This window comes from Accipiter gentilis, chromosome 7 (assembly GCF_929443795.1).
Source record: "Accipiter gentilis chromosome 7, bAccGen1.1, whole genome shotgun sequence".
Classification (NCBI taxonomy): domain Eukaryota; kingdom Metazoa; phylum Chordata; class Aves; order Accipitriformes; family Accipitridae; genus Astur; species Astur gentilis.
The window spans coordinates 3,491,320-3,631,287 of NC_064886.1; the positions used below are offsets into that span (position 1 = coordinate 3,491,320).

General features: G+C 53.5%; 1 protein-coding gene across 1 annotated transcript; it reads left to right on the plus strand.

The window, feature by feature from the left end:
• Window positions 1-20,805: 20,805 nt before the first annotated feature.
• Window positions 20,806-91,196, plus strand: RBM19 (RNA binding motif protein 19). Its single transcript, XM_049804615.1, has 25 exons — window positions 20,806-20,956; window positions 21,779-21,961; window positions 22,540-22,671; window positions 22,905-22,943; window positions 23,426-23,642; window positions 24,729-24,997; window positions 25,520-25,594; window positions 25,859-25,937; window positions 26,690-26,761; window positions 27,483-27,683; window positions 28,538-28,668; window positions 29,067-29,188; window positions 29,973-30,069; window positions 30,527-30,637; window positions 31,132-31,332; window positions 31,846-31,963; window positions 34,522-34,670; window positions 35,962-36,022; window positions 37,772-37,851; window positions 38,293-38,348; window positions 39,820-39,936; window positions 66,653-66,758; window positions 73,496-73,616; window positions 80,992-81,105; window positions 90,804-91,196. Exons 1-24 carry the CDS (start codon window positions 20,921-20,923, stop codon window positions 81,081-81,083), a joined length of 2,865 nt encoding a protein of 954 aa, XP_049660572.1. The 5' UTR covers window positions 20,806-20,920; the 3' UTR covers window positions 81,084-81,105; window positions 90,804-91,196.
• Window positions 91,197-139,968: the final 48,772 nt, after the last annotated feature.

Below are 139,968 nucleotides of genomic sequence, written 5' to 3' on the forward strand. Positions count from 1 at the left end.
AGGAGGCTGTTGATCAAACGTTTCTGGAAGACCAGACTTGTGTGCCCTTTGCTGAGTGACTTGCAGAAATAGCTCAGGCTGCCGTCCCTCCCGGCGGCCGGCGATCGCGCCGTTGCCTTATCTTTCCCCCAAACATCAGAGAAGCGATCTTGCTCCTGAGGCCAGGACCTGACAGCCTCGTACATTAGCACTTTTTTAAAGCGATGTCCACTTTTGAAATAGTACCTGTCCCGAGAGTGGTCACTTCGTTTGACAAATGCCAGTGATGACAGCTGGACGCCACTTTACAAACTCCAGCCTTCTGCTCGCCCTCGCTCCGGCCCTGCCTGTAGCTTGCCCGCCCCAAGGGAGGAGAGCCGTGTTCCCCTTTGCCTTGTCGAAATATTTGTACCTAGTGCCCTCTCTGAGCCCGCAGCCGTGGTCTGAGGTCTGTTTGGACCTTGGATGCACGCTGGTCCTGCTGGGACGTGTGCCCGGACCCCACCAGCAGCACGATGCGTGGACCATCACCAAACAGGGCAGCTGAAGGCAGCGAGCAGGTAGATGGGGATTTTCCCCAAAGGACGATGGGGTTTTGTCACCCTCTAATGTCTGCCCAGCGCAAGGGGAGAAGCACGGCAGAGAAAACGGTCGTCTCCTCGCTATGCAGGAAAGTTTTGGCTGAAAGCTTCTGGCTGAAGCTCCTGGACTCTTTGACTGTACCGGTGCTTGGCTCAAAAGCTGTCCCTAGGTGTGGTTTTTGCCCTGGAGAGACCTCGCTCTGGTGCTTGAAGGGACTTGTCTGCCTTGATGGGGTTGATTTAGGCACTGTGCTGAAGAGCTAAGACAGCCTGGGCAAGAGGAGATGGGGCTGAGGCTCCTGGTGACCATGTGGCTGAGGAGAAGAGGTAGAAGGGAATTAACTCTCTTCTTCACTAAGCCTGAGCAAGAGCCCTTGGGCTGTTGCTGGAGCATTACTGGGCTGTACAAGTCACCCCCAAAACCTGCATTGAAACGATAACATTGAAGTGACAAGTGAAAGCTGGGAAACACTAGAATTTGGGTTGCTCGATTAATTTTCTGCCTTTTATTTACCTAGGAGGCTAAATGCACCTGTTTCCTTGCACTGGGGTGCCCTGCTGAGGGTTTCCCTGACAGATGCCCGATGATGCTTGAGCGAAGTTTGTGTTGCACTTAACTGCGTATGGGCCGCTCGTAGCACCTATGCGAGGGGATGTGGGGAGCAGCCGAGATAGGGTGACAGCCCGTTCGGATGTCCACCCACTGCTGAAACGGCAGTGGGCTGGAAAACTTGAATCACAGCCCTGTAATTCAATGGGAATAATCTGTAGGTAGGAGGAGAGGGAGCACCCGGGAAAACTGGGCACCAGCTGTGCTCATTGGGGGTCTTTGCTGTTTTCTGTGGTTCAGCGAAGCTTTCCAGTGTTTCACCAAAGTTTCCCATATCGCTCAGCAGGATTTCCTAGAGAGCAGCGTGTGCATGTGGGCGGCACAGTGAGTACATATTGAATGTTGCGCTCTGGGAAATACCAGCTTTGCTGCCCATGCTCAATGTGCTTCAGTCTAATGTGTCTTGCATGCATCAATGTGTTTAGATCGAAGTGCCTAGGGGTGGGCATTTGAGACCTCAGGGCAGCCAGAAGTCCCTGAGCCTGGTAAAATTTTCAGGTAGAGAAAATGTATTTGGGAAACTTGGGCATAGCTGAACTCTTCTCCTGCTGACGTATAGAGGAAAATGCTCCAAGTGGTCTTTAGGTATTTCCTTGGCCACTGTCTCTGCTCTATGGGTTAGTGTGCGTTGGTTTTCTTCTCTTCCTTAACTCTGCGGTTCTTCATCATTTGGTCCCACCTCTCTGTGTGCTTCTACAATCCCTCTCCTGCATGCCAACTCCTCTGCCAGCCTTCTCTTCCTACCCTTAACATAAATCCTGTTGGGCAGGGAAGGCCTGGGTGGATTGGCTTCGTGGAGAGCTGGTATCTTGCAGAAGGATGGTTGTCTCTGCTCTTAAGTGGCAAGGGAAGTGCTCCAGGCTCGTTCGTGTCCCTCATAAATGGGGAACCTCGGCAACTTGCTCCCAACTCATCAGCTTTTTGGCAGTTGTGGGGTGGGGGGTGGAAATCAGATGATTTTTTTTTTTTTTCCTCCCTTGACTGGGTCTTAGATGTTTTCCCCAACCACCAGCTTGTCTTCTCCTGGCCATTCCTCTGAGCCATCTCTCGGTGCCCACCTCTTGAAGGGGGCGTCCCTCCCATGCAGCTGCCATCTGTCCCCACATATGTCTCCCTCCACCCCCACAAACTCCACCGAGACCCAAGTTATGATGTGAAACTTGGACACGCACGGACAACTGGCACAGCCCAAGCTGAGCCTGCAATTTCCTGGCTCATAAAAACATGAGCTTCCTTCAGGCCCTGGTCTCCGCCAGGTCATACTGATCTGAGTCCCACACCTCCTCCCTGAGGCCCCCCCCAACCCCCAAAATATTTCGTGACACCAGCTACGAGCTAGATATTTTTTTTATTGCTCCATATGTTGGAGACACATGGAAAAATGCATAGGAGAAATCCCCTTAGCGAGGGAGTGAAAAGCCACCGAGTTTACAGGGTGTTGCAAATAATCTGAGGCAAAACAAATGTTTAAGGCTGACTTGACTGCCAATTTTGAGTACATTGTTTTAAATCCGGAAAAACAGGCCAAGGGGCAGTTGTTAATGGGCCAGTAATTTTCTTCCTTTCTGGACACCCCAGAGCAACAAATATCAAATATTCCTTGGGAAAGAAATCAAGTGTGGGGGCCTTTTTATTTAACATATCAAAAGACATCATTGACTCGCCCTCATGGAGCGCTGCTCCTTCCAGCCAGGGCCTTTTACAAGCAATAACCTGTTTGCGAAGCAGAGCAGTGAAGCCACACAGCCAAGCTTGCGGCTTATTGTTGGTGCTGACTTTTATAAGACACTGTGGGAGCTTACAACAGACGTGCTTTTTGTAAACCAGTCCATTAAACGCCGCAACCTGAGCTAAACAGTGGGGGGGGATGGAGCCTCCGGGGACTTTGCCGAGCCGACCCCTCTGCTTCTGTAATAAACTCGGCAGCATCCTACTTACGGCTCAAGCAGCAAAAAGCCTGTACAGAGAGGCTAATGCATGGCTGCAGAGAAGGTCAAGTGTGACAAGACCCAGGCTGGGATTTTTCCGGAGGGTTTGGTGGTTGTTGCTACGGGATCAGTTGGCCAAAATGCTGCCGGTCCATGTGGTTTTATTGCTGGTGGTGCTTCGAGCCCTGGGTTTGGGATTTTGGATCCTTGTCGAGCAGGTTTCTCTTGCCAAGGGTTGGCGTGATCTTGTGGGTATTACATTGGTCTGCAGGCCAGGAGAAGCGGCTGGGTGCTGGGCAGCAGTCTCCAAACTGCCAGGGGACCGTGGACCGTTTGTTGTAGCTTTGGGTTTCTCGTCTCTCGCTGGGCACGGTGTGGCTGTGGTGGCTCGGGGCACTCCAGGTTGCTCTGCATTAGTTTCTCCAGCTGCTGTACAGGGACAGAAGCATGTCCTGGAAACTGCCTCAAACAGAGCCAGAGTGAATTTTGATGATAAATGATTTCTCTCTTGGGCTGCAAGAGGAAGGACGTGTTGCCTTTCATTATTAAGCGCAGGACTTGCACTCCTCTGGGCTGTTTGCATGCAGCGAGAGTGTGGTGGCACAGGCAGCAATGGGCAGGATCTCTGCTGGCACAGGGGGGGGTTACTGGATGCTCACTTGAACAGCACGGCGAGAGTGGGAGCTAGCACAATGATGCCGTATGGTTTGGATGAAAAATTCAGTTCTGAGAATGCAGTCTGAAATACCCAAGCCAAAAGTCTTCACGGTCTTGTTTGGACCAAGGAGACTGAGAAACCCCAAAACTTGCTGCTGTCAGTGTGTCTTGTAGCAGTCAGTGACTCCTGAGCAGAAGAGGAAGGAGGAGGAGACGGGGAGGGCATTTCACCACCCAAAAGCCCTTGATGCAGTGATGGTCCTGAGTGCAGCCCTGCCAGGAATTGTGTGGGTCCTGTTCCCTGGCTCAAACTCCTCCAAAATCCCATTGCTTTTGGGTATTCCTGTTGGTCCTGGTCCAGTCTCCACCTGGGCTCCCAGTTCTGCCCAGGTGGGCTTTGATTGCAAGGCAAAACCTGTGACTCTTTGGAAAAGCAGCAGCTGCTCTGGGAAAACTGCAAGTCTGAGGGGCACCGGGGAAAGGTGTGTTCTGGAGGGGTTCAGGGAGAAGGAGGGGGAACCCCTTTTTTTTTGGGGGGGGGGGGGTGTCACAGAAAAAGGATGTGCTCATTGTCTGGGCAAGGACCACAGCTGGCAGCATGAGATTTCTCTGCGGCCAGTCTCTGCAGACCCTGGTGGCACATGCTTGGGGACATCAGCTGATGGATGTCCCAAGCCAGAGAGGGCAGCCAGTCCTTCTTTGAAATTCTCAAATCTTTCCAAGCTCTCGGTATCCATGGCTTGTGGCATGGTGTTCTCCAACTGGATTACAGATTGAAAGGGAACGGTTTCTCTTTCCTGTTTAAAATCTGCCACCTGATCAGCACCTTGAGGGTCTTTTTCTTGCACTATGAGAAAGGATGAGCAGGTGCCGTGTCTGCTCTCCCTGCCCCGAGTCCGGCTGCCCATGCCACAGCAAGATGTGGATGAACAGCAAGAGCAGCTCTGGGTGAAAAAAAGACACTCAAAAGCTGGAGACCCAAGCAGGGGTCAGGTTCCACATTTAAATGCTGAGCTGTGAAACCAGGCTCGTTGGGCTGTGAGATGGGAAATAACTATCCGGCATCACTGCCCCATCTGCTTTCCCCTGCCCGACTCTTTTTGCTATGGACAAAGGGAAGAAGAAGGGATTAAAGCTTGGCTTTTCACAGCAGCCAGGAGAAGCTGCTGATGGGCAAAACCCCCGTGAGCGCAGCCCTCGGCTGCCCTGGCTGCCTGTAAAGGGCACAGGCGCTTGCTGCCTTATTCTCTTTCTGAATCTGCCGGTGTTTTCTCAAGAAAAAACCATCCAGAGCACTTAAGCACTTCCAGCCCTTCCCCTCTCAGGCAGCGGGGTGGAAATCCTGGAGTACCCAGTCTGCTGTGTGCAGGGCTCGGGGATCACCCGGCTGTGGCAAAGCTCACGGTGGACTTCAACTGGGGAGGGGGAAAAAAAGAAACAAACCTGTAATTTTGACATCAAATTTGGCCTGGCTGAACCCCACTGGTGTCCTTTGGCTGCACTTGATCCTCAGCTGCTATCACTTGCTGTGGTTTGAGCAGAGCTGAGCAGCTTTGTGCTGGCCCAGGCAGTGAGGAAAGACCTGTGTCTGCTCGTCCTTCCCCGAGTGTTTTTAGTATTTCACTTGGAGCTTGAGGCTTTTACCTGTTGGCAGGTCTTCTGCTCCCTACCAGGGCTGGGGGATGAAAAGGGGTCACTGGAAAAAGCTCGAGGCTTGCTGCAGGTCTGTGTGCCAACACTGAGGTTGGCACCGGTTGCAGTTTTCACCAATATTTTTAGCTGGAAAAAATACAGAGCAGACATTCTGGGAATGTTGTGGGAGTACCAGGCTGTCTGGCATATTGCTTTAGAAAACTGAATTTTCCCTCAAGTCAAATCTGCTCACCTCTTTGTATTTGCAGAATAGCCCTGTCGTTTGTCGGGTTTGGAGGTCCTTTTAATTCTTTTATCTTTGGTTTTGAGGTTCTTGTTCAAATTGAATGAATTACTTTGGAGCAAAATATCTTGGTGAGTCCACGCTTTAAAGAAATTTGCAATTTACTTGCAAAACCAGGGTGTTCTGTTCTGAATAAGGATAATCCTACTCAAAACTCCTCTACTAATTCAGCTGAAAGTTTTCTTGCACAGATACTGTTATTGCACTCCTGAGCCAGAAAGCTTATGAGTAGGAGTTTGAAAACAATTTATTCTACTCATTTTTGATCTGAAAAGTCTGGGTTGCGGGTCTCTGGGTGGGTGAATAATGCAAAGAGAACTGATTCCGGTCTACGAAGGAGTTCAGAACTGGGACTGCGAGGGCTGGTCCTGTCGTGCTGAGCACCTGCAGCATCCCGTGGTCCAGCGCCGGTCACTGGGGGGGATGCTGCGGCCAGGGGGTTTCCATGGAAACGGGAAGATGCTGAGTCCGAGACGCGGTTTGGTCCTCGCTGATGTTGCAGGGGATGAGGCGGTGAGGCCGGAGCACCCCAAAGGAGGGATCGGGGGGAACCCCTGGGGGCAGGGTGCCCCCTCCCCACCCCACTCAGGAAGGCAGCCCTGCGGGGGGCTTGCGGGGGGCTTCGGGCGAAGGGTGCGGGTGACATCTTGTGGCCGCAACAGCAGAGGCTGCTCGGTCATTGCGGCTCAGAACCCGGAGCCAGGGATGGGGAGAGCTCCTCCGGGTCCTCGGGCTCCAGCCTGGCCCTGAGGTTTTGCTGCTGGTTCCTTCTTGAAGCACCCCCAGCCCCCCACCCACACCCCCACCCCTCGGGCTCGGCCAGGGTGTGAGGATGAAGCTGATGGGGAGGCAGTCCCGGTAGCCCGCAGGAGGCTAAAATCCATTTATTTTTTTTTCCTCCCCTTTTGCCAATCAGCATCCGTGCCAGGGAGTGAAAATTTCAGCCATCCTAATAAGCACAGATGCAGCCAGGCTTTCCCGGGTTCATGCCGCAGTGGGGACACGGGTTGCTCGGTTTAGTCCATCCCGATCCTCTGCAGCAAGACCTTGTCCTACCCGGTGGACTAAAAGCCAGCAGAGGGTCTGTTGTAATCCAATGTGACCCCACTGCTGCGAGATGCCATGGAACCCAGTGGATTCAAAAAGGGCTGGAAATCTTCAGAAAGAAAAGGCGTCTCTCTCAGGGGATGTTAAGCACCATGGTTTGGAGATAATTTGGGACATCCCTAGACCACTGGCCACCAGCAGTCGAGGCAGGAGTAACTCTGTGCATGTTTCCTGGCCTGCATGCCCCATGCTGGCTGGTGTGAGGAGAAGGATGCTGTGCCAGCCGGGTGTCTAGACTGGCCCCTTGTTGCTGGTTTTTAGGGACTTTGTGTCTTTTGGGAATCTGTTTCAGTCCCAGATGTTGAGCTATAACATTGGGGCAGAGGTCTGAAAATTCATCACACCCCAGACGGCAGCCAGTGGCTGTCGTTATGCGCTGGCATGTGGAGGAGGGATTAACGCCCTACTTTCTTGGGAGACGGAGAGGGTTTAAAAGTGTCTGGGTCTTTAGGACTTTGCTCTCCCTGCTTATTCTGTGGAGGAAAAGGTTAATCCCTGGGCAGGGACAATGCTACTGCTGAGCAGCTTGGGGATTTTTTGACTCCTCTTGAGCGTGGTTTGTCCCCTGGCTTCCAGCATCCTCCTGCCACTGTCCCAGTCCCCACCAGTGACAGGGACCTGACTCCTCTGAGCTGCTGCGGGAGCAGCCTCCACCTCTGCAGCCAGCAATGGCTGGTGTGTCCCTGGCATAAAGGAATAAAGGATCCTGGGGATTTTGGTACGGGTAGGTCACTGGACGTCTGCTCTTTGGCCCTGACATCCTTTCCCTGACTGTTAGCAGCATGAAGCAGGGTCTACCTCCCACTCTGCGCGTGTGGTTTTGGTGGTACAAGATCCTGGTTTGAGTGCCCGTGGCTTTTTGGAGTAGGACTTTCTTGGTTCACACAGCTCCAAGTGGAAGCAGGACTTGGGGTGCAGCTGGGATTTTGTATATGATGGAGAGGCTGTGTGTACTTCAAAACTGCAATTAATCAAGTGGATTTTGTAGTGCTGTAGGGAAGGAGACGTGGGCTGAGCCCCTATTTTGGGGGTCGTGGCTCTCCTCTCCCCCCCGTGGACCCATGTGGGGGCAGGTACTTCCCACAGAGACTTTTGAGAGCACCTCTTTGGGCGGCTGAATTGACAGAGGGTTAATGAGTCGAGAAGGCCTCCCGCTTCCTCGGTGGATGGAAAGGTTTAACTCTACCCTGCCTCAGCCACCATTTTTCTGGTCGGGTGGGCAGCAGGCTTAAAATGCCACTTTGGCTGGCAGAAAGATGGGGGCCAAGGGGAAGGGTGAAGAAAAAAAGCTTTTACTTCCAAAAATAACTCTGGAACAAAATGAAGAGGTCAGAGGGCAAGCAAGGAAACGGAGAAGTACTCTTCCCCAGGGGCCAACACTGAAGTTTTCATCCTCTGAGTACCTGAGGAAGGAAAGCTCGATTATATTAAAGATCGTCCCCCGCTGCCAGGGCTAAAACAAGCTGTGGTATGGTGAGTGCAGACACGTGCGAGAGCAGCCGGGTGACCGTGGCACGGAGCATCTTTCTGCCTTTCCTCCCCACCGGCTGTTTGTAGTCAAGCCTCCCCCAGCCCATCCTCTAGCTAAATTTTTCTCCTTTGTGCAGTCAGAGCCAGGACGCAATGGGCACGGCACGGCCGGCCAGGGCAGCGATGGCATCGCGGTTTTGGCCGTGTCTCTGCTGGTGGGAGCTCTCATCGCCTGGGTCTCCGGCTTTTGTGGGGTGATCCTGCAGCTGCTTCCCAAACCCAGGAACTCCCATCACTGTGGCATGGGGCAGGAGGGGGGACCGAAGGGCTCCAGTGGTCCCTTATCCGTGTGTATGCTGGTCTGTGCCCAGGCAAAGGGCTGTCTGCCTTGGAGATGAAGATGGGACAGGGTGGGATTGCCCAGAGGGTGGAAATGTTTGTGGTGTTTCACCAGGCTCTGCCCGCACCGGAGGGGAGATCAGCAGAAAGGATTGGGATCTGCTGTGCCTGAACCCAAGCAGAGGCATGAGGGCACCTGATGTTCCCTTAGCTGGGGACCAGTTTCCAGCTCCCCTTTACAGAGCAGGATTTGATTTGGACAGAGTGAGGTGCTGGGGCTGTGTCTCTGGTGGCCGTGGGGAAATTCTGGCTGGAAGCATTACAGGTGGTGGAAGGAGGAACTGGATGCTCTGCTGGATTTATTTTTTTTTTCCTTCCTCCCCACTTGATCTAAACACCAGTGTCCCACCCTTATACTGAGCTCAGGGCTTCTTGAAGAAGCCGTTATCTCCAGCTTGGCGCTGAGCCGGTCAGAGGGAGCGGCTGTGCCAGTAATCCCAGAGCCATGAGACCCAGAAGCTGGCCCAGACCTTGAGCACCGGGACGCAGGAAAATCCTGTACAAAGTGAAAAAAAAATAAAAATCATAATAACAATCCAAAGGGTGTTTCCTGGCTGAAAGCAGGCCATCCTGTAGCCTCACTGCCCAGGGCAAAGCGAGCACAGGGTTTGTCCTTGCTCGCCACCCTGGCACCCATCCCTGCCCCGAGTGAAGGACTTGCCTGTGGAACCCAGCACCTGATGCTGCAAAAGCCACCTCCTGTGTACAGGGCCCTCGCCCAAACAAGGGATTTTCAAAAGAAGAAGATGCAGAAGCTATTTCCCAGACCGAGTGTTGGGTGGGCATTTTATCGCCGGTGGTGGCCAGTGTGCCAGGAAATACTGTTATTTCTTCCCTTCCCGAAGCTGGGAGATGATAAACACTGGGGTCTGCCTCCATTCAGCTGTGATCCATCAAGGCGGGGGGGGCACTCGCACCAGAGAGCGGGTGAAGGGAGGTCAGTGATTATGTAAACAGGCACTTTAGAGTTCACCCCAAGCTGGTATTACTGTAATTCATTAGAGGTGTCAGCCCTCTTTGTAGTTCCTAGCTCGGAGAGCCCCTTGCCTGGCAACTTCTAACATCCAGCCTTGCCAGCAGAAAAATAAACTGCACGAGATGGCTTAGCATGAGAGAAAGTTGCAGTTGCAGCATCACCCTGCAAAAAAAAAAAAAAAAAAAAAAAGTGAGGTGTAGCAACTCTGTGTGTTTTCAGGCCAGGGTCTGTTGCACTAACAAAGGCTTCTCCTCCACTGGGGCACCTGGTGTTGAAGAAGTCCCGTTTGCTCCTGCCAAGCTGATGCTAACTGAGATGCAACGTGGTGCCCAACCACGCTGGTCGAGCAGAGCCCACCCACTGCTGAAATCACACAATTTGCTTAGGGGGCAGAAAAAGCGTGAGGGCACTGAATACACTGCACTTTTTCCCGCAGCCAGGATGCGGATTAGTTTTGGGGGACCCTTAACCCCCTCTGGGCAGGAGGTTGGGGACCCGTGGGCTGATACACCTGTGCGGAGCATCCTTTCCAGCTCGGATCAAACCCCCACCGAATAGATATCTCCATTCTGCCGAGGGTGGTGTGAGGTTCAGGGAGCCTGTGCTCTCCTCCTAGCTGCCGTGCTCAGTGCAAATCCCCAGTTTCAGCATCTGGGGATGGAGCAGGGCTTTGCAGAGAACCTGCCAAGCCCATGGGCCAGAGGAGGAGGGCTGCAGGGCTCTCCCCCGTTGGAACAGCTTGTTCCCATCCCCTCACCGGCTTGTTCTGCTGCAAGACTTCACCCTACTTAAAAGGACGCTAAAATTCCCCCTCCCAGCAGCAGGGAAGCCCAGCAGGGTATATAAACTGCTGGAGGTGTCCGGTGAGCAGTTTATGGGGCTGTAACCCCAGGGGAGGATGAAGCACTGTGGAGGGCAGCTCCGACGGGCACTCTGGCACGGTGGTGGTGATGCTGAAGACCAAGCTGCAGGGAAAGGAGGGAGAGAAGTGGTGTTTTGCTCTGCCCAGAGGGTATTAACATCTCCCAGGCAGGATGAAACTGCTCCTTCCAACCAAAATATCCCTGCGGGTGTGCTTGGTAAAGCAGAGGAAGGGACTCTGCCCATGAAAGCATTGGATGACCGCTCCTGTGACAGCTTCTGCACGTTGCCGTGCCCAGGAGATGCGGCGTGCTCTCCTAAGAAGACCTATGGCCTCAGCTGCGTGTTGGCAGGAGATGAGCTGAAGATTGCGAGTCCTCTGCAGGCAGGGCTCTGCCTTGCTGTGCTCTCCAGCTTGGTGGGGCTGCTCGGGGTGACCCCATGTGGGACCGCAGCATCCTCATGAAGTTGAAGGTCACGTCTCAGCGCTGGGGACGCTGTCCCCGATGATGTGATGGCAACAGGCAAATAAATGCAGAGGATTCAAATCTGCTTCCAGATCTGGTGAACCCCTCGAAGGAACTGGACTAGTTCATCGTCAGCCTGTAGATAACGTGAAAGCTGAGTTTTCTGGCGTGTAAGGAATGGTTGAGATGCCCATGGCATGAGCAGTTGGGGCACAGTACAAAAGGCATGCATGGGAGTGAAATCCCTGGCAAAAAGTGTGAGATTTTGCATCTCTGCAAAGAGATGCTTCAGACCAACAGGTCTGGAGCTGGTGTGGGGAGACAAGCTAATGGTTTTAACTGTGTAAGACCCCCTAAATGTTTTTATGTTCAGTGTGAAAATCCTCTCATAGGATTCCTGTGTTTATGTCTTATTTAATGCTTCAGATTTGCATGTTTTCAGGCCAGGCTGTGTTGCACTGACCAAGGTTCCTCCTCCACTGGGGCACCTGCTGTCAAAGTCCTATTTGCTCTCACCAAACCCATGCTAAGTGAAATACAACGTGGTGCCTGACCACGCTGGTCTGGCCAAAGATGACAGAGCCCACCCACTGCTGAAATCACAGAATTTGCTTAGAAAAAAGCATGAGGGTGCTGAATGCACTTTGGGTTTTTTGAGGACGCTTGATTCTGCCACAAGCCTACTGAGAAGCCACCGGTTTGATGTGTCTTGCCCGGGCTGGTAGAGCGAGGCTGACTCCCTAGGGAAGGGACGTGTGCTTTGGATGGGGTGGGAGGAAGAAACAACCCTGGGATGCAGTGGACCTGATATCACTCATGGTCTTTGCATCAGGCTCTGATGCTCTTCTTGGGGAGGAGGGTGAGCGGCAGGGCTGGGGCAGCCTGCGGCACAGCGCCTTGTATGGCCTTTAACGCTACAAACAAATGACTATTAATCCTGGTAACAATTTCCAGTTCTCCCTTATCGGTCTCCTCAATGCCACAACCTAATCTAATCCCATCTCTCCACTTGCTGAACTCATTACTGTGGTATCAGAGTGCTGCGTTCCCAAATAAATCCAACTTCTCCTGCCCTGTTGTGGGGTGGGTGGGTGTGTGTGTGTGTGTGTGTGCTGGGGGGGGGGAAACACGTCCACGATAGACCCGTTTCTGATGCCTTCACGCTGGAACAAGAAAACAAGTGTCGGCTCCCAGCTCTGTAGTTGCTAATAAACCATCTGGCATTGCTTATTTTAATTGCATTGTGCTCCGATGGAGGGCCGGCGAGGAGAGAGGGTGCCCTACATTCTTGCATGCGGCATTTGGTCGGGAATAATTGTGCTGTGCGAGCGGCAGGATCCCAGCGCTGGGGCCTTTGATTCCTGGCCAAGGGAGGCAGGTGCTTTCAATATTCACCCTGCTAAGCCTCTCTGATAGGGAAAAGTGTTTGCAAGATGCATATGGTGGAGGAGAGGCCGAGGAGGGAGTTCAGCCTGGGTCGGTAGCAAGTCCTTGGTCTGGGTTGCCCCACAACCATCCCTTGTCATGTCTTGTCCTTCCCGTGCTGCCTGTCCACGTGTTTGCTGTGTGCGGCTCTCCTGAGGTGTCAACGGTGGCCTGCCACCCTGTCCTGCCTTGGAGGAGCTTGAGTGGTGCCTGATGCTTTCTCCTCCCTTCCCGAAGCCGCCCTGCCCCTTGCTGTTGCCTTTCTGGTCTTGTAAATCCTCCCTCCATCCATGCCTAGGTGCTGGCTCTGGTTTGCCTGTTCGGGATGGGATGGGGTAGCTGCATCCCAGTGCCAAGGGCTGTTTCTGCAGCTTGGGAAGCCTCTGGCCACCTCCATAAGCCCCACAAAAGTGAGTGTCTCGGCATGGTCCTTGGGTTGCTCCTAGTGTTGGAGTGAAAATGGGCTAGGCATGGCAAGGAGAGGCTGCTGCTGCATCCCTGGCCGTGTCAGCAGGCTTTCCCCTCCTCGTGCCTCAGTTTCCCTTTCTGCTCTTTGGTTTTCATGCTCAGCCTCCAAGTGCTGAGATGCAGGACTCTGTGCAGGTATGGCTCCTGAAGCCTCCATCTGTGGAGGCTGCCGGTCTTTGCTTTGTTACCAGGTGGGAAAAACCCCTTTGTGGTGGCATATTTTGGCAGGTAAATCCTTTGGGCTGGGACATGTATGACGTGACTATGTCCGTGGGGACGTGACTATATCCGTGGGGACGTGGCCATGCTGATCAGGCCATTCCTCCTGCCTTACTCCCCCCTGCTGGGATCTCATTTTTCTTGCAAATCTTTCCCAGGAGTCTTCAGCTTCACTCGCTCCCTGGGGAGACCCAGCACCCCCCAGCCCCACGTCGTGCTGGCACCAGCAGGGAGAATAAAGCGGGCCTGGCGCAGGGTGCTGCACGGGGCACGGCGCTGCCTTGCCCCATCAGTGCAGAACTGGGGCTGGGCTCCTCTTTCCCTGGTTGCTGCCCGTCCTGGTCTGGAATGGGACATCTTAGCCATCCCCGCTTGACATGGCAGCCCTTCCACGTGCCTTTGGCTCACTCTGGAGACAGTCGGCAGCATCACTGCACAGAGCATCACCACACTGGAGTAAGCTGGGAGCCTAACTTTTGAGCTGCCGGCCACTTCCCGCAGCTCTTTGCCTCCCAAATCTCTCCCCACCCCTTCCTCTATGCCAAACCTATCAGCTCTTAAGCCCAAAGCCCTCCATCCACACAAAAAAGGCTCATCCCTGCCCGGTCCCCCAGCCTGGTGCGCCAGCAGGCATTTTCATGTCTTTATTTTCCCAGGGTTTGCTGATAAATCCTGTCTCCATAAACCCGGCCTTGATTGACTCATTATCAGGCAACGCGCGGCGAGGAAGCGACCTGTGACCCTGCCTGGGGAGATGGGGTGACCCCGCGGGAGTAACCCTTATCGGCCCTTTTTAAAAGCTTCCCTTTTTAACATGACAGAGGAGTCTCGGCCAAGCCAAGCAATACCTAAATAGTGATGGGGAGGAGGAAGGTGTGTACGGGGGGTGAGGAAAAGGGGGTGCAGGAAGCATCGGGCATGTGAGGTGGGATTATTTCTACTGGCAGAGCATGAGGGTGTTTGCTCGACCCGGTTCCCATCGGAAGAGCCAAGCATCGCGGTAGAGCGGGGCTGGCTGCGGCTCGTGGGGGGGCTAAGCTCGCCCTCACCCAACGCCTCGCCTGAGTCCACCTGCTCCGCATGGATGGACTTCCCAGCTTCCCACCAAGGTTATCGGGAGAAAACCCGCTGGGAGATAAGAGCATCCATGGGGGAAGGTGACATCGGATGGGCTTGGCGTTGGGGAGAAGCCTGCAAATCAGGCTGTCCCGCGTGGCTGGAATGGAGGGGATGCTGTGAGCCACGTCCTTGCTGTCCCCAAACCCTGCGTGATTATCAGGAGGGGGCTAATTTGTCTTCCCTTTTCCTCCCAGCTCTTTTTATAGCAAGCGACCTTTCAACCCTCGCCTCATCTTTACTGAGGCGATAAAAGTGTTAGGGCATCACGGACCTGTTTTTTTCCTTTGGTATCCCCTCCCGGGGCAGGTGTGGGTGCCGTGGGATTTGGCATGTGCCGGGTTGGCAGAGCTGCTGGCAGGGGCAGGCAGGACAACAGCGAGCTGGCACGGTCATTTAGCGTGTGGGAACAGGGATGGAGCCCCGGAGGGATGGAAATCCCGTTGCTTGCTTTGTTGCGGAGAGGATAACGCCCTGCTCAGGCCAGAGCCCTGTGGGGCAGACGGGAGCAACTCTTCTGCCCCTCACCCTGCGTCAGGGCACGGATCGTTCCCTTCGATGGGCCAAAGGCTGACTTCCCTGTGTGGGTCGCTGATCCGACCCCCCAGCTTCCCGGCAGGGATTAGCGGGGATGGGTTTTTGCCAAGTCCCGGCTGTCACTGTGTTCCCACCTTTGATCAGGAGTCGGCATTCCTGAAGTGCTCCATCTCCCACATGTTGCTCTGATCAAAGGCAGCTGTTGCCTGGACCCTCCCCTGAGTCCATTTACACACACACCCCCAAAAATACAGAAATACAAAGGAAACTGAAGGCGGCGGAAGGGGTGATGGATGGAGGAGAGACCGGGCAAGGGGCAGCAGCAGGAAAAATCCCTCTCCCATGTTTCCTCACGGAGAGTCCCATCTACAGCCAGCAGGAAGGCTGGTGGGAGTCTGTTGTGGGTGTAAAGAGAGATGCTGAAGGCTGGCTGGGGGCACCCCGGGAAGGAGTTGGACCTTATCTGTCAACTGCTGGAAACGGTGTCTTGGGTGGGTGACAATTGCCTGGACCAGATCCAGCTGCGGCAGAGCACAGCCGATATCTCCCCTGGCTTTAGGTGGGGTAAGGAGGGAGACTGGGTGAACCTTTCTTTTAAGGCCACTCAGATCTCGGCAATTTGTGTGTGCTTAATGCCAAGGTCAACACAGCCACCTCTGGAGGGCCGTGGATGGTTCTGCCAGGGAGAGATGTTGCTGGAGAAGTGTGGGCTAGTGCTGATGTTCCTCACCAGCCCGTGGGCAGAGTGACGGAGTGAAGGGTTTGACCTCGTGGACCATCTCCTCTGGCTCTGCCGGCCACCAGCATCAGCTGCTTCAAAGGGAGAGGAAGGAGGTCTGAGACCTGCTTTGGTGGTGGCTCCTCTCCAGGGCAAGCGTGGTCCCCTTAATTGTGTTTTGGCAGATGATTTGTTGTTCATGCACATGATTTACCTGTGCTCCCCAGCTCCTGTAACTCAAAGGACTATCTGGGCTTCCAAGTCCTTTCTGAATCCTTCTCTGTGGCAAGCCTAGCTGGTGGCAGCAGCTCATTTGCGTTCAGAGATGTGATGGGGAAAATCTCTCCTGCCCTTCCTCATCCTCACACCCATCTGCTTGTTACTCAGCATTATAGTTTAGCTTTAAGCCTTTGAAAAGACACAATCTCTACCCCGAAACTGCAGACACAAAGAAGGCAGAGAGCAGGACCGCAGGACGTGCTTGCGGACTGTTTCCTTAGCTGAGGCGGCAGGTTCAGGTGAGGGTTTATCTGGTTGAAAAGCTAAATTCTGCTGCCCACAGTGACACTGCAGCAATCGCATCCCCCAGGCAAGGACAAAAGCATCTTCTCCCTCTAGCAGAGGGTTCGGCAGACCAGGCTGGGCACGGTCCCAGCTGCCCAGGGATGAAGCCCTTCAGAAGGGCAATTTGTCCTCCCGCTCCTCTCTTGGCCCCATCTTGTTGTACAGCACACGGTGGGGCAGGTGTATCAGGCACTACATTTCCAAGCATCAGCTATATCATTGAAGACAGCCTTTTCTTTCCTTTCTCCAGGACTGGGCAGGACAATTTGCTCGTACGAGGAGGGTCCAGCCATCTCTGCTCCCAAAAGCTACCGTCTCCAGCAGCAAAACTGAGGAAATTTGGGCAGTGTTTCCAATGGTGCTGTTAATATACCATTACCCACGCAAGCGGAGTGCCTCGGTGGGGTGCCAGCACACCAAAACCAGGCAGTAAGTGTTGCTGGGTCATATTCTTCATCTCTGTCCTCACTGGTATCGGTGGGTTAATTTAATCAGCTGAAGAAGGTCCTCAGCCAGGTTACAGCCCTCTGCAGTAATCCCCCGAGGCTGAATTTTGCTCACTGTCCACACCTAAAAGAAAAGGGAGGGACTCAAGGTCTGAGGGTCAAGGAAACTAAGCACCTCTAGTGCTTACTGCCATCGAGGGCTGTGGGTACACTCAGAACCCCCCTACAACCCCCAAATCTTCTCGGCAGCATCCCACGAGCACCAGAACGGCCGCCTGGCAAGGCTGCAGGGCGGGGGGACGCTGTCCCAGCAAGGGTGACCCTGGCTCCATGGATCTTACCTTCCCTGGTCACCTTCACCAGCATCCAGCAGTGGCCGAGGCGCTCCCGATCAGACAGGCATGAAGTCTTGGGGCTGTGCTCGTCCTTCTCGGGCAGGGCTGGCAGCACCTGCCTCCGGTCCGGGGCGGGCTGGCTTGTCACCGCAGCGGCCATCCTGGCTCAGGGTCACAGCTCTGCCTGCTCGGGGTGGCAGGAGTGACAGGCTGTGCTGCGAGACCTGGGGAAATCAGGGAGAAACCTCTGGTGCCCCTTTGGATACCGCGGCGGGGCTGTAGATCAAGAGAAGCATCTCTCCAAAGACCGCAGTAGACTTTGCATCTGACCTCTCTCTTATCCTACCTAGGCATAGATGGAATCTGCAGCAGCTTCTTTCTTTCTTTCTCTCCTTCTCAACAGCACTTTACCCCCGGTGCGTTCACCTCCCGGAGCACAATGTCAGGAACCTTTCGCCCCTCCGCCCACACCTGCCTCTCCCCACCGAGAGATGCCCCCGACACTGCGATCCCTTGCCCTAACCCTGCTTTCCAAAGTTCAGCTGCTTTGCTGCAGGCAGCCCATAATACCATTTTACAGCAAGGTGACCCCTGCTCTTTGGCGCTGTGCAACCCCCTGTCCGGCCGGCCGACGAGCCGGCCACCTAACGCGTTGTGACAGGTCGACTGGATGGAGCTCAGGGAAGGACCGTGTCTTCCCCCCCTCCTCTCGGCGGTGGGGTTGACAGAGCATTGGGTCCCCCTCTTTGCTGAGAGTGGGGGGGATTTGGGGGAGTGAAGGTGAAGGGACGGTCATCGCCCAGACCCTGCCACCAGCCCATCAGACACCCCAACACGGAGCTAACTGGGGGGTAGGAGGGTAAACCCGGTGCTCTCTCCGATCGGCACCCTGACTGCGGGTTGATGTTGTGTCGTGTTTGCCGGGCACGTCACCTCCCAGTCACCCTCTGCCTTTCGTTGCCGTAAGCCGGTTTAAGGAACAAAATTTGGGCACAGCTGCTTTTCCTTTCACTCCCCCACGCAGCTCCCAGCGTGGCAGCCTGTGTCCATCCCATCTGCTGCTGGGAACCCCTTGCTGGGAGCAGGTCCAGCACTGCTGCGGGGACTGGTGGCACGGGGACAGGAGTATCTCACGCTGGCATCACCAAAGACAATAGTTTCCGGGGGGGGGGGGGGGGGGGCGAAACCCACCAACAACAACCGCCCCAAATTTCTTCAGTGTCTTCCCTAGTCTCTGCTTTGGAGCACAGGTTCTTCGACCTGTGCCCAGTGAACCATCCAAGTTGGCTGTACAATGCCCAGTCTGTCCCCTACCCATGCTGTGTGCCAGCAGCAGAAGGGTTAAGTATGATCTTCAGGACAGATATTCAAGCACAGGGAGCTGCTTTCCAAAACCTTCTTTGAGCCTTCTCAAGACAGGGCCTCGGTTTCCCTCTTGTCTGCCCGGGCATCTGATCAGAAACGAGCCTGCCTTGGGGAAGAACCTTCCACGGCGCAGCAGAACCGCCTGCTGAAGCAGCAACTCTTATCTCAAATCTGTTTTTTTCAGAAAAAGGATGTTGTTCCAACTCTCGCGTTTGTAAACTTAAAAAGTTGACCCACCCTGGGGAGCAGAAACCACAAAGGAAATAAAATCTCAAGTCAGTATTTGTAAAGCTTGTCCTTCTGTATTGAGCCTTTGCATCCGGGGAGGGTTAAAACGTGTTGGTCTCAAAGAAGTGAGATGAGCAAAGCTGAGCATCTCCACGGACTTTGCAAAACCCACACCCCTGTGTGCACACTGAGGCTTCTTTGCTGGGATCAAGAGTCCCAGAGCCTGGCTTAGTTAAGCACCTCTCTCCCAAGCATCAGTGGAGAACTGGCTCTTTCTGGTCCAGGGCACCCTCAGAGGACACAGCCTCCGCAGCTGAATGCTGGGGCCAAGCTCTCACCTGGGGAAAATCAACCCTAATTGCAGAGGAGGCTAGCAGGAGGGAAATTGCACCCCTGGGTGAAGTTGGAACTGGAGGTGAGGCCCCACTGGGAGCAGAAGGGCTGGCTATGGCCAGGCTACATCTCTGTCCCAGCAGCGCCCAGTTAGGAGACAGGAACGGGCAAGGACAGTGTTGCCCGGCCAGCGTGGGCAGGAGCTGCGCACCGCTGCCGGCTGTGAGCAGCAGGTGAGGGGGAGATGGGGAGGGAGAGACGGGGGCAAGTGTCTTGGAGAGGACGGGAGTGACAAGGGCAAGGTCTGGATGTGTTAGTGATGGTGCGAGCGTAGCCCTGTCAGTGCCAGCCTTCATCCCAAGTGATGGGTCTGACAGCCCGGCCAAGGACGAGGCAGGAGCAGAGGGCAAAAGCGGGGGAGGGAGCTGGGTCCCTGGTACTGAGACATCTCATGGAGACCCCTTTGAAAGGCCAGGTGAACGGGAGCAGGAGCAATCTCCTCCTGGGTACCCCCAGGCGGGGCTGTGGGGTGAGAGGGGTTTGTGCCCTGTGTTTGCCCTTTGAGCGGGGCACTGGACGGCAGTCCCAGCGGCATCCCACCCTCTGGCAGTCCCAGCGGCATCCCACCCTCTCCTGTTTCCCGTGCGCTGGGCTTGGCCGTTGCCTCGGCTCTCCTTCCCTGGAAAATGCGAGTGTTTCTCTTGCTGCTCACCTCGGGGGAGAGCATGGGCTCAAGCTGGGTTCTCCAGCTAACAAGCCTGAATCCCAGTCCTGCCAGGACACTGGGATGTAGTAGAGGTGCGGTTGGGTTGAGGACTGACTCCCCCAAATAGCTCCCTGCTGCTTTGGGCCTTCGGGATGGGCACGGCTGGCTGGATCCACCTTGAAGGGCTATGAGGAGATGGAGACCCTACCCACGCTGCTTGTAGGGTGACCCGGGCTGGGCAGAGGCAGCCTCTGTCCCTGGGGTAAATCAGGTGTGGAGCCAAACTAGGGTGAAAAACTAGCGAGGGCTGTGCTGAAGCTGAGAGCTGTCCTGAGCATCTTCCTCTGCGAATGAAGGTGTAAAGTCAGATTTCGGGCTCGGAGCGCTGGGAGAGAGGCAGAGCCGGACTGAAGGGCTGCAAGCAAGAGGGGATGCTTGAAGGAGAATAGTCCCGCTTCCCCCAAATACGCTTGCCCTCCAGCAATGGATGTGCAGGTAGGAAAGGACCTTTAGTAACCCTCAAGGGATTTTTCTTCCGTGATTTTTGGCCTCGTTTGCCCGTGGGAGCTTCTGCAACCACAACATCCACAGACCGCGTACTTATTTAACTATTTCTTGGAGAGAAGGTGCTTTTGCTTACTCTTGATCTCTTTCCCTCCTCGCTCCTTCTGCCTGCCTTTTAGGAGGGGAGAACCAGGCGGCGGGACACGCTGCCTCTTTCCCCCCAGCCTTAAACCCAACTCCTCGCCAGCCCCCGCGGGATTTTTACTCCCGTGGGTTCTACCGTGCTGACACCTCGGAGCTGCTCAGCCCGGAGCCGCCGCCGCCGCCGGGAACGGGCAGCGGCGGGCGCGGAGCTCCCTCCTCCGGCCCCACCGAGCAACGCGGGTGGGTCGGGGGTGGTGGGAACGGTGTGTGTGTGGGAGTGGGCTGCAACCCCACGCCTCGGAAAAACACGGGGTGGGGGGCAGCGGGGTCCCCTCTGATGAGGGTGAGGGGGACGGAATCACCGAGGGGGTTTTAACAGCGGCCGGTAACGGGCTGGAGGGGGGGCACGGGGTCCCCGGGGAGGCGCTACCGGCTCCCCCCGCAGGCGGCGGGGTCCCTAGTCCCCTCCGTTCCCCCCAAACACTCCCGGTCCCTGCCCCGTTGATGCCCCGTTGATGCCCCGTTGATGCCCCATTGATGCCCCATTGATGCCCCATTGATGCTCCCTCTCGCCCCGCCCCCCCGCTCCTCGACCTCCGCTCCAGCCAATCCCGCCCCGTTGCTAGGGCCCCGTTGCTAAGGCCCCGTTGCTAAGCGCCGGGCCCCGCCTCTAGCGCCTGCGCGTTGCGGTCTTTTACCCACGTGACCCGGCGGGAAGATGGCGGCGCCCGCGAGCCGGCGTGGACGCGGTTGAGCGCGGCGGGGCCTGGCGCTGTGGAGGCTGGGTTGGTTTTGGGGTTTTTTTGGTTTTTTTTGTCGCCGCTCGCTTTCTGTCGCCGCCATGTCGCGGCTTATCGTGAAGAACCTCCCCAACGGGGTAAGCGCGTCGCACGGTTGTAGCGTCTGCGGGGTGATAGGCGGTTCTGCGGGCCTGGAGATGGAGTCTGAGGGGACAACCCCGGGGGAAACTCGGGTTCCTGGGCAGGGAGAGACCCCGGGAGAGGAGGGGATCCTCGGTGCGGTGGGGACGGGGGTGAGCGGGGAGATTGCCTAGGAGAAAGGGTCTTCGGTTCGGGGCGGGGGGGAGCAGGGAGATGCCCTGGGGGAAGGGGCTCTGAGGAGGGAGGGGGTCCTGGAGGTGTGCGGGGGCCCTTGTGGGAGAATGAGGAGGCTCCCGTGGGCTGGGAATGCCCCGGGAGAGGTCAGGGAGATTCCCTGGGGACGTGCCCCAGGAGACGGGAGCTGGCAGTCCCCTCCCCAGGGTGCGGGACTGGGGCTCGTTGTGGCCACTGCCATGTTCTCCTTCTCCAGGAGCTGGGCAGAGGGGCGTGCTCTGCTGGTCTGCGGCCACCCGGGTCTCCCGTGAGGGTGTCAGCGTGTCTGTGGTTGAACTGGGGGCTTGGTTGTGGCAGGTCAGCACTGCGGGGCCCCCGGCTCCCCGAGAGCTGTGGGCACGCTTTGGCTGTGGGCACGTTGCAGACAGAGGTTTCATCTGTACGTGTAGTGGATTCACAGAGGGGATGAAGCGGTTTGGTAGCTGATGCGTGTGTTGGTGGGGTTTTTTATCAGCCTCGCAACAATACGGTGTGGTTCCTACAGCGCTTTGTGAGCCCTCTGATAGCAAATGTTTGGTTTGGACGCAAAGCGTCTTTCATTGCGTTGCTGATTTGCCTTCCTGTTGTCCTTCCTCGCTTCCCAGATGAAGGAAGATCGCTTTCGGAAGCTGTTCGCTGCCTTCGGCACGCTGACCGATTGTTGTTTGAAGTTCACCAAGGATGGCAAGTTCCGGAAATTTGGCTTCATTGGCTACAAGTCTGAAGATGAAGCTCAAACGGCACTGAACCATTTCAACAGAAGTTTCATAGACACTTCCAGAGTCACAGTGAGTTGATCTTTAAAAATATCTTTTTTGAGTCTCAAGCAAGTTTGTCATTGGAGATTTTGGTAGTCTTAGGGGTGAGCAGCCGGGGGGCCAAGAAAGCCTAAATGTTAATTTCTCTGCAGCAAAACATCAAAGTTTGATGCTAGGCCTCGTTGCTGGAGTCTCAGTCAGGTACTTGATTCAGATGGGCTGTCTTCGTGCACTAGCAGTGATTTCAGTGCTGGTTGGAACAACAGTCTCAGGTTTTGAGCTGTCATAAATTGAACCTTTTGAACTTGAGGTCATTTTTAATTTAAAGTCATTCATCATGCTGTTCGGGACAGAGGAGGATTCATGATAAACAGAACAACTTATTTGACTGTGCTTAAAAGAGCACAACAAACCGTTGCCCATGTTGAGTGAAGATGTAGCTCTGTGCTTCTAAAATTAATATCTGTGTGAAGTTGCCTGTTCTGCACGCACATCCTCCATCCCATCAGGCTTATAAAAAATGTTCCTGAGTGTGGCCTGTCTAGCAGTTATAGAACCAGACTGTTGAATATATATGTTTAATGAAAGATCTGATTGATTCTTTTCAGGTTGAGTTATGCAAGTCTTTTGGTGACCCTTCAAAACCCAAAGCGTGGAGTAAGCACTCTCAGAAGGCCCCTGCCTCAGAAAAACAGGCAGAGAAACCTGTGGCAAGTGCAGCTCCTGCAGGCACAAAGAAAGTGAGTCTTGTGTATTTTCTTGAGGCTCTGATGTATGTCGGTGACTTGGCAGAGGAAAGGGTAGCCTGGTGTGTGGAGAAGGGGACAGAGTGGCTGGGACAACGGATGTTGGAGTCCTGGTTCTGGTATTTTCTGCCTTAGGGTCTATCTTCCCTGTACCCTTAGGTTACCTGAGAAATTATCTTGGCTGTGCTTCTAATAAGGCTTTCTAAAAATCTTTTTTTTTTTCCTAGGATAAAAAGAAGAAAGATCCAACAGAAAACTTAAAGGAGGTGAGTTGAGGTTGAATTGCAATCCCCACATTCTTGCTAGCTTGTATGAAGGGCAAGAGCTGAATAACTCTTTTCTGTACTGCTTCCTGTGTTGTTAATTCAGGCAAGGTGTATGATTTTAGTGACCACAAACTGCATCCAGGACAATCCTGTTTCAACAGTTCTGGGTTTTAACCGTATACGAGCTTTGTCATGTGCAACTTGTACGATTTTTCTTTTTTTAAGGTTTTGTTTTCTTCTTTAAGGTACTTTCTAAACATCAATTACAAAAAAGGAAGAGTAGGCCTTGACAGGTGTTGAGAAGACTTTAGTCACTTTAAGTGCTCACCTTGTTAATGTGAAGTGGACTCCCCTTAAGGGATTTTGTTGGTTTTTTTTTTACACTGCTGGAAATGAGATATTTTTTAATTCAAACTTGCTACTACCTCTCCTGTGTCTGTCTTCACAGCTTGTCTGCTTGTTTTGTTTTTTTTTTTCAACAGCTGGAAGAAGATAAAACATTCCAGGAATTCTTGGTGGTTCACCAGAAACGGTCTCAGGTGGCCACTTGGGCTAATGACACTTTGGCGGAGGAGCCCAAGAAGGGAAAATCAAAGCCAGCAGCTGATTATCTCAACTTTGATTCAGATGAGTCTGAGGAGCTGAGTGAGGAGGAGGAGGATGGGAAAGAACCTTCTGAAGATGAAGAGGAAGCTAAAGGTACCAAGAGGAACTATCGCCCTTTGCTTGTCTTTGTCACAGTGTGAATGTGCGAGCAGGTGTGCTGGTCGGACCTGACTCAGAGTCCTGCCTCCAAATGGGGACAGTGCAATCAGGAAGGTGGTTTCTCAAGCATGAGGCTCATTCTGTGGGCTGTGGATGTATGGTTGTTTTCCCGAATTTGGGGAAATGTGAGAAGTGCAGTTTCTGACATTAAGGGTATGGCATTTGTGCTTTCCCCTGGGTGCTTAAGTCAATGTCTAGGGAAGACTAACAGGGCAAACATCTGCATCTTTCCCTTAAATGCTCTCCTAGCCTGCAGGCACTTTTATCGTGAGGATTTCCAGAGCTGGATGTGGTTTCTGTTTGTTTAGTAACCTGTAGCTGATGTCCGTGAACTTGTCTGGTCTGCCTTTGCATATTTCTGGAAGCGTTTGTGTGTCCTTGGGCCCTGTCAGAGTTGATGGGAAGGGAGTAGCAGGTTAACTTAGAAGACTGAGAAATCTGGGCTGCAGTCTGGTGTATGTCATCTTAGAATCCAGTGTCCCTGTACCAGTGATGGATGTAGTTTTGGAGCCTTTCTTCCTCCCTATGTGCTATTTCCTTATGCTGTTCTATAGGAGTGAATAGCGATTTCCCTGCTGCTCCTCATCTCTTTCTGGGTAACTAAAACATAGGTGTCATCAGTTGATCTTTGGTGGGGCATGGAGGGGTGTTTCGGAGAAACGGCTTCCTCTCTCCTTTTCCCTGAAAAACTAAACTGAACAATTTAAAACCTTCTCTTGGGGTCTGCTTGAACTATTTAGTTAAAATTGAGACACAATACTTTGCCATGGAGTTCCTCAAGCTCCTTTCTAATTTGTCTTGTACATGAACTGTTGCTTTGAAAAACAGTGATCCAGTGTCAGTCTGGAATTGCTGAGATAACTTTGCTCTGCTGTTCTCAAGCCTTTTCTTCCCATGGAAAGGGTAGAGGAGAGGAAGGTGGTTCTCATGATTGTGTCAGTTCTCAGCTTTTACCTGGCTGGGGAGGGAGCAGCATCAGCATCTGTGTGCAAAATTTCTCTGGTCTCTCCTCTCTGACAGCAAAGAAAGGAGAGAAAAAGGCAGCTACCAGCAAAGACCTCTCGGATATGGATTACCTGAAATCTAAAGTGGTGAAGGATTCTTCCTCCTCATCCAGTACAGAGGAAGAAACGGATAGTGAGGAGGTGGAAGAGGAAAGTGAGAATGAGGAGGATTTGGGCATTGCAGAAACTGCTGGTACCCACACAGATGAAAGGGGGAAGCCAAAAGCCCAACAAAGAGAGCAAGAGACACCGGCGAAGAAGAAGAAAAAAGGATCCACACTAGAGGTATAGCTGAATTAGACTTTTGTCTTATCTAAAGCAGGAGCTTTATGGGATAGCGTGTGTCTCGGTCATTCCAGGGATGAGCTGAAAGCTTGAAGTCTGTGGGACCCCCTAGGTACCGGCTTTCTTGGCTCACTGAGCAGGAGCCGTTAAAAAAGTTTGCTGGATCTCCTGTTAGTGCTGATTGAATTCCTGAAGATGGGGCTTCCAGACAAGTGCTGCTAGTGCCGTTTTCAGAGGCTTTTCTGTTTTTCCTGTGTCCGTCTCTGTCTGCAGGAAACGCTGTTCTACAGAACTCGGTTTTTAGTGACTGGATTTGACTGTCCCAGCCAAATCTTGCACCCTCATCTGGCATCTCCTGCCCAGGCTGGTGCTGTTGTGAGAATCTCTTGATATTCTCTCCCTGCTTTTCATCCTCCTGGTTGTTGGACAAGATAGTTTTTTGTGCTGTTACTTTTGGTGTTTTTCACTCAGCTTGTTTTATTCTTCTTTTTTTTTTTCTTTTTTCCCCTATCCTCTGTCCAGACCCAAGGCAGCTCAGCGGAAGCCAGCACACCATACACAGTGGAACTTCGTGGTGCCCCCTTGAACTTCACCGAGGTGAGCTTTGTTATGGAGCTGGGAATGGAGGCTCAAGGGTGTTTTCAGTGTGTAACTCAGCACGATCTTTGCAGAGGCATCTAGACTTATGGGGCTGTTTTGAGAGTTGTGTGGGCGGTCAGAGAAACTTTTGAACTGGCTTTGTGCAGAGATGTTTTATGTTCCACCTGGTGTTTTCTATAGTGTATATAAAAAACCTAAGTCTGAAACCTGCTGCTTCCTGTACCTGAGAACTTATTTAAACAATTATAATTCTTCCTGCAGCAAAAGATTCGTGAATTCTTCTTGCCTCTGAAGCCAGTGGCAATCCGGATAGGAAAAAACACCCAAGGGAAAAATACAGGTAGTGTCTATATGTGGAAGGGGGGTTGGATCTGTGAGTTAGAGGACCTCTCAATCACACCACTGCTCTTTTCATCTGCAATTCCAAATCACTGGCTCGTGTCCCGATTGTTAGAGACCTTTCTATGACTTTGCAGCTCACTTGCCCTCGTTGCTGTCCATAGGATGCTGCGGGCAGAGTAATGTTGGCTGTGCTCCCTTAGGAGTAGCAGCAGGAGCTTTTTCTTTGATCTGCCTCCGGCACTTTCCTAATCATCCCAAACCATGCCAAGGAAAGGTCTCTTCCTCTGGGATAGCTGCAGCAGCACCCAGAGACTTTGCTGACCTGTTCATATCGGCTGCAGAGCAGTCTTTAGCCAAGGTGGGTCTCCTGACAGGCTGTGGCAACTGGAGATACTCATCAGAAAGAGTGTGGAGCAGGTCCTTAGAGCTGGCAGGGAACTTTGCGATGCGCTGTTTTCCTTTCATAGCCTAACAGCGGATGCGCCTTTTATTTGCTCTTGGAGACACCTGTGAAAGCCTACTTCAGCTGTTAAGTCGGGCTTCTTTGGTTTGCCTGTAGAGAACAAGCTTTTAAAAGGCAGCCTTCCAGTCTGACATGGCCATTTTCAGGCCAGATTGAAACTTTAATGGGAACCTAATGCTTTATCTATAGGAATCTATATTAAAGAAAGCCCAATTCACCCTTAATTAGCCAATTAGTGGTTGTGTGTTCCCCACATGATGCTCTGTTGAACCTTTCCTTCCACCAAGGTTATATCTTTGTTGACTTGAAGAGTGAAGCAGAAGTGCAAAGGGCCTTGAAGCGAAAAAAAGAATACATAGGTAAGGGCTGTTTGTTCTGTCTTGTTCTGGCTGATGTTGATGGCAGGGTGCTCAGCTGCTGAAGTGTTCACTGCAGAAGCGTCTCCTGTTGTCTTAGTTTTTTCCCAGGCAGATGGTGGGGGTGGTTTCCTCAGCTCAGCTAACGTGGGCTAAACCAGGTGTTGTGTTGGGAGCAGCATAGAATTGGCAAGTGACTGAGCTGCGCGTGTTGCTCTTTGGCCCTCGTCTTTTGTCCTGTGCTTGAAGTGTATCTTGCTCTTGGTATAGAAATGATATTGTTTAAATCTGATTGGGATAGCGGAGGGGATTTGTACCAATGATTCTGTAAGCCTGTGTTTGAAACCCGTTCTTGGCCTAGCCCTTAATGGAACTACTAAAATTATAGTAGCAAAAATTCTATGTAGACTGCGAATATCTACTTGGAAGCCTGTGGACTAAGTTGGCACATGCAGAAAGGCTGGCGCTATCTGAAAGGAAGGGAGACTGTGGAGTTGTCTGGCAAATATTATCCTGGTTTTTATGAAGACTGATCTCTTGCAGCCCCCACCCCCATTTTTTTTATATTTTTTTTTTTTAAATCAGGCAGAGTTCTGCTCAAAGCTTGTGGAATTGTAATTGCTTGTGTCAATGCTGTAAGCCCAGGCTCTTTGCGCATTGATATTGATTGTCCACGGCCTTGGGAAGTATCTAAGGTGCCTCTCTGTGTGTGTTTGTGGATTAGGTGGACGATGCATTGAGGTATTCCGATGCGGGAATACTCCAAAACAAACTGTTACGGCAAAACCTGATAACCAGCCATGGCAAAGAAGGAAGAGGGACGATGAGGAAGAAGAGGACTTGTCTGAATCAGGGAGACTCTTTGTCAGGAATCTTCCCTTTACTAGCACTGAGGAGGACTTGGAGAAGATCTTTTCCAAGTACGGTGAGTATTTGCTGTGGGGCTGGGACTTGCAGGGCTACGTCTTTCCTTTGTGCCCACAGGTTTTCTTGCTGGGTGTGAATGGACAGAGCTCTGTGTCCCACACCTCTTGATATGGACCAACTCCCATCATCTTTATTGCCTGGTGTGGTAGTCTGTGGCTGCTTGGCTTTGAAACTGATGCTGGCTCCGTGCTGCTTTGCTCAAAGCACGTACTGCTGTGTGCGTCTGCCCTCACCCCTCTTGTCGCATCTCTGATGCAACAGTAAAAGCTCTTGCCAGTCAGTGCAGGCTCTGAGTCCTAGTGTGATAGGGAGGAGGAGAAGATAACCAGAAGCACCTGCTGCATGAAATACTGATCATGCAGGAGATTATTCTAGATACCGTAGATAAGAGGTGAATCTCTGAGATACACCTCAAATTCATGTTCAGCATGTCAGGTGAAAGCTTGAAGCTTCCCTTTTCTAGCTCAAAGTTAAACAAATTTAAGGTTGTCTTGGCATTAGAGTGTCCGGGGGGTGGGGAGAGAGGGTTAGGTTGTGGAAATCGTTACTCCTGACTGAAGGTAGATGCAGCTGCTCAGAGCTTGCCTGGTCTGTGTCGCTTATCAAAGCCCTGTGAGCTGCCACAAGGTGCACAACTGGACCTGGGGTGCTTTTGCTGGGCCTGCCTTGTCAGTCTGCAGCCAGCAGCTCCTCACCCAGGCTGGTGGCTCGCCGCATACCCTCTGCAATATCCAGAGCTGCTCTGGACTTCCCTGGCTCCCCTCCTCCCTGGCTTTGGCCAGGAGGTGCCAGTTCAGAGCGTGTGACGGCCGTGCGAGGATGTCTGTCATGGTGAAGTCTTGCCTTTTGCAGGACCCCTCTCGGAGATCCATTTCCCTATAGACAGACTGACCAAGAAATCCAAAGGATTTGCTTTCATTACCTATATGATTCCCGAGCACGCGGTGAAGGCCTACGCAGAAATGGATGGGCAAGTGTTCCAGGTACGGTGACTAATCGCTTTCCTGTGCTGTTGGACTGCAGCTGGTGGGAATGTTTGTTGGTAACGTGGCCAAGTGCTTCTGTGCTTTTCTGAAAAGGCTGAGTCTCTTCTGCCTTGCTCTATGGAACACAGTTGCTTTTGGTAGAGTAGCCTGGTTTGCACAGCCTTGCAGGTGCCAAAATCTGAGCTAGAGATGGAGAAGGAGATCTGAGTCTCCGTCTCTCACATTGTGTGGCTACTCTGACTTGCAGTAATATCTCCTTTGGGAAGGAAGGTTCCCTCCTTCCACCTAGACTGCTTGACTAGGAAAGTTGCCAGAAAATTTCTTCCACTCTGCTTGGTTCATGAACTGCTGTGGGTTATTTCAGAGCTGCTGGATCTCTTCTTCCTTTCTTCTAGGGTAGAATGATGCATCTTTTACCATCCACAATCAAAAAGGAAAAAACCGAAGATGTAGATGCAGAAGATTCTTCCTCCTACAAAAAGCAGAAAGAGGCCAGGGACAAAGCCAACAGTGCCAGGTACAGGGGTTCTTGTAGCGAGGCAAGACAACACAACCTGCCAAATGCCCAAGAGGCAGGAATGCATGTGGGGTCTTTGCAGGGGCTGTATAGATTACCAAAGTCAATAAAGTGTTTCCCTGTGCAGCTCTGTTTCCTTTATCTCTTACCTACATGATTTCTCTGTCCAAGTACCGTTAGTAGTTCAGTGAGCAGCAGAAATTGAGAGAAGCGTGGGTTTGAATGGATTTGTGTATGAGTTTATTTCTCTGGTGTCGAAAAAAAGTTGGTCTGATGCTGTAATTCTTTAGGGTAGTGGTTTCAGATTAGTTGCGTCTTTCTCCTCTACGTGGCCACCTGTATTTCTAAAACTTGTAGGAACTTTGTCTTTCTATGTGGCAAATTAGTTTGAAAGAAGTGGCTGATACTTTCTAACTTGAAGGGAAAGGAATGCAACCTTGCTTGCATGGGCTTTGTGCTTCGGGGAGACCAGTTGAGAAAACATGTGTTCCTCTGAGCCAGCATCTGAACTTCCAGCCATAACTGCAGAGCTGTGACCAGTGACCTCTAGGGAAGAACAACTAAGCTTCAGCCACTGCTGCCTTTCTGTTTGCTCTCCAGTCATGTCTCCCTCATCCTGTTCCTTCTCTAAGGATGTTCCACCCTTCTTTCCCTCAAACTCTTCACCCTGGCTGCTGCTGGTGGCATTCAAAGCTTTTTTTTTTCCCAGGACCATTGAATAAAGAGACACCAGTGGAAGAAGGGACTGCGTGACTCTGAACCTGGCTCTTCTTTCTCTTGACAGCTCTCACAACTGGAACACATTGTTTGTGGGGACAAACGCTGTGGCTGATGCCATTGCTCAGAAGTACAACGCTTCCAAAAGCCAAGTGCTTGATCATGTGAGTTGGCTTATCGATCAGCAGGGATGGGAGATCGCTTTCCTATCTTTTTGCCTCGTGCCCAGGGCCTTCCTGGTCTTTTTGTGCACCAAAAGCCTCTGTGCACCAACGAGCACAGATCACTGGTGCTGTAGGTTCTCTGTGGGATCTAAACCTAACAATCGTTTTGTCACTGGAAGACAAAGTGATGCTCCCAGCCCTCCTTCCCGCTCTGCTTTTCTGTGGCTGAATTTTGCATTTCTACATAACTAGAAGTTGATGGGAATTTACACCCGAAAGCTCAGATCCTTCCTGGAAGCTTCATTTTGTCTTGGGAAGCGTTCTGACTCCAACAGCAAAACTCTCAGCAGCTTCAGAGGAGCTGGAGCGTTTTACCTTCAAGCTCTCTGCCAAATTCCCTTTGCATCTGCTTCTGAGAGCAGCAGGAACAAAAAATGACTGGCATTCTTGTCTGCAGGAGAGTAAAGACAGCGTGGCAGTGAGGGTCGCTCTGGGAGAAACCGAGCTGGTCCAGGAAATTCGGCGGTTCCTCATTGAAAACGGAGTCAGCCTGGATTCCTTCAGTCAGGTGAGATGCCCAGCTGGAGGCAGCGATGTGGACCTCTTCTATATGATGGCCTAGTCCTAGTGTCCTCCGCTCTCTTTGAAATTCGTAACAAAATCCTTAGCATCTTGCAGGATTGACCCCTTACGTGGGTTAGGAAATGTTCTGTCCATTTGAAAATGCAAGTGCCTTTGGGGTGGTTGAAATACATAGTATCATGGCTTATAGTATGACGGTCAGCTTGCTGTAGGCAGAGAAGGAGTCCTTTGTCCATACCAGGGTGGATCTGGAGCTGAAGCCTCCATACATGAGCATTTGTGGAACTGGGAGGTTGTACTGGGGTGTAGATCTTATAGAAGTGTTTGCTAAATGGCTGTTGGCCCCCTTGAATCCTGGAAGGGAGTGACGTGGATTGAGAGAGCCCGGCGTGTTGGATCTGAAATCTTCAGTTAGTAAGATACTGGGTTTTGCTTTTTTAAATCCCATCTCCCCTTTTTTCCCCCCACTGAACGTGGCAGGCTGCCGGTGAGCGGAGTAAAACGGTGATCCTGGTGAAGAACCTCCCAGCCAACACGAGTGTAGCAGAGCTGGAGGATGTCTTCGGCAAGCACGGCAGCCTGGGCCGGGTGCTGCTGCCAGAAGGAGGCATCACTGCCATTGTGGAATTCCTGGAGCCAACTGAGGCCAAGCAAGCGTTCACCAAGCTGGCCTACTCCAAGGTGAGCGCGGTGACGGGTAGGCAGCTGCCAGGGGACTGTGGATCTTGCCTAGTTGTGAAGCTGCAAAAAAGAGTGCTTGCTACAAATGTGAGGGGCAGAAGACTTTTGAGGGAAGTGAGTTATCGCAGAGCCACTGCTGTTACCCTCTGTCCCTTGGATTTAGGGAGATGCCTGGTCCATCCTTGTGCAGCAGTGGCTGAGTGGGGCTCTCGACCTGCAGAAGATGGCTGGAGGAGGGGGCTATGACACATCTAGAAAAGCCTGGGTGGCCTGGAGAGGGTTTCTTTTACCTTTTGCAATACAGGAGCGTGGTATGTGGTAGACTGTAGTCCTGTGTGAGGCTGGATACAGACTCTCCTTCAAGGAAAGAGTGTTTAGCCAGCTGAAAAAGTTGCTCAGCTTTTCCACTGCTGTTTTCCACTACAGAGTGAGAGGAAAGTAAAGCTGAGAGCAGAGCTTTTTCTTCAGGCCTTGCCCTCCACTCTTCACTTCTCTCCTGCGTTCCCTTTACAGTTTCATTCTGTGCCGTTATATCTGGAATGGGCTCCAATGGGTGTCTTCTTCAGCCCAGCCCCTCAGAAGAAGACCCTTGAGGTTCCAGAAAAGGAGGGCAAAGCAAGGCTGGTACCTGGTAAGAACTTTGACTTTGGGACAGAGGTATCTCTGGTTTTTTTCACCGCTCCTTTATGTGTAAAGCAGCAATGCTGATATATTCCTGACCCTTTGGGGATGGAAGCAGCCTCATGAGGTCGTCTGCACGGCCTTTAGGGTCACCCTCTCTGCAGTGTGTTAGTTGATCATAGCACACAAGCACTGTTCTCGTTCTTGCCCCTGCCCTCCTCGCCTCCTGGATGAGGCATGGACACTGAAGTGCTGCTCTCATCATCCAGGTCCAGTTTGGACTGGGCTAACGTGAGCTCTGGGAAGAGATTTTTTTGGTCCAGTCTGGTGTCGGGAGAGCAGTAGCTGTTCTCTGTAAGCCGGACCTGACCCCCTGAGAGTGTGAGCGGTTGTGCGCTGTGCAAGGACACAGTCCCAGCCCATGGGCAGCCACGCGAGCTGCAGCAACAGGAGCACTAGGCAGCAGTGGATGGATGGAGAGGCTGACTTACTGGTGCGAGATTTTTGGGTCCCTGTACCTATTTCTTGGCTCTTACGTCAAGCTGCACTGTATGCTTTGCCTGAGTGATTTCCCACTGCGAGGATGTGATCTTCCCTCCCTGAGTATACCCTCTTTCTCCCCATCCCAGGGGCTGTAAAAAAAAAAAAAAAAAAAAAAAAAAATCTTGCCTGGTTATTTAAAACCTCTCAAGATCCTTTTAAAAAAGAAAAAGGGGAGGCTGGAGGAGCATGGCTTTATGTAGGTTTGTTTTGCTAGAAGCTATTTCAGGACTCTGAGGTTTTGGGAGGGGGGAGAAAAGCTGACAAAAAGCCTCTTCCCGGGCTGCCATTCTGTGCCCCAGTCACAGGGGAAGGCTGGAGCCAGGGGGAGGTGGGGGGCCACTTTATCTCCCTGTGACGGAGACCCTCACCTGGAGATAAAGGGCTATAAGCACAGGAGCTCCTGGAAGGCTGCTGGAGGCTGATAATGGTCTTTGCTGCCAGCCTCTGGATCTGGGAGAGGGAAGGGAGGGGATGTGGTGCGAATGCCTCGCTCACAAAAGGGCTCCGGGTGGCAGCGTGTGGCCGTGTCATGTTGTGCCAGCCACGGAGGCACCTCTTCATCCCACCCCTGTCTCGCTGAATCTCTTCCTTCCTCTGCCTTTGAAGGAGGCTTGTTTGAGGGAAATGGGGTGGTTTTTTTCTGTGGCTTCTTAGCAAATACCCCGCCAGCTGGAGCGAGGAGGGTTGGACCACCCAACCAAAAAGGCTTGGTCTGTGTGGTGCAGGGGGCAGGGGGGGCAACCAGATGGAGCTGTATGGGGAAAGACAGCTCTTGGGATGGAGCTGGGGAGTCTCTGCACACCCCTGGCCCAATGCAGGCTCTCCTCATACGAAATGAGGGAGAAATAAACCTGGAAAAATCACTGAGGGGGATGTTAATGCCAAAGGGAGATGCGTAGTTTGCCCCTTATGAGCATAGCATCAGCTGTGCTGTAGGGAATGAAGATGCTCTTAAAGACAAGTGGTCTGGCGAGGAAAGGAGTTGACAAGTCAATGGAAAAGAGAGAGTGAGAGAGCATGAGCGCATGCTTGTGTGTATTCTCTGATGCCTAATAAGGGCCTAGTCCCACCGCAGCCTCCATTTCAGTGTGGGATCCAATGGATCGCTCCTCAAACCTCCCGTGTGTGCAAAAGCTCAGTAGCTTTGAGGCCTCTTCATCACATTAAGTACAGTAGAAATTAAGCCAGTTTAGAAGCTGGGAAGAGAGGGGATGGATGGAGAGAGAGAGTCAAAATGCAGTTGCCAAAGCCTCCTTCCTTGTTGAGACCAACTGCAAATAGCAGCAGATTTGCCCATTGATCAGCTGTACCGTATCCAGGTTTCTGTTAACTTTACAGTTCCACCGTGGGGCTTGGGTGCCCCAGAGGAAGCTGTTGCGCTGACTGCTGAATTGCAGCTTGATTATTTGGTTTTCTTTTTACAGATTTGTCTTTGCAGAATCCCAAAGCAAGGTTTGTACAAAGTAGTGCTCATGGCTGTTGACCTGAGTGAGGTTTGTGGGTCACGGAGTATGAACTCTGGAAGTGTTAACGCTACAGTGAAGCCCTTTAGGACCACAGCCTCTGTGCTGGGTGCAGTTCTTCATTGACCTTCAGTATGTGTTTGGGCTTAACAGACCGTATTCCTTCACATGCTGCTGGGAAAGTTCTCATTTCACATCCTGTGGATACACATTGGCAAGAGATGTGGTTTCAGAGCAGCACAGAAGGATGCTCAAGCAAATTTGGGGCCCTTGCCTAGTTCAGCAGGTGTCTGGCTTGGTTTGGTGTGAGGGTGTCCGAGTGCTGGGGAAGCAGGTTTGTGGAGTTTCTACACTCAAAGGATAGGCAATATTTTAGTTTTCATGGGGATGTGCTCACATACTGTATGTTGAGCTTGCATCAGTCTATGTCCACCCGCAAAGAGCCAATAGAGAAGTGGTCTGTTTCTGCTGGAGTAGTAACTGTTAGCTGGGGTAGTGGGCAAGTTCCCCCCAAATTTGGCTTTGTTACATCTTAGAGTTGGGTTTATTCTTTTTGTTTCAGATGAAGCTATAATGGGCTCGGAGGAAAGAGCAGCACAGGAGGAAGAGGAGGAAGAAGAAGAGGAGGAGGAGGAAGAAGAAAGCATTCCTGGGTGTACCTTGTTTATCAAAAACCTGAACTTTGCCACCACGGAAGACACGCTGAAGGAGGTGAGCCGTAAGCGAGGAGAGGGGACGGGGTTTTGCCTAGCATGATCTGTTCAGATGGAGCAGGAGACAGTTAATGTGTGGTTGAGGGCCAGACTGAGATGCCTGATGGACTAAAGCCCCCACTCCCAGCACGAGTTAGAAGAAAGGGCTCTACTCTGCTGCAGAAGGCAAGGGGCAAGCAAGCTGTTCTCCGCCTGTTGCGCTAAGGATAAAGAGTTTAAACGAGTTGAGTTGCAGCCAGTATGACCTAACAGGAGACGAGGGAGCACTGGATTGTACTGGGACTAGGAACCTCCACTTTGGGGTTTCAGGCGTCAATTAAGACAAATGTATCTGAAATGTTTTGGTGGGGTTTAATTCCACCTCGGGACAGGTGGAGGCAGTACGAAATCTTCTAAGACTCATCATTCTCTGCATTTCCTGTGCTTTCTGTAATGCTTCTCCTTGGGACAAGCACTTTTGCAGCTGTGATACTGCTTTGTGCGTTAAGGCAATAAATAGATGATGGTATCGCTGAGATGTGCTTTTCATCTAAGCTTCTACCAACATTGAGCTGTCTGTACTGCTTTACCTCAGCAAAGCACTTGGGAGAGATTGTAGCATTTCTAAAGCCACGTGGGATGTTAATAGCGAAATAAGGAAAAGCAACTGGGAGTTCTCATCTCTGCCACTTTTTATAGCCTTGTGAAATGCCACATTTCATGGCCCAAGAACGCTGGCGCAATGTCAGTCGGTTCTGGGGCCGTGATCCTCTACCTTGGGACTGTGGTGCTATGTAGAGATCCTGGTCCAGTTGGGTCTGGGGACAAATGTAAATCTTCGGAGGAGCACTGGGGCTCGTCCTGTCTTCTTTTTCTGCCTTCTGGCTGCAGTTTTACAGCGGGTTTGCAGCCCCCGTTGCCCTCCAGCCCCTCCTTCATGTCTTTGGAAAGAGCTGGGATCTAGGGGCATCGCAGGAGTCACCCACCCCTACGGTCCCTACCTGGCTGAGGGCATTTTGTAATCCATAGTGTTCCTCCAGAGCCGTCCCATCTCTCTGTGCTGTTTCTCAGGAGTGGTGGAGGATTCCTGGGAACGCGTGTGCTGAATTCTTCAAAAGTCTCTGTGCGTGTGTGTATTTGTGCAGAAATAATTTTATAAGATACAGCTGCACTGACTGCTTGTCAGGTGTGCGCTGGGGGGAGGTGGGCCCGTGAGCGTGTGCTCCTGGCTCTGGAAGAGGGCCACGTTGTCACTCGAGTTGCAAGCCTGTGACAAAGGGAACTGAATCACGTGTCCAAATTCCTTGCAGACGTTCTCCAAAGTGGGAGCTGTGAAGAGCTGCACAATATCCAAGAAGAAAGACAAAGCAGGTACTCTAGATGTTGCTGTTCAATTCCTTCCCTTGTCTGGTTGCTGAGGGCTCAGGTGTGGCGTTGCTTTAGCATTCATCTGGCTGAGCGTTTGTGTTCTTGTTGGTGAAATCCTTAATATTTCTAGAAGTGTGCCTGTTGAAATGGCTGAAAGCAGCAACCAAAAATACCCTGGGGTTCAGTCTAGAAGGTTAAGCTCAATTGTGGTATTTGTGGAGAGGTGGCCTTCTCTTGAGATCTTAAGATAGAGAAGCCAACTCCTTCAGGATCACAGAAGAGAGCGGGATGCAAGTTGAAAGGAACCGGTGCCCCACGATGATTAAACCTGCACATGACATGCTTTATCTGCAATAACGGCCGGGATCTTCAAGGATGCCTGGCTGAGTACTGTGCTGAGTGGGCTTCGTTTGCCTTCTGCCTGCCAGCTTCGAACCCAGCAGGCTGTGGTGACGAGTGGTTGTGCCTGTTGCATTGACTGTGCTTGTTTTCTGGGTGGTTGGACAGGGAAGAGTTTGCTTAAGGCCAGCACTGGCTGGATGGGCTATGTCTTCTTCCCGGATTTTAGGCTAGGGAGTTGCATGGCTTTACGGGATTTTGCCTTAACAGGGCTCCTCTTGCATGGGATACTCGAAAACTTGGATCCACTGAAAGAAAAAGAAATTAAGCAAACTCTACAGTACTGCTCGTGTGCCTGGCTGTAGGCATGCTCGTGACCAGACAGCAACGTTTGAGTCTGGGCTGATCTCTTGCCACCTACCAAAGCGATCTCCTTCTGTCACTCTACACTCTGCTACCATTGAGGTGTTGAAGTTGGAAACTGGGGGTTATGTTTTTGCTTGTGGATTTTTCCTTTCCTCACCTAGCCTTGATTATGGCTCTTGCACCGGTCAGCGTGTTCCTCCGAAGCACGGTGTGACCGTAGGTGCCGCAAACCTTTGCTGCGTGGGGAGATGGAATAGGCGTCTCCTCCTTTGGTGTGGAACGGGCAGCTGCCTGCCCAGGTTTATAGAAGTGCTTGCTCCTTTTGTGCCTCGCAGACCTCGAAGGCGTTTTCTCTTCAATGGAACATGGGGCTTGCGCTTTGTGACGATGGGAAATGCAGCACGTGGCAGTCCAAACTGAAACAGATCTCAAATGCTCGGCTCCCAGCAGTGGTCAGTAACTGACTGCTTGTCAAGTGTTGGCCAAATGAATTTCTGAAGGGGTCGCGGGTTAGAAGCGTCTCCTCTGGGGACCAGACTGCAACCTGGATATCGCTGTCCTGCAACAAGTCACACTCGTTTCTGGGTAGTTGGCAAATTTTCCAAGTGAAGGTCTCATTTCAGTCATGAGGAAAATGTCCTGTGTATAAACAAATGTTTGCGTATCCATGATGGGATGGATCACTTGGCCTGACCGTGACCGTCGGTTATTTTGTAGGACTTAGTGGTGTTTTTTTAAGGAGGTTGCACTGAAATTATGCAAAGCGAAAAACCTCTTTTGCATGCAACGTCAGTTATCTCCTCTTTGCCATCAGCATCAAAACAAGCTGTTCTAGAGCAGCATCTTGCTCAAAACAAGTCAGTAACGGGTGCTGATGAGGAGCCTGAGAGTCAGGGCATGGGCAGGCTGGCCCTTTGCCTGGGGTATTAGTTTCTGTCCCCCCCAGTTTTGGCAATCGGCGCTTGCTCCTGATTTGTTTTTACATCTCCTGCTTAATATTGTCACTGTTTCCTGCTAGCTCAGCGAGTCCCCTTTCTCTTCTGACAGGCACTTTGCTTTCAATGGGCTTTGGATTTGTGGAGTACAAGAAGCCAGAGAGTGCCCAGAAGGCCCTGCGCCGGCTCCAGGTAAGCTTAAGCATTGTCGGTCCGGATTTCTTTCCAGAGATGGTGGGCAAAAGCATCCTTGGCTCATCCCAGAACAAATAATAAGACAGTCCATTCCTTGAAGAGTTTGTGGTCCAGAGGTAGAGGAAGCCACAGCCCAAAGCAGTGAAGTGACTCGTTTTTGCCAGTTTAGTGGCAGAGCTGAGGTTGATGGACAGCTGGATCAGGGATGTTGGCTGCTGCTTCGGTCAGTCAAGCTGTCTCCAACCTCGTACCAGAAGCGTTGCCTCGCATGAGCGGTGGTCAACAGAGAAAAACTTTGGAAGGGAGAAGGGGAGGACTGTATGGGAAAGAGCAAGATGTGAAATGCTGTGCTTGTATCCTGGAAGCTTGGAAGCTGTTGTGACTTTGATTTTTAATTTTTTTTATTTTTTTTTTCTGTTTCTTTGTTTTAACTTCTAGGGCTGCTCTGTAGATGGCCATAAGCTGGAAGTGAAAATCTCGGAGAGAGCTATTAGGTAAAGCTTATGTCTCACCTCTGTAACATGGTTACATTTAAGCTGCGGTGTAATGCTCGGTAGGTTCTGCACTTCCTACCTAGCACTTCTGCATCGTGAGGGATGTGATCAGTAGTGCTCTGACTGTTGAACACCTCAGCCTTTGTTGTGCTTTGCTCAAAGTCACTTTAGTGAGTGTTACTTGAAAAGAAAAAAGAAATTATGAATAGCTGATGCAAAGGTGTTCCCTCACTAAATGACGTATTTCCACTTAAAATCCCTAAGCAGCATGCAGTAGCAGGACCCCAAAAATGAGCCCAGAGTGAGAACCGGGCACTTGAGTTTTCTTCCACACGCAAGGAAAGGCTCCTCTAAAACCTCTGCTTTGGTGACAGTTCGGTCAGCATTGCAAAATCAACTGATAGCCCAAGTTCCAGTGGGTTTAAGGAGTTCTTGAAGACTGATATTCTTTGGGTAATGAAATCTTTTACCCTAGTTCATCAGGGAGAACAGGACCTTAAGAATAATGTTCTGCTGCTGATTCTGATCAAATCAAGACAAATACAGGTTTCTCGCTTGCTTGAAAAAAAATTTGGATTCAACTTCTTTTGTTTGGGCATTCAGGTGCAGAGGACATGGTTACCTGGAGATGAATTTAGCTGGAGTTCGAGTCCTGCTTTTTAGGGTTTTTATTCAGTACAGAATCTTTTAAGTGCAAAGTTGAAAATTAATCCAGATGTTTGAAGGTGAATGTTGGCACCTGAAAACTGTCCCTTAGGCATTTTGGAAACCCTACTGGTGGAGGTATCTCTTAAGTGTCCAAATTTGTTTGAAAATCTGGTCCCTGGGGACCAGAAGCAGTCTGACAGCTTCCTGGCTGCACTTTGTATTTCAATTCTTTTATAAACCATTTTCATCCATTTTGATGTTTAAAATCCCTTCAGTAGGTATCCAGCCTACGATGCAGAATGCTTTGCTTTATGAAACAAGCTGCTGTGTTTTGTATTGGGTAAATCCTTATCTTGTCCAAATGCAATACAATTCTGAAGTTAAAAAAATAAAATAATAATAATCTATTAAAAAATTTTCATTTGCTATTTTCTAAGCTAGTAAGAAAAAGAATCAAAATTGGCTTACATTAAGGTATTTTTTTAATATATCAAATAATACATTCTCCTGACAATTGAATGGGCAAGATTTGATGTCAAAACAAAAGTTAGAGGGAAACGTGAGTCCAGGCCAGCTGCTTAACCTCAGTTGAGGTTGCAGTCGGCAAGCTGGACAGTTTGATTTTTCAGAGGTAGGATTTAAATCACTGAAATTCATTCCTTCTCAGTGTGCTGTATGACATTTCCATTGTCGCCAGTAAGATGCCAGTGAGGATGTCGATGTGAGCTAGCTGGCTAATTATTCTGCATTCTTAATTTTGAAGCAGCCAGAATGCGATGGGTGTTTTGCTGCACCTTACCTGCCCTTTCTGTTGGCTTCATAGGCCTGCTGTGAAATCGTCCCGAAAAAAACAAACCGTCAAGAAGCAGACGACTTCCAAGATCTTGGTCCGAAACATCCCATTCCAGGCCACCGTCAGGGAAATCAGGGAACTCTTCAGGTAGGAAAGCGCTTTCTGTCGGGTCTGCGGAGCGCTCCGGGCTGGAGCTGGTATGATTTTCATACGGGATCTTGCTATTGGATTGTAAATATTATGAGTTTTGTTCTCTTTGTGGAGGTAAACGAGCCTTTTACCGAATGTAAATACGAACGGCTTGGCAGGTTATACCAGTATAGAAATTCTTCTGGTGAGACAGAGATCCCATAAGCCAGTGTTTTGGCTGGAGCCGCTGTGAGCTGTCAGACCCAGTGGCCCACCATCATGCAGAAGACATCCACGGAGCTTGGAGATCTCCCTGCCTGTCGAGTAAATGACATAGCTTTGGATGTTTTTTTTTATTATTTTTTTTTTATCTTGCCTGAAAGGCGTGCAGCAGCTTTCCTGATGCTCGGCACACCTGCAGACAGCTGGCGTGAAAGGTTTTAGCTGGGGCTGGCTCCCTCCTCCATCTGTCTTGCCCGCGTGATGGTGTAGCTCCTTCCCGTCGTGGAGGGAGCACTTACATCTTTGTTTTCCCCCCCACGAGTGTTTCGCTGTGTGTGCGCCTCGCGTAGTCGGTGAGGTGTTGCCCCGCGGTCGGCAGCCCTGTGTCTGTAAGGATGTGGGACTGTGCTGCCTGTAATACCTTCTCCTGTAAGAAATACCTTGTCAGCCGTGAGACCTGCCTGGGATAGCACTGAGCGTTGAATAGGGATTTTAGGATCCCAGCCTGCATTCTTCTGTGCGCTGGCTGATCTCTGTTTTCTTTGTATCCTCAGCCTTTTGTGCAGTGACTCATTAAGCCTTGTAATGCATCCTGGAAAAGAGGTGAAACTTTGTAAAATACGGCATGCAGCATCTTTCTGCTTCCAGAAAGAGAGTCCTGCTCATTGACTGAGGCTGTGGTCCCTGCTCTGCTGCTGGTTTGCAGAAGGAATTTGGAGGAACCTGTCCAGCTCTGCCTTGTCAGCTTTTCCTGTCTGCAAAATAAGGGTGATAGCTCGCATCTGCGGGGCACGGTGAAGTACTGTGTTAGGAGGTGGCTTTTCTGTACGGGTCTGTCCAAGCAGAAGACGGGCGCTTTTGTCTGGTCAGGGCTGTGGCATTTCTTTGCTAAGGGACCGAGTTGAGGAATCGCTTAACCCTTTGAAACCTCCCCAGACCACGCAGTGAAAACTGCCTTGCAAGGAGCCACAGGGCAGTGATTTGTTCGTTGCAGGAGAAACTACGCGTTTCCCTATGTACAGTGAATTCTACCTACTTTATTAGTGTTTGATGTTCTCCTGGCTTGACCACAGGTAAGGACAGTGGTTCCCACGTGGCTGGTAGGCTCTTTCCTTGCAAAGTGTAAGGTGGTGAGGAAGCCGTGTGTCGCAACGCTGTTTTGCGGTGGGCTCCGGGGATTTAACTGAACGCAGACCGTGGCTTGGCTCTTGGATGCACGTTGCTGGAAAGGTGGTGGTAGGCACAACGTGAAGATCCCTGTAGAAGAGCAAAAGGGTTTTTTTTTTTTTTTTGCTTGTGCCGTGCAGCTTGGATGCTTTTGCTTCAACACTGCACTGAGAGACCCTGCTGAAACAGGGCAAAAAAACCCTGGGCTTCCAAGTCACTGTGCTGAGTTTTCTTAGCACGTGGAGCACTGCTAATTTAAAACCCGACGCTGTGTGGCTACAGACATGACCTTTGTAAAGCTGGAGCAAACAAAACCAGGGGGATCTATTTGCCTTCTAGGGCCCTGGGTTAAGTTCAAGGAGCTGGGAGGCTTATGTATATCACGAGGCTAGACAAGCCCCGCAGAGACTGGGGGGTTTGGGGCATGTTTTTTTCCTCCTGTCTTGTCTAGCACCTTAGTGCTGTGGAAAGGAGGGGTAGAGGAGCAGTCTGATTAATATTGCAAGGAACATGCAGCTTCTAGCCGTGTGCGCTGTTGACAGCGCTCTCGGAGCGATGCGTGAACATCCGTTTCATTTACCTAGGATATTCAGAGATCTGGTTTTTATCCTCAAAACAAAAGCCAACGGTTTGGGGGGGGGACCCACAATCCTCCCTCCACCCCTGCCATCCCTCCTTCGCTTCAGAGCGGCTAAAACCAGGCATGACGGAGCTCTACTAAACACTTCATCCTCCTAGATTGCCTTTTTTTTTCCTCCTTCTTCTTCTCTCTCTCTCCCGGTTTTAAATCAGATGCCTTCGCTCTGGAGCTTTTAGCTCTTTCTGCATTTAGGAACCTGTCTTATTTGTATTTCATTATTTATTTATTCGCAATCGCGAACAATCGCTTGGCAGTGGAGGCGGCACGGACGGCAGGGCTGCAGGGGGCACTCTTAGCCTGCCCAGGAAAAGGTTGGCTGGGGACCACCGTGCTGGGGACCGCCAGCCTGGGGACCACCGGGCCATGTCGCCGGGCATTGCCATGCAGGGCAGCAGCCCTGGGCCTGCGGATGGTTGGGAGGCTTTGCGGAGCGAGCGTCCCTTCTATTGTTTCACATGCTCAAAAGCCACTTTCCAGCCCTGCAGCTGATGTCTCCCAACCTGCTTCCTTCTGCGCTTGCTTTTTTTCTTAGTTGCCTGGGTAGGAGACAAATTAATAAATAAATACACACACACACTCTCGTTCTTTCTCTCTCTCTCTGTATATATGTCACCCCAGATAAATACATATATATTTGGATAATATCTATGTGCATAATATATATATTTTTTTTCCCCAAACAAATATTTCCACATTTCGAGCTTTGTCAAGGAGCTGTGTCTTCCTTTTCAAATGGACCTGCAGTAGGTGTTAATGGTGGAACAGAAAAAAACAAGGGAGTTGGGTGGTTTGAATAGCGAATTTTGAAAGCTGCTGTACCTGTGCTGCTCGGCAGTGGTGGTTCAGGAAATCCTGCCCTGGTTGTCTTTATGCTTTTTAATATCGTTCTTTACGGCTGCTTCGAGCAATCTGTTCGTGGGAAAGGGCTCTGCGCCATCCTTCGGGCTGGACCTCACTGTGGTTTGGAAGTAGCTGGTGACGCGTGTGCTTCCCATTGCACGACCGCACGTGTCTTCTGCATCGTGAGCATCAGCAGATTTGGGGAACCGTGTTCCCCAGGAGTTTCCTCCTGCCCATTCCCGGCAGCCAGGTGGATCCCTGGGAGGAAGGAGGCCAGGCAGTCCCTCAGGAAAGGTCCATGAGTGGGTGTAAAATTCATATTGACTTTTCCCCAAGCTCGTAGTTTGTGGGAGATTCGAAGCAAATGCGTTTCTTTTAATTTTGGAGTTGGGGGATATCGAGTTCTAATTCTTGGGCTGGAGAAAGGTGGTGCTTAATTTTCTCTGTACAGGAGTCATGAATGCTCTGATTAAGAGCTAAAGTCCTCCGCCTGTAAAATAAATGTCTTGTTGCAGGGCTCTGTGGGCCTTAGGTGCTGCCCACCTTCCACACCAGACCCGATGGCTTTGCTGGGGTGTGTGGCACTGGTTCAGAGTGTGTCCTACCATCTTCTGCTGGAGGTGGCACCGTCGAGGGATTTTTTTTTTAATTTTTATTTTTTTTTTTGAGACCCAATAGGTGTTATTTCCTTCAGAGGGAGAAATGCTTTTCAATTATAGGGGCTGCTTTTGGGATAGGTGTGAAGATTTAGCTTTTGTGGGTATGGGTTTTTTTCCCCCCTCATTTTTGTTCTTTATTAGATTCCACTCTTATCTTTACTACCTGGAAAAATAACAAAAGACAAATGGTCCTTAGTTCTTCCCAAAGAGCCATGGTTAGGGGAAGAGAGACAAAGGGATTGATAACCCATGAAGGCTGCTAATTTTTGCTACCAAATTGGGGGGCTTTTTATGGCAAGACTTTTTTTCAAAAGGAACTCTAGATGTGGCAAGCTGAATTGGAGATCTGTGAAAGGCCACATTTTCACAGATTGGAGCTCTGGCAATTTCTGAAAATTAGGCTCCTTTAAAATCTATCACATTAGGTCCACGCAGCCTTCATTGGAAGTTTCAATTAACTATTTGTTTCATAGCATCCTCTTCCATCCTCTTTCGCCCTATCTGCACCAACTTTCATGAATATTAAAAATAAGGCTGTTTTGCAGTTGGCATATAATGTTTCAAGGAGATGTATGTTTTATTTTCCCCAAAGGGGGAATGATTAGATTTAGAAAAAGACTTCTTAAAAGATTTCTACCCAATCAAATGCAACCTGAGGGATAGATACTGTTGAGAGTCTGCCTAGAATTTGACATAACTGATGCTTGTACCACTGACGGATGCAGTTATTAGAGTTGCATCTTAAGTAGCAGGTATTGGGGCTGGCATTGTTTCCTATTTTCTTTGCAAAATATATCGGAGAACTTATCATTGGGTCTGTATCTATAAATTCTCCTAAAATTGCAATGACCGCCACTTCCAGCCCTCCCCTGCCAATTAGTTGCAATAGGCATTAACCCTCAAAATTCAGAGAGGGATCAGGTGCCAGCGCTATGAGTGTGGAAGGTGTTTTATTGTCCGTCTGGCCATCCCTCGCCTTTCACTTGTAGGAGCTGCAATCAAGCACATTGCGTAAAGCTGTTAAATCACAAAATTATTATCAGTTAAGAGACTGGACTTTAGTTTGACTAAAGAAGCAGCTAGCAGAAAAAGCAATTGAAAGGTATGCCAGAGCACGGAACAGGTTATCGGGTGCATTTGTCTCCATATTCTGACTTTCCTATAAAGAAAGTAATGCTGCTTCTCGTGAAGACCTTTGGGGGTGGGTGTCTCTTTTAATTTTAACTCCTTTGCTGACTATTTTCTCGGTCTTGACAAAGACACGGCATTTATTGCATCTGGCAAAACAAGTGCCTGGGACTGATTAGGAGGAAACAGATCTATTCCCTCTGATAGAGGGTAAAAGTGAAGACAGCCAGTGGGACAAGACTTTGGAGTCATGTCTCTTCTAGAAGAAATATCTCTGAAGAAAGATACGGTGGATAAACTGGCAGAGATTTTTTTTTTAAAGGCAGTCTTTATGAAGTTAATTTTATAAGATGATGCCTTTCACTTCTTCTGACCTATTATAATAAAGTGTAGTTATCAGAATGGGCTTTTCATTTCCCATTATAAAGGACATGGTGGTATAATGAATCCGTCTGCCAGACATGCTTGCTGTTCACACCTTTCTCCCAGTAATGGAGTCTACATGACTGAAGACAATTTCTCCTTCCCAGAGTAACGTTGTGCTGTTGAAGCCGTGGAAATCTTTGCTACTGAAAGGCAAAGGAGGAAAAAAATTAGTCCCTTCATAGACATGCGAGTTTGTTAAGCAAGTGCCGGGCAGTATTAATTAGAATATTCTCTGCAAACAGCCCTAGGAGGCACAGTGCTGTAAGCATCGCTTGCTGAACAGTCTAATGTCAGATTACTCTTGAGTGATGCTTTTGCTTTTAAAACCCTAGCTGTTGTGCTAGAAATGTCTCGAAATCCATTGCTGCTTACAACTTTTTTTTCTCTGTTGTTAGATGGCCCGTGAACGCGGGGGGAGCTGCAGAAGTCGCAGTGAGCACCTCCTTGTGGTGTAAGAGTCTGCTGGGGGTAGGGCAGGGGCTGCACAACTGCAGCCGGGGGAGACGAAGCCGGTGGGTGGGATGTTGGGGAGAAGCCCCAGGAGCTGCTGAGCCCGTGCTGGAGGTCTGGTCTGGAGACGGTGGGACAGGCTCAGTGATTCTGCTGCTCTGCCCGTTCCTTCTGCCATCCTGCCACAGCAGCAGATCTGTCCTAGGTCAGATGTCTCCTTCTGGGTGAATCGCTTGCTTAGCTCCTCGCCAGGAGTGATGTCCCCCAGCGTGTCCTGCAGCCTCCTGTGAAAAGCCAAAGAGCAGATATTTCTCCACTGTTCAACAGCTGGAAACTCCCCCCAGCACCCTGCAGAGCCTAGGTAAGGGCATGTGCGTTGCAAGCACGACTGCGATTCGTAGGACTATAAAACTTCCGATTTATTATGCTCTTTGCCCTTTGCAACCAAAACAAAATTAAATTGACATAGATAAGATACTGAGAATGTTGTCTGAGGGGCAGGAGGAGACACGACAAAGTTGCTAGATGCGCAGGCGTTGGGCGTGCTGGGCTGTAGTACTGTTTGGAAGGGTGTGGAGCAGATCATCAACCCTTCCTTGTGGTAGAAACCACTGTTGGGTTCGTGCCCTGTTCATCTGGGTTAGAGCTATGAACAGATTAAGCTGCGCTTTTCAGGCATTTTATCACGACGGCCCGACTGTCAGTCTGCAGCTAGATCCAGTCCGAAGGACTCGGAGAAGGGGGTGGCTGTTTAGGTGATGAGCAAAGCCCGTCAGCTAAATGTATCTTGTCCTACCTCTGTGTAGTTACTGGTTTAAAGCGAATAGTTTCAGCTCTGTTATCAGTGGATACAGAGATGTTCCCCAGAGCAACGTATCACCCCTTCTCCCCAGGAGGCTGCTTCTGCTGAGGGAAGAGCTTCTTGGTCTTCCACAATCTGGTGCCTGTGGCCCAGCAAACTCCCTTGTTGCTCCATGTGTGTGTCAGACGAACAAAATCCTGTACTGGAGCAGTCTGCAGACGAGAGGAGAAAGGCTGGTCCAGTCTGGATACCTTGCTCAATTCTTTGCTCGTGTTACTCAGGCCAGTATTGATCACTCACTTAAAGACCTTTGTGGTTTGGGGCTTAGGTGCCTCGGAGAACGGACACAACTCCTGAGAAGGACTGGTAGGATAAGTATATTAAAACAAATGCTCAGATGCTTCAGTAGCGAGGCTGTGCCATGCCAGAAGGTATTTGCGCAGAACTGAGCTGCCAGCTCTTCTGGAATACTCGCACCTTGCTCGTCCCAGGGTACCATGCTTGCAAGCCTGTGAATGAAGAGGATGCCCAAAAATGAGCCTTGAACAAGCAGAAAGACCCCAGGGAAGCAGCTAGCATCAGTGGGTAGTCTGCACCCAACCGTTGGTTTGGTGTTGGATCCCAGATTTCTGGCTTCCCCTGTGAATTGGGACATAGGTGCCAGGACATGGAAGGACCACGGAACATGTGTCTTGCTGAGAGGCACACGTTCAGGAGGAAACCTGTCAAAAACAGTTTTAGGATCAAGAACTGGAACATGTCTCGTTACACATTTGAGCGCTGACAGCAGTAGCGATGCCTCCGAGTTTGGTTTGGTGTTGTGTGGGATCGCTGTATCGTGTTCTCCAGGAAACAAATGAGTGGTTTAAAAAAGTGACGCATCCTTTGAGATCTCCAAAGCCATCCCCAGGGTCCTGCTCCAGGCCATTGAGTACCCCGAGGTTACAGGCACTCGATGACGTATGTGGTGGTTTGTATCCGAGCGCACGTGTAGGTGCGTGTATGTGCTCTGGTGTCTTCAGCGTACCGGTGGCTTCCCGTGCCAACGGTGCTTTTGCCCTGTTTCGGTCCATCCCTAGGGATAATAATGTGTGGCTTCCCAAAACAACGGTGCAAACCCACGCCCGGAGCACTGCAGGGCTGCATGCATTGGCAGAAGCATCAGTGACCTGGTTTAAGGCGACATCCTCAGGAGATATAAATGCAAGCAGCTTCCGAAGATGCCAGCAGATGATGCGGCACTTTGTGTTAATGCTGGATTTCAGCTTTCAATTAGAATGCAAGGTCTGTGTGTTGGGCTCCGGAGCATCCGAGGAGGAGTGTGTCTGGCATGGGGGGCTGCAGGGGATGCTGCTCTGGATTGAAGCTTTCTGCCCCTCTCACCCGCCCGCTGCACGGGCCCTGTCTGCCCACGTTAATTTGAAGGCACTTGCAAAAAATGCATCTTTGGATGTGTTTTCTTTGGTGTGGTTAGGAAGCTGCTTGGTTGATTGCTCCCTCCTCCCTGGCTGAGGAGCTCTGCCCCACTGGTGGCTTTCAGTATTTTTTCGATTTGCAAAGGCTGCTGTGGTCTCCCCTGTGATCGTACCGCACAACCTGGCTCTCCTTCTGCCCTTGGTCTCTGTTATCAACCCATTTTCCCCCTTTGCTGGGGGCTGTTGGAAGATTTAAGTCTTGCCCCTTAGGCTGGACCCCCTGACCACCACGTGCCGTCTGCTCTCCTGATGTCTTTGGATCGCGTGCGACCTTGTTCTCCCGCACAGCCTACCTCAGGTGCATCCTTACAGCCCAGCTTAGCGCCGGGGATTTACTAATCCTTGTGTGGTCCCGTGTCCAAATTGCAGGTGCCTGGGAGCGGAGCACAGGGAAACGCAGGGTGCAGGTGCTTTTCTGGGCAGCAGCTTGCGGGTCCGTGCACCAGCCTCGTGAGCCGAGAGCTCTGGATGAGAATACAGGAATCTGCTGGGCTGGTTTATTTCTCTTACTATCTCAAAAAGCGTAAATTAAACATCTATTGGGGTTTTTTTTTTGGTCCTTCTCGAAGCCTTTTCCTTATGTGCTGGAAACCCAAACACAGCAATGTTGGGTTGATATTTGGAGACCAGAAATGTAACTGGCCACTGCGATTTGACTATCCAAAGTGAGCCATGGGTGGGGTGGGGGAGAGTGAAATAGGTTTTCAGCTGTTTTTCAGTTTGAATCATAAAGGTGTTTAACATAGATAAGGAAATGTTTAACTCTGTGTTATCTTGGCAGGGTTGCTTTAAAAGGTGGATCTTCCCAAGAGCAGAAGGAAGATTTTTCAGCACATCTCTTTCCCTGTCTTGAATATTCATTGCAATACTTGATTTTTATAATTTTTTCCCCTCTTCTGCACTCCACGTACTCCATACCCACAAGTCCCCTTTTCTGCTCGCCCAAAACCTCTGCTGAGGAGTTTTCGGCTGCCTGCTTTTGCGCAGTCCAGTTGTCCAATGCAAATGAAAGGAGTTTCTAGGCCGCTTCCTTCTGACTCCTGCCGAAGCATCTCTCACCAGGGCACCAAGCCGAACCTCCCGACGGAACTTAATTAGTTTTACGCACAGACTCCGTTGCTCATCAGCGCGGAGGGGCTCAGGGAGGTAGAGAGGGATGGGGAAGGGGTTGCTTTTGAAATGTCTTATTCAAATGTAACTCTGGGATTTTGCTTTGGGGTTTTTGCCATTTTTCTGTGCCGAATGGAACTGGCACACGTGTGCGTGTACACGTGGGCTTTTTCTCCTCCATAGGAAGCAAGAAACAAAGCCTATAGGAGCTGCTGTCTCCTGTAAATAACCCACTCAGTGCTGTTTGTGTTAAAAGGTCTCCTTTTGTCTGAAGTGTTAAGAGTATGTGTTCGTCTATATATAAGGAAGAAAAAACGGGGACGGGGAGGTTTGCCTTACGTTGTAGCCGGTTCTTGTTCATTTTCAAAATTGTCCCTTGGCCACTCAGGCTAATTAGGGGGCTGGCAGCCATGGGGTTGCAGAATCTATGACTTTGAAATGACACCGGACTCCCTTTTGAGCTTGTGTCTTAGCCTTTAAGTCAAGGAGCAATCAAGTTTTATTATTTTCGTGATCTTAAAATTCTTTTTGTTGCATTTCTTAACTAGAGTTCTTGCACCGTGACATTGACCCATCCACCTTCCTGTCTCTCGCTAGCATGTACGTGTGGGTATTTTTCAGTCTCACTTCATGAGAAGGTCCTGAACAAGCCTCTAATGAATCACAGTTTTCTCCTCAGGATGACATCGTGTCCTTTATTTGCATCGCTGTTTGCGTTATTATTTTTTTTTAACCTCAAGCCTGCTACAGCATTTCTACCTCTTCCAATCCAGTGGATTTTAAGCCCTGGGACATGGTTACAATTAAGGACCTTTCATTGCACAGCTTTTTACCTGCCCTGGGGCAGGCCCCCTACCAAAGGTATTTGAACCGTGTTGGCTTCTGCAGCTGGTGACACCATGAGCATTTCTGTCTGTGCTCCTGCCCACGCGTTGCTTTTCCTGAAGAAACCAAACTAAGGCAGATCAGGCTGACTGTCTGTCTTCTCACCTGCCTTTCGTCCACCCCCAGCAGTATCCTGACCACTTCCAGGCATCTGGCAGGGGAGAGGAGATCTTAAATTTCAGACCTTGGTGCAATTAAGCATAGGAGAAAGCTCTTGAGGCTTGTCTTCCCAGGAAGGTGGTGTTCTGGGACTGACCCTTATTAGACATCCAGGAGTTCACATAAGCTGCCCTTGAAGATGGGACAGTTTTTCTGAGCCAAGTTCTCATTTTATTAGATACCAGAGAAACTGACCTTGGGAAAACCATCTCCTTTGTTCTGCTTCTCGCAGACCTGCTTGTTAGCAGAGGGGCTGCCCATCGGTGGTCTGCGCACATCAGGCTTTCCCCCTCGTGGGTGGCCTTCTGGGACTTGCCCAAGGACGTTGGGAGGACAGGCTTGGTCCCCTCTTCAGCCCCCCGTTTTTGGTGGGTGGGTTTTTGGGTTTTTTTTAAATTTTTTTGACATCTCCTTGTGGAGCCTGACTTGGAAAGGCAGCAGCGATGACTTTTCCAAGCCCGGGAGCGCTGATCTCGGCATCTCGGCAGGCTGGCCCTGATCGCAAGCAGCACCGTTGGGATTTTTGTGCCAAAACTCGCCCTGCAAATGCAGTTGTCAGGTGGGCTGCATTGACCCCCTCTTTGGTTCTCTTTAACCCGGGTCTTGCTCTTCCCACCCTTTGATCCTGCTAGCGTGCTAGCAGCCGAAGGGTTAAAAGAGTTCGGGGCGGTGGGGGGGTGGGGGTGGAGACGAGGTATTTCAGATGCTCATTACTCACTGCCAACTTCCCCCAAAATCATATTAATTTCACGCTGTCACGCAGGACTGCGCTGTCTCTCTCGTCAGCATCCAGGAGGGTGACGGGGATGGGGGGAGCGCGGGTCCCCCCCGCTCCGCACCACGGCTGTGATTTGGAAACCTCATTGGTAGCCTCTTTCCTTGCTGCAGTACCGACCCAGCGGGACCAGGCTGGGGCTGCTCACCTTGCAGGGGGATCTGGGGAACGTGGGGGGGGTGCTTCGCCATGCGCTGCCTCCCGATGATCATTTTCCACCCCGCTGCTTGTGCAAAAACCCCATGAAATTAGGTCTGCTGCAGCGGGGAAGTCTCGAGGAGGGAGGGAGGGGAGCTGCCAACCTGCCCTGCCCTACCTGTGGACAGCAGGGCTGCTGCTTAAAAGTTGGTCTTTAACCAGTTGCCTCCCTTTTTTTCTTTTTTTTCTTTTTTTTTTTTTTTTTTTTAATGCAAGCAAGCGCAGCCTGGCTCTGCCTGCAAAGATTGTTTCCCCAGCTGCCGTTGCCACCTCTCTCATTTCTCCCCCTTTTCGGCTGTTTGCTTGCTGCTGTCACCTCTGCAGGGACTTTTTGCCATCACACGAGGTAGGACTGGGACTCTGACAGCTCCCATGCAGGCTCAGTGCTCCCAAGCCCATCCCGACTGGGAGCTTGCTCCCCCTGTAAGGCTTTCCAGCAGCAAGGATTCTGCTCTGTCCCAGGCAATTTTTGTTACTCTCTATCTCTAGAAGGTGTCGCGGCTGTTTTCCACGTGTGCTCCTGTATTTTTCTGTGGGTCGGGGCTGAAAGCATCATCTCCCTCCCTTTTGTCTCATCGTGCACCCTATAGCCACGCTTCTTGCAGCGCTTGGCCAAGTGCAGCAGCAGCAGCTCGGGTCTCCCTGTGTTTGCAGGGTTGAGAAGGAACCAGCACGTTAAAAGGCTCAGCTCTCTCCCTACAGCAGAGAGCTGATGGCCCATGCTATCTGAGACTAAAAAGCTTTGCAATAAACCTTGGGAGGCGAGTTACCTGCTTGTGTGGGACGAGGAGTCCCACGAGCCCCAAGGCTCTCATGCCCACGGAGCCCTGGCCCCGTGGAAGTGGAGGACGGGAGCAAATCCTGTGCCAGCAGCAGCCTCTGGTACCTCCAGCTGAGTGCTGGGCATTATCAACGCTTTCTAATGCTTATAAAACATTAGAGAATTGATGAATCCAGGCGTTACTCCATTTCTGTAATCAACTCTGCTCATGCTTTTCTGGCTCTAATTCCTTTCTGAGGTCCCGTCTTTCTCGAAAAGGCCATCCTCTGATGTGTGAACCGCAAGCAGGCTCACCCTACGTAGGCACATCCCTTGGGGACATGGGCATCTCCGTGGTGCGGTGTGTTCCCCCACCTTTACGTTGACCTTACAAGCAGTGAGTGCTGGCAGGAAAACTCTTTGAACTTCCTTTTGCAGGGCTAAAGCACTGTTGGCGTTGTATGTGACCAGCCCGCAGCGATGCTTCTTAGCATCAGTTTTTACTCTTTCCTGTGTCGGGGATCTTCCACTTGAAGCAGAGATGTTGCTTCTGGGAGGTACGGGGGATGTTGTGGCCGTTCAGAGGCAGGCAGGTGATGGTGGGAGGTGGTTTCCTGAGCCCTGTTGCTTGATATGGGTGCAAGAATCAGAGGAACGCTTGTAATTTGGCAAGTGCCTCTTATTCAAGCAGAGCATCTCTTTTGGGGGAGTGGTTACCTGCTCCCATCTCATTTAATCCTTCAACTCCAGCGTGGGCATGGCAGCTTGTGTACCAGCTCGGAGAGCTGTACCTATCTGGTTTGCCTCTAAAAATTAGGACCTTCTGTTGAAAGCCCCTGGCCTGGAAGCCTCGCAGCATGGAGAAACGAGGTCCCTGCTCTTCCTCCAGCTCCCTGCAAGCTGGGCATCTGCCCAGGCAGCCAGCGGTCAAAAGCTGTTGGAAATGCCTCCTCTGAGGAGGGCAAACTCGGGCCCTTTTGGACCCCGGTCGGCCCTGGCAGGTTATTTTCAGACGTGTCATTGTCTCTCTTGTTTCCTCCCGGTATCCATGCGTGCTTTACAGCTCAGTCAGGTCAGCTGGCGCAGGCTAGAAGAACGTGGTTTCTCTTCCTCCTCTGTAGCCCCTCGTTTCTACCTCGCGTTCACCTTCTCAGCAAGCCTGCGGCTGCCACGCTGCGTTGACAGCATCTGTCGGCGAGGTACGAGCGCCTATTCTTGCCCGCAATCGATTGGGAACGCCCAGGGTGTTGTGATGAGCTTTCCAGAAGGTTTGGGGGGAACAGCAGAAGGAGGATAAAGGGGAGAGCTCGCACCCCACGGCGCAGATGCACCGCTCGGCGCTGCTTTTGAACTGTCCTGCCCGGATCCGTGCCCTCTTTTTGTGTTTTTCTGACTCCCACCGGAGAGCAGAGCTGTAAAACGCTCAGGCTGTGTGGTTTTTGTTGGGTGGTTTAATTTATTTTATCGAAGAGGCTTTAAGCTGGGAGGAGCTGGGCAGGACTGGGGCAGGGGGATGGGGAGCGCTGAAGCAGACGCTTAGCCTCGTCGAAGTCCATTTATGAAATTAGCAGGATTGCATCGGCAGGGTTCACGACTGCTGGTGTTTGCATACTGATACAGTGAGATGCTGGGCAAGGACAGTACGGGGAGGCACGTCCCCACCTCTGGGACATCTCCCTCCATCGAGGAGGTGGTGAACGCCCGGCGGTGGCTCCGTGCCTTGCAAAGGTCCATCCCCACGGGGAGGATCTGCCTCTGCTGCGGTGGTGGGACGCGCCACCGTCCTGGGGCAGCGCCGATGAGCGTGGAATTCGGCTTCCCTACGCGTGGACACACGCACGCTCCTGCTTTTCGACTCGATCGCGCTGTTGCTGCAGTGCAGCCCTGCTGCTTCTGTAATGCTCTTCCATGCTAAGATATAAATAAACAAAGAAAAAAAAAAAAACCCCAACCCTAACAAGCAGTTACTTCCACTGTGGTTTTCTTTGCCCAGAAAGTCCCTCGGGTAGATCAGCTGGAGTTGTCAACTTCCATCGTGGGCTCTGCCGCTCTTTGCTGTTTGCAGGGGTACAAATCTCTCTCCTCTTCATCCAGTCATTGCAAGCGCTTTCTGAGACCAGCGGGTGGAGAGCAACGAGCTTTCTGCAGAAATAGAGACGTGATCGTTGAATCCCGTGATGGCTCAGATAATGCTTGCACCGTGCGATCGCTCCCTGTCCTCCTGTCTTCCCAGAGTTTTCCAAGTGACCCGTAAAGACGCGTTCCACTGCGTAAAGTAGCCTCTGAGCTTTAGCCGGTGTTGTAGTTGTTGCAGGTTGGGAAAGGGCGACCAAAGGACCGGGCATGCCAGGAGCAAGAAGAAAGCAACCATTGTAGCTTGGGTAACAGCCGCGCCTCCAATTTTGGCGACGGGGTGGGTGATTTGGACAGTTATCGGAGTAAGTACGGTGTATGTCTAGAAATACTCCTCTGACGTGTGCCCGTTTTTAATGCTTTGTCTTGTTTTGATCCCCGGCAGACTTCAGATGCGGTTGGGCTGGGCTCTTGGGAGACCAGCCTGCACTCAGGAGATCTCACCATCCTTATTGTATTTGAGTCACCAGAACAGAAGCACTTCACTCAAGCTCCCGCATTCTTAATGCATTTGCATGCATTTGATCTTCCCTACGCGTTTCTCTCTTCTCCTGATGAAAATAATTAATCTGGTTATTTTTCTAAGTCATCCTGCAGCTTTACAGGGACAAGACTTAAATAAGGATTCTCTTTAAAGCAGAGCTGTGTTAAAATAGCTGTCTGCCTATAAATATCTCGTTGCTTCTATATTTATTCTCTTCCAGCTCAGTGCAGGAGGTTCTACAATTGAATCTGAGATTTTTATATTTTTTTTTCCTTCGACTGTTGATGCAGCCAGTATCTTGCAGCAAGGCTGGTTTCTCCCAAGGATGCTCTAGGTACACCTTGGGGGCCCACGAGCCATGGCTAAATCTCCCTTCTGTGTTTGCTGCTTTGCTAGTTGTACAAATTTCCTCTTGTCTTTGAAATGAGCTGACTCATAAGAATCCTAGAGGAGCAGAGATTTGTACCGGGCCCTCCTGTGAGCACTATTTTTAGCATAACTTATTTTTGACCGGAGCTGCACTCTGATCAGGATTTTCAAAAGAGCCCAGGAGAGATAAATCCCCAAATCTCAGCGCTGTTGAAGCTGCGGGTTCCTTTGAAATCCTGACCCGCTGGTGATTACTGCTGTGACTTGGTGGCTCCTAAGCCCTGGTCCTGCAAGGTGCTGCGTGCGGGGAGAATTGTGGCTTATGAGCGCAAGCTCTGCGAAAGGCTTTGCGAGCGTTGGAGGCTCTCATTGAAGTCCGTGCGAGGAGCGAGATTTCATGAGGTTTGGGATATAAGGGTCGTGACTGCGGTCGCTTGTACATCTCAGTGAGAGCCACCGTGGGAGGGGGGTGTCGGAAACTGTGGTTTGGTCCTGGCATTGCCCTTGGAGGTGGAGGTGATGGGAGGCTGGGCAAGGCTCAAGAGAAGTCCTCTTTCAGTTGTCCTGGTAGAGCTGGTGCCTTCTGCGCTATACTTGAATGTCTTTTGTTCCCCCCCAGGAAACAAACAAACGAAAAATCACAGTAGCATCAAGAAGAAAGCTGTTGGTTAGGTGAAATCACAGAACTTGAGAGTGGGCAGAGCCCAGGCGGAGCCTCGGCAGGGCTGGCACGTGGCAGCAGAGGGGACGAGAGTCCTGCCGTGACCAGGGCAAAAAGAGGAGAGAAGCAGCAGCAAAACCTAAATAATATTGGAGTGGGATTTTCGACGTTTCTACTCGTTTCAGGTGACCTCTTCAGTCACACATGTCCAACAGCAGTTATCTATAAGTCCTCTGAGTCACCAGCTCACACTCTTTGGGACCAGCAGACAACTTTGAAACCCCAGCTCTCTTTAATGCAAGTCCAACAGCGCTGTTTAAACCCGGGACTTCCTAATGCTTATGGTGTTCCCCATGCCAGCTCTGCACCTTCTCCTGTGCCTCGGGAACTGGCTTGGAAATTCTGAGTGTTGAGATGTAGTTTTGGAAGGAAATCTGTTCATGCTTTAATTAAGTAATGAATCATCTAAGTCTTTAAAGCATGAAAATAAATGCGGATAATATGCAGGTATCTTCTCTGGGGGCTGTCAGCAGGCTCAGCGAGTCCTGGGTGTTTTTCTTGGATCTCGCCAACTCTAAAATAGATATATAACAATCGGTAAATTAAAAAAAAACTCCCCACCCTACGTTAGACCCGATGGCACCCACTCCTCTATCAGCAAGGACCGGGAAACAAAAGCAGGACAGACGTGACTCTTCTTGAGCGATGCCCCACGAGCAGGCACAAGTAGGAAGGGACCCGCGGAAAAGCCAAAATCTCGCTTTGCAGTCGAGCCACGATGAAGGCAGGAACAAATCGGGATACGACTGGGTCCGTGCCTCCATCCGAAAGGCAGACGGAGACCGCTCGGTGGTTTTCTGCACATTAGCATCTCCCACCGTAGACACTCGATGGCTGGTGCTCATCCCCCCCCCACCCCCGGCGCTCCCCACCTTTCTTTTTGCCGCGCTGCCCCGTTAAATTCAGGCGTGGGAGCCGGCACCGTAGGGCTAAATTAGTGTGACGGTCGTACCATAGCAACTGTACCTGTCTGCCTCTGCCAGCCACCAGCTGCAAGCCGGGAAGCTGTTGAAAAATAATCATCGTTTGGGAGGAGCGGGGGGCTGAGGAGCGGCGAAGGGAGGCCGTGAGACAATGCGCTGCCGCTTCCACCGGCACGGCAAATCTGTGCCGGCTGGGGAAGGGAAAGGCCCCTTTTTAACATTAGCCTTTAAAGCAAATCTCTTTAAGGAACTGAATCTCTCGCACGACGTTAAAACCTCGCAAAGTAGGATTAAATGCGGCAAAATTAAGAAACCAAACCTGGTTGTGGCACCTGTTTAAAAATGACTTAAGTGGAGGGATATTAAAATTTTAAGACCTGCCGCTGTGCTGGTGATGGAGGATTTAAAAAATAATAATTACTGTTGTGGTTTTTTTTCTTTTTGCTTGGTTTTCGGAATTGGTTTCTTTCTGTTTAGCATGCAGCCTAATTGCGTAATTACACGATAGACTGGAGTAGAATTTAGTGCGTGTAATACCAGTTATAAAGAAGAGCCCTAATTATGTATATCTTCTCAGGTAAATAATACATCAGGGGCATGGAGTGGCCTAATTACTGTTCTGAAAACCTGCCTAATGACTAATTTACTTGGAATTTCAGAAAGCTTTTGATAAGGTCCCTCATAAGCAACTGTTAAGGAAAATAAATCAGGGAGGGGTAAAATGTTTTGCTACATTTTTAAACAAGCCATTTCAGCGATGGGAAACAGCCACTGCCTTCTGGTCTTGCGTCTTGAGGAGAGGGAAGGTCCCTCGGCTGCCTGTTGGTCTGGGACCAAGCTGTCACGTTTCTGATCCTGCTTCACCGCAGGCTCCAAGGGAGGCTGCTGCTGACTGAGCCATCCCCCAAAATGGGACTTGGTGTTAGCAGGAGTCTTGTGGGTAAATTCACGGCTCCTTGGAAGAAGCACGTCTAAGTCCATATAGTCTCTGGCACTGGCAGTATTTGTGATACCGAGCGCCTGAATATCTTTTGGAGAACTGGTCCCAAAATCGATAAATCCAAAAAGAAGCTAAACTTTGCTTAGTTTTCTGCATGCGGAAGAGATGGGAAGAAGCGAGGGCAATCCAAAAGCCGGATTAGCTTCTCTAGGGCTGGTTTTTAGGTGGATCTCGTGGGCTTCCTCTGCGTGCTGGAGCTGGGACTGGTGCCGCCGTTATTCCGGGGAGCGTGAGCGGCATGTCAGGGAGACGCCGCAGCGAAACTTAAATCAACAGCGTGGGTAAATGAGTCAACTGGTGGTCTCCGGTGAGAGACGGGCGCTGAGCCGGCAAGGAGGGGTAGGAGGGGCGAAGACTTGCAGGTGGAAGAGAGGAGAGTCCCGGCGCAGCCTTTAGCTGGGACAGAGGAGTCCTGAACCAGCTGGATGATGGGGATGAAGGAGAGATCGGTGAGGACTGCAAAGCCTGGGCAGGGGGGTGCGGTGGGGGGGACTGGGGCAGTTGTGCCAGGCCAGTGTGGTGGCTGGAGAGGGGAATGTGGGAATGTAGGGAATGTGGGAGCTTTGCAGTCTCCCTTCTGCTCCCAGACCGCATCACCCTGGCCGCTGCGTCTACCGGGTTGATTTTTTTGGCATGTATTTGTGGCAAAGCGTCGCTTTATTCTGCCAGGGGCACGGTGCCCGCCTCTTCCCCAGATTCACGGTTTTAAAAAAAAAAAAAAAAAAGAGAAAAAACACGCACTTTGTTTGCAAGACCCTCTGCCGCGCTTCTCGCAACAGTCCCCCTCGCCCCTGGACCTTGGGCTCTCCTCCTTCGAGCACGGCTCTGCCCCGCTGCCTCTCAACATCTCCCGGTACAGGCAGGTTTGGCAGCTCATGTCGGCTCGCCACCACTGCCCCCTCCCTTCACAACCCCCCCCGCTTTGCTTTTTGGGTCTTTTCTGGGAGAAAGCATGGCTGTGTATTTCCAGAAGAGACGTGGCGGGGGGAAATTAGCACCAAAGGGTCCTCTGCCGAGCAGCCGTGGCGGAGATAAAGCAAGAGGATCTTTGTGCCTAGCCGGCGACATGCTAATTGGCTTTCCTTCCTAGCAAACTTTGCAAATGATGCTCTTTAAGTCGTCAGCAAGATAAACAGTTGCTGCGGCAGGTGCGCCGAAAGCGCCGTCTGGATGTAATTAGACGTGTTCGCGAGAGAGCATCCCAGAGACGTCGAATGGTGCCGTTCATGCTGGGCGCGTCCTGGGGAGCTCGTGCCCGGGGACTCATCCTGCTCCCCATTCCTCTGCCATGCGCAGGGCTGCTTTTGGAAAGCGTCGGTCGCTTCCAGCCAAATTCGGGGGAACGCAAAGTGGAAATCTGACTGGTGTGGATATCTTACCAGTCTAGTGGAAATCAAGCCTGAGAAAAAGGGAAAGGTGTTATTTGTGCTGTAGTGACGGAAAGGTGGAAAATTCCTCTCTACTATACATCAGAGTCTTCACGTGGGACAGGGAGGGGACGGCCACCCAGGCTGGACACCGCGTGTGCCATCGCCACGGCCAACAGAGCAATGTGCTTCTCGTGTGCCTTTCTCTGGCCCCAGTTCTCCCATCAAAGAGAAGTCCCTGGGTGACTTCTCTTTCTTGCAAGGCCAGGTGACCCTTTTTGCAGGACTTCCAGCTTTTCTGCTGCTTTTGCCATGGGGCTTTTGCTTTCTTTCTTGTACCGAAGCTGTTCGCGTTGCGCTGTATTTTTTTTTAAAATCATAAGGCCCTCCGCTACCTTCATGGATTGATCAAAGCCTTGTACGTCCGCGTGAGGTTGGTAGAAAGCAGCCGTGGCTTTGCAGGCGGTGAGCTGGAAAAATGGGAGAGATGCGGCTTTGCAGAGTCACCCATCTGGGGAAACTGAGGCTGAAAAGGAGCCTGGGGTCCCTGCTTTGCTCCCCAACATTCTGCCGGCTGCTGAGCTCCTTAGGAGTAGCTCAAAGGCTGCGGCATCTCTCGGTTCTCGCTCCTGCCTCATCAAGATCTGGTGGTCATCGCTGATCCCGGAGAGCCTCCCGAGTTGAAGATGTCATTCCAGGTTTTTGTGGATGTAGGATGTTCCCGATGGGAGGCCTTGTTTCGAGGAGACCCCCTGTCTCCTGGGGAAACATAGGGTTTCTTTGAGACCTGGGAGCCTCTCCCCTTCACTGTGTTGTTTCACTGCCCCATCGAGCAGTTCATCAAAGCTTCCAGGGAAGGGGTTGCGGGTGGGTTGCGGGGATACGAAGCCGGGTACTGTCTGGGATGAGATCGCAGCGCCCTGGGAAGGCAGCTTTCTCTGCGGGGGATGCATGACCCTGTCCTGCCATCACCCAGCGATGCAGGAGAGCAAACGAGTGGGAACCACCGGTATCCAGCTGAAAACGCAGGAGACGTTTGAACACTCGTGATCCCGCGTGAGCTGAGGATACCAGCTTGAATAGCTCCGAAATCTCGTCGCGGTGAGGCTTGCCACAACTCCAACCCCAAGCAGACAGGGCTGTGCTTCGTTCAGGTGGTCCGGAGGAGGTACCCCACCACATCCAGAAGCGCAGCACGACCGGCAGCTCCTGCCTGGGAATGCTCAGTGCCCAAAAGAACGATTCGCGGGGAAATGCTGTGGCGGAGCTCGGACACGTGCGGTGTTCGGCTTCCCTCGGTACGGGTGGCCAAGAGGGGAGCCCGGCTTTAGACCTCCAGCCTTTAGACCGCAGGAGGCTCTCTGCAGCACGGCCAGAAAACTGGCCTCAAGAAGGTGTCCATTCCTTGGAAGAGGCTGAGTTCGGAGAAGGCGGCAGCATTTCTCCTGGCTGGCGCCGAAGAACAGGAATCGCATAAAGCAAAACCCGGTTTTGCTGCGGCAGCAGATCGAGAGGCCTTCAAACAAAGATGATGCTCCTGGGCAAAGAGGAGAGGAAGGTGGAAAAACTGATGATCCGTGTAGTAAAGAACAAGACGCGGACGTGGCTGTCCTCCTCCCGCGTACCGCTGGCTTTTCATAGGGGTTTTGAAGGCGATTCGATTATCCAGCGGGACTGGCCGGTGCAGGTGAGAAGCCGCTGCGGGAATGAAGGATCAGCTTTGCGGTGGGGCCGGGGCAGGCAAGGACCTGCTTTTCCACATCGCTTCGTCTGTCCGGCCGTGGGCTGGGGCTCCAGCGGGACCCCTGGTCCGCTGCAAAGTCCTTCCACCCATCGTCTCCTGCCCCCGCGGCTCCACCGGAGACGGAGGCGGCAGCGGTTTGCGCTTGGTTCAGCGCGTCAGGAGGCTTCGCTCCTGCCTTGCCCTCCTGCGCATTCATTTGCTAATTTTCAGAGGTTACCGAGGAGACGTTATTGATGATGATGATGATGATAATGGTAATAGGGGAGATAGGTGGCAGATTAATTCCTGAACTCTCTAACAGGATTTAAGCTAACAAGAGAGGAGGGCTTTTTTCCTCCCTCTCTCCTTTCCCTTCCTCCTTTCAGATATTTCCTGTGCTGGGGATAACAACACCAAGGAGTGTTAAATTGGCTCTGAATGTCCACCCCTGGCTGTCCACATTCTTGTAACGATTTCATTAGCTTGAATTATCCACGTTATTTTCTTGTAATGGGATTAGCCGTACTGGAGTCAGCTGAAGTCCTGGAGCGGGAGGCGGGAGGGACCTTCCGCTGTGTATTTCATTAACTCTCTCATGCAGGGGGTGGAACTGGCCACGGCTCAGCCCAGGGGCAAAACCATTTGCCAGGGTCCTGCGTTCCTAAAGGAGGAAGAAAGAAAAAGGACCATTATTATTTTTCTTCCCCCCCCCCCCCCCCCCCCCCCCCCGCCTCCCCGTAATCAGCAAATCGGCACAGAAGCAGAGACTGGCAGGGAGGTAATTTGTTGGGGGAGGGAAGGTCCTATTTGGGGGCAAGAGGGGAAAAAAAAAATAATAAAATGAAGACCATTGCAAAGTGATTGAGTGAATTCTGCTGGGCTGACGTGCGGCTCCAGCCTGCTGCCGGGGAAGAGGTGGTGCAGCAAAGGGAGGGAAGGACTTCTGTCTCTTTTGGACTCGTCGTCCCTGCCCAGAGCCATTTCTGATGAGCGGTTACGCTGCCCGGCTCATTCGATTGAGCTCTGTCCTCGGGCTGCCGGCAGTCACGAGGCGGGATTTAGGCAGTGGCAGGGCTTGGGGATGAGAAGGCGGCGAGAGGAGGAGGTGGTGGCTGTAGACGGCAACCCACGAGAAGGTTGGCAACCTCGCTAGAGGTTTTCTTGATCAGCTTTCCAACGTGGTTATCGCTAGTTTGTTTTTCATGAAGGAATATAAACCAGAGAGAGGGGGTTAGGACGGCCCCACGCAGTGGGACTTCTGTACGTGTCTGGAGAAACCTAAGGGTGATTTTTTTGTTTGTTTTCCAAGAAGGTCTGCTCTTCTGGTGGCGGACAGCAGTTGGTCTTTCCAATCGTCGCATGGGTTTGCAGTGCCAGTTGTGCTTTCCCCTGCAGAACTTGGCAACCCAAGAGTCCTTGATCAGCTCATAGCTGAGGGCACACCAAGATCACACGTGATGAACGCATCTTTGCGTTTGGGACTTGAAAATAGCGATCAGGGCTGGGCAGGTCTTGGCCTTTCCCAGGGAGCTGGCGGTTTAAATGCTCCTATTTGAGACAGGGAATGGGATGAGATGGAGGGGATGCTTCCCAGCTGGAGTAACGTTTACCCTGATCTGAAGGTACCTGTCCCACAAACAAGCGTGTGTGAACGGCCGACGTGGCTGCCTGGGGTGGTGATGGGGCCAGGCTTAGACACTGGGGGCTGAGCGAGGGTGGGGAGAGACTTGGAAGCAGGGAGCAGAAATTCAGACAAAACCCGGTGGGAGAAGAGGAGCTGTGGAAAGAGGTGGTGGAGTCGGCTGCAGAAGATGGTGCTGGCGCTGGCGTGCCTGGTGATACTAAAGTGGAAGCGCAGAGGATTTGGGGCTGTGCTCGTAGCAGGAGAGCAGTGATTGAAGGCGAGGGAGCTGCGGGGTGGGAATTTGCGTGTCGTGCTGGCGGAGGAGGGAAGAGGGTTTCTGGAGACCACCTGTATCCCCATCCTTCTCTGTCCTCCGGCTGCTTGGCTGTGTTGATGAAGGATAGTAAAGCACCTTCTAGTAAACAGACAAAGCCAAGTGAGCAGTATGTTGTCTACCGAGCTAGGGTATGCTCTGTTTAATAGCAATATAATGTCCTATAATTAGCAGGCAAAGGACTTGCCTCCCAGCTGGCCTGTGCCAGAAGGATATAATTACAATCCCAAGGAGTGATGTTCCTCTGACCTGCCGCCAGCTTGCAGCGTACGTCTTCCACCGTGGAGGAGAAATCTACTTCTCTTCCCTGTATTCAGCCAGAGAAGCAAGGGGATGGCTGCAGCATCACTGGAAGAGCTGCCAAAGCATCGGGAGAGCGGCTGGTACCCGGCAATGCTGTGTAGAAGTACCAGATCCCTTGTGAGTGGGAGGGAGGGGATGTCCCTTCTGGCATCTCTGGGAACATCGCGTGTTTCTGCTGAGCTTGGGACGGGTGACTTGTTGAGGGAAAGGTTGTGGTTGTCTTTATTCCGCAGCCATGTGGATCGTCGCTCAGCCAGGGCCAGTAGAGGCTTTTACTGGTTTCCCAGTAAATCTGGATCAGCACAAAACAAAGGTTCTCGTTTAGGAAATATCTTAGTTGCAGCATTTGTTCGGGGCTGTCATCCCTTCCAGCCAACAGCGTGAAAACATGCCAAGCCTGGGAGAGCAAGCACGGGCGTGAGGACAGATTTGGCCAGCCTGGCTGGCAGCTGCCTGCGGCACACGGGGAGCACAGGCAGAGGGAAGAGCCACGTCCTCCAGCCCCACCGCACACCTCTGCGTGAGCTCTACCCTCCCCTCCGGGCCCTCACCCCCACTCGGGATTTCAGAGGACACCTGTTTGGACTCTGTTTTTCGTAAATATGTGGGAAATCCCAGCCCGGTGCTGTGTCACCAAGGACTGTTGGGGGTGCCCTGCCAGAAATCCAGCCCCAGGCTGCGGCACGTGGGTCTGGTGGGGACAGGACTCGCCAGAAAGGAGGTTACAGTCTTCTGCGAAGTTAAGCGGGGTTGACTGCAAACAAGTGAATGTCTTAAGAAGGAAAGGGCTTCGCTCCTGCAACCGCCAGGTCCTTCAGTGCTTGTGCTGTGGCTGAGCCCTGGCTCTGGTGCAGGGGCTTGGGAACACTCGGAGAAGACATGGACGCCGGCGGGTACAAATCCAGAAACCACTCAGGTTTCACACTCACATTAACTCCGGGGACTTCTCTGTAAACCGTCGCACGAGGAGCCTGGCACGGTGCTGTGCTTCGCGCCGGCAGCAGGGTTTGGTGCCAACGCTTTCTGATCTCCGTCCAGTTTGCCATGGAATGAGAGAGGGAGACATCAGCTCTAAGAGGGACCCGCACCCCTGGGGTGCACGCTGCATTTTTATGCCGTTTGCACCCATCGGAGCTGCTTGCTGGAAAGGGAAGGAGGTAGCAGCGACACCTCCTGAGCCGCTGTGAACCCCCCCGCCTCTGCAGCCATCCCCACCCCTGGGGAAACACGTGTTTTAGAGCAGCTCGGGGAGATCTTGGAGGCGAGCTGTGGCTTAGCAGCCTGTATAAAAGCTGCTTTTTTCCCTCCCCTGTCCTTTTGCTTGGGTTTTGCCCGGGCGCTGAGCTGCATCCCTTTTCCCTCCGCCATCCCCGCTCCTGGGGCTTTGCCCGTGGCAGCCGTGGCACAATCCGTGGACGGCTGTCCCGGAGCTGGAAGGCTGCGGCATCTCCGCAGCCGGTGTGGGAGCAAACGTGGTGGCACCTGGCTTCCCCAGGTACTGGGAGCCTGGCACTGCGGGGGGTAATTGGGTTCCCTCTGCCTCTCTTCCCCCCCCCCACCCCCAAGATCCGGAGGAAATAATTGGAAAAGAGAGGTGTGAGTCTCTACCTGGCGCTGGAAAGGAGAACATTAAAGGCCCGAGCTCTCCACTTCATTCGCAGCTCCTGGGATGGTAATTGCTGTGTTGTGGTTTCTAATTAGCGCCGCAGTGGGGGGGGAGGGTGTTTTACTCCGCAGACCCCGTGGGGTCAGCCCTGTCTCCGTCGTGCCCCTTGGCTTTCCTCACCCCCCAGCTTTGCCTCCTCCCCCGTGGGAGCTGCGCTGCAGCTTTCTCCAACAGACCCCTCTCTCTGGGACCCACTGGTGGATACCGCTGGCCTTCCCCCCCCAAACCTCTCCCCAGGGAGATGCCGGTGGCCAGCCTTGCTCTGGATCGGGCCCCCACCACCTCCGCCTGTCTCCCAGCATGGGTGGCTCGGGCAGCTCTCGGCTGGGGAGGAAGGAAAAGCCGGTTTCTTCTGTCTCTGCCCAGGCTGATGTGGGTCACCGCGGCTTCCCCCGGGACCCTGAGCCCCAGGGTCCGTAGCAATCCTGCTCCTGCTGGGCACCTTCTTGCCCATCCTGCGCGTTGGGTCTCGGTGTCGAAAGGAGCCGCGTGGTGTTTTGGCGCACAGAGCGAGTGTTGGCCGAGACATCTTCCCTTTTAGCAACTATTCCGCTCGTATTCCTTTCGCAAATACTCTGCTCCCCCCAGGGAATGCCCATGATGTTTTCCACCGAGATTGGAGCAAGCGTTCCCTTGCCCGTGCCACCCACCGGCTGTCTTTCCTAGCTGGATGCTCATCTCCTTGAGCCAGGAGCTCTCTCCTTACCTCTCCCTTAACCCAACTGGGGTACTCGAGGTCCTACAGGGATGCTGCAAGCGAGAGGACCCCCCTTCAACCCACCACCCCCTTTGCAGGAGGACCCTCCTGCCGCTGGAAACCCCACGGGATTCTTGCCGCTCCCGGAGCCGAGCATCCCCGCTGGCCGAGGCTGCTCCCTCGCCTCCGCTCGGGTTTGTTTGTTTGTTTGCGTAGCGCCAGCTCGAAGGGGGCAGGAGGGAGAGAGGGAGGGAAAGCACCAAGGAGGAGACGTGCGGATTCATTTTGAGGCCTCATAATGGTACATTTACACACCATGTTGCCTAAGGAAATTGGGTAGATGAATGCCTGGTCATGCTGCCAGTGCACCAGGTTAACTCCCAGGATTTAGCTTATATCATTTCACGAGAGCGTTTATGGCCTTTACTGTGTTTATTCCCAGGTGCTCTTTGGCACTGCTGCATCCCAGGCTCCTTTTGTGTATGCACGCGTGTGTGTAGATTTTCAAATAAAATAACACATCTATTCAGACCCGGTCCACATTAAATATTTATTGCCTGCAGTTTGTGCATATGTGTTTGATAAATGGGCGTAAGGGGAGGGGAAGAGAAGGGGAAGCGGGAACGCGGAGGCAGAGAAAGCACCGGCTTTGTCCTGGAATTTCTCCAGGGGACGGCGCTGGAGAGGGGTATCCGGCGAGCGCTGCCTTTGGGTCTGTTTTCAGGCTTTTTGGACAAGGTCCAGGCTGGTGGGATGGCTGCGTGCTTTGGGGCTTAAGCGACAAGTTCCTTCTCCAAGGATGGGCATGAAGTGACAAGGTTTCTGCTGCCAGCCCTACCCAGCACCCTCCAGCTAAGCAGGACCCCCTTATTTCCCCATTCCTGACTTCCCATCCCCTTGGCACTCAGAAACTTGTCTGAAATGCTGCTGGATCCGGGGGTGGTTGTTCAGGACTTGGGTCTGCCGAATTCACCTGTTTCCCTTTAAATATTCAGCAAGCTTAAATAAAACCAGTTTATTCCAGCCCATCAAAGAGGCTGGGTGGCTGGCTGCAGAAGGGGAAACGCAGGTACCCAACTGAAGTGTTAGAGCGAGGAAATCCAGTCTTAAAAATCATGCCCAGCATCTGCGGAGCAGAAGGATGACACCTTTGCGAAAGTGGTGCCTGCAACGGGCTCTGGGGATGGAGGAGCTATTCTGGAAAGAGAACAGGTCTCCGTGGGGCCGTGCTCTGGCTCATGCCTGTATCCTGTGCACTCTAGCTCCTCTTCAGAGGTGCAAATAAATCCGTTTCGATGGCAGTTTGGAGCAGCCCTGCCTCCTGGTAACCTGGAGATGCTCTTTGCCCGCCAAGAACAGGGCATGACATGCAGGCTGCGTCTTTGATTTCTGCAGATCTCCTAAAGGGAGGAGGAGCACAGCTCCTGTATTAAAGAATTTTTTTGCTTTGTTAAGGTTTGTGACCAGAAAGGATGACGCTTGAAATCTAAGCTGAGTTTTCAGCTACTAGTAGGTTCTTTGGACATGGGGCTTACAGGGAAGTGGAGCGGCCACGGAACGACCGCTCACCTTGGTCCTCAGCGCTGGGAAGCCTGCAGTGTGGGTCTGCAACTGGTAGTGCTGTGGTTTGTGATGAAATGATCGTTCCTCCCTTGATCTCATAGTGTCTTTGCTTTTTCCTCTCTAATTCACAGCACCTTTGGAGAGCTGAAGACTGTCCGGCTGCCCAAGAAAATGGCAGGAACAGGATCCCACCGGGGCTTTGGATTTGTGGATTTCCTCACCAAGCAGGATGCCAAGGTGAGATGTAGTCCTCCTCCTCTGGCACCCTCCCAGCCTGGTCTCGGAGCAGAAGGTGAGGAAGGGAGCCTGGAGGCTCTGTCCCACTGAGGCTTAGCCTAGATTTGGGGCAGGCTGTTACCGTTCACCCGCAAAGCTGCGCTGAGGCTACAACCCCCATGTGGGCGAGCACTGGAGGTTACACGCCAGAAACTGCAACTTAAGCTGTAACGGGCATAAATTTGGTGCAACTGATAAAACGGCTGAAAATCCACGTAATGTAGAAGGACAGGGGCTTATTTTTCAGGTTTGTCACAAGCAAGGTGAGAAGGGATGGTTCTGACCCAACATTAACACATCAGGAAACCCGAGTATATGTCCCATCTCCGCCACTTCCTTGGTTTTAGGGGAGTTTTGGATATTGTGGCTGTTCACCGATTTGTAAACTCCACAAGGCCCATGTTCCTCAGTTCTGCCGTGTGTTTTGAGACCCCCCCGTGAGCAGCCTTACTCTGGTGTTTTTCAGACAGTAAGCATAACAGAAGAGCGGTGGTTGCGAATTGGTCAAAAGGGTGGGCAAGCAGAGACACAGGGCTGTGTCTGCTTTGCCTTGCTGAACACAAGACGAAAGAGAAAGTTCTGCAATACAATCATTGTCTTTGTCTTGGTGCAAAGAGGGGACCTAGCTGTGCTGGGTTGGCCAAGGATGCTTTCTCAGAGTGGTCTGCGCTGGCTGTTTGACAGGAATATGGAAAATGTCAGCGGCAGGCAGCGGTGCCTGGGAAATGCCTTTCTCAGCACCAAGAACTGAGCTCCTGAAGCCTGCAAGTTGAAAGCACGTTTTGCTTTAACCAAAAAACGCAGAACCCGTCGTTCCAATATCTTGATGTTTTTGCAATCTGTATGCACTTTATGCTGCAAAATATTCCGTAGCATTTTAAGCCGGGGCAGATTGCTGTTCAAAACGCTCTAGTCTATTCTTTTTTTTAAAGCTTTCCTATACGTTTAAGTTCCATATTTGCAGAAATAACAAGAAGATCGTAGCCTGTCTGATAGTATTCTGCTCTCACCCTTTGTCGGAGGTTCGGGAGCAGGCTGGACCAGGCGTGATCTCCCATGTGCTGGGCAGAAGAGGGTCCTCGGCCCCGCTGTAAGCTGCTGCGTGGGCACTCCCAGCGCCGGAGCAGTGCGGGTTTTGTCCCCGCTGCTGGCAATTTGCACAGTATGTGGAAGAGGAATGGTTGTGGGCGCAAGCCGAGGGACGTTATTGCTGAAGTGAAGGGATCATACGGCTCCACTGGCTCCCTGAGACTCCAGATTTTCAAGACTGTGAGCAGAGATGAAGGAGAGAAGAGGGGGGAGCCAGCCTAGCCCATGTTTATGTTTTTAGACAGGATTCATTGATCCGGGATCACAAGGGACTATTAGATCATCCGTTCCAGCCTGACCTCTCATATAACACAGTACATAGAGTTTCTTTGTTAGTCCCGTATTGATCCTAATTCAAACTTCCTTCCTCTCGGCGTTCGTCCTCCCTTTGGGAGTCAGCTCGCTGGGCGGCGTGGGGCGCAGCGAGCTCCCCAGGAGCGCGGTTCCTTTCCCTGCGTGGTGAGCTGTGCCTGCGGCTCCGCTCAAACCCCAGCTCTGGGCAGCTTTGCTTTAACCTCTGCTTCACGCCAGAGTCGTTCAGGCTTCGTTCCTGGTTTTTGAATTAATCTTTTCCTAAGGAAACTGCAAGCGTTTGATGGAAAGGTGCATACAGGGACCTGGCTGGTTCTTGACTGTTGCTCAGCCGCTGGTTTGGGGGTGAATGAGACAGCACCCGCTTTTCTGCTTGGTTGCTGGAGGAAATAGGGCACAGGCTCAGGGTCTGCCTTTCATCCCTCTTCAGCCCCTCGGGGACCTGGTGGCTAATTCCAGCTGCAGTGGACAAATAGAGGTCTCAGCGGTAGGAAATCCGTCTATCCCTGGTGGACGCTGGCAGCCAGCTGGAGGGGAGAGAGCTGGGCAGGGCATTTATTTGGGGCACTGCTGCCAAAGCTCGCAAAGGCCATGGGAGGCAAGCGTGCAGGGAGAAAGCTGCCCCGTGGAAGAGCGCTTGGGGGTTTTTCTTCTTTTCTAGCAAAGCAGCTCTTCTTCCTTCTTCTTCTTTTTTTTTTTTTTTTTTTCCACCCTCATCTCTTTGAGGGATTTAATTGTCTCACAAGTGGCACATCAAGTACACTCCATTGGCTGTCTGGAAGAGGATGCGCTGTGTATTGATGAATAGGATCCTGAATATTGTAAACACAGACATAATTGCTTAGAGTTTATTGCTAAGTGAAATGAGAGAGGAGGGGAGTGGGCCTGAAGACCTCTGAGCTGAATAGCTGTGACTGTCAATGACATTTTTGCTCAGAGTGGTAATCTGGAAATCGCTTATAAGCATCTTATAAAGCAGGATGGTTTTGTAATAGAATAGTTAGGGTGGCTTTGTTGGGCATTTAAAGCCTGTGACCTCCTGTGTTTGTCTTTTTCTCTGAGCAGTCACGGCTGCTGTGGGAGTGCGTACGGAGATTTTCCAAAGGCAGGAGGACAGAGTTGTGGGGCTCCCCCTCTGAACTCCCCGATGCCGTGCCTGCAGACCTGTCCCGTCGGGCGTGCGTTTCCTCCCTTTGGCCTCCCCCGATGCTCTGCCACCCGCTCGAGGGGAGCCAGTCCTGCCGAAAGGTGCCGTCGCGGGAGGGGTGAGCGCCTGAGCCGCGCTCATCAGGCGGCGGGTCGCTTTGCTTACAGGGGAGGTGACGTCCAGGCAGAGCAAGGGATGCTGCTGGCGGGAGCATCTTCTCCCCATCATCTCCTCGTCCTTCAGAGCCCCAGTCTCACGCCTGGCTTTCCCACGGTGATGTCTGCAGCCGGGGCCGTCTCTTGCGTAGTTTGACGGCTCCCAGGGTGATGGATGGCCCTCGACTGGGAGTGTTACACCACCGTCAGATGAAATTAGCAGCCCTCTCTCTTCTATGTCGCGAGCGTTTAGCAGATCACAGCACGCACGTGCGTGAAGCCAGGAAATTGGGAGGAACCAATGTCAAAGACGGCAACAGGAGGGACGAAGTAATATTCACAAAGAGGGTTTGGATGCCTGCTGATCAAGGCGTTCGTTTTAAATCTCCAGTGCCAGCTGACCACTAGCTGGGAGCGCGTGGAAGTTAGGGGGTGAGAAGGGGAACTTTGATCCGCCGGCAATAACAAATTAACTCCGGTTAAGGAAGCATTAACCGTTTGACACGTTTCGTGATGTTCCCTGTGCAGAACCGTTGTGGAATTGTTTTTATTTTTGAACTATTAACTGGAAGCCGAGTTTCCACTTTTCTCCCCTGTTGATATAAAAATACATCTGGTCTCCAAATAGAAATTGCCCATTCGGGAGAGACAGTCAACCCTTTAAAAATGCACGCACAGGGAAGGAAAAATCCTTGTGTGCAGCTGGCATCGCAGAGAGCATCCTCAGTTGGGACCGGTTCTTGCGAGGAAGGGAAATTTATCAATCTCCTAATGTTGTTGACCCTTTGTCCCTCTAATGACTCCAGCCCGGAGGCTCTTCGGCTTGAGTATTTAATAGGGCAAGGGGGAATCTATAGGCAGAGCAGCACTGTCCTCCAAATTAATACGGTATTTAGGGATGGAGCCGTAGCACTCGGGGGTGACAGACGCGACGGTCCGGTCTCTTGATCTCTGCCTTTCCAACGCCCCGGCGCAGCAGGCTTTGCTCCAAAGCAGTGTCTGGCTTGTCCCGTCAGCCCAGGCTTCACGCGAGTTTATCAGCCACCCCTTAATTTGAAATTCCCTTACTGAATCCCAGAAACATTTTTAAGCTGCTGTTCCAGCCTCTCTCCCTTCCTTTCTCTGCTTTTCCCTGCCCTGTTCACCTCTCCATCCACCACCTGGGCTCTAGCCCTGCCCAAGCTGTACTCGGAGCTAGCGACGAAATCCTGCCGCGCTGAGCCGTGACGTTAAACTTGAACCAAACTCTGCAAAATCGTAGTCGGGAGGGTTCAGAAATGACATTTTTGAGCACACTTGCATCCTGTTTTCTAGGGCGAGAGGGCCGTAGGGTTTTCATGCAACCCCTAAAGCATTTGGAGAGCAAAAGAGACCTGCGAGGAGGTTTGCCAGTTTTCGGTGCTACCTGGCGGTGGGTATATTGCCAAATGCAGCAGCTTTAATGAAATCCTTTTTTTGGCATTTAAGGATACCGAGCCTCGTGTGGTGGAGCTTCCCCTTTTCTGTAGGATGACGTCGGTGTAGGACGATGCGAAGCCGTGGTAATTAGAGGTCTTTTCTCTCGGATAGGCGGACACCACACCTGTCTTTATCCCTAGTTTGGATAAGCAAACCTCTGGCCATTTGGTGCTTTGGTCTTCAGAGAAGGTGTCCTGGGAAGGCAGACACTCGGGTGGAGGAGCCGTACCCCAAGAACAGCTCCTGCCTCCAGCCCCACTTTCTTCGAAAGCCGGCCTGCTTGTCCTCATTTTATATTTCTCATGTAATTAAAATATTTTTTTTTCCCTGTCTATCTTTTCATTTGGAATAGCAGCAGTGGCAAATTTCCTCCTCCCGCTGGAAGTTTTCCAGCAATGCGGATGTATGGGGATGGCATTTCTCCCCTTCATCCCTTTGTCTTTTAAATCGTCGATGCTTTCTCTGGTTTTCCCCTGAAAAAGTCTCAATTCCTCTCAGAGCAACGAAGAGCTAAGGTTTCTTTTTTAGCTCATTTCCAAAGGAATTGACATTCGCGTGTTTTTCACCCGAGATGCGTGCCTTCCCTTCTGCAGCCGCAGCTCCGGGAGCCCACCTGGAAGACGGGGCTGTGGGGATTACGGGTCCCAGCACGCCCTTTCCCGCACGGACTGGAGCGGCGGTGAGCCGAAGGGGTCCCCGCGATCTCGCCCTGGCATCCCGAGCGGCTGGGACGGTGAGAGCCCACCAAGCACCGCCAGGCGTTACACCACGATGGCGCGGTCTAGCCCTCCTCCGTGACCCGCCGCGGAGCGCAGCGAGGTTGCTGGGGCCGTATGCTGTCTCCCAACCTTCCTCTTCCTCGTGCCGCGGGAAGTGAGAAATTAAAAAAGTATAAATTAACAAATGAGACCTGGCGATTAGAGCTGCGGTTGTTTGCCAGGCTTTGGAAATGGCTCTTTGTGCCAACGTAAACAGCCATCACAACTCCCTACTGCCACCTCCCCCCGAGTGTTTATTTAAGCCAACACATTGCTCTGCTAATTGGATACCATTCCAAGTGAAAATAGGCCCTTAAAACAACAGCAGCGGCAAATAAAAACAGCTGTAGCTGCAAAAACACCAGCCAGGCTTGCAGCCCTTCGGAGGGGAAGGCACCCCTCAAAAAGGAGGCACGCCGCCCTGCCGGGGCCAGTCCCCGCGGAGCTGGCGAAGGTGGGGAATCTCAGCGATGCTGCGGAGTGGTTGGAGCTGGTGCTCCTCGCTTCTCTTTTTTTGTAACGTATGAGAATTATATGAGCGAAAGGGAGTCGGAAGGAGGGGAAAACCCAGGTTACTGAGCGCTGGTCACTGGAAAAGGGGAGGGTTTTTTTGCGTTTTGTAACCTGGCGGCTTAGTCAGGAGTGGTCGTGGGCAGCCAAAGCCTCTCGCTGGAGGAGCCCTGCGATATTTGGGGACAACCGCGGTGGTTCAAAATTGCTGTTTAGCAGACGGCTCAGAGGAGGAGTGTGGGCTTCTCCGGGACAACTTTGGTGCTGGTTTGGGGGCCTCCAGGTGGGCAGACACGTCCCCGTCGGACAGTGGGACGTGTTTCTGTGGTCCTATAGCTGCCGTATTTGTTCCAAGGGTGTGCGTTAGCAGAGCGTACAACCCGACTTATTCCCAGCCTTAGCTGGGGTTTTTAAAAGAGCATTTGGGGCTCCTTTTCTCCACTTTCTCTCCTTTTCGCTGTTTTCCTGAATGCCTCTGCTGGTTGCCTACAGTCATAGAAAGCCGGCTGAGCTACTGTGGCGGCTGGCACGCACGTATTCGACATCAGCAAGAGATTATAGCTGTACGGATGTTATTAAGCAGGATCTAACAATGAGGAAACCTCTGGATTTCTATAACATAGCAAACCACCATAGGCGAAAAGAGGAGAGGACTTCTGCATCGGCTTCTGGCTCTACCACGTTTGCCGTCACCGTGGCCAACATCACCGAACGGTTGGTGAGGGGCAGGCAGCTTTCCCCGCTGAGCTCGTGCTTCTTCAGACTCGTCGTCCCCGAGCAGAAAGCAATCTCTCTACTCGCATTTGAGCTGCGCTTTACTGCGCGCCAGCAGAGAGAGCAGGGTGGCCGGAGAGTCGCGAGGATGCTCTGCCCGTCCTAACTCGGGAGAGCCCTGGTTTAGAGTTGACCCAGCTAGTGCTGCCCCGAGTTTTGAGAGCCTTTCCCGGCTCAGGTGTGTTCCCAGGGTGATGCGAGGCTGCAGCCAACCTTGAGCTGCTTGCTGTGCTGGATTTCAGCCTGCTCCCTAGCGAGCAGCAGCAGCCTCCAGGAATGGCGATGGGTATTTGCTCTGCTGCAAGTATGTAGAAGATAAATGATCAAGTCAGAGCCGCTGATGGAGATGGATCCTGCCCCATCAGAGCAAAGCGCTCAAAGTAGGGTGTTCTCTGGTGGCCTTTTAGATTCAGGGAGGGGGGAGAGACGTCCTTTCCTCGCGTGAGCCGGTTTTTATTGTATCCCTTATTATTTTTTTCTCTCCTAATTCTGCAGAAAGCGTTCAACGCCCTGTGCCACAGCACGCATTTGTACGGCCGGAGGCTGGTCTTGGAGTGGGCAGACACGGAGGAGACGGTGGAGGCCCTGAGACGGAAAACGGCAGACCATTTCCACGGTAACGTAGCAGCATCCTTCTGGCCTGTCGATACAGCCCCGGCTGGCACCGTCCCATCTGGCACACGCTGCCAGTCCGTGCCAGCCCTTTCCCCGCCGCTGCCGCCGGCTTTGCCAGAGCTGGCAGGTAGATGCTGGAGCCTGACAATGCGAGCGCAGGGGGAAGCAGGAGGCATCCAGGCCACGGCTTTGTCTGACAGCTCTCTGCGTGCGTGTGAGCCGGTTAACTCTCCGTCTGCTGGCCCTGCCGAGGCACCTCGAATGCCGCCTGCCAGCTGCGATGCTTTTGCTCCATCCACCTGCACCCCAGGGCGCTCCGTAGGTGGGGACAGGCTCCGCGCAGGCAGCACGCAGATTAAAAAGGACAAATAATTTGCCCGTCGGTTGAGACGCGGAGAGGGCTGTTTGGATCAGGTTCCCGAGAATGACAGCTCCGCAGATAACAGCACTGCAGGCTCCTATTGACAGCCATCGACAGGCACAAATGCATTGCTTGGCAAATATTTATGTAGGAAGGGCTCCCCTGGGCTGGTGGGCTAAGCTGGAGATCAATGCTCTTCCTCCTGCATCCCCTCCCAGGTTCCCCTCTCCATCACGCACGTGCCCATCGCCCGGGGGGTTGGCATAAGCAGTTCTGGGGCTGCACATCACAATCCCCGGCGGTGGAAGAGCAGCGCGCCTCGCTTATTTAGCGAGCCTGACTCCGGTGGGACCTGGCCTCGTGTTCGTGAAATAGCGTGCATAGCGCTGATTAATACAGGCTGGGGAAGCTGCAGTTTGGTGGTGGAAGGGCTGAGGGTGGATATGACCAGAGAGGTGTGGAGCGAAGGGGGATGTGCTGGGAGCCGTGGGCACGTCTCCAGCACGGTGCCGAAAAGGAGACCAAAAGGAGCACGGCGGCGGCGAGGTGCGTGGAATAGCCCGGGTGTAGAGCTGTGCTGCTGGGGGCATGCGTGAGGCAGCCGTGAAGGGCAGGCACTGCTGGGGATGGATGTGCCCCCCCAGAACCCGGCGCTGGAGGGGGGACACATCATGCTCGATCGCAGTAATGTGAGTCTCCACCCGGCTGGAGAAGGCAGCGGGTGAGATGTTTCACGCACCCCATTTTCTACTGAAGGTCTCCTTTCTCCCTTTTTTACTCCGCTCAGTCTAGGGGGAAAAAATAGTCTTGGCTTTACGGTAGCTGCAGACTTGCAGCAGATGCTGGCTGCTGCCTGCGAGCTCTGTCGCGTCCCTGTTTCCCCGAGGCTCAGCTTGCTTCCTAATTTCTGTCTGCATTTGCTCCAGCCCGCTTGTCCGGGGTCTTCCTCACCGAGGTGGGGACTCTGGGAGAGCGGCAGAAGAGCGTTTTCACCTCCCAGGAGGGATGCTGCCTTGCAGCTCTGGTGGCTCCAGGGGGCTTGGCTGAAAAACAGGAGCAAGGTTATCGCTCCCCATCTTTAGGGACTGAAAATGCAATTGAAGGCAGCCGTCATCACTGCTCTCCAGCCCATCTCGAGGGGAGAGAAATAACATTCGGTGACTTCAGCCCCGGGGGGATGCACACGCACGTCCTCCGCTGCAAAACTGCTGGTAGCTAATCCTGCGGCAGAGCGGGATCTGCCAGAAGCGGATCTCTCTAACAAAGCCCATCTGGGGCACGCTAGCGGGCACCTGGGGCTGCCTGGGACCGGGTCTCAGCCTCTCCGCACTGCACTGCCAGGCTGGAGCTTCACGGGTGGGATTTTATTTCTTCGGGAATTGCCCTCTCCTGATTTCGAGGCGGGCTTGCTGCGCAAATTCTGGCAGTGATGCCCGGCGGCCCCGAGGAAGGGAGGGAGCTGTGCCCTGTCCCTTTTGCCGTGGGTGTGCAGAAAGCGATAGCGATAAAGAGGGAGAAGCTGCAGCTACCGCTCTGCCTTCAGCTGCCGTGGGGATGCTCCTTCATGTTTCCTCCCCAGCGTAGCTGCAAGCTGATTTTCCCACGTGGAGCCAGGGTGGAGAGGATACAGAGCATGCACAGCATTGCTGCCCTGCCCCGAATCCTCCCCACGCCTTCAGCCTACCAAACAGCCAGGCTGAGACCGTGCATCTCGTTTCACTGGTGACGCAGACTGGATTCTGTCGACCAGAAACCAAGCTGGCTTTTTCCTGCCGATACGCGTTTTCCCCCCGCTTTCCTCCTCTCCCCACAAGGCGTAGGAGCATCTCGGACATGCGTGTGCTGTGCGTGGATGTCGCCCTGAGTTTTCCTCTCCCACCTCAGTGCGGGTGACTTGTGAGGGTCTTCCCACAGCTTTGCAGGCTGTAGCGGTCAGGCCCATGTGGTTCTTTATCTCCAAGTAGGAAGGGACCGAGCTGGGAATGGGAGAGAAAAGATGATTTTGAGTCGTCGAGGCTCAGGAAACAGAGTCAAGGCCGAGGTCCCTGGTGTCTTCAGCTGCTCTTTCCCACCAAAAGCCGCCGCTGCTGCTGTCCTCGTGTTGCTCCCCAAGCCAAGCCCAGCCAGCAGCGTCTGAGAAGCAGGACGGGGAGGCAGATGCCTTCAAAAGGCACAGTGTGGTGGATGGGGTGGGTTTTATCCCACCATCCAACTCGGCTTATTCCTTGTTTCCTGCCCTAAATTTCTTGGCAGGGTTGAGCGTTGCCATCCCATGGGAGAGTCTTATTTTTTTTATTTCTCGGAACGTCTCCTGTGATCCTTTTGGACCTGGAGACCTCCAATACCACAAGCTACTCATGCTGTTGGGAGAGGCTGGTCTTGCTGTAGCGGCGTTGTGTGTTTGTATCAAGCCGTGTTGGCAGTGCTGTGCCATCAGTACAGGGTAGCATGTGGCCTCTGCTGCTCCTGGCCCTTTTCCTGGTTATTGCACAGAACTAAAAGCAGCCAGGGAGCGTGCCAAGGACTTTGCACATACCAGAAGTGGTAAAAGTGTTAAAGCAGGACAAAGGACTGAGACTGCCCACGCCACGGGGCTTTCGCACGCGTTTCTCCCAAGTTTTATGCAACTGGGATTTAAGTATTTCAAAAAGCTCCTTCCTTTTCCTCTTCCATTTCCTCTTTTTTATGCAGTTTTTGGGTTGCTGTGGACACAACAGTGATGCACAAATGTTTCCACAGTTAGCAGGCGGTGGATCTGTGTGTAGGAGAGGCTGCAGAGTGCTGTTGAGGGTGAGAAGATTGCCGTAAGGCCTGGGGGGGGTTATTATCACCCAGGTCCAGTGGGACAACACGGTGACCTGCCCTCCCCGGGGTACGTTGGCGAGTTTGACTCGAGCAACGAGCTCATCCTGCTCCATCTTGCTTCCATCACAGCAGATTTCTGCATCTCCAGCTTTGAAAGAGCCACTTTGGTCTTTCAGGCTGGTGTCTGGAGTAGCAGCAGCCAAAACTCCTCACCCAGCGGCTCCAGTGTCGGCCCCGTCATTTTTGCCTTAGCAAGGAAATACTTTGTAAAGTCTAGACCTGGGCTGCGAGAGACACATCCTACCACTGAATTCTCTCTGCTGCAATTATGCACCTTATTTCTAGACACCATTTATAGAGATTTGGCTTCTAGTTCCCAGGTCTCACTCTGCTGTTATTTGTTAGGTTAAAGAGAGGTCTGGTCTCCTAAATCTTTTCTCCGTGTAGGCGTTTGTCATGGCAATCAAGCCACTTCTGAGCCATCTTTTCAATAGGTCTAATAGATGCAATAAAATGGAATAGGCTTCCTTCCCATTTCGTGTAGTTTTCAGGTCATTCTTTATGGCTCGTTCTGAGTCTTTGTAATGTTCCAGGGGAAAGTGAGGACCCCAGAAGTGGTCACCGGCTGCCAGAGATGGTTTCAGTAGTGCTGTCAGGAGCGAAGCCCCAGCCCAGCCCTGATGGCTGGGACTGCAGCACTACACCTCGCGCTTGCTCTCCTGCCTCCGAGCACGGTCTGTGAGAGGTTTAAGCCTTTTTGCTCGTTTCTTTGAGTTTTAATTGCACCCCACTACGTGCTGTTAATTCGTGGGACCTGCTGCTGCAGGGGAGGATGTGATGCTGCTCTGGATAAAGAGACTTACCTACTGTAACGTGGTAAGGAGAAGCCACGGAAGGGTTGGCCAACAGTTGGCCTTGGGGCCTCTAATCCAGACCATAATGTGGAGCGGGGTCGTGGCAGACGCTACATCAGGGCAGCGAGGGATGCGTGAACCCCGCCACCAGCCACAGCTCGGCCCTCATTTGGGGAGCGGGAACCCTCCCTTTGGAAAACAAGGATCACCGGCATCTTTGAAACCAGCAGGGAGAATATTTTGGCTCCGCCAAAACAGCGACAAAGGGCTCCCAATGCCCTGCGGCTAAATTGCCGGCCGAGGGGCAGATCCGGATCTGCGCCCTGCGTAGGAGGGAGCGCTCTGGGATCGCATCCAGACCCCCAGTGCAGACCCTGCATCCCCGCCATCCCGTAACCGCAGCCCACGCAAGGTCTGCCAACAGCTCCGTCCCCCTTTTTTCTTCCCTCGCTTGCCCGGCACGGGGCGACGGTTGCCGCTGCGACCCCATCCCGGCGAGCCTCGCCGGGGGGTGGGGGGAAGATTTGCGAGGAAGGCGGCGATACCCTCAGCGTGCTCGCGCTCCCTCTCTCCCGGGAGCTCGCGGTCCGTGCAGGGAAGGTACTTGCTCCCAATCCAGCTAAATTACTATTGACTTGTGTTCTCTGCGCTTCACAAACATTGCGCTCAGCCGTCACCGGCGGGGCTGGCGGTATCCTGCCAGGGCTAACTTGGGAAGCCAGCTGTGCCGGGCCGTTTTTTTCCTGCTCTTTCCCATCGATCAAAGAATTAAATTGACAGATGGGGAATTTTGCGCGAGAGACGCGGGAAGGGGAAGGAATGGCTTGGAGGCGGGGGCGGTTTATAGGAAGGATGGGGTGGAAAGAGGGGGTGCGGAGGCTGCGGGGTGGGGGAATGAGATGCACGAGGAGGGGGTCTGGCTTGTATTTCAGTTGTGAGAGCGTTTCCAGCGAGGCCCCGGGTCTCAGCAGAGGGCTGTGGGTGTCTCAGCCCCGCTGTGGCTCGCCCCTGGTTATTTACCGGTGTTTGCTGGAAGCCGAGGGTTTGCAGGAGGTTTTGCTCCACTCTGGACCCGATCCTTGTGCCCTCCCCGCAAAGGTGGGAAGAGTCTACCCTGTGCCCGTCATCTTTCCCAGGTTGCTTCTCCTTTGGCCGCAGAACCCCAAGCTGCTCCTTTTACCTCCCGGCTGCATTACAGACCTGCCGTGCTCACCCTCACCTCCCAGCCTTTTGGGTTTCCTTTTTTTCTCCTTTCTTCTTTTTTATTTTTTTAGAATTTTTTTTTTCTTTTTTTTTTTTTTTTTTTTTTTAGAGAGCATCTGTAACTAATGCAAACACATGCCGTAGCCGGAGAGTAAAACCCTGCAGGATTAGCGTGGCATCCGCAACCCTGCCACGTTCTAATCCCGTGGTAATCCCCCTCTCAGCCCACCCCTGCCGGCTTTGGCTATTGTTTAAAGGAAGCAAATGGGATCGTTAGCGGGCAAACCTTAACCAGCTTGGAGCAGCAGAACGGAAGTCGAACCAATTCGCTTCCCCACCCTCCTGGGTTGGTTGTTGGGTTTTTTTCCCCCTTTTTTCCTCCTTGTTAGGCGGGTTGGGGGATGCTCCCCAACGGTGCTGTGGCTGAGCCGGTGAATCTGGAGCACGCGGTGGGGGCCGTTTGCCCTGCCAGCCCCCTGCCCACGCGCCGGCAGGTCCTCTGGGTGCACCACACTGCTTGGGGATGCTCCCTTAGCACCCAGCACCCCGCATCCAGCATCCCCTCCGCCGCGCAACCCTCGGCCATGGCCTCTGCGTGGGGCACATCGGAGTCTGGTGGGGAAGGGGTGGCAGCCGGGGGACAAACTCATCCCTGCTATGGATTTGGGAGCCAAAATGATGTTTGATGCCATTTTTGAGCCTTGAGCGCAAGGCTGGCCGGGCGAGCAGGAGCCAGGAGGGCAGAGTAAAGGGGAGGGAGAACCGCTGAGCTGGCACCTTTCTCCGGGGTGGGTTGTCCCTCCTGTCTTTGGATGGTTGAACTGGGAAGAGCCGCCGGAGGGTCCCGGCTTGGCACCTTGCAGCCCCCCTCGGCTCCCCCAAGCTCGGCGGGGTGGGCGCTGGGAGGAGAGCGGGGGCCGCTGGCACCCCAGTCCCCCTGCCCGTCCCTGCAGCCCCCGGTGGGGAGGGAGGCGGATTCTGGCGCGCTGTCAAGGAATTAATTGAAAAATAAAATCATTAGATGGGAACTCCAGAAATGCAAAATTGTTGGGAGTTGGGGGGGGAGGCGGAGGGGGGGGATGTGAGCTTTTGTCAGGTTAATTTCTTCTGTATTGATGTTTTGTGACATTTACTTGTTGTTTATCTCCCGCAGCAGCTGTAATACTAAAAGAAAATGCACAGCTTGTTCCATTTATTTATTTTACACCTTTTCTTTAGTCCTATGGTATGTTTGTTTGTTTGAGAAACCCAGCGAGGCTTTTGATGTCTGAAAGCAGGATTTAAACAGCTGTTCTCCATGTGCTGCTCGCAAGCGAGAGCCGCTGGCTGGGGAGCGAGTGGGGGGAGAGGGGGCTGTGCCACAGCTCCTGCCGAGCGGGCACTTCTTGCCCGGCGAAGAAGAAGCAATGCCGACATCGGCCTCAGCACCAAATGGCTTTGTCACCCCCGGTACCGGGCAGCGATGCGGGATTGGGATGCTCGCTCCGGTGCTGGCAACCCCGGGGGGGTGTTTCTCACCCTCCCGCAGGCTGTAGCATCCGTGGAGAGGGATGCGTGCACGGTGCCGCGCTCCACAGCAGTTTTGGGAGTGTGATGATGCTGGAGGGGGGGTCACAGGACGGTGCGGGGCAGGAGAAGCAAAGCAGGAATGTGGTTGCCCCAGGAGCTGGGGAAGAGCCAGCCTCTTGCCTTCACCCACTGCCAGCCCAGGTGGGAGATGCAGGCTGGGCTTCTGTCTCAGCAAGGATGCTGGTGGGTCTGCATCCCACCAAGAGCCTTCTTGAACCAAGGCTGGTGTCTAGATTGGTCGGGCGACCACTTTTGGACAGGGAATGGGTGAACTGGGGTCAGTGGGAAGGGTCATCATCACCAGTGAGCCCTGTTTGGACGCTGGGGCCGTTTGCTTCCAGCAAAGCCTGTGAATCAAAGCACGGGTGGAAGGTGCGGAGTCACCCCTCCGGCCACGGTGCCCTGCCAGGGTCTGGCTGATGGGGAGAACTAGATGATGGTGGAGGGGCTTTACCTGGGAGGGGGATGAGCGGGGCTGGAGGTAGCAGGAGATGAGCTGGAAGAGGTTATGCGTGGACACGGGTTGTAATCTTTGCTTTTCTTCTTCTCCCGCATCCCCTTCGCTACCACCCGGGCCTGGACAGACTCCCCGAAGAAAAGAAAACGATCGGAGGTTTTGAATGAAATCCTGGAGCATCTGGAAGAGGAGGAGAGCAACAAAGACGAGGCCATCTAGCAGCCGCCTGCCGTGCGATGAGGTGGGTAGTGGGACGGTGGGGCTGTGGCAGGGCACAGCTGGCCATAAAGGTTAAAACGCCTTGGGCTGCCACAGGGTCGGCAGTGCCAGAAGGAGAAGAAAGTGGCATTGCAAAGGCTCAGCATCCTCCAAGCCGGGATCCCACCCGCTGCCTCTCCTCCCTGTCACCCCGCAGGCTCGTAGCCGTAATCTCAGAGGGTACAGCCCAGATTTGGGCTCGGTTTAGGCTCCGCGTTGAAGTGAACGCGTGCACTGCTTGTGTTTCTGTGTGCTCCCCGGTGCGTGTGTTTGCTTTCCTACAAGGGAAGCCGGCAGAATTGCTGTTGCAGCAGAAATCGCTGCCGAGTTGCGAATTGGCCCTCGCTGTGGTTGGGGGAGAACAGATGGGCTGCCAAAAAAAAAAAAAAAAAAAAAAAAAGCGCCTGTTTGGAGACCAGCCTGCAGCTGCCACCACAAAACGGATAGTTTGGCAAAGGCCTTTTCCCTGCCGGCACCCACAGTCTCTGTGGCTTTGCTCCCTCTGAGGGCAGCAAGCACCCCAAGGTCTAATTTGTGCCGTCTCGAGTCCTGGCTGGCATGGCTTCTTCTTGGCGTGTGTCTTCTTGGAGTCGCTTCTCTAGAGCCTGGAGAGCGTGGGATGGCGGAGGTTGGCAGGAGGGAGCCAGGACTAAATAGCTCCCTGGGGTCAAACACCGTGCAGTTCAGCCAGCCCCCCACCTCCTTTTGAGACCACCCAGCAAACCCTATGTGGGCTCAAGAGAGGCGAGACAGGCTCATGGATCTCCTTTGTGTGTGTTTTTGGCCAGGGTGAAACCCCTGGATTGCTGGTAGGAAACCTGTTCACCAGCCACAGCATCCAGAGAAGTGCAATAAAAACACCAGGGAGGCTCCTGGGTCCCTTCGGACTCCACTCTGCCCCTCTTTTTCCATCCACCGAGGGACTGGCCACCCACCTCCATGGTGATGAAACCCCGTCCTGGGCCGAGAAACTCACGCAGGGCCAAGAGAAACAAGCGCGTCGCGCTGGTGTGCGCCCGCGGGGACGTGGCTCGGGGCGCTGGGTTGACAAATCCTTCACGCTGGCGAGAAAGTCCCTGCGGCGCTTTCTCTAGCAGCGCTGCGTTCGCTCGACACCGCCGAGGGGACCATTTTTTGACACGTTCCGGCTTCCATTTTTACAGCCGCAGAAGTGACACCGGTTCCTAAATCTCATCCAAGTGACCCAGGGGGACCCCTGCTTTTCAGGGTGCCGCTAGGGCTGGGTGCTGCACGCATCCGAAGCGGCGCTGAGCCCACCGTGCGGGGAGAAAAGCTGGGGTTGTCCTCTGCGTATCGGTGCCGGGAAGCCGCCCCGGCGCTCGCCGGCGTGTGTTTGTGTGTGCGATGCACATTAGTGCCGGCGAGGCTGTTTTCCTCTCGGCAATATCTGCCTATTGCTGCTAGGCGGTACCCAATACACCTAGCAGTGGGATGCTCATAACCTTACTTATTACCGGACTTTTGTTCAACCCACAACACCGCTGGCCGCCTGAATAGCGAGCGCATCTGGGCCTAGAGCCGACCAATAACCCTGCTAATACATCTGCCTTCCCGGGCTGCTGCAAGCGCCGGGCACAAGCACAGCGCCGGGGCCCTCCTGATGAAAGGGAAGGTGCTTACGTGACGGCAGGAATAATCCGAGTTGGGTTAAATAACTGCCTGCTTCATGCAGTGCATCTGCAGTAAGTGCCGGGGCCTCGAGATAACATTTGTTCCCTTGGAGCAGCTCTGATTTAAGGATGCCTCCAGGTGTACGTGCTGTTAACACCTTCTCCAGCAGCTAGCCCCAGGATGGAGCTGGGCAGGGATGGAGCTGGGCAGGGATGGAGCTGAGCAGGGATGGAGCTCGGAGGGATGGAGCTGGGGAGGGATGGAGCTGGGGAGGGATGGAGCTGGGCAGGGATGGAGCTGGGGAGGGATGGAGGTGGGCAGGGATGGAGCTGGGCAGGGATGGAGGTGGACAGGGATGGAGCTGGGGAGGGATGGAGCTGGGCAGGGATGGAGCTGGGGAGGGATGGAGCTGGGCAGGGATGGAGGTGGGCAGGGATGGAGCTGGGGAGGGATGGAGCTCGGAGGGATGGAGCTGGGGAGGGATGGAGCTCGGAGGGATGGAGCAGTGCAGGAGGGGCAGGAGAGACAGCATTGCTCGGAGCCCAGGCAAGCCTGGCGCTTTTGGATCCATCCTGTCCTAGCTCCTCTGCAAACCTCCTCCCCGAAACCGGTCCTCTTGTGGGGCCCTGGGCTCAGCACCGGTGGGCTCGAGGCTCGCCAGCTCCCCAGCTCTTTGTGCGGACCCCCAGGAGGAGGCTGAGCGCTGCAGCTCAGTGCCCAGAGCTGTGACGTCCCGTGCCAGTCCCCCCCAAACCGTGCCGCAGCTCGAGAGCCCTTCTGCTGCCTTTGAGCGGCTTCCCAGCCCCCCCCAAGCTAGGCTTTCCTCCTGTGGGGCTCGGGGGACAGACCCCCCAGAATTCAGAAGTGTCCCCTCGGGACCTCTGCAGGGCTGCGGCGTAAAATGCTCATCCCTTCCCGCATCTGCCCTGCCCAGGCAGGCGCTTGCGGTCGGCAGACAGGTAAACTGAGGCACGGGTGTTGGAGCAGCGCTGTCAAAGGGCATCAGCTGAAACGGTGACGAGCTAAGGGGATCAGCTGAAATGGGGACCGCCGCAGGGAAATGGGGTTTTAGCACCCTGGGGGTGAAGGACCGACTGGCAGCGCTCACCACAAGCTGACAGAGGATGGAGGAGCCGGGCAGGATCCCTTCCAGGCACATGTGTCGCCCAGCACACGATTTAAGTGAAGCTTTGCGGCGGCATTGCAGGTTGGGGATGGAATTTCCTGGTGGGGTTTTTTTTTTGTTGGGGTTTTTTTTTTCCTGGCTTGTTTTTTTTTTTTTTCCCCCCCTCTCCCTTCATTGTCTTTTGTGGCGGGGCAGGTTTCTTGCTGAGCGTCTCTGAGGTCTGCAGCGGCGACGAAAAGGATTAGCGCAAGCAGAGCATGTAGGCTTTAGAGAACAGAGCAGAGTTTGGTTTCAACATCTAATTCAATTTGTTCTGCCGAGATTGAAATATGAAATGGTTGCCAGTCAAACGTTCAAAGGGGGAGGAGGGAGGAAAGAAGAGAGGGAGCCTTCTTAAATTTAAATTTTAATGAAAATTAATTTAACCCTTTGATATGTTTTAAAACATGTTATTTCCCAGTCTGGAAACAGGCTAGAAAACATTCATGAGGGATTTTTTTTTTTCCGTACCTTCAAATATAATGAAGATTTTCTTTTTCCCTTAATGATACTTATCTTGTTGAGCAGTTTGACATTGGTTAATTTTTCAGGCAATTTGGTATCAAGGAAATCTGTTTGATGTGTGCGGGGGGGGGTGGGCTGTGTATGTGTATACAGATATATATATGCCCGTACATTAATTATGAAAGTGCTGATCGCAGCTCTGGAGAACAGTTTGAGTTAATTCCTACTCCACAAGCAAAGACTCGACTTCTTTGTTACGTATTGAGAATCCCACACGTTGCACCCCTAAAATTACAGAGGGTTTAACGGGAATTTTCTGAAAACGAGCATATACCTACTAATTACCCTGAATGAAAATGAATGCCTAAGTAGGTCTGCAGGAAATTCATCACTCCCCGCTGCCTTTTTTTTTTTTTTTCCCCCCAGTCTGAAACAATCCTAATGATAAAATAATGCAAACTCTCTTAACTGTCCATGTAGTTAAACCTGGGAAATAGCCTCCCACCGGTCCTTAACCTTGGTGGTACCTCTCCAGCTGAACACCATCGCAATACGCTTATTTTGTTCGGGAGCAATAATAGTTTCTTTCAGCGGAAACTATTAGTCAGAAGGGTTGTATCTATAACAACTGATTGCACCCTAATTGTTGTAATTGGGCTATGATGAGCTGTAGCCCCGGTCCCCTCATTTTGATGGCTCTTGACACCGCAGGGCTGGTGTCACCGTGGGTGCTGGTGTCACCGTGGGTGCTGGTCACCCCTCAGCTGCCCCGTGCTCCCTGGGGAGCATCTGGGCGCTTTTAGGGCGCGACGCTTATCTGCTCTGGGTGTCCTTTTTGGGGTGGGTGCCTTCTATCCAGGCTGTGCCGATGGCAAGAGGGGAACGAGCAGCCCGCGCCAAGCCTCTGTACCTACCCGGGTCATCATGCAGCGCTCTGGGAACGAGATCCCGGGGGCTGCACGGGTTCTTTCAGGCTCCAGAAGATGAGCTCCGGGGGTTTCTCTCCGGGCTTTTGCCAAGTTGTGGTGGTTTTGTCCGGGGCGAGACCCCGGCGAGCTGGACGGCAGCGGGAGCCGTGCCGGCTGCGGCTGTTCCCCAGGCACCCGCCGTATCCCCGCTCCCCAGGGCCGGCTCTGGAATTGGATTAGGATATTATTCAAATGCAGCCTTTTTACTGAATTAGAGGGTTAACGGCTTTTAATGTAAAACTAGCTTTACTTTATTGCTGCCTGTTGCCAGAGGCCTGTGTGGGCTGTTATCTACTTAAGGGGACAGCAAGCAAGTCAACGCAGAGAGGATGGATATCCCAACGGGCCGGGGCTCTGCGAGTCCCTCTGCTTCCAGGGCTGGGTGTCTCTGCCGAGCGATGCTTCCCGCTGCTCTCGGAGCCTGGCTGTGTGCCGGTGCCCTCTTCGATGGCTCAAAGTTACTCATCGCCTTTGGAAAAACTCTCGACCGCCATCCCTGTTGTTTTTCTCGCCGTCCCACGGATAGGAGGCGGGGGACTCGGTGCAGGCACGGGCGGGCAGGTAGCATTCCGCTCCGCGGGCTGGTGTTTTCCTGAGCTGCGAGCTTGAACTGCTGCCGCTTGCAACGTGTCCCCATCCCTCTGCCCGGCCGCGGGTGTTTTCTTTTCATTGCCGTCGCGCTGGTCCTGCCTACCAGCGTTGGATCACGAATTTCGGCTCTTCTCATCCCTTTAGTCCTGTCATGCCTTTGCGAAGTCTTCCTCCCGAGTGTCCCCCACGGAGCCGGGCTCTGGGAAGCGCTGAAGGGCCAAGCAAGCCTGTGTCTTCTCAGCAAGCACCGTCGATGCCGTTCACCAGCCCTTTGCCAGGGCTGCAGAAAACGCTCGCGTCCCCCGGCGTTTTTCTTGCTGTTTTCCAGCCCAGCTGCCAGGTCCAGGCAGGAGCTCTGGGATCTCAAGCCTTTCTGTCTGGCTGTTGGCGTTGGCAGCCATCCCCTTCTCCCCGGTAACTCTACCAGCTTTGCTCGTCTGCTCACAGAGGCAGTAAGTGCGGTGTCTGTGCATGCTTGAAGTCGTCTTCCTGAGCAAGATGTGGCAGGAAACACGCAGCAGGGGTTTGGGCTTTTTAAAAAAACCCCAGCGTTCGGTTGCTGCTCCCTTGAGATGGAAGCAGCAGTGTGAAGGCAGGCTGGTGGAGCGATGCTTTCCCGCGGACACCTTCCCTGGCTGCCTCGGTTTCCCCGTTTTCAAAGCATGGTGCAGATCTACAGGTGGAAGCAGCTGCACGCCGTGCCCATTCCCGCATCCCCGCCGGGAGCAGCCCGGCTGCCTGCCGGCTGTGCAGGTGTGCTGCAAACTCCTGTTTTAACTGGCAGTCGGGGTTTGCTTTTCTTCAGCTCCTAATCGTCTCCCTTCCTCCTTTCACCAGCCCTTTGCAGTTGCAAACCTTGTTCGCCTCTCCCTTGCCGGAGGATTAGCCAAGGGATGCTGCTGCTGCCGCCCCATCATTTCTCCGCCTCGCACGGAAAACTCCTTTACCTTCCCTGCAGCCAGCATTAAAATATTCTGACCGTGTCTGAGGGATTGGACGAGTCGCCACTGGGTAGCTGATTGCCACGGATCAACCGCGTTCAGCCCCAGCCAAGGTGACTCCCAGTAGCTGGACCCCATCGTGGAAGGGGACGGCAACAAAGTGGCATTGCCCCGGGCTGCAGCCACCTGCGGGGACGGTTGGCTGGGGTGCTGGCTGGAGATTTTGGGGAGCATGAGCTTCTCTGTAATATTACAGCATGGCTGGACCTTACCCCGGGTCGCGCCGTGACTGGCGTTCGGCGGCACCACCGCCTTCCAGCTTCCCCCACCGCTTTCCTCACCGGGAAATAAAACAGGAGAGCGAGGAGGCAGCGTGCGGCTTTCCAACCCCGGAGCGTGGCTGCGTGTGACTGAGACGCGCTGCCTCTTGTTTTCCTAAATATATGCATTGGAGAGGGAGAGAAATTGCATGGCAGGGCTTGAGATTTCAGACTTAGCCATTCATGAATAATAATCAGGCTCAGTAATTCACAGTAAATAGGTATCCAAATTGGCTAATAAGGGAGGCTTTCACCCCAAACTGGAGCTAGGAAGAGAGGCAGAGAGAATATGAGCAGACGTTGGCTGAGGCGGGTGTCTGCACGGTGTGACCTGAATTGGTGAAATACGGAAAGCGATGCCAGCGCCAGAGTGGGGAGAGCAGCGACGGGGAAGGACCCCGGAGAAGGGACGGCATCCGACCTCCCCTGCCGTGGGGAAGCCAGGCTCGGACCTGCCGCGGCACAGATCCCTACATTCCATGGTCCATAATTAGCGCCACGTAATTAGGCTCAGCTCTTTCTTCCAGCCCCAGGACCGTGCTGGGCTGATGGGCATCGGCGTGCCCGGTCCGTGCGTCCCAGCCCGCGTGGACCGGAGGGTACGGGGCCGGCGTCATCACGTCCCCACGCGTGACATCCCCAGCTCAGGGCTTAGCAAAGCTGCTCGGACAGCGATTGCAGAACGTGCTACCTAGCAAGGGGAATAAGTGTAGGAAAATAAGAGGGAGGCCTGTAGCGTGTGTCAGGAGAGGTGATCTTGGGTAAAAAACCAGTTTTCTTTGTGTTCATTCCACCAAAATTCAGATTTTGCTTCGTCTGCTGGTTAATTTTCCCCTGCGAGAGCGAGCGAGGCAGCGGTAGGAGCTGCGTTCAGGCGCGGTGAGGTGGGCTGTTGGTCTTCATCTGCCGGCAGCAGGCGAGGAAGAGGAGGAGGTGCTGCCCCACGGGCACCCGCTGCTCGAGGGAGATGGCTCCCAAGTGCTCGATGCCGGACGGAGCAGCAGCGACAGGCGCTCGGGAGGTCGCAGAGTCCTTCCCTACAGCAGATCAGCTGCTGCTTCCCAACGAATCCTCCTGTAGCAGCGTCTTAAGACGATGTTAGATAAAGTTAAGAGAAAGACAAAAACGGAAAAGCACCTCTGCAGATCTCGCTGCGTGATTCGGGCTATTTAAATACGCAGCATAGAAGCTCAAAATGCAGCTGATGAGTAGCTGAAAGAAGGCTGCCCCTCCGAGGGCCGGCTGTTGCCAGGCGGTTTTTTGCAGCTGCTAAATGACTTTTTAAATTGAGGAGAAACCTATAGCCACTTTTACAGTCCCCTTAGCTCCCTTATATAGGGCAGCGCAATGGCTGGAGAGCACCACGCTGCCGCTCGGCTGAGTTACCAGATATTACAGTCCCGCTGTCCTACAGCAAGGAATTGCAGTGGATTCGAAATAAACCACAGCAACTCTGGCCAAAGGCGATTTTCCTCCTGTCCTTCCGCTCTCCCTCGCCACCTCTCCCCTCCCTGCGCCGCTGGATTGAGGACGCTCACAAAATTTAGCACGCTGGGTGGTATGGAGCAAACAAATCTCTTTTTTTTTTTTTTTTTTTTTTTCCTCCCCCCCCCCTGTGACTTGGCTTATTTAAGTGCATTGGAAGGGAGTTTTGGGGTGTGCAGAGTGTTTTTCCTTGGGGTACGATGGATGTTCTCGATGCCCCAGCAGCTGCAGAGCTGGTGGCCGGAGCCCCCCCGCCATGTCCCTCCATCCCTTCCCTACAGCTTAAACTGTCCCTCACAGCCCAAAACTGGAGGTGGGATTTAGCAGGTGTAATGAGGACAGCTTTATAAGCCACGAGAGACAGAGAGAAAATCGTGCTCCTGCCTCTCCCGTGTTTGGTGACCTAAAATCTTTTTGGAGTTTTTTGTGTTAGCAGCCATCCCGCTGATGCCGACGGGGCTGGAAAAGTGCTTGGGTGCTGCCCTCTGATCAGTCCAAAGGTTTTCTACTTCATCAGCTTAGAAATCAGACCACAAAATGCAAAATAAAGCTTCATCCAAAGCGCCACGAGAGATCTCTGTCCTGGCCATACACTAAGTCTCCGGGCAGCCGTCCCCGTGGGGCCGTACCCTGCCTTTGTGGGGTCCATCCTGCCTGGAGAAACCGGGCAGCAAAGCCCAGGCTTAAGCTCAGCCTTATCCCTCCTGCCGAGCCTCTGAGCCCTGCCCAAGCCCCACGCGAGACTTTGTATAGGGCCGGGGCAGAGATCTCTCGTGACGCTTTAGGTAAACCTTTAATTTTGTGTTTTGTGGTCTGATTTCTAAGCCGATGAAGTAGAAAACCTTTTAATTTCTTTTCTCCCCCAGGCTCCGGGTGGGTGTGCGGCACGAGCTGCCGCCGCCGGCTCGGCCCGAAGCGGGACCCCCCCGGCCCCGTCCAGCCGCTCTGGGAGCATCCCACCGGTGTCTAAATTAACCCAGGTTATTTCGACAGAGCTGAGGCAGGCAGAGACAACCCATGCGGTGGTGCCGGTGGCTCCAAAGGCTCCGTAACACCTGGTGGGGAGGCAGAAACAGGCAGATTGCAGGCAGGAGCTGTTTTAATTTCATTTTTCAGCCGAACCCAGCCCAGTGTGTGTCAGCCTGGGCTAAGCAAGCCCTGGGAAACGGGAAGACAGACCGTCCCAGGAGCAATTTTAAGCACGTGTCAGAAGAAGTGATGCCGGGCGATCGCTGCCCTGGCGAGTCACAGCTCACCATCCTCCCCTCCCCGATAAACGGGACAGGCACATCACCCCCCCGGGCAGCTGCAAACTAGAGCAGACGCTCCTCCCACCTGAAATTGGGGCTGAAAAAATGAAAACTGGGAAGTTGTTTGGTTGTGTTTTTTTTTAAATCTAAAAAAAAACCAAAAAAACAACCAAACCCACCCCACTCTGTGGTTTCAGCTGGTGTGGCTGGAGCCCCGTGCGCCCGGCAGCGAGTGCGGCTGCGTGAGGCGGGAGGGGGGCGGTGGGGGCGATGGACGGCAGGCAGGAGCCTTGGACTTCGTTAGGATTCAGCCGTTAGATCTCTCCTTTCTCTCTGATGGCTGAGTGTGATTGACACTTACAAATTACCCAGCCAAAAGTGTCGAGTCTTTGACCCCTGAGTAACATCTTTGGCAAGCCTGAGATTTGCCAGCATTTTGTCATCTAATTACTACAAATCCCTTGAAAATTCACTGGCTGGTGAATTTTTAATGCGGGACAATTTCAATGTGATGCATCGCCCAGATGGGCACGCGCGCGTGCTCCTTCCCTCTCCCCCCGCCGCCTCTTCTCCTTCTCTTTCTTCTCCTCCTTCTCTCCTTTCTTTTCTCCGGTTCCTCCCCCCATCCCGTTTCTTACCTCCCTCGTGCCTGTGTGAATCCATATTCACGGGAAGCGCCCCGGCATTTCGTTCCCTCTCCAGGCTCTCCATCCCTCTGAACTAGCCAGCCGTGCCCGGGATGGAGCCGGGCACTTCGTGTCCCCCCCGAGCCCGGCAGTTCCACGCTCGAGTCCCCCTCACCGTCTCTCCAGCGGTGGCAGGGAGCTGCTGCGTGGCAATAAATTTTGTTTTCCATTTTCTCAGGTCTCTCGCTGATGGATGGAGAGGGAGAAGCCTCCGCTGGGGACTACGACAGCCAACACACTTGTTGCCAGCGGAGTCCACTTGTCCTGGGAACCCAAGGGCTGATTTATGCCGTGTGTCCAGGTCTCGGTATTCCCAGCCTTTTAAACAGACCTTGAATTCGGAGCGGGAGGAAGAGCCCTTGTCTGCCGGCGGCTCCTGCCTGAGGATCACTTCTTAAATCCAGGCAGGGATGCGATTCCACCCTTCTCAAAAACCACCCAACCTGGTGGCACAGGAACCTGGGGAGATGGACACTTCCCCTGCTGACCCCAGGGACTGCGGTAGAACCTGCTCTAAATGTCCGAGTTAAACGATAATTTCTGTACATTAAAACCCACATGTATATTTTAAGAGTTTTCCAAACTGAGTCGCATCTCAGGTTTGTTTGGAATTGTTTGTTTAATACGTATTTGCAACAGCTAGGTAGTTATTTTGGTGCGATAGGGAGATAAGCATATTTTAGGAGGGAGGCCTGGGGTTTGCTGCGTTCAGCTTTGTGCCTGTGTCATTTCTGTCCCCGCTCTCAGGCAATCGCCTCCCGTCTCTCCCTTCCCGGCTTTCAAAGGGAAAGAGGCTTTGCTTTTCAACCAGGGTACCGCTTTACATATGTACGCAGCTGATAAAGTATTTTCACTTCGCCCCTTTCCCCTCTGGGAATCGCTGTCTTACGGCAAAACTGTTTTGTCTGACAAGGGCTGCAACAGATTACACGTGTTGGCTGCAAACACAGGGCCTTTTTTTTTCCCCTTTTTTTTTTTTTCTTTTTGAGAACCGCATACCTTTAAAAAAAAAAAAAACTATCTCTGCACTGCCACGGCGAGCTCTGCGTTTTGCCTCATGTCCCCACGAGCAGCCCTATGTTCAGATCTGCTTGTGGCATCAGACCTCCCGGGGTGATGCATCTCTCCAGGTTGTGTGTCTGGATTGTTTTTCTCACATGAGCTTAATTTGAGCCTGAATCCACAAAAATGCTGCTGATTCTGCCGGGGCTGAGCACTTCAGTTGGTCTGGCCCGGGGTTTCGGCCGTGGTCTGGGGTGGGATTTCTTGGGACCCCTTGGCATCAGCAGCATCCACGGAGATCAGCGGCACTCGGAGAAGCGATGCCCTCGTGCTGCTGAGGACCAAGCACTGAGTTTCACAGCTCAGCAGGCAGCTGCAACAGGGGACCACGTGTGATGGACTTTGTGGCTTGGGGACATCCAGAACGCCCCTTTCCGATCCAAACGTGGGCCACAGATTTCTCCCATCTCCTCTAACTGGGAGCCAGCTGGGAAAGATGTGGGCTCTGCTTTTCAAACAGGTTGTTCAGGCGTTAAAAGGAAAACCTTAAAATCCTCAGCTGGCTCTAGCGGCAGAGGGGCAGAGCCAGAAAACCTCTGAGCAGGGAGGGGGTCTGTTCCCCGGCTCCATCTCCCGAGCTGCCCCCTCCAGTAAAGCCCCTTGCCCTCCCAGCAGGAAGGCAGCACTGGTACCCAGAGGGGAAGGGCTCAGAGAAGGTGATTTTAGGCACCGAGGATCAAGGGAACACCAGGATTCATTGATGTTTGGCTGTTCAAAAGCTGCGCACCAGGGCTGAGACGTGCCCAGATTTCAGAGGGAGAAAAATTAGGACTCTGCAGTGTCTTAGAGAGGGCACCCAAAGCTGGAGGTGCCTGAGGATGCTTTGGAGGAGAGGAGCTGTTCTGCACTGCTGCCACAGGAGGGGTGCAGCCTGTGTGCTCGTCACTAACTAATCTAGGCAGTGCCTTGCATGCTTTAAGGGGAAAATACAATGTTTAACGATGTGCGTGAAGAATTAGGATACGTCACTGTAGATGGAAGGCAGCTCAGGAGAAAGCTGTCCTCCGGGAGGGATATTGGCTGGGGAATGACATCCAAGATGGGGAACCCAGACTAGATGCCGTGGGGAAGTGTGACCTGCTAAAAGCGTGAGGTTAAGATGCAGAGTTCAAGCTGTCCCCAGGCAAACTGAAACCAGAAGCCCATCCTTTTGCACTGGGTTTCTGGTGTCGCAGAGGACCCGGGCTCACACCGGGGTGCCTGGAAGGGACCCATGGGGCGAGCAGCACTCCCTGTGCCACCGCCGATGCATGCTCGTCCTGCCCGTTCCCAAAGTTCTCTGGTGACCCCAGCATTGAGCAGGCTTTGGACCTGGGCACCATCCACGAGCTGTGTCACCGCTGGGGATGCTTAGACCCGGGGAGAAGCTGTGGTTGCCTTGAGTGTTGGTGATCTCACCCACTAACCTGTGGGATTTTCACTGCCGTTTTTGGGGAAGAAGGTCCCACCGGCAGCACAGTCTGACTCCAGACTGAGGACACCGTCCTTCCGAGCACCTTGTGGATGGGCATTTTCATGCCCGAGGACACCCAGAAGCGATGTGAAGCCCAACCTGCTCTTCTCCAAGTTAGGGCTCTTTTATATTTTTTTTTCCCCATCTCCACATCTTCACTTGTGAAATCCCATCAGAGCAACAGGTCCAGGCCCAGGGACTACTTTGCTTCCCCTGAGTTGTTTGTGGAGATAATTAACTCTGTGCTCTTTTGGCTGAAACCCGCCGTGGCTGAGCTGAGCAAAGGGAGCCCGAGGCCCACAGCATCGACAGGGGACGGATAGGAGAGAGTCACGGGTGGAAAATACACAGAAGGAACAAGCTGAGAGCGACCCTCTGCCATATTAGCCCAGGTTGGAGCCAGCCACCAGCCTGGGCTGCCTCTTCTCCCAGCATGGAATTGTCCCTCACCCCAAGGCCATTCAGTTTTGGGAACATCCTTTTTGCTCTCGGTGCTTTTTCCAAGTTCTCTGTGCCCCGGTCGAGCCAGGGACAGACGCTGCATCCTCGCCTGCAGATGTGGGTGCAGCTCTGGTTTATACCGTGACATAGCAATGATTCTGCTTGGTCCTTTTCCCAGTCTTCCCATCTTTTCCCAATAACTTCTCACCTTCAGCCTCCCCTTACTTCACCCTACTCCTGTTTCTCACAGACCCGAGTCTGGTGGCCTGGAGATGCGACCCGGGGAGGGGGGGACACGGTGGGTCACCGCCAGCGGTTCAGCCCAGGGCAGCTGCCTGCTGTGTGGGGTGACGCTGCCGGTCCATGCCCCGACACTTCTCCAGGGTCTTCCCAGGCCTGGAAATGTCCCGGTGCCCACCGGCAGCCCGTGGCACTCCATAAACCCCCTGCTCCGGTTGCACTGCAACGCCTGGGTAAGTAAGAAGCAATTAGTGCCGCTTGCTACAGCGAGTAAAACCCAAATGTCAAAGAACAGCAAAGCTATTAACACCTGTTTTTACTGCACGTTTGCAGCCGAAGTGTGTGTGTGCGCGCGCTGAAATTTAGGGGGGTTGAATCCAGCCCCTAAACACCGGGCAAAATCCCTTCCCCTGGCTGTGCGGCTGACCCAGCAGGTCATTCCCTGCTTCCTGCCTCAGTTTCCCCTCCGTGGCCTCAGTAAGGGACCTGCCGTACCCTACATGGGAAAAAACCCATGTAGTTTTGTGGATGGGAGAGGCCAGATCCTGCCCCACAGGGTGCAAGGCAGGGTATCACCAGCCGGGGTGGGTAAGGACAGCTCGGGGTGGGGGAAACCTTCTGCTCCAGTTTAGAGCTTAAAAATCAAATGAGCTGTAATGAGCCGAAGGGCTGTCCCTGTCCGGGTACCCACCTGGGTGCTCCCACGCTCCCAAACCTGCGTCTTGATGCCACAGGCAGGTTTTTAGGGAGCAGGCAGCATGGCTGGGTGCAGGCAGGGCAGCGGGTCCCGCAGCAGGACCGCGATGCACCGTCCCTGCACCGAGCCTGCTTCCCGTCCCTGCACCGAGCAGGAGAGGGAGAGAGCGAATGAAAGCAGGAGGGAAAGGACATGTCAAATCAATCATATTTAAACAAAAGCCTCTTCGGCCCAAGGGCCCTTTTAAAAGCTGCTTATTTAATTAAAAGTCCCATTTTCCATATTTATGGCCCTTATTCAGTTAAATATTAACCGCCTGGGCCAGGGCTGGTTTATTCTTTGGGAAGAGGCAGTGTTGGGAGGTTCATTAGGGGTTTATCAGGCAGCCGAGGTGCCGGGCAGATGGATGGAGAGGAGGGATGGAGGGATGCAGGACGGAGCACGTGGACTCGTGCCGGCACCCGGGGACCGCCGGGATGGCACCACCACCAACCCAGCCCTTTGGGACTGCCCCCCGTCACCTTCTGGCAGGATGCAGGGAAATGGGGTTAAAAATAGGGAAACTGGGACTGTCGGGACAGCGTGAGAGACAGGCAGGCTGTCACATCGGCCGCTGTAGGAAACAGCCTGACATCCAATTACCAGGCATAGCTTACCCCCCCAGTACCCCTAAGTTGCGGCAGCATAATCATAAAAACCCCTCAATTTTGCCCCAGGCTCATGGGACCATCACTGGCTCCTGGCCAAACCCTTTCCAGGGCTGTGGAACCGGGATGGTTTTCCACCAGGATATTATTCCCAGCAGCTCAGCGGGCAATCCTTGCTGGCGTGTGACGACCACGGCTGTGCCGGACCCAGCTTAGGCTGGGTTTTGACAGTTCGGAGCTGTGCAAGACCTCACTGAAGGTTCATCAGCCATCCGTGGTGTCAGTGCAGCAGCCCGGCCTTTGGGAACTGGAGGCGAGGACCTCTGCGGGGGTGAAGGTGGACCTTACCGGTAGACACAGCTTGGAGGAGGGCCAAAGCAGCACAGCTGGCTGCGATGAGTCGGTGATGCCTTCAGAAGATGTGGGTACGAGGGGAACCTGAAGCTTATATAGGCTCCTCTCAAGGGCAGGAGAGGAGATGAGATGAGATGAGGTTCCTGAGGTTGAGTTGGGTTGTTGGTGCTCCAAGGAGAAGCAGCGCATCCCGGCCGTGATGGCAGCAACAAGAGCGAGCGGAGTGATCGCCGTGTTGAGGCGAAGGTGTTGAGCTGGGGAGAGATGAGGCTGAAGGCTTCATTTGTAGGTGGTGGCTATGATCTAGCTCACGCTGGCGAGATGATGGTGCCCCTTTTCTGGTGAGTTAAGCCTGCTGCTGGTTATTTTACCTGGCTGGGTCAGACAGGCGCTTGGCTCGACATGGTTGTGACCTTGGTGAAAATCATCTGATGATGTCTAGCTGCTTTAACCTGCTCCCACTTGTTACTGTGCAAGGGGCTGGGGACCTCTCCCTTAGCTGGGTAGTTTGTAGATCGTTATCAAGTGGCTCTTGTATGTCATTTTACAAGGCTAGTCCCGAAGCAAGAGAGTTGACCTCTGCTCCGTAGCTTTGCTGGTTGGGAGAACCTGGCCAGGCTCATCGCATAGCTGCGGATCTGGAGCTGGCTCAGGAGCTCTGCTCATGGGCCAACCTAACTGGGGGTGAAGCTAGAAGGTATCTTGGGGCCGAAGTTTCTCTGTGCAAAGGCGCTCTTCCTCCACGTGCTGCTTGTTTTCCTCCAAAAGACCCACAGGCAGCTCTTGCAGCGCAAGCTTTGAGCTGCCACCATCAAGGTCAACCTTTCCAAAGGGAACACCAGGGAGCAGCCGTGCTCCAGAAGGTGTCCGTGGGCCCCAGTGCTCAGCTCTGCCGCGGGGCAGGCTCTGAAGCCCTGGCAGGAGAAGGTGCGGTGTCCTCCGGCGGTGCAGGATCCCGCAGGAGAACCTGCTTTAGATGTGCTGGGAGATGCCCTCGGGAAGGAAGGTTCCCCTGTGAAGGCGACAGGAGAGCGGGGCTCGCCTAAGCAGGCACAAAAGCTTGCCCTGAACTCTGTCCTCCCTTTTGCCCTGATTTTTGGGGGATTTTTTTGCCTGTAACAGCCCCGTGGCACCCTGGCTCCCACCGCGCCAAGGTAAGGGACGCGGTGTGGGTGGGACGATGGGAACATCTCCCCCTCCACCCCAATGCGGTCAACGCAAACCAAGCCCTTCTTTTCCTCTCCGTCAAAAATAACACGATGACACCGACCAGGCAGCGAAGCCCGAAGGGGACCCTGCGTTGGGAGGGTGATGGTGGCAGGGTGAGGAATGAAACGGAGCCGGCGATTTCCTCAGGGGAGCGGGGCGGTGAAGAAGCCTGAGGGAGGGGGGGGGTACGGCTGGTGTGGAGGGGAGGGGGGGGGAATGGCAGGAGAGGGAGAGACACCGGGTTATCAGAGAAGTGTGAAGACAATAATGCAATCTGACATTTCTGAAATGAGACCCCCCGGTTGCCCTGGCAACGGCTCACGTGGGACCAGCTCCCGGGAGACGGCTCCGAGATGTGCTATAAATGATGTTTGATTAGAATTTAAATCATTTAGGCGGAGAGAAGATAGGCCTTTTGTCAGCGCCGGGACCCGCGGGGGTCAGCCACCCAGCAGCTGGCTGGGCGCGCGTCAGCCCCGGGCGGCGTGGGGACCGGGGCGAGGGGTCGCCCGGGGAAAGGGGGACGGGGGGGTAGGTATGATTATTCCTGCCCTCCCCTCCGCTGGGGGGGTGCTGACCTTTCCAGCCAGGAGAAGAGGGAGCTTGAGGCCAAAGCAAACACGGTGGGGGAGGAAGATGCTGCATCCCAGCCCTGGGAAGGTAGCTGGCATCTCGACAGCATCATCTGAGTTTGGGGGGTTTTGGGGTTGGTTTTTTTCCTAGCTGGTGCGAAGCCACCGAGATCCTCCCATGGCTTCCACCAGCTGAGAACCTGGCCCTTGGCTTTTGCAGTGCTCTAATTAAGATAATAACACTTCAGAATCAATTCTGCCTCACTAAAAGTTTCCTTAAGGAGCACGGAGTGAAGCATGTTATTACCTCCAAGTGGAGTGCCCTTCCCGGGAGAGATGGGCCCAGGTTGCCTTCAGGGATGGGTCCAGGTTCTCCCCACCACCTGCAGACCGTGGCCCAGGTAAGGTCTCCAGCATCCAGCCCTGTTTAGAGGAACTGTTTGGGGCAGGAATCTCGCTGGACAGCTGTACACTGGGCATTACTTGCTCTTTGCAGCTCCTCCATGCATGCAGTGAAGTCCTCTTTGCTGTACGAAGTCTTCCTTTTGGTGAAATACTTTTGCTGGCTCCAGGGGTTTGGAGGACTTCACGCATGGAGCAACGGAGATCGAGATGGGGTCGGCAGCCGTGGTTTACGTTCCCGTCATGCCAAAACTGCAGTTACTGGGTTTGTTGAATGAGGTCTCCAGGTGGTGGCAATGAAATGCAGGAAAGTCTCGACTTGGGTGCAAGGTCGTTGCTTTGCTGCAGCCTCCTGGTGCAAAGGGGTTGTGGTTCACTCTGGTTCTCGGCTGCTGAGGACACCACTCAGATTAGCCCGGTCTTGCTCATCCAGTTCAGTTAGAAGATGACTTAAAAGCATCTGGACCTTCTTCTGAGGTCTCACGAGTGGTGCGCAGAGATGGCCACCATCAAAGCCAGGAGGCAATCCCGTTTCAGGAAAGCCGACTCCTTGGAGAAGGCTACTGCGCTGCCTTGCTCTCGTTATCTACGCGCAGGAGATGGCTTGGTCGTATTGGGTGGGGACTTCTTGAATGACAGTTCCTAGTTCAAGTGTTGTAGGGTGACGGAGCCTGGGAAATGCTCCATGAGCTGAGCATGGGAGCTCCATCACCCTGAGCCTGGCCGAGGTGCTTCGCCAGCTCTCCTCAGGGAGCGATCCGGTGTTGAGTCCCTCCACCGAGCATCCTGCAGTCGAGTCGGCTGGAGAAGCCATTTGCTTGCTTTAATATTAACAAGCCTGAGCCCTGGCCTGAGATTGGGTGAGGAAGAAAAGCAGCTGATTTCCCAGTCGGCGGGAGAACGGTGTTAAAAGCAAAGCAGCAACTGGGCACAGGCTTTCTTCTTGGAAAATTTTTAAATTGCTTGCTCTTTAATGGCATGGTTTAGGTTCAATGAATCTTTAGAGCTTGCTTTTCAACTTCCTGAAAATGCCATCTGATCATGAAATTAGAGCTAAACTAATAAGTCTCAACAAATATTAATCTAATGAATTTAGCTTCTTTCTGTTTGTGGACCAGCAAAGAGGGAATTGCAATGTTCTCATATGTATTAATTATTTGAATGTATTCAACAAACCTTTCCTGACCACTTTAAGCGTGCGGCTTGGTCATGAATATTCTAACTCCAAGTTTTGTTTCTTGGTTGTGATCGCCCTGTAAATTGAACTACAGCTGCCCATTGGCTTGGGCGAAGAATTCAACCCAGGGGAGCGTGGGTCTTGCCTGCAAGCTCTGAGCCTTGGTGCAGGCTTTCCTTTTCCGATGGTCTTTCATCCCAGATGGGTGCTCCGAATGTGTGCAGGATGAACCGGGTAGGAAGAGAAATGGTGCGGAGGGAATCAGGTTTCGGATCTGCAGGTTTCTTGGTGGTGGTAGCCGGGGTGAGGGATGCGCAGGGCTCGGCTTGGCAGCTGGAAGATGCTTCTTGATGCCTCTGGGTGGTTTTGGTGGGCGTCACCGTCGTTATAAAAATCACTGATTAACATCTGTGGTGTCTCCAGCAAAGTCTGTGGCGTTGCACCGAGTTGTTGGGTTCGCTGACTTATTTGGCAAATACTACAGTCAGAGTGGTGTTGAGGGATTCCTTAAATGAGCAGCACAGCTCTCGTCTGGGCAGTGCGGTGTTTGGGCTGTTCCCCAAACTACACGAGCAAGCTGGGAGCTTTGCCAGCAGCAAAATCGCTGGTTCTGTGCTTGCCTACGGCTCCAGAGCTGGGTGGGTTGAACCAGCACCACAAGAAACCAGGTCCTTCCCCTTCCATAGCCCTGCCTCCGCAAATCAAATGGGGTTTGGAAGCTGGAGACACAAACTGGGCAAGCTCCCTGCTTGCTTCCCTGAGTACCCAAGGGCCAGACCGGTGCTGTTCCTCGCTGGGTTGGAGCATTATTTTAATTAATAGGTGCTTTGCTCAGCTTCGGAGCGTATCATCTGGGAGGAAGCCTGGGGGGTCGTAGCGGAGCCGCCCGGGTGCCTGCCGAGGCTCTGGTCCAGAGATCTGGCGGCGAGGGGCTGCTAGGGCTGGATTTTCTCCCTCCGACCCATCGTCTGGGATTTATGCACCCCCTGCTCGGGGAGAGGGGCTGGTTTGGCTTTGGAAGCGGGCGACACGTGATGCCGGGAGGCATGTGGGCAGGAGATGCCACGTGGGGCCAGCTCTGGGTCCCAGCTGTGGTGCTGGCGGTGAGACCCCTTTAATTGGCACGCGTTGAAAGTGCAAACCCGTTACAGGAACGGGCTTGTCTGCGCCTGCCGTGCTGCGTGAGAAGGCGTCCTGCAGCTCTGCATGCCTGTGTCACCCTGCGCACGCCGGGTTAGAGTCGTTGCGGGTCTCCAAACCCAACGGTGGAGGCGGTCAGCAAAAAAAAACAAAACTCGACGTCGTGGTGCGCAGGAGCCCAGCGCCTTCGTTTGCTGGGGTTTTGCTGGCTTTGGCTGGCTGATCGGAGCGTGCTGAGGATGAAGGTTGGATAAACGTGTCGCTTTTTAAATTAGCTTTGGATTGGTTGGGTTTGCAATAGGGTCGGTCTGAGTGGCAGTGGGTCCCCGGCAGGCTGCTCTCCTCTTGCATCGCCCAGGTGGAGATGTGCAGGGCTCTGGAAGCGGCTTTGCTGATGTCCAGCCCTGGGAGGCTTGTGGGGCCTGGGGATGTGCGGTGGGGGGGGTGTTTTAATAAGGACTGGCTGCAAAATGGGGATCCCGAGGCTTGTTTGCAGTCGGTGCCTCCACCCAGAGCAGGAGCATCGGGACAGGCAGGGTAACCTGCCTCTGGTCCAAGTGCTAAGTCTGAGGGTTTGGGTCCATGACGGCAAGGTGGGGAAAGGCTGCTCGGGTCCTTCCTCTCCTGTTGGGGACTATCCTGGTGCTCTTGTAGGCTCCGAAATGCCTTGTGCATCCCTGTTTCCCTGCCATGGTCAGCTGTGTGCTGCCTCACCAGGAGGGGAACCAGGCACGAGGGACCCAGGAGCAGAGATGACCCTTCTCAGCACTTGCAGCTCGGTGAAGGGTGCGGAGACAACTCAAACAACTGCGGGTTCCCATTGCGAGACCCATCTCCATGCTCTCCTACGGCTGCAGTCCTTGGAAGAAGTCACTTTTGTCGCTGCTCCTGCTTACCCAGCTGCCTCTCACCTGTGTCCCGAGCTGTTAGTGCTCAGGTGCCATGGCAGCCCTAAATGCACTGTACCCTGAAGTCCTCTGCCACCACGTCCCAGGCAGGTCTGCCCCGCTCGTGCCGACCTCCCGACGCGCTTGCTCCCTCCTCTGTGCTGGGGCAAGAGAACACCCATCAATCCTTCCCTGGGGAAACAGCCTGATGCTTAAATCTTGAGATTCCCCCCCCCAAACAGTGTTTGGAAACAAGCCCCTCTTCTCCCCTCCCTCCAAATCAAACCACTTGGCTGGGCAGTAAGGGTTAATCACAGGCAGCTTGCCCTGCAGCTGAATGGGACTCAGTTAAGGGTGGTTCGTTATGGTAAATTCTCCTGCCCCTTATGCGGTGGCCAGCATGGGTCAGGGATGCTCTTCTGCACCCTCCAGCTCCTAAAAGTCCTCCTGCCTTGTGTGACCAAACCCTGGGGTGGTTTGCTGGAGCAACGCTGCGCCGCCAGCCTAGAAAGACGCAAGCCGTGGTGTCTCCCTGTTTTCATGAACATCTCCCGCTCTCCATCCTATGCAGAGGGCTGTAAAACCTGCTGGGTGGGAGTGTGGGAAGAGACGGGAGTCGCCGCCACGCACATGTTACGCTCTGCCCTGGTAGAGCATCTCCAGGCTGCTCCTCCTGCAGCATTCAGTCTCCTTCATGAAAATATTTGAAATGCAAGGTTTCTAGCCGAGCTCCTGCCCCGTTTCCCTCAAAGACCTCGTCCCGGGCTGTGGTGGCACATCACAAACAGCACGGCCGCGGTCCCCCCCGGTCCCTCAGCCGGCCTGATGGTGAGGATGTGATGGCTGGGAGCTCGTGCAGGTCTGTGGGCCTGGGGGTCCCTGGAGAGACCCTTCTCATTGTCCCCACAGGACACAAGACCCCTCGGTGGGTCTCTCTTCACCACCTCTTCCATATAATCTCTCCAAATTTTGCAGCCCGCCTCCCTGCTGTAGGGCATCCTGGAGTGGAGCAGGTCCATGTGCTGATGGAGAGGACTTCAACCTGCGTCCCTGAGGGATGGCGTGGCAAATGGGTCCGAAGTGGCTTTGGTAGCCGAATAAAGCTCTCAGTCGTGTTTTCCCCAAGTGAGCTATTGCCCAAAATGCAGCAATCTACCTATGGGAAGTCATGAAGAAATCCTCCAGGGAAGGTGCGCTCTCCGGTCCCTTGCAAACCACCAGCTCTCCCTGGGAACTCCCCTTGCAGAAATGGTTACTTTTAGATGGGGCTGGGAGGAAAAAGTAACTGGGTTCGGTTCAGATCAGAAGTGAATGAAACATCTCCTCCAATGGATCCACCACCAAGCTTTGAGTCGCTTGATAAAATGCAAAAGTTCTTGTTGTTGTTGTTGTTGTTGTTGTCTTGCAGCACCTCGCTTTCACGGCTCCGGCCCCCGCATCCTCCTGGGGTGCTGGTCCCTGGCAGAGCATCGAGGAGCAGCTTCCCGAGTGAAGTGGCCCAAGGTAATAAAGATAGCTACAGAACGGACATAAAACTAAATATATTGTTCTGTCCGACTAAAGACAAATGATTTTTGGCAAATACTACTTTTCTAGCAGGAATGTCACAGGAGCCGCTTCAGCACTCCTGGGAATATTTTTTTTCCTTTCCTTTTAGGTCTTCAGTTTGATATTTAAAACACCCACCCAGGTCTGGTGGGTCACTCTACGGGCCTGGGGACAAGACATGGGCACGGTGGGCGAAAAGCTGCGTTTGCAGCTCAGGTAATGTTCGAAGCGTCTGCTGAGGGCTGGCCTGGCTGCAGAGTGGGCTTTCCCCAGGGGAAAATAACCATGCGGGGAACCGGAGAGGTCAGTGTCTTGGTTTTAACATAAACCTCTTGACTTTGGGAAGGGGAGCTGCTGGGTGTGATGGTCTGGCCTTGGGAAAATCTGATCCTTGGAAACCATCACAGACGGGTGAGAGATGATGCTGTTACACCGGTGTAACCGTGTCACACCGTGGCTTTCCCGGCACCACGGCTTTTTTTTGAAGTTTGGATCTTGGGGAACCAGCAGGGCCGAATCCAGCACGAGCGCCAGGGAGAGGACCTGGAGGATCGGCGAAGGGGCAGCCCCCGGCTTGGCTTGCGCTCCCCAAATCTGCAAACCACCCTTGCAGAGCTGAAAGGTCCCAGCTCCGCTTCCAGGAAGGCTTTGATCAAAGCACGGAGAACCGGGAGCCGACGCTGCCGCCGGAGCCGGTGCCCGGCGGCATCTGCATCTCCCCGGCTCATCTCCGCTTGGGCTCGCAAAGCGCCAAAGCCTGCGACCTCCCACCAAGGGTTTGCTCCTTCTTGCCCGTCACGTCTCCAGGAGGAACAGCCATCTTCCCCCTTTGTTTTCCTTCCTCGCAGCTGTGGCTCCGGCGAGCGGCGGCACAGAAATGACTGATGGCGGGGAGGGAAGCGATGCCGGACACTGGGATGGAAGGGACGGTCGGGGACCGTGCAGAGGGACTTTGCAGCATCGCTCCTCTCAGCGGCTGCTGGACCGAAGCTCTTCTGCTCCTGGTGTCTATGCCCATTTCCCAAAGCGAACCTGTGGTTAACCCTTTCTGCACTCCCAGCAGCAAAAGTGACAGCAGCTGTCGAATCAATCTCCTGAACGCTTCTGATTTTTTTATTTATTTTATTGGTTTTTTTTTAATCTCCAGACATTTCTTGCTTTCCCTTGTATTAATGGAGGCATCTTCCATCACCAAAAAGCCTCCAGGGCGGTGGCAAATGGCATCAATAGCTCTGCAGCCTGTCAGGAGCACATGCCTGCCAGAAAGCACCCGGAGGAGGGACGGTGTGACACGGGGAGCAGATGGGGCCCGTCCTCTTCCATCACCCCATGCCTGCAGCAGCCTTGGCCGGTTGGTGCCTCTCAGTTCAGATGGGGCTTTCCCCACCCTCGCCTTGTGCTTCTTGCTCTGACCCTCCAGCACTGCGTCCTCCCTGCAATTCTCCGTTTACACTCTGTTTTTTCCCCTTTTCTCCCATAACATCTCCTCTTTTTGCACAGCTGCAGCCCTGGCTGGGCTGTTTGCTGGCCCAGCCCTGTCCTTTTGCTCTGTTTCCCCCTTGCTCATGAAAATTTAACGTGGGAGCCCAGGTTTGGGCTAGTTGGTGCTGGAAGAGCATCACACAATATCGGAGCGTAATGGTGATTGACCTAGGGATGCGGCGGGCTGGGGTGGAAGGTGATACAGGGCAGAGAGGAGGAAGAAAGTGGGTGTCTGGCAAAGAAAACCCATTTACGCAGTTGTCTTGCAGCTCGAGAGAAGAAATACCTTCATTTCTCCATGGGAAACCAGGAGATGGCTCCGTGTTGCTGCTGCTTCTGCAGCAGAGCTCTTGGGTCTTGCTGAGAGCTGGATGCACGAGGAGGTTTAAGATCGGGGTGCTTTGCTGGGGACTTGGGGGGTATGAGGCCCCACGCCTGGTAGTGGCTTAAGGAGGTGAGACCAAACAATGATTTCTTGAGCAGGGTCTGCGGGAAGATAACTTGGAGCCCAGCTATCTGCCGGGCACTGATCCTGCTGCCCCTCTGTCACAGGTGATGGGGACCTGGAGGGGAGGCGCAGGGGGGTTCTGGCTGCTCGGTTGCACTCAGGGGAACAGGAGACTTCCAAAATAAAAACAAAACCCAGCCGTGGTAAGGCATGTTTGGATAGCCATGCTTTGTTACTGCTTTCTGCTTCCCAGCTCTCCTCCAGGTAGGGAAGACCCCTTAGCATCTCCCACCCAGTTTTCCCCAATGGAGAGGGGGCTCGTGCCCGGCGCAGGGCTGCAGCTGCCGGTGTGATCGCGGAGGCTCCGGGAAGGTATAATAAACAACCAAAGGTTAGTGAAGCTGTTTTGCCGAATTTACACCCCTTCCCAGTGAAGGGAGGGGGTGGCGGGAGCCTTGCTGGAGCCGTGGCCGCTTCTTCTCGATAGCCGCATCCATCACGGTGTATAAATGGCCGCGTTCTAGGAGGTATCGAGCGGCGTTTGCAAAGCCGGTGCCGGCTGGGTCGGCTTCCCTTCGTCCATCACGCAGCCCGGGGAAGGCACCGGCGGCAAGTTGGGAAGAGCTCGGGGCTGGTTTGGAAGCAGCAGGATCCGACCGCGAGCTCTAGCAGCCCGAAGGTGACAAGGGGGACACGTCCACGGGGGACGGAGGTCGGGCGGAGGCAGCGTAGCGAGGGGCTTCATCGCACGCAGCCTTTTCAAGGGAGTTTTACGGCGGCTGCGGCCAACTTTGCAGAGCCCCGCGGGAGCCGGGGGGCTCGGGGCTGGCGGGCAGCTGAGGAGGCAGCGGCATCGCTCCAGCTCTTCGCTTTTCTTCAAAGCCGTAGTGCCTCCTTCTGTCTTCCAGCACTTGTTTTGTCTCTGTTCCCGTCTCCTCTCTGCACATACCATTCGAGTGGCTCTTGTCTATTTATTTTCTCTAATGGCATCAGGCTACAAGTGGTTGAACAGTTAAAATGAACACCATCAGGCTTTTTTTTTTTTTTCTTTTTTTTTTTTTTATCCCTTGCATTCACTCTGGAAATGGGGATCTTTGCTCTTCTCTAGCTGGGTTCCCAAGGGACAGGGTATGTCCCCTTCCCTCTGTCCCCTTCGAAGCCTGTCCACTGAACTTCAACCAAATTCGGTGAATGTGGAGAGGCCTTAAAATTGGTGCTCCCATACCTTTGGGGATGGCAAGGAGGTGCCCGGAGGGAGAAGATCCTTCGATATCTTCACCAAATGAAACTGTAGGGTAAGCTAAGCCATCCCTTCTGCTGGGTGAGCAGTGCTAGGGATGGGTGGCCACCGCTCCCACGGATGGAGCTCGTGCAGAAGGGGGAATCAAATGGAATTTTGAGCCACCAGGTTGTGTGGATCTCACCTATTGCGTTGTGTTCCTAGTGCTTTCCTCGCTTCAGCTCTAAATCCCCTGCATCCCTGTCCCGCTGGGATGGAGGTGCCTGGGTTGTGCTCCTGCCTTCTGCAGGAGGCTGCGGTCTCCTGGTCCTGTGTGGGATGGGAACCGGGATAAGATCTTTACTGGTCCTGGGAGCCCAGAGTGACCCTGAAACGCAGCCCCCGGCTGGGCTGTAGGGGTGGTCGTGTGTGCTCCAGGGGAGATGGGATCCCTGGGCTGTGGTGGGTGCTGACCCACACCCTGCTGTGGCCCTGAGCTCTCCCTGCACCCTATAAATCCATACCCCTGCGTTACAGCCGGCTTAGAAATAGCAGTTAACGCAGCCAGGCTCCTCCAAGTTTATTCCTCAGGAGCTAAATTGACCAACTTCAGGCAAAAAAAAAAGGTTATTTGCCCCTCTCTGAACTATTTTTCTGTGGTGCCGGCAACCTGAGCATCCCAACAGCTGAGCACCGTGGGGCCAACGCACCCCGAACCACGTGGGGAGGGTGACAGATCTTCCTCCTCGGGCCAGGCTGAATGCAGAGCAAACGAGGGAAAAACAAATGAGATTGCAATCAATCCTCTTGTAATTTGTGGGGTTAATAGAAACATCACAGCTGGATTTTAAAGAAATATATAGCGTTGTCATGCCAAAGCTTTATGAATTAAGTCCCCTGTCTGCTGTTTCTCTCCTCTCCCCCTTGCCCCAAAATGAAAATCATGATCGACTTCACAGCCATGAGACTTTAATACACTCAAAATGAACTGATTCCTGAATATGGAGCGCGTTTAGGTCGTGTTTCACAAAGGAGAGCGCGGTAGACAGGCGCCAGGTATTGAAGTAAACTCCGGCCCATCAATCGAGCGCTGCCTCGCCGCAGCTCGGGCTGTGGGGCAGAAGCTGTGCCCGTCCCCGGTGGGCGAGGGGACCGTGTCCGGGGTGGCAACCGCAGGGGCTTTTGCGTGATGGATCCCATGGTGGGCATGAGCCCCTCACCGTGGCCTCAGGGTTGGTTTGGGAATGGCCGTAAGGGTGATGCTCCAGCCCTGTTGCACAGCAGGCACAAATGCGAGTCGCGCTCCGTTGCTGGGGGAAATGGGGTTTGGGGGGCTGATGGGGGGGTCTGGTCCCACCTGGTTGCTGCCAAGGGGGTGTCCCCAAAAGCGCCCTGGAGCCACGCAACCGCAGCACGCCGTCCTTGCCACGCTCTCAGCTCGCGGTCCCCATCCCGCTTCCCTCCCGGTCCAGACCCCGCACCCCAATTCCTGCAGCCAAGCCCAAATCCTGGGGCACCCCAGCAGCAGTGGGGGGGCTTCCAGATGGGTAGATGTGCCAAGGCAAAGGATGCTCCGAGCTTCTCCCTGCCTCGTGCCGCCTCTCCCGCTCCGTGCCGGCGGTGGCTGAGCGTGCTCCATCCCCGTCCTCCCCCACGGTTTCCTTTCCTCCTTCCCTCGCAGCTGCTTTCTCCTTCTGCTCCTGCTCCCCTCTCGCTCCCTCCACTCTGCCTCAGAGACATACATAACTCTCCCGTGAAATATATACAGTGTAAATATATAAAAAGCCGGCGTTTGCCTGCTGCTTATGTATTCATGAAATAGTAAATAAATTTTATGGGATAATGTGAAGGCTGCCAGGGAGCAGGAGGATGAAAACTAACCCCTAATGAGCCTCCGTGTCAGTTTGGCACACTCGGGATCGATCTGCCGCTTCCATTTAGCGCCCGAGCGCGGGGGTGGAGGAGGCGCTTCCTCGGCGCAGCCCCGAGCATCGCTGGCGCGACGCCTCGGTGACGGTCGCAGGGTCACGGGCTCAGCCGAGCGGGACGGCGATGGTGGGGTGGGATGGTGGGGAGCGGGGTGTCGGGCTGGACCAGGCTGCGATTTAGGAGGATGTAAAATGGTGGGGAGGGTGCGGGTGCCTGGGGAGGGGATGCTCAGGTTTGCGTGGGGAGGGATGCGGGGTGGGATGCAGGTTTGCAAGGGGAGGGATGCAGGGTGGGATGCAGGGAGAGATGCAGGTTTGCAAGGGGAGGGATGCAGGGAGAGATGCAGGTTTGCAAGGGGAGGGATGCAGGGAGAGATGCAGGTTTGCAAGGGGCGGGATGCAGGGAGATGCAGGTTTGCAAGGGGAGGGATGCAGGGAGAGATGCAGGTTTGCAAGGGGAGGGATGCAGGGAGAGATGCAGGTTTGCAAGGGGAGGGATGCAGGGAGAGATGCAGGTTTGCAAGGGGAGGGATGCAGGGAGATGCAGGTTTCCAAGGGGAGGGATGCAGGGAGGGATGCAGGTTTGCAAGGGGAGGGATGCAGGGAGGGATGCAGGGAGGGATGCAGGGAGGGATGCAGGTTTGCAAGGGGAGGGATGCAGGGAGGGATGCAGGGAGGGATGCAGGCTTGCACAGGCTGCCAGGTTGCAGGAGGGTTTGGGAGGACCCGCCAAAGCCAGCGAGACCCCCAGGCACCCCGCAGCCCCTGGGGCTCAGCCTTCCCGCTGGGTCTGCCCTGTCGTGCAAAGTGGGGGAAGAATTTGGGAGGGTGGGGTGCGGATGGAGGACAGTGGGGTTTGCTCTAGTGCCACGTCCCCCACTCCCATCTGCAGTGGCAGGTGAAGCTTGGGGGTTATTTGGGTCTGAAAAGGCCTTTCCTTTAATTCATTATATGGGGAGCGGGGCCGTATGTAATGGGGGAAAAGCAAGAAAAAATAAAAAAAAAAATCTCACTGGAGATGTGATGATTCCTGGACACCCCTGCACACCTGCCAAGCTTAGAAATAGTAATATGGGCAATCCTTCCCTACCCAGGGAGGAATTTTAGGGGGTTTTGTAGCTAAAAACCAGCCTGGGTTAGAAAGAAACCAGAAATTGGTTTGGTTAAGGCACTCAGCCAGCTGCAGGTCAGCAAATGTGGCAGCAGCATCTTGGGCGCTGCGCTATGGCCTCGTCTCTCCAGGTATTGCAGCAAAATTTAAGGCTTTGATTGGAAAACACCCAAACCGGCTGCTTGATTGTTTGGGGAATACTGGGAGGGGGCGGGCTAAGGAATATTTATACATGTAAATATGTCGAGGCTTTATCCCCTTTGGTGGTGCATCCACTTTCGGGGCCACCTTTGAGTGCAGCACGTGAGAGTCTGGCAAGTGCCACGCGATGCGGGATGCTGAAACTGGTGGAAATTTGGCGCCGAATGGGTTTTCCATCCAGAACCATTGATTTGAGGGAAAAGAAACTTTTCTCAGCAGAGGTTTCGCCAGCTCGTTACAGCACTGCGTTGGGTGATGCTGCGGCGTTTCCCTTCCATCTTCACCCACCGTCTGCCGTCGTCTTCGCCAGGCTGAACTAACCCACGTGGGCGCAGCGGCTTTGCTAAACTCCCAATATTTGGAGTATTTAATGGGATATTTCATTCCCGATGGTCACCCTCACCCAGAGGAGAGCTGGAGCCTGAATCTCCGATGCTTTTTTTTTTTGCACCTTCTCGTGAGATGCCTCCTGCAAACCACTCGCTCAGCACCGGCGCTCAGGCTCACACCGCATCAGCTCCTTCCCCCCTGCCACCAGCCCCTCTGGCTCCCACCCATGGGTGCTGCCACGGGTGGGACCGGCTCCGGGCACCACCAGTTCCCCTCGCCGGCACGGCTCCCGAGCCCCAGCCCTTCCCTCCCGCGCCGCCTCTTCCCTCCCTCCCCCCTCGTATTTTTTTTTATGGAGGGAATGAGATGGAGAAGTAAAAATTATTAACCCCGAGGTCAGCACTGGCTGCCTCATTCCTCTCTAGCTTCAAGCACTTTCTCCCTCATCTGTTTCACAGACAGCGATGTTCGGCTCAACACATTTGCATATACTTATTGCATTTTTTTAGTCTTTATCTATTTATTTATTTTTAAAGAGACAGAGCTGCTCTTGCCTCTTTTTTTTTTTTTTTTTCCCCCTCCTGCGAGCTTTCGCCAGCCGCTATTTGGGATTCGATTCCCCTGTCGGCACGGCTCGCTGACGGAGGCAGAGGAGTGCAGGACCTGCGTGGTGTTGGGAGGGACGCTGGGCTTCGCTCTCTTCCTCCCACCTCGATTTCACCGCTGCTTTCTCCGCGTTTTTCCCTAGAAAATGGCCGAGTTGTCCCCTTTGGCTGCTGGTGGGGGGAACAAGAGCGTGGTGGAGGATGGCCATCAGGGATGCATCCATCTCACACTTCGTGGTGATGGTTCCCCCTGAAGCACTGGTGGGGAAGGGCGGTGGGAAGCTCCCGGTGATCCCACGCTCCTCCAAAGCAGGCTGGAGATGGAAAACCCTCACCATTCCCAAGGCCTTTCCCGGGTTTTCTGCAGCCACTGTGGCTGAGCACAGCTGGGTGCAAAGGGAGGGACCGGCCGGCTCCTCCGAAGCCATCAGCACGTGGCAAAACCTGCACCCTCATTTAGGCACTGAGCAGCACCCCCAGGCTCAGCATCCACCTTCTCTTCTGCGTGCCAAAGCATTTCTCCTCCCATCCAACCCCGAGAAATAATAGGGGGGGGGGGGGGCGAAAAAAAAAAAAAAAAAAAAAAAAAAAATTAAGCGTGTTATATCTTAAGCTCAGCATCTCCAAAAAATCACTTGCAGATATTCATAATGGTCCGGCAGCTATTAGAGGCGCAAGAAGGAGGGAAGGGAAGGAAATGAATGCCGGGTGAGAAGAGAAAATTCATAGCCCCGCTGATACGCCATGATAAATAATTATGAGTTATTAATTTTAAATTACATCTTTAATGCGTTGCATGATTTTAATTCCCACCACAGTATTAATATAGGGACTCTGGGTTTGATTAATTTAAAGCGGAACAGAAAGGTGTCGATTCCCGGGGCTGCTGGGGACCTCACGGGGCTGCAGGGAGGGGGTTCGCCCCGGGATGGGCACCGGGACGGCTGCTCCCACGTGGCGGTACGGAGGAGAGCAGCCAAAGATGGGGTGCAATCAGTGGGGTGGGCGACAGCAGGGTGTTTCAGAGGCCGCAGCCGCGTTATTTTGGGGCTGGGGCTGGGGGAAGCTCCGAGGTGCTGCGTTTTTAGGGGGAGAGCATCGCAGGTGGGTTCAGAGAGCCGGGAGCATCCATCCCGCATCCCCCCCAACCGCTCCCCACCAAGGTGGACGAAGGCCACCAGATAGCATCCCTTAAGTGCTTCATCCCGAGGCCTTATTAACAAAACCGAAACAGGCACCGTCATCACCAAAAGCCGCTCGGCGCATCCACCCGTGCCCTCCCACCACAAGGACCCCCCTCCCTCCGCCGCCACCGCTCCGCCGGGGCTGGGAAGCTGCTCTAAGTTTGCTTTCCGAGTAAACTTCCCCTAAGTGTGACAATCGCTTTAGCTTCCCAGCGAGGATTTACCGGGCTTCTGTTATCTCTTTGAAAGTCGGAGTTCTCCAAATGGGCATGAGAGAGCAGCCGGAGAGGTCAGAGCCAGTTAGGCTGCACAGCCGTTCAAAGCCCCCTTCCAAGCGGCATTAAAGACGGGATTAAGTCTAAGAGGGTTATGGAGGGAGGAGTAAAACAGCCTTGTCCTGCACACAGCGCCGAGATAAGGCTCTGTTCTCTAGGTGTGAACTCCCGCGTGTGCAAGCCCAGGCACTCCGGGGTTTGCGGCAGAAATTGGAAGGATAATACCAGAGGCGGGGGGATCAAGCTGGAGCCGAAACGGCCCCCTCGCAGGCGGTGGGGTGGGGTGGTGCCGCTCGCAGCCGACCCGCTATTTATAGGATTTTTTAATCCAGGGAGCGATGGCACAGCCAGCCTGATTTTCCACTTGTTCGGCCCCCAGCGCGGGCCGTGGGAAGGCACGAGGTCCCTGGGTGCTGGGGTGGGGGGTACCCAGAGCCCCCCTGCTCCCATCCTGCCTCCTGGGCAAGCTGAAAGGAAAGGCTGGCGATGGGTCCGGAGGCGAGAACACGTCGGATGTTGTCCCGAAGCATCACGTCATCCCGAAGCATCACGTCGTCCTGAAGCATCACGTTGTCCTAAAGCATCACATTGTCCTGAAGCATCACATTGTCCTGAAGCATCACATTGTCCTGCTGGATCCCGGTGGCCAAGACGTCAGTGGGGTTGTAGCATAACGCGAGGTGCTACCCCCACCCCAGAGCCCCGGTACGAGGGTTTTGTCGCCCTTTCCCCTCTCCCAGGGCTGGGACCGGGTTTTGAAAAGCTTCCCGCCCCCTCCTGCATCTTTCCAGATGTTGGAGCCCGATGCTGCTCTTTGCGTCCTGCGTCGCCTGCTGCTAACGAGGAGGCGAGATCCCCAAATCCTCATGCAAGGGGCGGGGGGGTGGTTGCTCAATTGAGGGGCTGCTGTGCTCCCCTGCCCAGCTCCTCACGTTCATTCTCCTCTGCTTGTTTTAATTCCTTCTCCTACCTAAAGGTGCAGCAGCTTCTGGGCGATGCTGAGACCCACCCAACTCGTGACAGGTCTGCAGTCCCTAGCCCCAAAAGTCGGTGAGCGGAGGGGGGCACAGAGAGAGCGGCATCCCTCTGTTTGGCCGTCCCCCAGCCAAAAATTCAGATGTGGAGCATCCTCTGAGGTTGCTGCCATGTGTCCTTGGGGACAGCCCCACATCTCCTTGGGGACAGCCCCGGCATGGCTGTGCCGGCTCTGGAGGGTGCGTTTCGGTGCTTACGCTAAACGCAGGTATTTTTCACAGCAACCAAACACCTGCTTTTTTTTTTTTTTTTTTTTTAATCAATGGAAAATGTTGGTAGGAATTTTCTAGACTTTGGGGATTTTTCTGGGAAATAACCATTTTGAAAACGGTCCCTTTTTCCCCCAAGTGGTGTTATGGGGGGAGGTGTTAGATGCTGACGGTTTTATTATGTTATCTTGACACGGGGGAGCCAAGAGGCAGTTACCAAGTCGGGTTTTTTTTCAGGGTGGTAATATTTCATATTAACCCCCAAAGCGGCAGTGATGGGCAGAGTGGTCCCTGTAACGTCCAGCCTGGCCCATCCCAGCACGGAATGGAAACCAGGAGGGGCTGGATGAAGGGACATGACCAAGGCTGGGGAGGCAGTGGCAAAGACTAAGGCTCCTCTTTCTGGGCTTTTCAGCTCCCTTTCCTCAGCACATCACGGCTTCTGCCTTGGTGCATTTGCTTCCCTGCACTGATGCTGCAGAGACCCCAGAGGCTCCAATTAGCCGTTGTTAATTACCACTGTGCCCACTTCTTGGCAGCAACACTGCCCCTATAGAAAAGGGAACCCATATTCTTGGGGGGGTGACTGCAGTGCCGGGCTTTTCCTTGGTGTTCATTCCTGCAGCGCCTGAATATTAACAGTTTTATCCATCTCATAGTGTGGCTGAGAAGCAATGTTATCGTGCCGTGCCAATGGGGAAACTGAGGCACGGAGACATCCGTGCAAAGCCGCTGATGGTGATGCTCAGAACAAACCCTCCACTGGCGTTCTGTGATCTTTATGGATCCCTTCCAGCTTCAGATATTCTATGATTCGATGATTTCAGTGGGGATGCAGGCATGAGATAGGGATGGGGATGGGGATGGGGATGGGGACGGAGTGTGCTGCACCGGCTGCCTTTACCCTCCCAGCCCCTGAAAATAGCCGGCAAAAGGCCCGGCTAAGTGGGAAGCTCCTCACCAAACACCCACCAAGGGTGATGGGCTCACTCCAGCTCAGTCCTGGCCCGCTTCGTCTTGCTTCGCCGCCCCCGGAGGGGTTTTGCAGCCCCAGGAGCCGCTGCCGGCAGAAGGGAGCGGGAATGGAGCAGGATTTGAGCCTCTCCCAAGTACAGTATTTGCGCTTTTCCTTTATTGGCTGGGTCCCGAGGCCGCTCTCCAAAGAGCCAAGTGACAGTGTTATGTCTGCACGCTCAGAGGCTGTTAAATTAAACAGTTCGGGGAATTAACTGCATGCCGCGAGCTGCAGCAAACCCGCTCGCAGCCAGAGACGGCTGGATTTGCTCCTCGCCAAAAAAAACTAGGAAAACAACGCTAATAAAGAAGGATAACAGAGTCCCTGCGCGCTGCATGGGGCTTTTATTTCTTCTTTTGCCTTTCTTCCTTATTTTTTCAGGTTTGAGGGTTCTGTGGTCAGGATGCCGCTCCCTTGGCGGGGTTCGGTGCCTGGGATGGGGATGCCCGGAGCCGCGGCTTGGCCGGACCGTGGGCTTGTGCCTCCCTGCTCCTCGGAGCCCGGGAGGGGATTTCTCAGCCGGCTGGCAAGCGGGAGCGCTCTGGGCTCAGCCATCGGCTCAGCCCAAGGTCAAAACCCGCCTGGGTCTGCCCAAAGACAGGCAAGAGCTCAGCTCACCGTGGCCGAGCGCTCGGGGCAGTAGTCCTTCCCAAACGTGCCCCGTTGACTTCGGAGCATCTCCCGCATGGCTTCACGCAACGTCTGGCAGGAGAAGCCAGCAGAGCCGCCGGCATGAACAACCTCTGCTTCCCACCGTCGTTTAGCTGGATTTTGGGGCTTTGCTGTTTGTGGGGTGCTCTCCCCAAGATGCAAGCCACCCTGCTGTTCCTCGGGGATCGGGCTTGCCCGGCGCCAGCCTGCCTCTCACTTTATAAAACCCAGGAGCTGCTCTAAGGTCTTTTTTTTTTCATTTTCTCGAGCAGCTGCTCAGCCAATCTCTGGCGTGGCTTTGCAACAGGAGTGTTGTGCAGAGGACTGAGCCGTGGCATGGGGGGGGGGGGTGGGTCCCCCGTTTCTCCTATTCAACCCCTGCCCCAAAGCTTTTGGGTGCACAGAGCATCCCCGTCCTGCCTACCCACAGGGCAGGGAAGAGAACGAGCCGATTTTTTTTGGCGAGGGAGCTCAGGGCCACTTTTCTACTTATATTTTTTGCCCTTTTTGCAAAGACAAAAAATAAGTGAGTGAAGAGGAGGAGCGTTTTCACACCCACAACGCTCACCGAGGGGGTTTTCCAGGGCAGGACCCAGGGTTGCTTGGGCGCTGGTGCTGCCACGGGATGGAGGGACCAAGCCTCGGTGGCTTCGCCAACACACCCGTGTCTTGACGCTCTTTTTCTGCATCGAGGGGCATTTTACGACCCCTCTGCCATGCACGGCTAAGGATCTCCAAGTATTTTGGGTAAAACACGACCAATTGGGCTCCCAGCTTCCTTGCTGGGCACCGACCCCGGAGCTTGGGATCTCTCCCAGCCCGGCCGGCGCGGGGGTCCCTCCCTGCGCCACTGTCAGGAGGAAGATGTAGAGCAATCACAGCTCTGTGCTGCAAATATTAATTATCCACTAACTGCTCTCCAGGCAGCCATTAGATCTCAGCTCTCCGACAGCTGTTCCCAGCCGCCCGCCCGAGGGATGCTCCGGAGGGGGAGCAGTCGGGGGGTGGCGGGGGGCCAGGAGGGAAGGGGTCCCCACGCCGCTGCCCTCCCGAAGGGTGGATGAGCCAGCGAGGGGAGGGAGGATTTTGGCACTGGCACTTTTTTTTTTCCTTGCAAAATATTCCCATTCCAGGGGTTTGGGGGGGGTCCATCCTTCCCGCTAGCCCTCCATCTCTGCCACAGGAGGATGAGGAGGGTTTGCTGTCCCAAGGATTTTCGCCTTTTCTCATTACTTTACCTCCTGGCTCACTGAACAGGGTCACAACACCTTACTGCGATCACTTGCAAACCCCCTCATCCTTTGGCTTATTTTCCGGAGAAGCAAAATCATCCCAGTTTAGTCCCATCTCCCTCCTTCCAGCAAGCGGTCCCACTCCCACCCTTACCCTGGTGCGTTGCAAACCTGTCCCATTTTCCTACCTCTTGGACAAATCCAGCTTTTTTTTTTTTTTTTTTAATTTCCCCTCCCGAGGTGGGAAGATATTGGCTGCAGACAAAGGCAGGGCAGCCCATCTCACCGGCGAGGCCACATCTAAGGGCAGCTGCCCACAGACCCTTTTTGTGCCGGGACCCTCCCAGCCCCAAACCCTTCCATCACCGCTCGAATATTTTGGATTCCAGTCGCATCAGTGAGCTGCCGATCCGTCCAAAAGGCTCAGCATCCCCCTTCCTCAGTTTCCCCAGATGGGTAGTGGATGGAAAGCATTGCCCAGCCCTTAGTGGGGTGCACCGAGTTTTCAGGGCTCAGCAGGATGCACCCGCTGGGGTATGTCCCACCAAAAAAAGAAGCCTCCAGCCCACCACACACTCCGCACGAGCACCCCTCCTTAAGCCCGTCTTCCCACAGGCAGAGCGGGCAGATATACCAATAAGGAGCTAGTTAATGAAATAAATGAGTGAGGTAGGCCCGCGCACATATAAATCTCTCTGAGAGAACATTTAGACGTTCCATATTTGAGCTGGCTATCATTTAAATTACCGCTCTGCCTCCCCTCAACGTAGCCCCTTATTACCGTGTTTTTAATGCTCAGGGCTTAATTGCAATCGCTTGCGGGCTCCCCCTCCAAGCTCTCGGTGGAAATTAGCTTCCTCTCCTGCCCACTCATTATCCACCCAACCCGGGAGGTTCCGATGTGGTCCGGGGAGAAGGTCTGGGTGGCTCCTGGGGGTTTTCCTGGGCTCCGGGAAAAAGCCCCTTATGATGGGAGCTGCCTGGAGCATTAAAAATGATGATTTTTTTTTTAATATATTTTCCTCCAGCTGCTGGGGAGCAGCCAGGTGTCAGGGGCTGGAGAACATCTGGAGAAGCTGTTGCAAGGAGGAGAGGTCTTCTTCAAGAAGTCAAGCTACGGTGATGGCTTCCACCCTCTTTTCCCCACCATTTATCTTCCTATCCAACCCCCCGCACTCTCTGCCCTGGGGGGATTCAATGCCACGTCCCTCCGGTATCTACAGGAGAGAGAAATAGTCACCCAGGCATCTCCATCTTTTTCTCTTAAAAAGAGGTAGGAAAATGGGGAAAGGTTTGTGAAGCACCAGGGTCAGAGCGGGAGTGGGACCGCTTGCTGGAAGGAGGGAGATGGGACCAAAATGGAACAATTTTGCCTCTCCAGAAAATGAGCCTGAGGATGAGGGGTTTGCAGGTGATTGCAGCAAGGTGTTGAGACCCTGGGAAGGTGTAACCTTCCGTGAGCCAGGAGGTAAAAGAGAAAAGGCAAAAAAATATTCAGGGAATAATACGTATGATAAAAAAATACTATGTATGCTCATGTCTTGAGGGGGAGGATCCAGAAAGAGCTCAAAATTCAGGTCAGCTTTGTGAAAGGGCCCGGCGCAGAAGGCAAAAAAAAAATTTTTCCCCAGAAAAGTGAAAATGTTTGGATGTGGCCATTTTCCAAGGGAAATATTTGCCCGTTTCACTGCAAAACAAAAGGTTTCCTTTACGGAACCGACTCCTTACCCCCCCCCAACCCGAAGCCAAGCCAAACCCAGCACTTTTCATACAGGGCTACCCCGCTTTTCGTGTGGCCCCGAACCCCATCGGAGATGCCAGCGGGTCCTGCAGAAGCCCCAGGAGAGCTGTGTTAGGTGACAAGACCAAGGCCAGGCAGCAGGCAGGTGGCGGAGAGGGATGCTGGAGGAGGGAGATGGTCCACGGGGGTCCCAGGGATGCTGAGCCCAGCACGCCGGTGCCTGGCACGGGGGAAAGGCATCGGTAATTGGCAACCTGGGCTCGGCTGCCCTTTCTGCGGCGTCTTGTTTAATTGCACTGGCTAACGGTTCAGGGGAAGAGCTGCTCGGGGGCCTTATCTCTGCTTTCACCATTTTTCTTTCTGGGAAATGAAGTTAAAAATCCCTTCACAGCAGCTCCAGCGGAAAAAAAAATTAGTCCCATATCACTATTTAACATGCACTGCTAAAAACTAGATAAACACAGGCCGTCACTTGGAGATTAGCTCCTCACATGACTAAATGATTTATTTAGAAGATTCCTTCTTTTCTCTCCCGCTCTCTTTCTCTCTCTCGCTCTCTCTTTTCCTTGGCTAAGAACATATTAATCAGAAATTAGAGGCAGACTGAGGGATGGAGAACAGACTGACAAAGAGCAAACGGAGAGGGAGACGGGGGAAAGCGGAGCAAGGGTTGGAGGGAGGAGGGATGCGAACAGGCTAGGGGAGAAGATGGGACGGGGAAAGGGTGGAGGGGGACAAAAAAATGGATAAAAGGATGGAAATCCGAGAAGGGGGGGAAAGGGGCCTTGGAAAGAAATGGGGATGGGGATGGGGGGGTGCGCTGGGGGCCAAGCAGGGGAGAGGGGGCTGATGCAAAGGTGAAAGGGTGGAGGGCAGGAATGAAAGCGAGGGAAAAATGTAAAGAGGGAGGGAGAAAGAGCCCTAATTGTGTGCGGCAGGAATGCGCAGGGCTTAGCCTGCACCCCGGGGGACTCCTGGCCCTGAATGATTAAGGTACTTATCAGGCGGGGAGCTCCGGAGGGGCACGGCAGCAGCCCCCCAGCCCCTCTAAGCCTCCCTCCCGGCCGGGGCCGGGGGGGATTTGTGCCCCCCAGCCCCGCTTTCCCACTCCAGGTGTTGGTGATAAGAGCATCCCGGCGTCGCTCAGCCCTCTCGCATCCTTTCTGCCTCCCTGCTCAGGCGTGAAGGGAGGGGAGCGGGGCGTAAGGGGGTGGGGGGTGGGGGGGTCTCGCTGGGGATTTGCAATAGGGGGATAAAGGGAGAAACAACCCTGGCAGGATTAAAGGGGAGGGGTCTCTGCTGGGATAGGTGCTGTGCAGTGTCCCTTTTCTTTTATCCATATAGATAACCAGGCCCCGAGGCTGAGGCCTACAACGATAAGGAGATTAGGCGGATTGGCTCATTTGTAGTGAGATCCTCCAGCAGGGATATTCGGCTCTCTATAGACCCACCAGAAGGTTATCTAAATAGGCTAGACTTGAACTAACCCGGAGCTGGGCCCTGGGGGAGGCTCCCGGGACAAAGCGGGGACGAGGCGGGCGGGAGGGAGATGGGCGAGAGCGATGGATGCTGCCGTTAGCCGGGGACTTGGAGGTGATGGACCAGCGTGATGCTGCTCTTAGCCGGGGACTTTCCCATCACCCACTCCATGCCTGGCGTCCGCATCCCCCCCCCCGCCCAGCAGCGGCGACCTGGCTATTCCCTCTAGCTAACGTGGGAACGACCGGGCTCCATCCGAAATGGCAGCTCAGGATGCTCCGGGAATGATGTCCAAGGTGCAGAGGGAGCCTTCATCACCAAAGCTGGGACGCTGGGAAAGCCAGTGGGATGGGGAAATTCAGCATCCGTCGGCAGTGCGATGAGTCAACACGGTTTTCCGGCCGTGCGCACCCCCAGCATCGCCCTGCCGGGTTCACCCCACCCAGCATCGCTCCCCTGGGGTCCCACCCGGCTCTGGCCACCCCCACGTGCTCGGTGCCGGGTGACCGGGGACCCCCGGGATTTCCTCCCCAAACCCAGAGAGCGGAAGGCATCACACGGGTGATTATGAATTTTTCCATCGTATCAAGCACTGGTTAGGTGGGAACCAGAATTCAGTTAAACATGTATGAAAATAGGACTTCACAAATTTTTTTAATAGGTTAACAAGACCTTAAAGGAGATGAATACGTAAGAAAAAAGGTCTTGCATTTCCTAAACATTAGTTTTCCCTTTTACGTAGGCCCTTGGAAGACTGGAGGTGCTGTCTGCAATGAGGAACTGAACCGATTGCCCCCCAGCAAACTTCACCTCTCACGTGGGTTTATCCTGCAGAAGCGGGAAGACAAAACCACGTTTTTTCCTGCCTTCAACCTTCTAATTACTCTCCCAACTTGGACAAGCCAGTCTTTGAGCCACACCGCTTGAGAAAACCAAAAGGAAATAAAATGTACCTTTGCACATAGGATGCTATTAGCAAAAACGACTCCAGCAATTCGGGGTTTAAGTATTTAGTGGTTGACTTTTGGTGGCTCAGTAACGTAACTTTCTTTCTTTAAAACTTCAACAGCAAATACGTACAGCTATCTTTTTATATATGTATATAAAATTGTATATATACATTTAATTTAAATGTGAATAGATTATACAAAATTTAGGCTTTAACATAGGTTTACCATAATGTTAACTTTAATTTTAATTCGATTCAGTTTTTAAGGCAAAATGTAATTCATTTAAATTAAAAAATCCAGCGCCAGTGAAAAATCGGATTTTAATTATAACATCCACCTTTTAATTTCTTTTTTGTAATTGATTTTGATCCACTCTTTGCTCAGAATGATAAGCAACACTCCTTGAGCATCACCAGTGTGACTGTGGTCACTGGGGTCAGCCACCCCTCGCTGATGGCAGAGCCAGGCCAGCCTCGCGCCACCGTCCATCGCCTCCACCGGCCGCTGCGTTTCCCTTTTAGTCCCACACCCGTGGGCCAAATTTGAGGGGGAGAGCGGCAGTTGCCAGCTCCTGGAGGAGCTCAGAGCCATCGCAATGGCTGTAAGGAGCTCAGGTGTCTCAGCAAAGTTGGGTTGGCAGATGCCACGCGTCCAAACTCCTGCACGTAACTATTTCCACGCAGATCGGTGCGTGCAAATTCCTGCATGCAAATCCACTCATGCAAACCCTTGCAGGCGTGCAAACTCCTGCACGCAAACCTTTGCGTGCAATTCCTGCATGCGAATCCCTGTGTGCAAATCCTTAGGAGCCGGGAAAGGAGCCACAGGAATCTCTTTCAGCCCCATCTCTATTTTCACCTGGGCTGGAGTGGCGTAAAGCACTCCCTAGGAATCCCCCGCTCCCTTTGGCCCCATGTCAGCGCTGGGTTACCTCCTGCCTCCCATCCCACGGGAGGGATGCTTGGTGGGACGATGACCCCCCCCAGCTGGGCTAAGGCCCTGGTCCCCGTACCCAAAAGGGGTCAAATGCTGCTGGGGCTGTCCCACTGCCCTGCTGGGTGCACGGACATTGGGAAGCAAAGACGGCGCTGGCTGACCCATGCCATGGTCCTTGCTGCCCGGGCATCACCCTGCTCCTCGTGGGGACGCACACACACCAAGATACAGAGAGAGATACACAGCCGGAGACATTATCCCCCAGCCCCGCTGCCTGATAGCCTGTGCTTATCTGCACTTCTGACACCAGAAGTCTGAAAATGATTTTTTTTTTTTTTTTTTCCAGGTACGCCAGCCTGTTTCTCCCGTGGTGTTTTTCCTTCGTCGTCCCCCCCCCCCCCCATAACTGCACCAGATCAGAGCACAGCGATGCTCCCGCAGCCTGACAGCTGACATCCTTCCTCCTCCCTCCTCGGCCCCCGCTGCTTTCTCCTCTTCCCTCCTTTCCCCCTTTTTTTTATATCTAATTTTTTTTCCCCCCCTTACACTCCTTTCTCCTTCCTCTTTATTTTATCTCGATTTGCCACAAATCTGTTCCTCTACAAAGCAGCTGCCATCTTTGTTCTTTGCCATTATCAGCTGCGGCACACGGGCCAGGCCAGGCTGCCTGGCAGACAATTGCTGACTAATAGACTGTCTGAGAGCTATTGTAGAGTGTGGCCGAGGCAGATCTATCACCGTGTCCTATCACCCGTGCCGCATTGACACCAGGGCAGAGCAGCGTGGAAGGGGGAATGGGGAAAGGAATGGGAAAGGGAAAAAGAAAAAGGAGGAGGAGGAGGAAAAAAGAAAGATCTAGAAGAAAAGAAGGGGGGGGTAAAGAAGGGGGAAAGAAGAAGGTAAAAAAAGAAGAAGGAAAAAGAAGGGGGGAAGGAGAACAGAAGGAGGGAAAATAAGACAAAAAGAAGGAGAAAGAAGAAGGAAAAAGAAGAAAAAAGGAGAAAAGAAGAAGAAAAAGAAGGAAAAATGAGGAAAAGAAGAAGGAAAACAGAAGAAGGAGAAAGAAGGAGAAAGAAGAAAAAAGAAGGAGAAAAGAAGAAAAAAGAAGGAGAAAAGAAGAAAAAAGGAGGAAAGAAGGAGAAAAGAAGAAGGAAAAAGAAGAAAAAAGGAGAAAGGAAGAAGAAAAAAGGAGAAAGGAAGAGGAAAAAGAGAAGAAAGAAGAAGGAAAAAGAAGAAAGAAAGAAGGAAAAAAAGAAGGAAAAACAAAAGGAGGAAGAAGATGAAAAAAGAAGAAAGAAGAAGAAGAAAGAAGAAAAAAGAGGAAGAAAAAAAAGAAGAAAGAAGAAGGAAAAAGAAGAAAGAGGAAGAAAAAAGAAGAAAGAAAGAAGGAAAAAAGAAGGGAAAACAGAAGAAGGAAGAAGAAGAAGAAAGAAAGAAGGAAAAAAAGAAGGGAAAACAAGAAGGAAGAAGAAGAAAAAGAAGCAAAAGGAAGAAAAAAGGGAAATGGGAAAGTGAAAAAAAGAAAAGGAAAAGAAAGGGAAAAAGAAGAAGAAAAAGAGGAAGAAGGAAAAAAGGGAGGAGGGAGAAGGGAAAAAAAAAGTAACAAGGACAAGGAAAAAGAAAGAAGAAAGGGGGAAAAAGGAAAAAAAAAAAAAAAAAAAAAAAGGCGGAGGAGAGAGCTAGGAGAGGGGAAAGCCGCCCGGGCCGAGCCGGGAGCAGCTGCCGGGAGCGGGACGGGAGGGCTGGGAGCGGCGACCGGCCTCCGGGACGGGGCTGCTCACCCACCGGTGGGACCGGCTGCGGCTCTGAGGCCGGGGGAGGGAGCGGGGGGGGGTTGCCTGGGTTTTTTTCCCTGCGAAGGTGGCTGCGGTATGCGGCTGCTGGCGGAGAGGGGGTCCCGGTTTTGGTGGGGGGAGTAGGTTGTTGGTCGTGTGTTTGGCTTCTCTGGTGGATACTATGGTGTTACGCCGCACTTCTGCCGGGTCTCTGCCTGGCGTCCGCCAGCCCTGCAGGAGCATCTCGCCTTTGAGTCCATCGCTTCCTTGGCAAACGGAGCTCCGAGACGGGGATGCGCCCTCCGTTAGGTTCACCCCTTCCGAAACCTGGCTCGGTAATCAGCCTGGAAGGTGCTCGGGGTCAAACTTGGTGTCAAAAAACAACAACCGAAAATCCGGGGAGGGGAGCGTGGTTTCGAGGCCGGCAAGAAGGTCTTGGGGATGGCCTCGTGCTGCCCGGTACGGCTGGGCACGCTGTGGCGGGGGTCTCCACCTGGCCCCCGGAGCATACTCAATTATCCTGCAGCTGTTAACGAGGCCTGAGCGCCTGATATAAAAATCTGTGGCAGAGAAATGGCAAAGATCTACAACCAGCCAGCAAACGCCCTTCCTGGGGTCCTTCGGGGCTGGCCTCGGGGCTGGAACCCCAACCCCTTCTGCAGCTCCGGGGCTTCGTGCTGGGGACCAGGGACAATGTCCCCAGCCAAACTGGGGTATTCCCTGGAGACGGGGGGCTGGAGGGGACACGGCTTCCCCACAAAGCCCCATTTGTCCCCCCAGCATCTCCACCGCCGGGCAGGGGCTGCCCGATGCCCCGGCTGGTGCCCGCTGCCTGAGCTCGCCTCCTTTCCTCAAAGAGAACAAGAGGGAGAGGGAAGCGGCATTTTGGGGTGAATTCTTGAGAGTCTGGCTCTTTCGATTCCCCTCCTCACTCCGTGGGCCCAAGAAAAGAGGGACCCCGTGCCAACGCCGCCGGCTCTGCAAGACACGCTGGTTGCATGGAGCACTGGGGCTCCACGGCTCCGTTGCCCCCAAAAAAGCAGGGGCAGAAGGGACACAGCAGGGATGGAGGGGACACAGTGGGGACACAGCACCCAGGAGCACCCAGGGCTGTAGGTTGGGGCATGTGATCCCTGCGGGATGCATCCTGCGGGATGCAGCTGGGGCGAGGCGGGAGCGGCGAACGGCAGAGGGGGCTGCAGGTCAGGAGGAGCGGGGACATCGCAGGGACATGGCAGGGGACACAGTGGGGACAGGCCTGGAGCAGCTCAGCAGTCCCCAGGAGGGATGGAAAGGGGACCTGGATCTGCCCTGGGCTGGGATGGCAGCCAAAGGGCACAAAGGGCAGCAGCATCCCGGGATGCGGTGGCGGTGATGCCAGCCCTCGCCGGGCAACGCTGGCACTGACATCTGTCCCCTACTGGGGCCCAGGTGGCTTTCCCAGGGTAGAGTTCAACCCCAAAAAAAGCACCAAGAGATGCAGGGTGGTCAGAGCCTGCCCGGGGAGGCAGCTTTATTTTAACCAGGCTCCTGCATTGCCTGATCCATGCGTGTGCACACAAGGTGAGAGGAGCTGAATAGTTGATTTCCCCAGTGGGTTTTGCTCCCGCTTGCTGTAAAGTTGTGAACAAAATGACCGGCCATGCATTGAACGGGCTTACATCGCTCTCCATATGGAAATGAAGATAATCCAAGTCTCAGCTTTGTGTTCTCCAGGAGAGAGTGGGGAGGGAGCGGGGGGCCGGGGGGATGGGGCAGGCTCGGAGCCGGGGGACGTATCCTGCCCCGACATCTCCCTCCTCGGCCAGGCTTCATCCCGCGCCGGCACAGCCCCATCCTTCCTCGCCCCTTTTGGGTGAGGAAGACTTTTTGGGGACGCATCGGCACCGAGCTCGGGCAGATCCCGCTGCCTGGACGGCCCCGATTAAAGCTAAGCCTGACTTCACGCACAAGCTTAAATCGCAGCCTCATGCCCCGACATCCACCTTGAAATATTTGGTTGCATAATTCAGCTGGTGGGTTGGTCTCTCCCTCTCGCACACCCTTACACACACCGCCTGAGTCTGCTTGTTCCAAATAATAACAAAAAAGGATTATTCTTCCCAGACAAAGTATTACTAATTAGAGAGACTTTTTTATTTGGCACTCGCGGTAAAACCCTTGAAGTGCTGTTAACAACATCTAATTTAAGAAAGAAAAAAAATCCCCACAACAAGCAAATAACTACATGATTTGAAATTATCTCCAAAATTAAGTCATTCTTCGCTAGGCACTTTTTAAGGCTGTGGCTTGCGTGGTTGCCTCTGGTTGTCGGTCGGTTTGCTTTTTGGGGAGGACAGCATCCTGCAGTAATTGTGTGGTTGTAAGGACTTTTTGTCATTTGCGCAGCTCGTTCTTAGGTCAATTCACCTCTCTAGGGTTTCTTTTTGCTGCACAAAACATGCAGATGCTCGGTACTGACATCAAGGAGACCCGCTGGGTCGAGCTGGAGGGGGTCTGCGGGACGGGAGGTCAAGACCCTGCCCTACATCTGGGTTATATTTCCTCGGGCCAACCCACAGTGACTTTGGGACACCTCCCTGTCACCAGCAATCCAGCTCCTGTCCTCAATACCCCCACGCAGCAAGAGTCAAGGACGGGGCCGTCCTCCTGCCACGGTGGGGAAGTCCTTGCTGCAGAACACGGGGGCAAAAGGTGGGCTGGGACAAGGAAGGGCCAGCACCTGGCTGGGTTGCCCTCTCCAGCGAGGGTAGAGAGATGGAGACATCTGCCATGACGGAGACATCCCCCGGGGCGCTGGGATGCTGCACTTCCAGCTTCACCCGAAAAAAAAAAAAAAAATCTTGTGGATTTGGCAGCTTTGCCCCAGCTGTCCCCAAACCAGTCAGCAGGTCCCCGTGGGAGCACATCATCACCATATGCCTTGCCTACCTTCATCCCTGGATAAAATGCGCATCTCGGCTTAGCTCGATGTCTTGGCTCCCCCTGTAGCCAGTGGAGAGAGAGGCACCCCCGGACAACCCCCCCCCTAGAAAAGGGGGGGCCCGGCTGCCAGCCAGGTGAACCAGGGCTGTCCCCTGCCAGCCCAGGTACTGTCCCCCTGCTTCTGAGATGCCACCAGTTCAGATTGCTCCCCAAAAACCTCATTTGGGGACATCCCTGACCTGCCCCAGCACCGAGCATCCTCCCCGGGGTGGGTACCCAGCAGAGCTGTGCCCACCTGGGCACGGGGCGCGAGTTGGGGGGACCACAGCCGCACCGACGCATGGGCTAGGGGGGATACTAGTGTTCCTCATATAGGACCGAACAGATCTGCTTTAACACTGAACCGGGCTAGAAATGGCCCCGCGGCGTGGGCGAGGGGCGATCCTGCTGCCGCAGGTGCCAGCCCGACGCTGAGGGAGCCTTGGCACGGCGGGGACGCGCGCAGCTGGCTAGGAAATGGGGACAGCCTCTTGATCACACCACCACGAGCTGGCAAATTGCCGTGACTTAACAAATTCCCGCTGCCGAGCTGAGCTGTGGAAATCGCTCCAGTGCACGTTCCCAGCCCCCCTGCACATGTGCAGGCAGCAGTTTTTGCTTAAGCCACATTTTCCTCTACCGCTTGCAAGGCGCCCCAAGGGTCACCTGGCTGCAGGGGTCGGTGACCAGCAGTCCCCCAGTCAACACCACCTCCCTCGGTACTGGGGTCCGGCAGTGGGAGCGTGGCCCTGCACCTCTGGGGACCCCCCCCAAGCCTCAGGGTGATCTTTGGCTGCATCCTACGGACCCCCACCACCACCAGCATCTCCCCGGCCCCTTGCAGCACACAGGGAGCTGGGTCCAGCCTGCCCCTCGTGGGGCCATCCTCATCTGACCGCAGGCATTTGGGATTTTTCTAGGATCTCTTTACGCCTCACGTGACAAGATATATCAATGCTTTGTAGAGAACAGTGATTTTGGAGCAGAACCGCCCCCCCTCCTGACTTTTATTTGCTTTAGCCTTGTGAGGTACTTCACAGAGGGGGGAGGCATTGCTGCCAGATTGCCCGGTGGGGCAAGATCTGCCCGCCTGGGATGGCTGCTCCTGGCAAGGAAGGTGATGCCTCCCAAAAGAAAATGGGGCAAAAAGCAGGCAGCTCTAACCGAGGATGAGACTTCACCCAGAGCCGTGCCAGCTTTTGTCTCCCAAGACAAGAAACTGAGGCATCACCATGGAAAACCCCCATCCCTCCCGGGACCCCAGCGGGAGAGCTCGTGCCGCTCCATGCCCCCACGCACCCAAGGGCTGGGAGGGGAGAGCCAAGCTGACAAATTGCCTGGGACGGACGGCATCAGAGATATTTGAAAGAGTCATTTGTACATGTTCCTGCCAGGGCTGCTGAGCACGTGGAGATGGAGGGGGGGGTGGGAATCATGCTCGGCTCAGCCAGGAGCCGTTCCCGCTGAGCTTGGGATGGAAGGAGAAGGGGGCTTGCCGCAGAGCTCCGATGAAGCCCAGCGCTAATGGGATGAGTTTCTAGAAACTAAGAAAAAACAACCACTTCATCCTCTAAGAACTGAGCTCAAAGCCTGGGGAGTACCGGGGCTCAACCCCTCCTGTCGCCCCGAGTTTGGGGACACGAGTGGCGGGGCCAGGCTGGCACCCACCGGCACAAGCAGGCAGGTTTTGCAGGGGAGGGGGAGAGCTGATGTCTCCGAGGTCTGGGCCACACTCTCAGCGTGACAGCGGGGGTGTGCGTTCAGCCCTGCCGGAAAAATCAAGCCTGGCTGGTTAATTAAAGACTTGGGCCCTGAGATCTGCTTATTCAGTTCTGCCGTAGCAATACTATAAAATTGTTACGCACCATTTCACGCGCAGAGGTTGAGGCAGGGGCTAGAGGAGCCGGTGGCTTTGGGCAGAAGGGGCTCGTCTTACTCCCCTGGGGTCATTTCTCACGTGCAGCAGCATCAGAGTCAGTTTTTGTCCTGGCTGAACTCAGCGACAGCTTTCACCCTCTCCAGGTGGATCTCCAAGCCTTGATTTGGGCTGCCATCCATCCATCCATCCATCCATCCATCCATTCATCCATCCATCCCGCCTGTGCTCTGCCCTGGCATTTCTGTCGCCGCGCTCGGGTCCAGCCGGCTGTGACGAGGCACGCGGGCACCTTGCTGCTCTCTGCTTTGAGACCGTCACCGGGGAAAGCAGCTCATCGGAAAACCTTCGACCTGCCCATGACCTCCTCTCCGCACATCAAAAAAAGCCGCGTACAAACACGCGAGGCCCTGCGGGATGTGCCTGCCACCGAGCGATGCCCATGTACCCAGAGCTGGGGGGGGTCTGACTTCTCACCCAACCCAACCCATGGCTTTTTTCACCCAAATTGGGTGAAATTCCTGTAGAGGCAGGCTGTACGTGCTGCCTGGGCGTTTCCATTGGCATCCCAGACTCTCGCTCCTTGGCTTCGGCAGCCACCCCCAGCCTCACTCTGCACCGCACGACCCCGGGAGGGGTGATTTGGGGTGGGGGAGAGCCGGGGGGGGGGGCACGCGTTTGCGGGTGTATGCTTTTTATTTCAGTAATTCTTTTATCTTGTTCTCGCACCCTGAACAGTATGAGCGTTCATCAAAGTAATTGACGCGGATGAAATTAGCGCTTCCTGCTATGTCGGACAGATAAACTTTGCTGAATATTGATTTTGCACAAAGAAAATGACATGTGCTTGGTCCTCACCCTTTATCTGGACGGAGCAGGGAGATGCTGGGGGAGGCGAGGGGGGAAGGAGGCAAGCCTTCGCTGGAGAAGCATCCATAAGAATTACTTTTATCTCTTCTTCCACAAGAAGACAACAGAAGATAAGGCTGGGAGACAGTGGGGGGGGGGAGGCGAGGCGGGGGGAATAAGGAAGAGGAGCCCAGCAGAGACCTCCGCCGTGGGTTCAACGCGGCGCTGGCAGGGGTTGGGGGCTCTTTGTGCGCCGCTGCCCTGACAGGCGCAGGATTTGGGGAAGATAACCGGCTTTTCAGGGACGTGCGTCACTAAGAAAGAGCGGAAAGAAAAGTGGGCTTCGCTTTCCCCTCCCCGAACCCCGTTGCTATGGCTGGAGAGAGGTGGTACCATCACGGAGGGTAAGGGTTGTCCTCGTCAGAGAAGGGGCACTCGCCAGGGTGACGGGCACGCCGGGAGGCATCGGCGAGGGACGTGCCGGACTCCCTGTGCCCCTCGGTCAAACCTGCAGCGCTCGGGCAGGCTGGGAACGGTGTGAATGCCGCTAGCCCCGTGGGAGCAATGTTTCTGCGGGAAGGAAAAGGGTGAGCTTGGGGAAACCCACGTGCAGCCAGGGAGCAGTGCCGTGTTAAGCTTTGACTTTAGAGATTCATTTTTCCCTGGTTTAACCACTTAAAAGCAAGGTGTCTCTGCGTATCGTGTCGTGCTGCATCCCTCCAGCATCACCGGAGACAGAGCCGGGCACAGCCGGAGGGTCACCCAGCAAAGCATCCCACCGGGTCTGCTCATTTACAGCTCCTCGAGGGACCGGTCCCCCCCACTTCAACATTTGCACAGCAGAGTTGCATCCAGCCCTGAGGTTTTATGCCAACACCACGCTCAGCAGAAAGGTGCTACGGGGAACAAAGCTTTCGCGTGTGCTGCTTTTCCCAAAGCAAGGGTCAAAGATGGCCTTGGAGATGCACGGCTTGCACTCAAAATATCACATGGGGTGAACAGCAAACCAGCCTTAGACTTTTCAAAGGCTGTAGGAAAATTCATTAATATACCTTCTTCTGCCCTGGCACAGCCTACGTCGATGCTAAGCCCCATTCAGATGAGCAAAGCAGGGTCATCTGCTGACTCAGGCTTGTCAGTCCCATCATAGCCCTGCCAGGTCCTTCACGTTTTGCCTGCAGAAGTGGGCACCACCTACTAATATCACCACGGGGCTATTTTTGCAAAGCCTGACACTCTTGTCAACATCAGCTTGCGCAGTAAATGCTTGGGGAACCTGGGGAGCTGTTGAAATTTGCCCTGTGTGAACCTCAGAAAGTCTCAAGGCTAGACCTAGGGGAGGAGGACCTGGGCAAGGAGCAGCTCATGTTCACCAACATGGTGGCAGTAGCGATAGTGACCGAGTTTATACATTAAAGACTGAAAAAGGAGGATGTAGAAGGTGATGAGCCTGAATTCCCCACACCATGCTGAGCAGGGCTGGGCATGGAGCAGAAGGCAAGGGGGTTTGGGGGGAAACCACCCCTTTCCTGAGCACGTACCCACGTGGGGCCATCCACAGGGCTGAACATTTTGGTTCACCTCCTGGTCAGGTTCAAAGTTTTCAAAATATTCATGGATGCTCAGTTTCAACCAGAGAGAAAAATAATGGTTCAAATGAGCTTTTCTCAGAGGTGGTCATGGTGGGCGAGTAGTTTACTTTGGTTTTACTAAGACACATTGATGCGAAGCTCCAGCAAATGCCTCTCGGCAAGCTTTGCAGAGACAGGTCTTCCTGAACAAGGTCTTCTTGGCCTTGTAGTATTTTCTACGGGCTAAACTACAGGTTGGCAGGTGGTGGAATCTTGGCCGTCCTTTTCCAAGGACCTGAGCTCAGCACCCCATCAGCCCCACTGAGCTGAAAAACCATGTAATATGCGGAATGATCCGCATCCTTGTTTAATGGCTAAAAACCCAGAGCCTGCGACGTCGCTGGTAGTGTGGGGCTTGCCTGGTAGTGTGGGGCTTCCCTGGGTGGAGCTGACCCCCCAAAGACCCCAAAACCTTCCTTCAGGTCAGGTATGTTGGTGAAATGCTCTGCTAGGTCAACACCAACGCCCCAGTTCTCCCGTATTCCCCAAATCCTGGTGGGTAGCAGCCCGAATCTTGCCAGTGCAGAGCCAATAAAAGTCTGCGGTCCCCCAGACAGGTAAAAATTACTCCTCAAAAGACCGTGGGGGATGAACCAGTCCAACCCAGCACTCGTTTAACTTCACACTATCCTAACAGCAGCTTACAAGTCATCAGCAAAGCAGCCAGCTCCTTCAGTTTTCCTGGGCAAAAACGCATCTGATCCGATATTACAAATCATCTTCCCATCTGTGAAGCAAGGAGCCGTTTCGGCGACCGTTTCCCTTGGCTGATGCTCACTTAGGAAGGCTTCGTTTAAACCAGCACCTCTTTCTCCTTCCTTTGCGTCTTCACACACCAGCAGAGAATTAACGCGCTTGGTGGATTTGTTCTGCCTCCCACTTCCCATTGGGGTTTCCTATTTCCCTGGGTGAAGGGAAGCCAGGTTTCATCTCGGCTGGATCATTACAATTTCTGACTTCTCTTTTGTCGTGGTTTAAGCCCAGCCAGCAACTAAGCACCACGCAGCACATCTTTCTTGATTTTTTTTTTTTTTTCCCCTAGATATACTAGACCTTGGGAAAAAGAAAAAAAATCGCAGCCTTTCGTTTGCTGCCTGTATTTTCTAGACACAGTGCCCTGACATTGAGAGCAAACAGTTATTAAATAAACGCATTGTTAGGCATGCTTTTAGTCCTGACACCTCTGGTAAATTTGCATTTATTATTTAGTGAATTAAGTGGTTTTAAATCAAGTTATAATCGGTGGGTGCCCTTGTACTCGGTATTTTATATCCTCCTGTGCATGCTTTGTTTGCAATTTCTGTACAATTTCTTTAGGTGCATTATATATTTTCCTTGAAATAGCACCACACTCTGCTCAGGTACCCAGCTTCCCAGAAAGGCTCCTGCCATTAACGATTTGATGCCCAGCCCCCGTTCCCTGCCCTACAGCTCACCTCCCACCCAGATCCCGACGAGGGAAAGAGACCTTTGCAAAATCACCTTTATCGCCGCGTTTCTTTCACAGCTGGCCCAACGCCTCCCGGTTTGCGGGCTTGCAGCTTGCAGCCCATGGGAAGTTTTGCCTGCGGGAGACAGATGATGCTCAACCCTTGGGATGCTCGTGGGTGGGTGACCCCACAGCTCACGATTCAAAGGCTTGCGTGGGTAGGTGCCACCCGGCATGAGTAAGTGTCGGACAAGCTGACCCTGATTTCGGCAGCACTTTAGGTCTCTCAGTCTGCTTTTCTTCTCCTGAAAAGGTGCCAGCAAGTGGGTACCAGGTCCTCTCAGAAGCTCTACACATGTTATCCATGGCTGGGGCTAAGGTTAAATCAGCCTCCCAGCTCCTCCCCGTCACCCTGCCCATGCGTGCGAGGTCCCTTCTGCCACACAAAAGGTTGCAATTGCTTGGGCTGGAGGTTGCTCCCTCTCCCACACAGCCGGCAGCGATGGGGTTTCCCAAGGAAGGGGACCCATCACTGCAGGAGCTCTGTCACCTCCGAGGCCCCCCCGCCCCACGCAGCTCCCCCCAGCCTGCCCGGCGTAGGGCAGCAGGGGGAAGGTGCTGCTCCACGTCCCTGGGAAAGGCAAGGCACGGTTCAAGAGGAAGGAATTTCCAGTTGGTTTTGTGCTCGCTCCATCCCAGCCAAGGCACCCACCTTGCCACTGCGAGGTCATCTCCACCTCTCCATGATGTCATCGGACCTGGAAGCCAGAGCCCAGACACATCACCCATCACGGTGCTGCCTTCTGTGCCAAGGACCAGGAGCAAGAATCATCTCACCTCACTTTTTGGTGTCCTAAGTGAGCTATCAAAGCCCGAACTAGCTGAGACCCACTTTATAAACCTACTCATGAGGTTGCCAGCTTGACTCCTATGATCACAAACATGCAGAAGATGGGGGGTTGACCAAAACCCCAAGACTTTCCAGGGTGATTTTCCATCAACCTTGCAGGAAATCCTGCCCACCCTCCCCTGGCAGGCTGTAACACCACGGCATGAGAACTAGCCTTGTCATTGCCTGGGTGCTGTTCTCCCTCCTCCTGGCTGTTTTCCAGCTGCCCCCCCACCACACGCCACGGTACCCTGCTCGAGCCCACCTTAGTCACGGGCCCCGATGCCCATGCCCGCTCGCTGCCCCTCCTCATCCTACCCTGGGGTCGGTGCATCTCGTCCTCCCCTCCCAGTCCCCCTCTGCGCCTGTTTTCCCATTTATCTCCTTTGCCTAGTGAATATACATAAATATGAGCAACTGTGTCTGTGTGTGACCTTACCTGCCCTGACTAAATTCATGTAGTGTCTGTGAAGATAATTCTAAAGCCATAAGAAGATAATAAAAAAGGAAAGATAAAAAAAAAAAAAAAAAAAAAAAAAGGGCAAGCATTGTGGTTTGTGTTCTCTTATCTAACCTTCTGCAGGCCCCGGGTGGGAGTGCAGTCCCTTGCTATTTAAAGGGATGCTGCAGTTGGGAACGGCACGAGGCAGCCGCAGAGAGGGAGAGGGACAGGGACCATGTGGCCCCGGGTGCCACCAGGGACAGGGCTGGCCAGGTCCTTGTCCCCTCTGCAAAGCACATGGTGACCTTCTGGTTGGGGAAGGGAAATCCCACTGTGAGCAAAATCCGCACCCCCCCCCACCCCCCCAAATATCTGCCTGGTCTGATGCTTCCTCTCCATTCTACTCAAATGCAAGTGGACATCCCAGCTGGGGAAGCCCAAGGAGGCAGCAAATAGATGCAGGACCCCACGATGAGCCACTGACCGCAGCACGCCGGGTGCCTGTTGCAAAGACTGAGCTCAGAAAGAGAAAAACAAATCTCCGGGTATGATTTTTTTTTTTTTTTTCCCCCATCTAAAAATACCGCTACAGCTGAAGGCAGCCTTTGCAGGAGAGGGCATTGATTGCAGGGACAGAGGAAATTATCACAGGCTTCATCGCAGCGGTGTCATCTTTGAACAGAATGGCTTGTCAGATGGATGTGAGAGCAGGAGTCAAAATGATCAGGCAAAACAAAATATGGCATCCTCCCCGAAATGAGACCTGGAGGAGATAAACCAACACACTGGGGAGAGAAATCCTGAGATTTCCCCCGGCTCCAAGAAATACTGAAATCTCTGAAATCACTTTCCCTTGGGCTTAAAACTCTGCTGTCCAAGCCATGCTGCGGCCCCGTGCTGCCATGTAACTTGGTCCTGGCTTCACCGGCCGTGCCAGCCCTCTCGTGCTCTCCGTGAAGCCATGAGGCTCAGATCAAAACTGGCCTGAGCAAACCCAAAACGCTTCTGAGCTTTGCTCTTTTTTCCCCTCCTTAGCTTTGTATTTTTGCACAGCCGGGATCTAAGCGTGATAAGCCAAATCATCACCGAGTTGGTAATAAAAAGCTATGGAAGAAACAAAAAAAGCCCAATGAACCCTTAACGTGCAAAAGGAGGATGAGGTTAATGGGGTCATCAAAGCTCTGGGTCTTGGTCTAGCAGGTCTCAGCCCCGGGGAGCAGAGGGGGAGCACAGGATTTGGGGGACACACGCAGGGAGCCGGGTGTTGTACAACCCCACGGCCAGGGCCACGATGCTGCTGAAGGCATCGGGCTCCTTGGGCGAAGCTGCTCCCTGGGTCTGATCCTGCTGCTGCAAACCTCACATCCTACTGGAAGAGGAGGTACGGGGTCAAGAAATGCCCCCCCACTCCGGCCAGGGACGCAGGTAGGACCTGATGGAGAAGGTCCTGCCTGGAGAACGACTGATGGGGACAGGGACATCCACCACCGGCCCCGGGGAGCGAGACGAGGGACACGAAGTGCCTCAGCCCACTGCCCCCCATCACCGCTCGCCCGGCCCCCCCGGTACACGGCGAGGGCTTTCTGCTGCCTTTGTTCAGCGGCTCCGAAGTGGTGTCGCCACAAAGGCGGAGGTGAAAGGGGTTAATTCGGGGGACAGAGGTAGGATGTGAAGATGCAGAGCGGGACAATGGGCCGCCTTCCTCTTTTGTCAGCGTGGCCATTGTGCCGCGTGTGAAAAATGAAATCTGTTTCATTTTCCTCCCAGATGCGATCGGGCGCCTCTATTTAGAAGCCATCAAAAAAGCAATCAAAGTGCTGGGGGGGGACACATGGGGGGAGCTCAGGCCTGCCAGACACAGGCGCACCCCACCCCACAACTGCCTTTATTTATTTATTTGGCATTTAACATTTATTTAGATTTAACCCGCTCCCTGCCTCCGGCGTTCAAGTGGCTGAAACAATCGTCAAAGTCAATGGCGAGAGGTTTTGGGCAGCACCGGGGGGGGGTCGGGACCGGGTGCTGGCAGGGGATGGGCAGGAGCATCCCTCCAGCCCTGCACCACAGCAGGGCAGAGAGGTCAGGATAAGCCCGGCTACCTGTCCACGTTGGCTTTCCATCTCCATCCCATGGCCATCGCTCTGGATGTCCCACCTTGTCCCCCACCACATCCCTCTGGTCCCCTCCAGTTTTGCAGGAAGGATGGGCAGCTCCAGTGCAACTGTTATTCAGTATTTCCCCTTCATCCTTGCAGAAGCAGATGAAAGTGGATGGAAACCCGGTCCCGCTGCTCTCCCCCCTCCTATCTCTCCCCAAACCAATCCGTGGGCTCGCTACCAACGTGAGAAATTTTCACCTCCAGCAAAGGTGTGAAACTCGGCAGTTTTGTTCCCTCCGAGGGGAATTACAGTCTTTGCAGAACACAAACAAACAAACAAATGCAAATTAACTTGAAAAAGCATGTTTTTTCAATACACGTTTTAACCTTTGGCTCAAATTAACAAATCCAGCTGGAAACCCTCAAGTTTTATTTTTTCCCATCCAAACGCACAGCTGGTTGTCCCCCGAGACGCCAGTGCGGGTGAGAGGCATCAGGGGCTGAATTTGGGGCCATTCTGGTCCTCTCTTCTGCACAACCACCCTGGCCAACCCCAGCCCTGGTGCAGTTTGGGGCCTTCCCCAGCCACCGGGCAATGAGGATCAGTCCCCAAAGGGAGACTGGGTTGGGGCCAGCACCCGTGCCAGCTCTGTGAGGAGCAGGTTTGGAGATGTGCGATCAGGTTTGGTACCCAGGACGCTTCCCAAGGTCCTTCCAGGTCTGCAGGCGGCGAGCCAAGGGATCGCATGGAGTGAGGGGCAGGGAAGGGAGACACGTACCCTGCACCCCATCCCATCCCCACCCAAGGACCACCGTGATCGCCACAGGCAGAGTTTGGAGGTGGAGGGTGACAAGGCGGAGGCGGCTCAGGTCCAACTTTACACGACCGACTTCCCCCGGCAACAGAGGGTGGGATGGAGGGGTGGGTGGAGGGGGGGGGGGGGTGCAGGGCAGGACCATCCTCCTCCTCCTCCTCCTCGGCTCTTTGTGCCACAGCCAGGCAGATGGGTGGCCCTGCCAGCTCAGTGGCCGCAGCCCCCTCTGAGCCCAGCTTCATCTGCCAGCTAATAACCCCGTGCTCCGTCCACCTCCGCATTGTCTCCCCACACACAGACACATGTGCCCCAGCCTTCTGGCAGCCCCGGGCAGGCACCGTCCCCGCAGCATCCCCGGAGAGGCAGCGAGCGGGACCCCACGGCCAAAGGAAGGCAGGATGGCAAGTTGGCGGAGAGACCGTGGGTGTCAGATCACATAAATCAAGCTCTGAAGCCTTCCTATTTAACACACTCTTCCCCTTCGAGTTGTCAGTGAAACCGTTAATTAATTAGCTAATCCCGCAATGAAGTGGATTCTAAATGGATCTCCCCTCCCTTCCCCCCATTTAGGTAATTACTGCTGAGGGAGCTTTTGTGAGAGTAATTTTCCAGCAGGGACAGCCCCGGATGGCAGAGGGAGATGAATTTAAAGAGGGGGGAAAATAATAATACAAAGAGGGGAATGAAGGAGGACTCCTTCTGCAGGGCAGCACACTTCAGAGGCACGGACTTCTCTCCTGGCCAAGGAGGTGACCAACGTGGGACATGCTCAGCACCCACAGGTGGGAGCCAGAGCAAAAAAGTCATCTCAGCCTGCTCCGGGATGCTCCTGACAGCAGGTACCATAGCACCAGCCCAGCTCCTCTCTGCTCACACATAGGCTCCATCCTCCCCGTGCCTCCCCCAGGAGATGCCCAGGCTCCGGGCAGATTCAGCAACGGATTTCCAGCACCAGCCAGCAAGAGCAGAGCGCTCCATCCCTGCAGTGATGGTGGTGAAGCCGCGGCAGGTTTCCCACACCGGGTTGTACCTGCCTGTCCCACCAGCACCTCCCAGCTACAGCTTAAGCAGGTCTGGTTCTGAAGTGCTTTCCACCAACAAGAAGTTGGTCGGTAGGAATGAAGACAAAAGCCCAAAGGGGGCTTGAAGGGGGTTTCTTTTCCAAGCCAAGCAAAGCAAAAGGTGACGGAGTTTCATGGCTGAGCAGAGAAATAAGCCAGCGGGCCTCAGGCCAGCACCTATTGAAGCATTTATTTCAGAGTCAAGACACCAAGATAGCACTGGCAGTATCAGGAGCAGAGTTTCTCCTTCACATCTTGCTCCTTCCATGCCCCTACCCGGCTCCAAATCCTTTTTTGTTCCTCACTATGTCAAGCAAAGTCTCCAAGTGAAGATTTTTCAAAGGCACACCGAGTTTTAGATCCTCAGTTTCATGTCCCCAAGTTCTGCCGTGTCCAACAGAGATACCGCAGGAGTGGTGCAAGCCTGCCTGCTGCAGCCGAGCTGCCTTTGAACTGCCTCGTGTCACTCAAATGCATTCAAAATCAAAGGTTATTTCTGAAAAATCACAGCTTGCCTATCTTCGGGGTGCAAAGAAATCCCAGACTGTGGCCACCACGACTGCAATTACACCCTCCCCTGCACCCAATCCCGACCTCCAGGCACAAGAGGATGGTGAGGTCTGAGGGGTCTTGGGGACTTCTCCCCTCAGGGTGGGGACAGCATCATAAAAATCTCCCTGGGGCATTTCTACATGCTGGGTTGAGTAAAAAGGTGCAAGCTCGTTACAGGGGATACCCAAGCTTCAGATGAGCATTTGCTCACTGTTACAGGGTTGGAAAATAGGTTTTCACTGTGGGGAGGTTGCTGTAATATAACAGGTGCCTCCAGTTTGTCTGTAGGGAAAATGTTCCCATCTCTTGAAGAGGTTCCCTGAGCAGCCACCCTGCACCTGGCAGAGAGATTCACATTTTCCATCCTTTCCCACATACATACTAATTTCCCCTGGGACACAGAGCAGCAATGTCTCCTCCTTTTGGTAGCTCACTATATCATACCAGGCTCCCAGCAAAACCTCATTACTACCAAATATGACCCGAGAGAAGCATGGGTGGTGAAGGCAGAACTTCTTTTTCTGACCCTGGGGATGTGATGAACAGGGTGGTACAGCTAGGAATGCTTTAATACCCTTTTTCCCTAAGGCTGTCCCCAAATATAGCTGGGGAAAAAACAGGGATGCAGCTCTGCAGCCTGCCATTGCCTTGTTCTGCTGGTGGTGCAGCTGAAGTGCCTTACAGGACTTTCCACTCTTACCTTCTTTCATATGGCTGCTTCTCTTACAGCTGCCTGCAAACAGTCTGACAGAGGCAGCTCTTGTTTGCTTCTCCTCCCAAGGAATAGCCTAAACCTCAGCATTTCCCATTGCAAACTCAAGATAAAAAAGAACATCCCGGGACAGCCCCAAGAAACACCAGAGGTAGCTTGGGGACAGGACCTGGTCTGGGGCTTTCTGGTCCAGTAGCGGAGAGGACCCCAGAGATTGGGCAGGAGGGGGTCATCAGGCTCTGCTAAGGCCACAGAAGATCTTTTCTAAGTTGTCATGGAAAATGTGTTTTTTTAGAGAGAAGGCCATGTAATCAGAAAGGCTGAGCAGGATATGGTGGGCTGATGGTCCAGATTCAGGGTGTAAAATCAAAAACTAAAACGACAAGGGTTTAATGCCATACCCAAAGGATGCTGTCCTGGACAGCAGCGTGTATGGGATGGTCTGAGGGGCACCGCTCTGATTCCTGATGCAAAACCAGCCCAGCTGCATCCACACACTTCACTCAAAAACCTGCAGCTGGGACATGCCACCCCTTCACCAGAAGAAGTGCCTCCATGGTAGGGTTGGTCCCATCAGGACAGCATGAGGAGGGGGAAAACCAGCCCACCCCAGTTGTTAGCCATCCTTCAACCACAGACATAGTGCCAGAGGCTGTGACTGTTTTAATCTGCATCTCCCCTCTCACTCCCACTAGAAACGAGTGTAGTCAGCTGGAAAATTAAGACCCAGGGTTGAACCCGGAGGGGCATTAAGAGGGGTGGCTTGGCCAGCAGATACGCAGAGCAGCCTGCTGCTGCCCCGTGGCATCGCCGTGCCACCTCGGCTCTCCCTCCCTCCCTCCCCATCCAAGCGGTGCCGGCTCCCCGCGCTCGGCATCGCGGCCGCAGCGTGGTAAATCACCGGTGACAGCTCCGGCGGGCACGGCGCGGTGGAAGCACGCTCCTGCCCATGCTCACGGGCAGCTGTCGCGGGCAGAGGTCCAAGGTCAGCTAAGTGTTTAATGGGCCTCCTGCGAGGACCTGTGATGAAAGGCGGGCGGGAGAGGAGGCAAGAAGGGAGCATATGTCACAGCCTGAGCTCCGGGGCTGGTTTTAAGTAACAGGGGGATGCTTCCCATGCAGATAGGTGAGCGGAGGAGATTGCTTTCCCAAGCCAGCTTCCTTTTCCAGGAGCGCGGCAGGGACCTGCTGCAGCCTTTAGCACCCGCGCGCTTGCGACACGAGCGTGGGTGATGGATGTCTGGGTGCCCATAGCATGAAGTCCTGCCAGGAGGAAGGCCAGCAGAGCGTGGCCAAGAACTGCAGCTCTCCTAAACGGCTACGACAAACGCCACAATGCAAAGCAAACCCAAACCAAGCAAGCCAAGCCTCCCTTGGGTTTTGTCCCGGATCTGAATCAATGTTTCCCCATACTAAGCTAGATCAGAGGCTGAGCAGGAGAAAGAAAAGGTCTGCGCACTGGTTTACAACACTGGCTTCAAGTGGGATCGGGAGAAACACAGTGAAGACGCGGCACCTGGGCGTGAGCCATCTGGCGAGACCGCCACGGTTCTTCGAGTCTCTTGTCCGAGCACACCTGGAGCCGGGCACTTCTGGTCTCTCCTTACTTCAGTGCTGCTGGTCAGCATCACCAATAAACCAAATTTCCAAAAGGAAAGTCTTTCCAAACTCTTAGCCAAGCCGCAAGCAGAAATTGATGACAATTTCGGCAGAATATTCTCACTGCTATCCCAAAATGAAAAGGATGTTATATTCTGACTCAAACTCAACATTTTAGAGTTATCGAAGCACTTTGGCATCTGAGTGTTCCCTGTGAGATGTATTGATCCCTCCACAGCCATACTATGGTATCCTGTAGTACCTCCATACTATACTATACCATAGTAGCCGATGAGTCCCTTATATAAAACAACATCTGGGTGAACACGGTGGTTTCGTGTTGTTTCCTTGTGTCTGGCAGTTTGATAACTTAAAACAGCAACTCCTTTACTGGGCACCTTCAAATCAAATCAAAAAAATGTTTCCCACTGCTGCGGCCAGAGAAGACACAGGGTCTGAGCCCTGTCCTTAGGAGAGCTACTGGTTATAAATAATCATTCAAAAGCAAAAGACGTGCTGACCACCTTCTGCAATCAGGGCTGCAGTTCCCCCAGCCCCTCTGCAAAACCTCTTGCCTTTCTCCAAAGGGAACAACCACCATCACTGCCTCTGTCCCACACCAGCTTTCCCTCTTCCACCTCCACCTAACCTGGCTTGCGACCCTTCTCATGACCAAACCTGCGTGAAGCCCATGAGGGTTGTGCTCACCCTTTATCAGCTGGCTTCAGCCTGTTGCCTGGGCATAGATGGCATCCCAGGAAAACACTGCCCGGGCTTGCTTTTTCCCACGT

Bases quoted from the DNA above. Each gene is read 5' to 3' on its own strand.
- RBM19 (XM_049804615.1), top strand. From the start codon at position 20,921: ATGTCGCGGCTTATCGTGAAGAACCTCCCCAACGGG. The intron at 25,595-25,858 runs GTGAGCTTTGTT...TTCTTCCTGCAG, and splicing joins CCCCCTTGAACTTCACCGAG to CAAAAGATTCGTGAATTCTT. The intron at 28,669-29,066 runs GTACGGTGACTA...CCTTTCTTCTAG, and splicing joins TGGATGGGCAAGTGTTCCAG to GGTAGAATGATGCATCTTTT.